Below are 141,870 nucleotides of genomic sequence, written 5' to 3'. Positions count from 1 at the left end.
GTGTGTGTGTGTGTGTGTGTGTGTGTGTGTGTGTGTGTGTGTGTGTGTGTGTGTGTGTGTGTATGAACACAAAGATTGAGAATATTCATTATGAGGGGAGATATTTGTTCAGCAGGGGAATTTACTGATGAGATTAGGCGCTGGAGATCTGGTTAGGGGGTTTGGGGGTGTGGAATGTAAACAAGAGCCCAGCAGAGAGAAAAACTTTAAGAGTAGATTCAACCACCCGTCCCTTCCTTCCCACCACCGCCACCACCATCATTATTCCTCTTTCCTCCGTGGCTCCAACGACAAGTCGTGTTCAGGGACTACCACCTGTAGCTTGTTTTAACTGTATTAAATGCATTTTCTGCAAGCATCTGTGTGTGAATTTATGAATATAGATATGCTAAAGGGCAACAAGTGAGTAGAAAATACTAAAACCCCAAAATAGCCAATACTACAATGCACAGTAATGATGATTTAGTAATGACACAGCCGGACCATGTGTTAGTTTTAAGTGCAGTCTAGCGTTACTCTGTCATAGCTAATTGAATTTTAGTGTTCTTCCAACACTTTGGAGAACAGTAACAGTGAATAATGATCTCCCTCTTTCACGTACATCTTTGATGTTGGTACTAATGGACACTAATGGATGCCAGTATGCTTTCTCCCTCTGTCTCTGAGAGCAGGCCAAGTTTTGGGATACAAAGAGAGGGTTCATGCAGCGTCAGCCAAATGAGGATGGCGAATTCCATAATTAAAGGATAATTCTGGTTTATAACCACTTGAGTTTGTATTTTTGGCAATCATTTCTATCACCTAATATAAGACTTTAGTCAGGCAAGTAGACCGCCCAACCGACAAACCAGCATTGTCATAACTAGAGCCACGCTGCTATAACATGGCTAAAAACAACACCAAAGATGTGATAAACTAGAATTATCCTTTAAAAAATGACATCAAATCACACACATTTTTTCTGTTCAGTCATTCCAAATGATAAATACGGGACACATAACCTCACTTATCACAAAGAGAACAATTTCTTTAGGGAAACTGCACACTCACTGTACACTAAATATTATACAGCATCTCCTATTAGCACACTGCTGCTCCATTTATCTCATGTATCCCTAATTGTATCCACACTATGGCGCTGAGGGCCTGTGGAACTTGTTGGGTCCCATTTAGAGAAGGAATATCTGGTGTCCAGAGAGCCTCATCCCAGTTCCCTGCTGTTTATTTTGGAGCCCACCTGATATGCAGCCTAACTGTGGAGAAGGAGGGAAAAATTCACCAAGGGGCTTGCATCACGATCCGGGCCCCAAGAGTGCGTGGGTGGGGCGGGATGTATGCAGGAGGGTGACGGGCCTCAGTGACAGTGAATATGACTGTGAGAGTTATGGGCATCACATGACTCTGTTACATGACAGGGAATCTGTTCTGTGGTCTCGAGATGGTGACTTCAATTTGGTGCGTGTATGAGAGAGAGAGAGAGAGAGAGGGAAGAGGTAAGGAGACACAGATGCTGAGATTTCGATTTACCCCCCAGTTCCACGTTCATTACAAATCCATCCAGAGCAAAGTGAATGTTAAGACGCTCCAAATTAACCCTGAGAGTGACAGAAGCAGCCTCAGCTGTCTGTGGTATCACTTTCCATCCCAATGGTATGGATGGGGGTCTGACAACTGTCACCCTGACCTTGCCTCTCTATACCACTCTCCCAAGACTCGCTAGAGTCTCTGGGGCGGGGTGGGACGAGATTACCAACATTCACAATCTCCTCTGTGTCTCCAAAAACACATCCATCTGCCAGTCACAGAGATGTTGTCACGATGGGGTAGTTGAAAGCATATGAAGACATTAGCGTGTTGGGATCTCAGAATATGTATCAAGTGGGTTTATATTTTAAAGAATTGTTTTTGTGCCTCTCTTTTCATGTCCCCTTGAACCACAGCTGATGGTGGCAACTAGTCAGCCAGAAATTGCTGACTGTTTTATTGGCTGATTAGTGAGTTAAATTCGATTATCAGAACTAAATGTCACAGAGATAAGTCAAATACTTTCCTCTTTCCACTCTATGTCTTCCCAAAGAAGTACATTACTTCGCTCGCTCCGCTCGTCTTCCCCGTACCACCATTCTCATCTTATCATCTGTCTGCATTTTGAGGTGACCTTCTCTTCTCTTGTTATCTGACGAATCGTATCCCCTCTCTTTCTTAATCCTGAACAAGAATGAGAGCCTACAGCCGTGCCAGCGTTTGGCTGTGCTTGGGCACAGTGGTCCTGGAAGCTAAATATTAACACATCTTAGCTTAGCATTTTTGCATGCTAGCATATGCTGATTAACCCAGGGCGCTACAGGAAAAGACAGCGTCATTAGGATTCATTCTCTGGGGACCACGAGTGTCTGTACAAAAATGTATTTTAATCCATCCAATAGTTATCGAGATATTTCAGTCTGAACCAAAGTTGTGGACCAACCGACCAACTGACACTGCCATTCCTAGAGTCTTACCGCTAGCATGGCTAAAAACATCCACCATTAACAATCCTATGCTGAACCTTCACGTTGAGTTTTACATTGAGCCCAAGTGGCTGTTACAGTTGTCGGACCAATCAGTGAGAGAGGTGACATGGAAAATGCAGTGACAGGAGCCCTTAATCCTGCCAATGACAGACATGATATTAGCTGTTGCACTTGAATGAATAAAGTCTGTACTTGTCAGATGTGTGCAGTCAACATAGCGAGTGGATGTCCCTTATTGACATTAAATTTACATTTTAAAACTCAAGCTACATTGTCTGCAGGAAGTGAGTCCAACTAGGAGCCATCAATTAAAGCCAGAACTGTGTCTTCAGATTAAGCTGATATCTGATACCCGATCAAGGCTTCAATCAAGGCCAAGTGGGCGAGAGGAAGGAGGGGAAGGTCCTCGGGGGGATGCTGGAGGGTGTGTGAAGCAGTGGCCTGCGTGCCGTCGGCCAGCCGCCTGAGGGGGAGGCACATGGTGCCAACAGCTGCCATGGTGAAACGTTAACCCCTCTAAATGCTCAGTCCAGTAAACAACGCTGGGCTGAACACATGCCAGTGGGGGAGCCTGGGTGAGGAGAGGGTGAATGGGGCAACCCAGCTGACGCTGTGGAGAAAGGAGAATTGACCCCTGTGAAATGACTTATTAAAGTGTGGTGGTCACCATTCCGGGGGGCCAACGCAGGACACGACAGTGAGGGAAACTCAAAACCCTCTTTGGCAAACTGAGCAACGTGCAGGCCACAAGCCGCAGACAGGAAGCCCCAGATTCAAGAAATACTTTTATTGGATGTATTTACACAGACAGAACACACGGCATGCATGAAATACTGATGACAGATGCTTTTATTTTCCCTGCCGAACCCAAAGGCTTACCATGCTGAGTTTATTTTATCTCACAACTGGATGATGGGTGGAGGAGGATTTGAACTCTTCTGAGCATCCGACTCCAACCCCCAAAATTCAGTAAATTCAGACCTATGTATAGCTTCACTTAACTTTTAAATTGATAAATGAGCTGCACTTTTTTTGAAGCCTGTTGCAACCATTGGAGCTGCTCAAGGTTCCCATGCTCCCAGGCCCCCTAGGGAGTGGCAGGAACAGATGTGACGTCTACACTCCTCCACTCTGCCTGTCCCTCCTACCCTCAGTCTCTCCCTCTGCTGCTTGTAAAACAATCCATCTTCCACTTGTAAAAACATTACTTTCCACTTCCATCGTCTCTTCCCATAACTCTCGCTTTAATCAACGCGAAAACGAAATTATCCCTAATTTAGTAATGCGATAATTGCATCTGATCCTAATTGATGGTTAAAGGTGATGCAGGACCGCTAGCGTAATCTAGTAAAGGCTCTTGAATCTGTCATTTCATTTTGCTCCTACTGCTGCTTTCCACTAACACACACACTCAATAATGCACACACTCAAAGACAAAAAACAAAAATAACAGGAACTGCTGGATCAACACATTAAAATAAACATAATGGTTTCCGATTTTGGAATTCTTTCTCTTAAAAATCTAAAATCACATAGCTCATCATGAAAGGCAAAAGTAATTCTGAATCTGCACGCTAAATAGGTGTCATGCTATTCCAGCACTTTTCACCTGCATCTCAGGGCAGGTCAGCTGAATGCACCATTGTCCTACGATTGATCGTGTGAGCAGCAACGCCCCCATCTGGTGGTGTTTTCAAGGGCTTGAAGGGGGCGTAGGCTGGCTGCTGGCTGATCGCTTCTCTTGGTTCACTAACATATAAGCATCCTTTATCTGTTATAGTCACTTTTCACAGCAAAAAGACACAGGTGAATTTAAATGCTTCAGTAACGACAGCATTCGATTTAGGAGCCGTGGTTTCGTGCATGATGGCTCACTGGCTTTCTTAAGTGGAGCCATTGTTAATGGTACGAGTGACACCTGACCCCTTGTCTCGCTACTTGCACGTAAAAATGTATACCGAGGAAAAGACCGTAAACACTACTTTTGATTTCAGCTGCAGATGTACCGATGCATCAGTGCTATTTTAATTTTTTAAGCAGACTAAAACTCAAAGGCGTTGAGTCATTGATATTTCTAGTTTTATTAATTTGGCAACATAGGAGAATCCAAAAAATAAAACTATCTACACTTTGGCCACATTAAAATGATGTTTACATGTTAATGCGTCAGCAATAATCCAGCCATATCATATAGAATAAATTAACACTGATGTGTTACATTCTGCTACTTAATTAGTACTTTTACTTTTGAAACCTGAATAACATTTAGCTGAAAATGCTCCTGTACTTTTACTTTCTGTAAGTAAGAGTTTGAAAGGGTGACTTTTACTCAAAATAGAGTACTTTTAGATTGTTGTATTCTTACTTTGACCTAATGACCTGAAGACGTCTTCCACAACTGACGAAAATGTGTGAGACATTTTAGGCCAACTGTAAGAGACTGCATCCATGCAAATAATACGAGATATAAAGCAGCATGATGGGGATGGGTTTCTCAAACAAGCAGCCAAATCTCAAACTCGAACACTGGTTTATTATGTAGGGATGTGAGAGATTCTCCGATAGGAGTTGTTCTACCATCATCCTAATCTTTGCATCCTGTGGTGTAAAACCAGGCCCACACCTGCCCATACAATCTTTTCTATCACTATTAACAACAAATGTGAGTTTGTGTGTGTGTGTGTGTGTGTGTGTGTGTGTGTGTGTGTGTGTGTGTGTGTGTGTGTGTGTGTGTGTGTGTGTGTGTGTGTGTGTGAGACAGAGAGGGCGAGAGAAAACGAGAGAGAGAGGGAGATTAAGAAAGGCAGACCAGGATGAGACTAAAGACCTAAATATTTATCGTTTCCTTCTCTGACCATTCGAAAAATTATCTCTCTATGCTGAGTTCCTATCTCGGTCATCACACACCTGCCAGATTTGACAGCTGCATACGTGCAAGCGGACGTGCCTCAGCAAGGATGAACTCACTCCAACGCTATTGTTCTGAGACAATGAGCCATTAAAAAAAAAACACAGGGCTCAGGCTGATATTCGGGGGCTTATCAGAAATTTAGATAGTGGTTAACCAAACATTAACAACTCTCCACGCTTTCCTGCAAACATGGCCTTAAAAACCGTGTAGACAGAGTCTGTGAAGACAAACACTGTCAGTGTCACAAACACTGCATACCCTCAGGAATTGATGCAGGCCATAGATACCACTGATGTGTGAAGGACAGTTGTACTGCAGTGATGAGTTTTGCAGAATGCCTTTTCTTTTTGAGATACCGCTTCCACTTTTCATTCAATTATCAAACCATAGAATTAATTTGGGACTCTTAAGAATTCTCATTTAATTTAAAATTTGGTAATTACACAAATTAAACTTGTTTATACGGGTTAGACTTGTTACTAGAAGTCCATACAAACATGTAACTTCTATTGTTTTTTATGTATTTTAACTAAAATAACTAAGTCTAAATTCCACATCTTCTAGTATTTCATTCTTTATCACTGCTCTTAAAATGGAATAAGGTTGTCTGTTGCAAATTGAGCAAGGGCAAGATGAAACATGAAATTAAAACTGTGAAGTGTGTGTTTGTGGTCTGCATCTGTAGCTGAGCATGAAGATTTTGTGTACCCTGTGGTGGGTGTGAGACAGAGTTTGTACACACTGTACCTGCATGTCAAAAGGGCAACTTCAGTCCAAGCACTACATGTTGAGTTGTGTGTGTTTAACCATCCCATTTAGCATTTATAAGCACTGTAAAAACATTTGATACATGCTTATAATACATTATAATGTAGGTATAAGTAAATATGAAGACATTTTTAAGTGTCGATTAATCTTGAATATTTGTCAACAATTATAACTTCTCATATGAAAACATATTATCATATTATATTATATTATTAAAACTGTCGTTTCATAATTTATTAAATATCTATATCCTGGTTATAAATGATAAATAGTGGGGGTGGGGGTTAAAATAAAGTGTTACCAGTTACGTTTGTGTCAATTCTGTGTGAAGCACTTGCTTTTATTGTGATGATGTCTTTAGAAGTACCATATAAATAAAGTTCGATTTATGTCAAGTTTGGCAGTGCAGAACAACATGTAGTAGAAAAGCAACTGATGATGTAACATGACATTAATTTGCCAAAATGTAAACAGTGACGCTCCAATTAGGTGAAAAAACCTGCCAATGTCAAATATTACTAAAGAGCATGGTTATAATATCACATTATTATGAATGAATGTCAATTAGTAAGAGATGTAACATGTTGTTAACCAATAATATGCTTAAAATAATGTCTTGTATCATTTCATTTGTGTAATTCCTATTTCTGAGTTCAAATTAAGTTACATCAAGTCCAAGGCAACAATTGCTGGGGAATTAAATACTGTGAATTTTGCAATTTAGGAATTTATTACATCAGTAGGATTTATTACATGTTTATCCTCTCTTTACAGAGATACCGTACTACATTGAGACAAGTTGTTACATTATCATTAGCTACAATAAAATCATGACCTTATCGCTATTATAAGGCATCACTGAGATAGAGCTCAGGATTACTCAACAGCCTCTTTCCACACCAAGAGGGCAAGCCAGGGGGTTTTCGGTGCAAACGTGAAGGTCTGTTCCAACCTGCCCCGCAGCCCGTAGTCTCTAGACACAGTCTGTTGGTGGGGGAAGGTTTCGGCTGACAAGTCTGAGCAAAAGTGGAGGAAAAGGAGGCGTGTCAACCGATATATATGTACGTGTATCGTGGGTGTTTGAATTCTCTACTGAGAGCATGTGCTTTCGCTCACTTCCGTCACTTAACCACAGCTCTCCGAGGTGGACAAGGTGGATTACCTGTTATGAATTTGTACAAGTAGATTATACTTTATTATTTTGTATGTCACACAGCTCAAGGCATCATGAGGAAGTAGTGGTTGCATGCAAAGTTAAACAATGTATTACAAAGGTGGAACATATTCTATTTATTATCACTAAATATTTAAAAAAGAAGCATAGTTCAAGAACGATTATTTTTGTGATGCACACAAACCAACATAATGAAATATTATATCATATCGTTATACTAAGATGTTTTATAAATAAATCCCAAAGTCGCAATTATACAGTTATAAAAAAAACTTATATCTGTATTTGTAAAATGCCTTCATTTTTAATATTTAGAGACACATTTAAGAAGAAATCCAAAAACGTTTTTTTCAATATATGCATACAGCCTAATAAGTATAAAAGTACTTATCTGACAAACTGACAAAAAATAAAACTTGAACAGAACAAATTCTGCATTTTTGCACCAGGTCAAATTAGTTAAAGAATTGTATATCGGATTCAGTCCATGGATAAAAAGTCTGTAATGTAAACTAGAAGTACATTTTAAATATACCTTATTTTTCTCCTTCTGCTTAAGGAGTATATCCAAAAAAAAAAAAAAAAAAAAGCACAGATACTATCAAAAAGATATCCCCAGTTCTAATCAAACCTAATAACAGTGGATATGATGTAAGTACGGACATCAGGGGATGCTGATTTGTTCAAACTATGATTACTATCTGGACCTGTATGAAATTCTGGGGATAGGAAGCAAATGGTAGTTAATGAACATTTCTTTGGACACATCAGGCAACTAAACAGTAAGTAAGCTCAGGCTAACACACACACACACACACACACACACACACACACACACACACACACACACACACACACACACACACACACACACACACACACACACACACACACTCACATCTGTTAAGCTGAATGTAAAATACCAAGAAGACACAGGCATTGTTTATGTACATGCCGTGTACCGTACTGTTTTCTCAGACAGTTATGATTCTCAGAGGATATGTATGGAAGCCCAATTCTGCCACTGTAATTTAAAAAAAAAGATCCTGTAAGTCATTATAATAAGAAACTTTCTCAAAATAATGAATAAGTAAATACTAAGTCATTGTCTTGAGAATGAACACTCAATGAAAAAATGTATTGAGTTTAGTTTCAACATTACATCTTCATTGGGGCCTGTATGTATACATTTTCAGAGAAATGGTCTTGAACTTGAGAATGGCCCTAAACTCTGATTTATGAGTCAGAATATTATTCTTTTACATCTACCCAGAATGCCCTCCCTCAAGCCCTGAAACAGCCAATAGCAGGCCTGTATCACATCGGTTATCACAGCTTCATGCACACTTAGTCACGTTTAAGACTACCTATCATTCATTGCATGCTTTTATATAACGTCACATGCAAGAGGAATCCTATACTGTATGAGATGTTTCCTCCTGTTAATGCTGACGATATCAGTATTATTGATAACGAACTTTGGATGTATTAACCATCTGCGGAGGGACTATAAAATGTTGTCCGAGACAGTATACAGTAAATATTGTTAATAATATTATAATTTTATCATTTAATGTGTACATGAGGAAGATTTACACTAATATGTACAGAAGTATTCACTTTGATTCAATGTTTTTTCATTCTTAGAAAGTGTGTGTCCTCTGACCCTGTGCTGTGATGCCATCTGCTGGTCACTGACTGTATTCTACTTTTCACTCAAATGATATCACACTCACTAGTGATATCAGACTTTTATGAAAAAAATGTTAAAAGTAGAAAAAGAAATAAAATGTTGAATCTTAGCATAAATGTCCTCAAAGAGCTGAATATTTTTGATATTTGAACGGTTTCTGTACCTGACAGTATGCAGAAGTAGTTAGAGTCAAAACAAAGTACAGAACAACTGGGAAAATAAGAATAATAAGGATTAGGATAACAATGGTGTGCTAAATCAGCATTCACACAATAATAAGAATAATAAGAATAATCAGAACAAAACCAATAGGGTTCCAGCAGCTTTGCTGCTTGGGCGCCTAATAATAATGAGAACAAAAACAATAGGGCTCCAGCAGTGAGCGACGCTGATAAAGCTAAAAATTCAAATACAAACAGGAAAGTCTCTCCCATAAAAGTGTGTTTTAAGAAAGGTTTCAAAAGACGGCGGTGACATGGCCACCCTGATTTCCTCAGGCAAGTCATTCCAGAGCCTTGAGGCCCTGACTGCAAACACTCTGTCCTCTGTAGTTTTCGGTCGGGTCTCTGGAACAGATAAAGGATCTCTGCCTGTGGATCTCAAACTACATTCTGGCTCATTAAGATGTCATGAATGAAACAGGGAGAAACGCCACAAAGGGCTTTAAAAGTAATCAGTAAGCTCTTAAAATCAATTCTAAGACATACTGGGAGCCAGTGTAAAGAAGCTAGAACAGGAGTAATAGCGGTAACGTGAGAGGATGGTGATAATGGACCTGCAGCTGATCATACATACAATATTAAACAATTCTGAGACACTCCGAGCAAGTTGCATCCACAGAATTTTGTCAACAACACTGTTGACAAAATTCTGTCAACAAAACAATTTTGTTACCAGCTGCTTTCCCTCATCCATAATGCCAATAACTTTATTATAGATTTCCAGGCTTTTTCAGGGCCCTCCCCATGTTGGGACCCTGGTTACTTTGTTCCACGATTGCCCTCACTATGACTTTCATTCACATTAACATACACCCACTGAGCACTTTATTAGGAACCCCTGTACACCTGCTTATTCATGCAAGTATCGAAACAGCCAATCATGTGGCAGCAGTGAAATGAATCAAATCCTGAATATACAGGTCAGTGGTTTCAGTTAATGTTCACATCAAACATCAGGATGTGGGAAAAAAATGTGATCTCTGTGACTGTGACCGTGGCATGATTGTTGGTGCCAGACGGATTGGTATGAGTTCTTCTGAAACTTCTGATCTCCTTGGATTTTCACGTACAACAGACTCTAGAGTTTTTTCCTGCGAAAACCGAAAACCATCCAACGCTTTGTTGATGGGGGAGGTCAGAGGAGAAGAGCGGGGTTGGTTGGAGCTGACCAAAAGGCCACAGTAACTCAGACGACCACTCTTTACAACTGCGGTGAGCAAAAAGGCATCTCAGAACGCACCACACCTTGAACCTGGAAGCAGATGGGCTACAACAGGGGAAGACCAAGTTGGGTTCCACTCCTGTCAGCCGAGAACAGAAATTGGAGGCACAGGCTCACCAAAACTGGACAGTTGGAGACTGGACAAACATAGCCTGGTCTGATGAATCTCGATTTTTCTGCAGAGTCATGCAGATAGCGAGGATATCATGAATCCATGGACCAGACCTGCCATCGGTCCACACTGTGATTTCTTGACATACTTTGGGCTCCTTAATACTAATCAATCATGGTTTGAATGCCATAGCCTATCTGATTATTGTTGCTGACCATGTGCATCCTTTCATAGCCACAATTTACACCTCTTCCAATGGCTACTTCCAGCATGATAACGCACCAATTCACAAGGCAATAGTCGTCTCAAACTTTTCTGGACATGACAATGAGTTCAGTGTACTTCGGCGGCCTCCCCGGTCACCTTTTGGGATGTGGCAGAACGGGAGATTCACGGCGCGAATGTGCATCTGCCCAATCTGCGGAAATGATGCGATGCAATCATGTCAACTTGGGGCAGAATCTCAAAGGACGGTTTCCAACATCTTGTGGAATTCACGCTACGGAGAACTGAGGCCGATTTGAGAGCAAAGGGAGGACCTACCCGGTGTTGGCATGGTGTTCCTAATTAAGTGCTCGGTGAGCTGTGAACGCATCACTTCTTGGACGCGCATAAACTGATCGGGATAAATACACAGAATAGACCCTTTAACAAGCCCCGCCCCCCGCGATGACGCAATCGTTGTTTGGCCCGTGACGCTGCTTGTACACGTAGCCTAGTAGGATGTGTTCATTGAAGATGGTGGCGGTGTGTCAAACTCGCTCTGCTGCACATTTGTAAGAATTTATTTATGTGTACACATTTCCGACATTGGATAAGGGTAAATATATACCATTATTAACAACTTTTTCCTCTGACTGTTTTAATGTGGTGTCTGTGACCGAACTGAAACTGTTATCCCCGTAGTTAGCACAGGCTAGTTAGCCAGCAGTGCTAACTAAGCAGCAGTGCTAACGCTAGCTGACCAGGCAGTGAACCTGTTAATTAATGCTCGACGAGTGGCCAGCGACCTGTAACCTCTCGGCGTGTGCTCCCGTCGGTGTTGAATGTGTATGGAAAATATAAGTCAGTCGTTGTCGGACAGTCTGTAGAAGTCCTGGCTTCGGGCGAAATCGGGCGACTTTGGGTATCAGTGTTTTGCTGGGTCTGGCGTTTAGGACATGCAGAACAGTGTAGCGTTACCGTTAGCTGTTGAGCCGAGCACTCTGGACCTTTCCTCGTAGTCAGCTTAATGTGTAATTTTAATTTAAAATCGCGCCAGACCAAACAGACTTAGTCACCGGTTAGATTTCAGCAAGTGTCGGATAACGACCGGGAGTCGATGGCGTATACTCCTGTAGGTTAAAGTTGTGTGTTTAGTTTTATGTTGACTGTCGGTCAGTTTGCACGTCGGCGATGCTAACGTTAGCTCACGGGCTTGCAACGGTTCTTGGTGAAATTATAACCGCTTGAAAAGATTCCGGGATCACGTTGGGAGAGCCCGTCTGGCCAAGACTACTTGCCTGCTAGCTCTGTCTTTAATTGATCTCCCTTTCTAAAATGTCAAATGCTCAGTGTCAGTCGGTGTTAGCACCCCTGAACTTCCCACTGACAGATCCAGGGTGTCTGTATCGGATATTTAAAATAAATAATCCCATCAGGGCACAGTCGGCTGTCTCACTATCGCTTGTTTTGTATTCGTGGCTTCTTTACTAAAGTCTCGCCGAGAAGTAAGGTTACCAACTAAAATAATAGAGCTGCACACGTTAGCAGCAGGACTTATTTAACATTTGCTCGTTAACAGTTACATCACCGAGTTCCTTATTAGAGAAGTTGAATCATAAAATCAGGCTTCCCTTTATCTTTAACAGATAAGGTGTTTTCATCCTTACAAAATCCAAGAAACAACGGTATTTGCAATGGCACCATGCAGTCTTGTCAATAGTTTCTAGGAGCCACCGCATACAAAATTATTTCCTTGGCAAAAGCTGCCTCTGATTCAAAAGCAGGTGCTTTTTTGATAAGTGGTTTAATAAGAATTTCAGGTTTTCCTCTTATTTTGAAATGACCTTGCTGCTAAGCAGCGGCACTCGTTTCAGTGATATCAACTTAAGAATCTGATTTTGCAGGTTTTACAAAATAAAATAAAAAAAATCTACTTTCATATAAAGGATATTTTTTTCATGTGACATAATTTTTTTACATTTTCCCTTTTATAGTTACAGAAATATTTACATGAGTTTATAATACTGTTTCTTCTAATTTCTTGAGTATGATAAGCAGTAAGCTTTGAAAGCTAAACCATTTGACTCAGTGTGTCATGTTATTAAAGTTGACATTCATTAAAATTGATCAGTTGTGTCCTGCTCAGTATACTTCATAATGTATTTAACTCCCATAAATTCCTAGAGCTCGTGTAGAAATTGCCACGTTGTACCATTCATTGTAATAGACCATTATACAAATAAAGGTGTGGTAAAATCTATCAAAGAGGCATGTGTAGCTTTTTGTTCACCGCTTCCTCTTTCCTTTTCCTTACCCAGCTTTGCCTGACTTCAGTCTCTTCAGTGACATCTATTAGAGTGACCTGGTCCTCGGACCTGCTAGCTCTGCAGCGATGCAGCCCCCTCCGCGGACTGGACCTCCAGGAGCCTCTGGCCCCCCTCCTACTGGGCCCAATATGTTCCGCAGGACCAGGCCTCACAAGCATACAGCAGCAGCTACTGCCGCAATGCCACCCACTACCCAACCCATGACAGACCCTTTTGCGTTTGTAAGAGCTCCTCCCCCTATGGCTGCAGGTGGTCTCCCTACAATACCGAGCAGCAACCCTCCACCCATGCAAGCCCTACCTAACACCGTGTACTCTCAGGCTGGCGGAGGGCTGCCTCCACACCCCCAGACACTGGAGGATGTTCCAGCTGCTCCTCCTGGTCCCCCACCATCCTCTGTGCCAGGAGTGACACTGTTCAACCCTCACAGTACAGCATCCCCTGGTGTTTTCCCAGTTCCAGGTCCTGCAGGATATGCATCCTCCCATACTGAACTGGGATATTTTAATTCAAGAGAACCAACACCATCCATGGCCACAGAGCCATCGCCTGTCTCCTCAGCCCCAGCACCTAGTCAGACACCTTTTAACCAGGAATTTCAAGGACCGCCACCTTCTCAGCCAGGACCCTTCCAGCCAGTTCCTCCCACCACCACCTCTTCCCAGTGGGCCCCTGATCATGGAAGTCGTCCTCCATCAGTTCAGAACTACTTCCAGCCTACTAGTGACCCTCCACCACAGCCTTACAGTATACCTCCACAGACCCAGATGTACCCCTCCCACACCCCATCACCCCGTCACAACACCCCCACCCCTCCAACACAGCCTGGACATCCCCAGATCCAGGCTCATCTTCCTCCCCAGAACCCTGTAAAGGGCCCAAGTTTTCCATGGCCTGACCCAAATGCACCCCAGCAGCAGCATAATTCCCACTTCCAAACACAGAGCTACTTTAGCCAGAGCTCTGCCCCCCAGGACTCTTGGTTCAGCCAACCTCCACAGGACTCAGGCTACCACCAAATGGGGACTGGCCTTGGCCATCCTCAATCTCAGCCTGATGCTGGTGGATCTCAACATGCATCCAGCTCTGTACCTGGTCCTAGTTCTGCCCCTGCCCCAGTCCCATACTCTCATGAGTCTGGTACACTCTCAATGTTCTTCAAAGACAATGATGTGGAAAATGAGGAAACACTGGCTGGAGAAAGAAATAAGGCAGTGAATGGTATTCCTGGATCCTTTCAGCATCACAACAACCCACAAACCCACAGTAGCCATGCAGATGCCTCTTTGGATTATAAAGGAGCTTCTCTTCAAGATCATTCACACATACCCTACATGAATGATGGCAATCATGCATTACAGGGACATACCCAGAAGCCCCCTGATCCCCAGTACGACCATGTGGAGAATTTGGAGTGCGTCCCGAACCAGGAAGTATTACCCAGTGAAACCCATGGCAGTCCTGCTGCTACTGTAGGCCATGGAGTAGACCAGTTTGAAACCGGGCCAAACCTGGAGACTCCAGATTCTGTTCCAAGACCAATGAGATCTGCCAGTGTGTCATCCAACTATAGCAATATGAGCCATGGAAGTGGAACTGGCACTCGTCGGCACCAGGGAGTAGTAGGTACCTTTATTCAGCAGGAAAGCCCTCGTCTTACTGATGATGCTAACCTGTCTGCTGTCGCTGGAGGTTACTTTGAGCAGATTGACACATCTCCAGCTGGAGATGTGGGTGCACGACAGAGCTCCCTGGAGCAGATGTGGTCTCCCACACCTAGCCCTCCCAAACCAACTGGTATCTTTCAGGCAAGTGCTAACAGCTCTTTTGAACCTGTTCGCTCACATGGGGTTGGTGTGCGTCCTGCTGAAGTTGATATGGCTAAAATTGTAGCAGAAGGGGGTGCAGATTCTACACCTGGCAACCTTGAGCAGCCACCAGATAATATGGAAAATATTTATGGCCCAGGACACCCCTTGTCTCCTGGGGCTGTTGGTGGTGTACCTCACCTGACACACCCAGTGGTTCTTTCTCACTCTCGACCTTCATCCCGTGCTTACGGGACCAGTCGGCCCTGTGAGAGCCCTGCCACTACTTTGTGGGCTCAGAATGACCCTACTAGCTTGGGCGCTAACATCCTCCTAGCCCCCGCTGCCCCAACAGTTCTTGCCCCTTTACGAGAGCCTAGTGCTGATGTTATCCAACCTCCAGATGGCCCACTGGACCTCCAGCCCTCCCAGAGAGTCCAGCCTACTTCCCACCAGCTCTCAGAGAACCTAGAGAACCCACCAAAGGTGAGTGAGGCAGAGCCAACTGACTCTCAAGGCAACATGGGATATGCATCTCTCCTGGTGTCTGATTCGCTCCATCAGCCTGTTTTGATTGCTCCGCCTGTGTCAAATTACAGTGTGATTCCCCCCAGTACCCCACCTCAAGCAGCCAGTCAAAGTAACCTTAAAGAGACTACCCCACCTGCGAGATCACTAGCACAGGGACAGGGTGCCAGTACCTCCCAATCACCTTCAGTATCCTCTAATCTAAATCAACTGTTTGCCCCTGGACCAATAAGTTTCAGTTCTTCACCCTCTAACCAGGGTCCGCTCAATCTGACCCGAGACAACACAGAGGCGGCAACATCAGAAATCACAGCATCGCCGCAGTCTCAGCCGGTCCGCCCTCCTCTTTCAAGGGGCCAACCAGTGGGTGGAGACAGCCACTCTGTTCTCCAAGTTAATCCACAGGCTTCTCTCGTGACTGCTACTGTCTCTAATCATAATCAGCCATCAAATTATGAACTACTTGATTTTTCTATGCACCAATCACAAATCCAAAACCAAGCATCTGGCCATCCTTCCTCTCTACATGAGTCTCCACAATCTAGTAATGGATTTTACCTACAGGTCACCAAAGATGCTCAGCAGGGGGTAAGAATGGAAGGCAATGCCCCTGTCCAGACCCCGGCCTCTTCATCTACCCCACAGGTACTGCCAGCAACCCCCCAAGCACCTGCAAACACCCAGCCGCCTCCAATGGAACCACCTAAGACATCAGATTCTCAGGCCCCACTGCAGGGATCAGGTGATGCTCCTCGTGTTCCAGTGAGTGGGGCACAACCTTCCCATGGCCAATTACCAGCTCCAGCACAGGGGCCTGGTGCAGGGAGTACTCCTCCCTCTGTTGCTGCACAACCCCCAGGGCCTCGAGGACCAGTACCTCCAGGGGCTTCCCAGCCAGCTCCTGCAGAGCCACCTCGACCACCCTCCTCCGTAGGCAGCCAGCAAGGCTATGGGCCCCCTCCTCCAGTGCCAGGACAGATGTATGGTGGCTATTATGGCAATTATGGGGAATACACGGATAGCAGAGCACCTTATCCTCCTGGCCAGTACCCGCCTCCATCCGGGGATCCTAGAGCACAGCAATATTATCAAGTATGTGGAAAGTCTTTTTTTCTATGCTAGTTTGTGAATGTAATCATCTGCAAACTTTTATGTTAAGATGTACTACATTGCGAAATGCATGAGTTTATGCATGAGCTGCCATGAAATATATATATATATAAAATTGAACAGATTTATTGATGCTTTTATCTCTCAGGATGGTTCATACAGGAACCGAACAGATCATTGGTATGGCAGATATGATGGGCAGACCCCAGGTTATCGTGATCCAAACTACCAGTACAGAGAGCCACAGCCGGAACGACCCAGCTCCAGGGCCAGTCAGTACTCTGACAGGCCTTCATCGAGGTCAGTGAAACTGTTTCTCATTCTTACACCATAATGTATATGGGATGTACTGTATATAAAGTCGCAGTGTTTTCATTTCAGTTTTAATTTGTTTATGCAGATTTTAAGTTTCTTACTTAAGAGAATGTTGAGAACTTGGTAACTCCCCGTGGTGTTTTTGGTTTTGTTTGGCAGAGGCAATTTTCTTAAGTATGTTTAGACTGTTCTAGTACTTGAACTATGAATCTCACCTTTTGTTTACTTTCTCCCATAGACAAGGCTATCCTGACGATTACCACAGAGCAAACCGAAGTGCCTATAGTGAATATTATGCAGATTACTCCAAGAACTATGATTACAGAGGTATTAACCACAGAGTTGAAAGCTGTGATTACTTACTAGCATGAATCGGAATCCATTTTCCCCTGCTCGTTCACTGAAGTTGTAAAATAATTTGTTTACAAAACACATCAATCATTGTGTGCATCAACATTTATTGATATGAATCTCTCTCTGTGTTCCTCTCCATATATTCTGTGGGAAGGATACAACTATGTACAGTATGATCCTCGATACAGAGGATACTATGATCAGTCCTACTGGTCTAATTACGATGACAGCTACAGAGGCCGAGACAACTACTACAATCAACAAATGTATCCTGCCAGGTATGCAGAGAAAACCACAACTCTAAGTGGTACATGTCAGTAGTGGTAATGTACCTTTGTCAGTAGTAAATGTTGTTGTAGCTATTTAATTGTGCTCTTATTCCTGTCATTTATTATTTACTGTCGATATATATGTCTGATTGAAAATACATTTACAACAGAATTTAATGCTTATCTAAGTACAATCTGTTAGCTATTAGATACTTTTAGTCGTGTAAAAAATGTTTTCCTCTGCTGTGTTTGTCAAATTTATGATTCTTTATGGACTACATGCTATGTTGCAACAATTAGTTTTGCCAGATTGCTTCATAAAAATGGGAGTGCTGTTTGATTTACAAACACTGTACACTCCACTCACAGGAAAGATGGCTATGATGACCAGTGGCGGTACTATCCTGGTTATGATCCCAGCTTCGATGATGATTACCATCGAAGAGGAGAAATGTATGGCGATGAGTTCGACCGACGCAGCGTCCACAGCGAGCAGTCCGCACACAGTGTGCACAGCTCTCAAAGCCACCACAGCAGACGAAGCAGCTTCAGCTCACGGTCACAACAGGTCCATTATTTTTCTTGTATGAATACTGTAGGTGTTATTACCTGTTAGTATTATCTGCCTCGACCACAGCACAGGGACTCCGAGGTTGATCCACTCGTGAACATGTTTTAGACTGCTGCACGTGGTGCAAGTGCTTTCAGGCAAAAGATGTTGCACCTCACCTGACATACACCTGCCTCCAACTTTCCTTGACACCAGCACTCCTGACTCACAGTATGTGAGCAAACTCATAAATGAAGCCATAACCGGTTATCAAAACCTTGACAGTCAGTCAGGACAAGTGATACTGTGTTATTCTGTCTCAACCCCTGATTCTGCTTTAACTGTGATCATGGAGTTATACCACAGTCCTACATGTTTGACCAACCTTTCCGACATTGATGCAGTCACTCTTTTGACAGCAACATCTCTTTCCCCATTTCCTGTTGACATCAAGGTGTTTTTTTAATTTACTTAGATTTGCTTTCATTATAACTTGATTTTTTATTGCTGTTAATCTTGCTTCCTATGTTGTACAGAGTGCTGGTCTTGTTGAAACTGTCACAGTTCCCTTATATGCCTTAATGGGTGGGCTGTGGATTTCTCAGAAAAAGATAAAGACATCATTATATACACTGCCATGAAGCTATTTTTAACACATGAAAATTGCTAAATTATTGTAATCTGAGGAGTATGGATTTGGTTTAGGCTTTATTCAGATTTTAGGTATTTAGGCATTATGCAATAAAATGCTCATCAAACATTTTTGTGTGGTTTTAACACTATGGGCAATGTGTTTACCAAATGGAGCATCAGTGAATTGTGGTTATGCTTCCTGCGCTGTAATTGCAGAAGCACCTAATTTTCCCTTATTTTATTTTAAGGTTGTTAGTTTCTGCTTGCCACAACAACAACTCAGACCCCTCTTTTCCCACAGATGTTTTCTTCTGGGATCTGTATTCTTCTCTTTCATACGTCACTTCAGTGCCAGTGTTTTCTCAAAGTGTTGCGTGTCTGTGAGACATGTTCAAATCCTGCTTTCAACAACGTAAAGGAATAGTTTGACATTTTGTGAAATATGCTTATTCACTTTCTTGCGATGAGTTGGAGAGGGAGAAGATCAAATCGTTAAATATGAAGCTACAGCCAGCAGCTGATTAGCTTAGTTTAGCATAAAGGCTGGAAACAGCTTTATATATTCATATTGATCGACATAAGATTCGTCTTGATCCTCTCATCTATCTTTCAGCAAAGAAGCGAATAAGTCTAATTTCCAAAATGTGAAACTATTGAGTTAGGGGATGTTCCTCTGTTATGTTTTACCATTGCTTTTTATGGGTGTGGCCAACATGCAACTAATCGTTGCTCTCCCACGACACCCTCTGTAGCATCTACTCTCTACTATTAGCTATGCTATTAAGCAGTCCCATGATCATTCTTGCTTCTCAGATGCTTCATTCATAAAAGTTCTTTGACAGCATCGCTCATGTTTAGGAAAGTAGGATAGCTGATAAAGGCTGCATCATGTTTTTATTGTGTTTTAGGCTCATGATACGTTGAGTGAAAGTATGTGCTGATGTTTCACACTAACCTACTGCACCTTTCACTCTCAATGCTTATTAGAATTTCACTGTTTACTCCACACTTACTCTGTTGTGACTGTCAAAAAGGTCTCAACATCATCCCAATAACTCTCAGCAGCACAGGCTTGTGATATAGATAATGACCTTGCAACTGATCCCTGAAACCAAATGGCTTTAGGTATTTTATTCAACAAATGGCTAATTCTGCTAACTTGTAATGAGTTTTTAAGTTTATTACCTGGTTGTTGTTGGTATTGAAAACGTGTGCGACTTACAGTATGTGGGAGTTTGCTTTTATGTTTTATGTGTCTTCCTGTTTGATAATCATCTGTTTGTTTTTGGGGTTTTTTTTCCCCCCCTCCTGCAGAGCCAGGTATACAGAAGTCAGCCTGACTTAGTGTCCGCAGTCTATGACACCACAGCATCCACGCTGGCTGTTGACTACTCTTATGGACAATACCCAAACCCAGCTGATGCTTCCCAGAACTACAGCCAGTACCTCTATCCCTCTGAGTACACTGCAGACAGCACCTGGATAACCCCTGAGCAACGTAAGTAGACAATTCTCAGTTTCAAGACAGTGTGCATTTTTAAGCATTACCGATATCTAAAGGCTATCGGGATCCTTATCAGAGATCGGCCAACTACTCATATCACTTTTTTTCCCTCTAGCCCCCCCTCGTCCTGCAACCCCAGAGAAGTTTACCATACCCCACCGTTGTGCCCGCTTTGGACCTGGTGGTCATCTGGTTCAAGTTCTGCCCAATCTCCCCTCAGCTGGACAGCCTGCTCTCGTTGATATCCACAACATGGAGGTAAGTTTTTTTTCTTTTTTTTCTTCTTTTTTTTTTTTTAAACAGATTACATTTAAGCATCTTCAGTATAGTTCTGAGAATTTTTTGTCCATTTACAGAAGGGATTTGGTGGGTTAAAAAGATTATTATTATTTTGTGTTGAATAAATCTTGTAAAACTAGCAGTGTGTTGACCTCCTGAAGTTGTAAATGGACTGATCTGCCTTTGAGAAGACTAGTTAATTTTTTAAACGATATGTTGGACAACACTGTTGGATTTATGACAGTAATTGATCTAAAACCATTCCATCAGACTTCAAAACTAGTGCTCTAATAAAGGGAACAAAAATACTGAACGCCCTGTTACCCGTATACATATGAGTGTAAGTAAAGTCTAACTGCTTCTTCAGACTCTTGAGAACATGTTAGACATAGTGCTGAAGAACCTGCCAGGACAAATATTATAGCTTTCCCTGTGTGTTTCATTTTATTTTCAGGGAACTTGCATGACTTTAACTCAAAGACAGTTCAGAAGTTACGCAATGTTAAAGCTGTATAAAGTAGTATTTCAAACCAAATTTTTTTTGCAGACCATGCTGCAGGATACCCCAGATCAGGCAGAACTACGAGCCTTCCCTGGACCCCTTGTTAAGTAAGTGTATTCAGCCCATTTTATCTATCACGAATACCTTAGGCCGGTTCAGACCTGGTCTCGGTGATCAGATCACAAGTCGACAGCTTTTAGCACGTCAGTTCACACCTGGCATTAAAATGCTTCTTGAGTGACCACTTGTGATTGGATCTCACTTCCTCACTCTATAAGCAAATAAACACGTACATCAATTTCGCTTGCAAAGACCAAATGTGTTGTTGTTTTTAACTGGCGGGAGGCAGCAATGCACTTCCTGTGTGGAGTCTGCCAGAAAGTAAAAGAATAATAAGAAGAAATCAAAACGATACAGACTGTGTTCCAGTCAAACCAAATCACCCAAGATGTTTGACACACTCATAATATAACTCTGTGGGTGTTTCGAAATGTTTCAGATGTAATGGACAAAGCCAGCTTACACAATTTGTACAACTTGTATTTTTTTGCGAATAAGTATGTATATCATCTTACGCAGAGGACGTCAGTTGAGTGAGTGATCCTTCAGTGTGGCTCCGGACACATTTGCATACCTAATACTAAAAGAATGTGGCTATATGCGGCCCAAACCAACTTCCAGTGTGGTCTGAATGATTGGATTTCAAATACATCCTCAATGCGTCTTGGGTGCATTCACACCAGTACTTAGCGCTGCCCACTTGTGATCAGATCACCCAAGACGCAGGTTAATGCCAGGACTGAACAGGGCCATAGAGAAACAAACCTTTAACCGATGAATCTGGCGGTATTCTATATTTTTGTTATCGTCAATATATGCAATGAAAAGACCAAAGCAAACAATGCATTAGTTAATTGCTAGGCAAGAATTTAGAGCTTCATTTTTAATTTCCTAAAACAGCTCGGCACTGTAATTTATAGCAGACAATACTCAAACAGGAGTGTTTAGTGTTAATATTGAATTTGTTGACCATTTCTTAGCTACAGATTTTGTATTATTTACTGCAGCAGGACGGTGTATGTGAGGATTGGCTCAAGGGAACTACAGTGCCTGTGTTCATTGTTATGAAGGAGCATGCTTTCAGTGGTTCTTGAACAATTGCAGTCTATGCCATAGAGGAATAAGCCATGTCAGGCTTTAGTTACACAGGCAATACTTGGTTAATTAGATCAATTCATTGTTAATTTTGGACTTTCATGGGATTTGTTGGCAATAAGAAAAATACAGAATATCACCAGAACTATCATTAAACTCTCTCCTAGTATTGGTTTGACTAGTCATTTCTAACCCATCTCACTTCTTGTGCTCTGTCCATCAGGGAGGAGACTCATAAGGTGGATGTGATAAAGTTCTCCCAGAACAAAGCACTGGAGTGTTCTCGTGACAACAACCTCTTGGACAGGGACTCTGCCCGTCTGCTCTGGGACTTCATTGTACTGCTCTGTAGACAGAATGGGGTAAGACTGTGATGACGTAACTGGGAATCTGTCAGAAAGAGAATTGAAAGCAGATATGTGACTTCGTATACTTGCATGAAACAAATTTCTTATCATTATCTTTCTCACTCGTTTCATAAGACTGTGGTAGGCACGGACATCGCTGACCTCTTGCTGAAGGAGCATCGCTCTGTTTGGCTACCGGGCAAGAGTCCCAATGAAGCGAACTTGATAGATTTTAACAATGAACCACTGGCACGAGCTGAGGAAGAGCCAGGAGCCGGACCACTCTCCCTCCTATCTGACACCTTCATGATTGTCCCAGAGAACGTTGGCAAGGAAACAGAGCGCTTCAGGGAGCTGCTGCTGTTTGGCCGAAAGAAGGTAAGAAATGCCTCTTTAACTGTATTATTGTCACTTCATTTAGCTTTTATTTTGTGAGATCTGAAATTTGGTGCTCTTTGTCTGTGGAATAGGATGCACTAGAAGCAGCCATGAAGGGAGGCCTCTGGGGCCATGCCCTGCTGTTGGCCAGTAAGATGGACAACAGGACACATGCACGTGTCATGACAAGGTAAAGTATCATCGATATAAAAGGTTATGACTCATAAAGTTGCACCTTTTTATTCTGATTAAACATATTTATAGATACATCATTAAATTATTGTTTGTTTTTTGTTGTTTAGGTTTGCCAACAGTTTGCCCATCAATGACCCTCTCCAGACCGTGTACCAGCTGATGTCTGGGAGGATGCCTGCATCGGCCACTGTAAGTACAGCTTTGGTGTTCTCTCTTTAACCCCTCATTATTTTTTTATGATTATTCTGAAGAAGCTGCATAGGCGGTATTTTTTTGGGTGTGTAGTTCTGCATGTCTTTTTTGCCACTGAAGTTATTTGTTGTATTTATCTAGTGCTGTGGAGAGGAGAAGTGGGGTGACTGGCGCCCTCACCTGGCTATGGTGCTGTCTAACCTCACACACACCCTGGACCTGGATACCCGCACAATCACCACCATGGGCGACACTCTCGGTAGGATTGATTCAAAGAGGCAGTACTTTCCTTCACTAAATTAAAACGCCACCTTCATTCTTCACAACACAATACCTCACATTCTGTATTTATTCATTTTGTGTTTTTGCAGCTTCCAAGGGGCTGATTGACGCTGCACACTTCTGCTACTTGATGGCCCAAGTTGGTCTGGGAGTTTTCACAAAGAAGAGCACCAAGATGGTTCTGATTGGCTCCAATCACAGGTTTGAGACAGATAAACCCATATACGTCGCTGAAAAGAACCTTTTTAAACCAACTAACAGTTTGCACAAAATATGCCACACATATAACCGTATCTTTGTCTCTTCACTTCAGTTTGCCCTTTTACCATTTTGCGACCAATGAAGCTATTCAGAGGACTGAGGCCTATGAGTATGCCCAGTCCCTGGGCTCCCAGCCCTGCTCACTGCCCAATTTCCAGGTAGGTTTTTCTGTCTTATTTACTGATTAATGAATTAACCATTAAAGGCACATTCTTGTCTCCTATAGAGGTGTCCTGAGAACCTAATTTATTGCACTGACTGTATTGAATTAGCCCGTGCAGACTTCTAAAGAAGTGTTTTTTGTTTCTATTTCTCTACCTCTGTGGTTGAGCACATGATAACGATTTTGTCCACCACGGTGATACTACTGAGGAGTAACACTGTTCTCTGCTCCCTATTGTCTCCTATTAGGTTTTCAAGTTGATCTATGCATGTCGCTTGGCTGAATCAGGTCTGAGTGCTCAGGCCTTCCACTACTGTGAAGTTATCTCTAAGACTGTCCTCATCCAGCCCTCCTACTACTCTCCTGTTTTTATTAGCCAAATCATACAGGTATGCACTCGCTCTCTTTCTCGTCTTTTCCTCATTTCAGTCATTGCTGACAGTTATGTATCAGTTTTTGCATTCTGACAAATGTCATTTTATGCTGTCTGTTGACAGATATCTGAAAAGCTGCGGTTCTTCGATCCTCAACTGAAGGAGAGGCCTGAGCAGGAGTTGTTCAATGAGCCTGAATGGCTGATTCATCTCAGACAGCTGGATGGACAGATTAGGGTGAGGAAGAGGAAATTTATTTGCCGTCATATATGCTGAAGTAAAAACAAAGGATATTCAAAATAATGGAATTCGTTTTAGTAGTACTATTTGGTGTGATATTTGTACTTAAATGTAACTATAACTGAAGACATTGGCCAATAATTAAGCATCTGGTCTCTTTAAATTTTTAAAAGGATTTCAGAAAAAACTTGGTGTAAGGTAAGGGCTGTAGTCAACCAAAGAAAATTTGGTCGACTGAAATCGTATCTACTCTTCAACCAATCGATTGGTCGCGGAGAAAAAAAAATATGCACGTTATCTCTTGATGAACTAAATCGGCCACAGTGCACTGAGTGTACTCTACCTGGTAGCTTTATTAGCCTCAATGAATTATAAATAAACATTGAAAGGTAGCATTTGCGGCAAATTAAGTCATTTTTAACCTATTATGATGATAACAGAACGCAGTATATCATGGGTTATTCCTGGAAGGCTATTGATGTAGCGCTTTTTTTTCCCTAATGAAAGTAAAACCGGCGATTGTCTGATTCATGAGGATTTGGTCAGACAAGAGCATTTTGACCAACCAATCGACCTGGGAGACTACAGCCCGTGTAAAGTTTTCTTTGATAATAACATAATGACAATGTTTGAAAATTTGGACATTTAATTTGATGTGGAAGTTGTGGAACATTTACATTCATAGTATTTTAAACCTTTTCGGTAATTTGTACCTTGTAACGTGTTTGATTTTTTTTTTTTTTTTTTTAAGACGGGGGTGATTACTTACAATGCAGACAGAACAACTCCTACACAGTTCAACTGCAGCAGCCCGAGCTCAGAGTTGGACCAGCCCATTCCACCTGAACCTTACACCATGCCGCTGGAGATGGATGGCCCCGCCCCTGACAACCCACTAATGAGCTCATTACTGCCCGGGCCACCACCACAGGGAGTACAGCTGATGCCTCCAGGTGTGTGTGTGTGTGTGTGTGTGTGTGTGTGTGTGTGTGTGTGTGTGTGTGTGGGTGGGTGTGTGTGTGTGTGTGTGTGTTTGTGTTTGTGTTTGTGTGTGTGTGTGTGTGTGTGTGTAAATGTATTTGTGTCTTTGACATAGTGCTCGTGTGGTGTTCTTTTTAACCTCTCGTGACTGTGAGCCAATTCAAAATGCATAAGATCTCTTTTACTTTCTTTCAGCTCCCACCTCCATCCTCCAAGAGGGGATGGCCCCACATCAGCTTTTACCCCCCAGTGATGTACCCCAGTTCTACCCAGTACCCCCCATGGGACCACCAGGCCAGATCCCTATCTCAGGCTACCCTCCACAGCCTGAGACAAGCTTTGCCCCTCCTCCCTTCCAGCATCAACCCGACCAGTCAGATATGTATCCAGGAGCCCGTCAGCAGCCATGTCCCCCACCTCCTCAAGCTGGCCAAATGTCACCGCACATGCTTCCTCAGGTGCCGCATTCACCTGTGCAGATGAGCCACCCGCCAGCCCAAATGCCTCAGCACATGCCCCCTTCTCCTGGGCATATACCACCTGTAAAGCAGCCACTAAAGGCCCCATCAGAGATGCAGACTGCTCAGCCACCATCATCCTCCCCACCCAGAAGCTCCTTCACACCTCAGATGGACTTCTATGACCACATGGCTCACATGGTTGGTATCCATCCAAAAAAACAAAAAAAACAAAACAAAGTTTGTCCATAAAGTTGTAATTGGTATTGTGTTGTTGCAGAAACCTTATAGAAAATGTTTACTACATTGTCTTTCTTGGTGCTGCAGGGTCCCGGGAGGAGATCAAGAACTACTTCACAATCTTCAATGCATATGGTGCGTTTGTGTGTCACACATAAACTGCTAAAATCTAAATCTAAATCTAAATGTCTGGGGTCTCTTCTCTTAGATAAGTTGTTTGTTTAAGCACTTGTTTTTTAGACCTGATATAGAGCAGGTTGTTTTGCTTATGCTTGCTTGCTTATGTGCCAAGAAAGAAAGCATTCAATATAGGGCTGCACAGCTAATCATATGCGGTATTTTAAATGCCCTTGAATCACTACAATTTTTTAAATGTTAAATAGGTTATTATAGTATTTGATATGCTATACTAAACATATGCTGTGTTACATGTGGGGAAAAAACATGGAGGCCTGTCCAACCAATCCAATGGATTATTTTGCAAGTTATTCTCCAATGGAGTAAAGGAAAATGTCTCCCAAGAATATGCCATCAGTGAGATGAATAATCCATCCGTACACTCTGTTATATACCAAGATAAGAGCCTGGACAAAGACAGCCCTATGTTTCAGATGAAAATATCTTCTGCCAGACCCACAACAGTATTAGAATGAAAGAATAGGTTTTTATTATCCTGTGAGAAATTTAAAATTTAGCTGTAGTTTTTATATTTTATTTGTATAAACTGACGCGTAAAATATAAATGCAAAAAGAAGCGGCATGATTATTTATCAGCATATGCCGTCAAATTGAGAAATTAACATCCGTATCAAGAATTCAGTTCAGTAATGACATATGGAATAAACAGTCCTTTGAAACACGATTGGAGAAAAGGGAATACAGGTAGTCTGCCCATGACAAGGCACCCCAAAAACAAGCTCTCTCTATAAGAGGTGCAAAAGACAGATGTGTATGTCTATTATTCTTACCAGTGTTTTCTGGTCTACAGGCTTCAGGACGGCGCTCACGCACCAACTCTGAGTCTTCCACTCACTCGGGTGGAAGAGAGCGCAGCAACTCAGCTGTCAAGCAGGCTTCTCCGCCTCCGCCTTCAATTCCTGAGCAGCCCCACAAGGAAGAGGCCAAGAAGGCCAAGAAAGACTCCCCGAAAAAGGTTCACATTCACACAACAGCATTCCGGCCTTTAATTAGTGCTCCTACAATGTCCAATTCAATTATATTTATATAGCGCCAAATCATAACATACATTATCTCGAGTCACTTTACAGAGCAAGGTCAAGACCTTACACTATTTTAGAAAGAAACCAAACAGTTTCCACCATGAGCAGGCACTTGACAAAAGAGAGAGAGACACCAGTCCACTGGTGTTCAGTGCAATTTTTCCTTTCTTTTATACACAGAGTGGTGGTGGTGTTGGCTGGCTGAAGTGGTTCTATGGGAAAGGGAAGAATGAGGCTCACTTGCCAGATGACAAAAACAAATCTGTAAGTTACAGCTATTACATGTGCACGTCTCATTTTAGCATTCCTCTATATTCAGTTTCACATTTTTCGCATTTTCTTTGTTCATCTATTTCTATATGTCACCAGTACTGATAAGAGCACATTGTTCTTAATTGTTAGATTGTGTGGGATGAAAAGAAGCAGAGATGGGTCGACTTGAACGAGCCTGAAGAGGAGGTCTGTAATGGTTTTAAAACTGGTCTACAAGAAGGCCATATTTTTTAACCAGACTGGCTTTGTCTACATTGAGCAACTGAAACTGAAAGCTTTACAGACCAACCAGTTCTGATGTGTCGCTTTCTTTACTCTCTTGTTAGAGTAAGCCTCCTCCGCCACCTCCCTCTGGCTTCCCCAAGATCGCTCCAATGCCTGGCCCTGGGGGGCCTGCTGCACCCCCGAGCAGTGGTCCTCCTGTCAACATGTTCTCCAGGAAGGCAGGTGAGATGAGGGTTATTCGCTGTTGGCTCATACCTTCACAAACATCCTGCGTGACCTTGCACCATACTTTTGAAAGTTGAATTACTTTAATCAAGGAGACGCCACTTAACGTAATTGTCTAACAAATTAGTCACTGGTCACATCTGCTGTTCGCTGTTTCTTACCACTCAGATGTTTTTTCTGTCTTCTCAGGCACTAAGAGCAGATATGTGGATGTTCTAAACCCCAGCAGAACTGCTAAACCGGGTGGATTAGCTCCTGCTCCAGCGGACATCTTTGCCCCTCTGGCACCAATGCCCATGCCCACTAACCTATTTGTGCCTAGTTCAGGTGCGTATCATGTATAAAAATGAGTTTTTCAAATAATCTGTCTTAGTTTATACTCTGTATGTACCAGTATAGTCACAAGCAAGGTACCCCTGATGCAAGCAGATGAAGTAATGAAATATTTTTCTCCATCTGGGATGTAGCTCCCGACGATCAACAACCTCTGGAGGGCAGTGAAGGAGGACATCAGGAGCAGAATTCACCAAACACCAGCTCTGCCCCACAGGTAACTCTTGTGATCTAATATTTAAAAAACCTTTTCATATTGTTCTTCTGACGCTGGATATACGTTGCGGATTTAGATATGTGTCAGCACTTTGATCTAATTTTCATCATCAATCTCAAAAAACTGTTATCGCTAAAGGTCATGGGACATTAGGACATTAGGGGTAACTTAGCAATTCAAAATGAAGTACAAAGCGGAAGCTCTACTCATCCAGATTCTCTTCTTTTATCACTTTAATCTGTTCAGATGTTCAACCCAACGTTGTTACCACCTGCCCCAGAGGGTCCTCCCGTGCCTGATGGCTCACATTCCGGGGAGGTAAGAGGGGGTGTTTCTGTCAAATGTTACTGTAGCTACCATAGTACCATCATGCCACCACTGTAACATGATGCTCGACACCTAACAGCCAGTTCGTGCAGTTTGCTTATATGTATGAATCTAAGTTAATGTAAAAAGGGTATGAAAGAACACGAGAATGCATGCATGTCAACTTAAAATCTTTCCTCATAATCATGCTAAATGTGCAGCCTTGATAAAATGTAAAATTTCTGTTCCATTTGCTGTTATAATCTAATTCTGTCCATTTCTGAACCATAATTTTCTAACGCTGATTTGTTTATTTTCATTCTGAACTGGTGGATAGTAGAAACAGATCTAATCCAATTCATGGGAGATTAATAATATGGGTTTGTGGTTTGTGGTTTTTTTTGTTTTTTTTTTTTTTTTTTTTGGTTTTGTCTATTTATTTCCCTCCTGCTGTCTTTAGCTCTCACGTTCTAGCTCAATGAGTTCTTTATCACGCGAAGTGAGTCAGCATTTAAACCAGGTACCTCTGGCTGGGCCTCAAACGGTCCACTCTCACCCCCGCCTGCTCACCCACTCAGCTCACTACATCACTAGTAGCACGTGTCACCATTTGCACCTGAAGCTTCGCTGTCAATCCAACCCAGGATGTCTGCCTGCTCACCTGCCCGCTGTCTCCAGCATTACTAATTTCACTCTCTGTTATGAACAACCAAAACCAGGCAAATGGTCAACAAATTTAACATAATCCGAGCTGCAGCCCGCTGACTTTGGTGATCCCTTGGCTTTTTCTCTAGCCCCACCAGCAGGTCAAAGTTTGTATCTCAACATCAATACCAAGGATTGACAAAAAATTTGATGTAGGCATTCATGGTCAGCAGTGGATGTTTCCCAGTGTCTTTGTTGAAACCCTTGACTTTTACTCTAACAGCACCATGAGGTTGACATTTGTGTGTTTTAAGGGAAATATCTCAGCAACTATTAGACGGATTGCCATGACATTTAGTACATACAGTTCATGTTCAGTACTTTGGTTTATGGCTCTCCCATCAGCCTCAGCTGTCCCTTTAGTGATAATTAGCAAAAGCTAGCATGCAAAACTAAGATTGTGAGCCTGGTAAACATTATACCTGCTTAACATCAGCATGTTGGCATTCTCATTGTGAGCATGTTAGCATGCTGAAGTTAGCATTTGACTCAAAGCACCACTGCGCCTAAGTAAAGCCTCAGAGCCCAGTCTGGCTATAAGTATTGTTAATACTGGTGAATCATCCACTTCACCTGAGAGTCGCCAGGAAACTATGAGTCATAGATCAGAGAGTGAAGCATGCTGGAGACTGATGCAGAACGATTCCCTTGCTTGTTGTCATGGGAGCACATCGCTTCATTAACCCATCATTAAGCTTGCATGGTTACTAAAATAAGCAAAACAGTGGTTTGTAATGCTGCCTCACTGTGGATCCACATCCTCTTTGCCATTAGTTTTCCACTTTTCCTTCGCTTCTGTTTTATAATGTTTCAAAACATTGTGTGGCATTGGGAGTGCATCTTCCTCTCTTTCTCTGCCCATAGAAGTAGTGGGAGTTTAACACTGCACACACTGTATTAACCCTGTTTGTGCCTGCAGAGTCTTCCTGCCCAGGGAACTGCACCCACAGGAGGCGTCACCTTTTATAACCCTGCACAGTTTGCACAGGTATGGATGTTAAAAAGAAAAAAAAAACATATGAACCAGTATCCTGTGTCGTTGTAAAAGCCCCGCTCATTTTTCTTCCATTTCACTTTATAATCATCTTTCCTTCCTGTTATTTTTTTACTCCTCTTTCCCAGACAAGTGCACCACCAGGAGGTGGACTCCGCTCTGGTCGTTTGAGCGGTCAGCGCCAGTACCCAGTGTTGAAGTAAACATCATCTTGCAGAGAGATTGTGAAAAACAGACTTGTTGGATAGAGTGATATCCTACCAGGAAGTAAATGAAGCACATGGACATACTGCTCTCTGTCTTAAGGACCCTTCTTTTTGCCTGCACCTAAGAAGAGCATAATCGCACTCTCCATCATGTTGGTCTTTGTCAAACAGCTTAACCACTCTGTCATCTTTTTCTTTAGTTGAGTAATTGTCACTGGTGTATTTTTAACAGGCGCGGCGTTTCCTTGAAGGGCTTATTCCCGCATCCAAACAGAAAACAGACATTTGTATAATGGGTTTTAACACAAGTAAAAGCGTATCCATGGATGCACTTATACACAAACTGTATGTCCATGTAGGCATAATTTAGTGTACAATAAATATGTTGCTCCTCTAAGCTGTCCAGCTTCCCCTCAAATTTAACACTGTTAACGGAATGATCACCCCAGGTCCTGTTTTAGGTTCCCCTTTGTGTCTAAAGTCCAAATGTCCATGTTTGTTTGATTGACTGTATGTGTGATGGATAGAGAGAAAGTGGCACCTTTTTAATTTCATATTGTTATATTAGACTTGAATGTGCATTTGCAGATCTTCAGTGTCCTTCTGTCAACTGGAGACAGCATTTTGTGTGAGAATGAATTGTGTCAATAGTGCATTGTCTGCTGTGTTGTTTGCTTTTCCTCAGTCGCCCTCCAGTCAAGGAAGGATGTTGGATGACACAGGAAAGAGACTCAAACTGGCTTCACAACCTGAGAGTTGGAGGAAGTATGCAGTGGTAGGATGCTGCTCATTTCAGATATTTATTTAAATGCCCTCCTGCCCATCAGCAACTCTTCACTTTTAAAGATGTGACAGGGTATTTCGTCCAAGTTAGGTTTCAGTTTCTCCTGAGAAATTTGACAATATCAACAAAACAAGGGGTGGTCTTCGGAGCAGCAGGAATCAGGATCAAAACTGCATTTTAAATGTCGCTAGAAATAAATCTATCCAAATATTTGTATATCAGATTGATTGTATTTATGAGCTGTAGGCAAAAAGGTGTGTGTCTGTGTGTGTGTGTGTGTGTGTGTGTGTGTGTGTGTGTGTGTGTGTGTGTGTGTGTGTGTGTGTGTGTGTGTGTGTGTGTGTGTGTGTGTGGAGAGCAACTAATTTTTTCTGAATAGCTTTGACAAAATGCATTTGATTGACCAGAGATGACATGGATTCATATTCTGATCATTTGTATTGGCCGCTTCTGCAGACAAATAAATCTTTATCTAAATTGTGAAATGAGAGCTAATTGCACTCTAAAGACTTTATTTTAATTTACTAACATCTTTTTTTTTTTCCAAATCATTTGTCATCCCAAATGTTTCTGATTCAGTGATTTTTGTAGACATCAGGTTATGATCTCAAAAGGTCCCCTTTGGTTTCAGAGAAGCAAATGTTTTAGATTTCCTCGTGTAACATTCTTGACATAAAACCATAAATAGAAACAGTAAAAACTAAATGGTGGTAAAGGTATTTTTTGCACTCTGTAGCACTATGACAGATTCCTATTGGTTTCGTAACATAATTTTGTGTTTTTAAAATAAAATGGCCATCATTGCATTAAATATTAGAAATTTGTTAACTCTCTTATGGAAAGTATCTGTACCTGAGGAAAGTCTAAATGTAAATGGGTAGGCAAAAAATTAAGTTAATTTAATTTTTGTTTTAGCAGATGTGATGCCAAATTATTAAAGCTGACAGAGATTTAACAAGAAATGAAATTATTGTTTTGTGTGGGAGAGGCAGAGCATGGCAAATCTAATATGGTCCCTGTGATAAAATCCAAGAAAAGTCTGTGTGTCACTTTTTCCAGTGTAATTCTAGTAGATGAAAAGTTGAGGCCTGGTAGTCGGTAGGATTTGGCCACTGATGTGATTGAGGGGGATTTACAGTAACATGGAGTGACATAGCATAGCATCTATTTCTCTAAAAGATTAATACTCAGCAATGTTTGAAAAACCCAGAATGTTGTTTTGAATGGAAAAAGAAGAAAAACATTTTTTAAAAGCCGTTTCCTAAGTTGCAACTCGTTCGGAAACCTGTTTTTAAAAAAAAAGAAAAAAATCTTTTTTGGCTAGACTTTGTAAAATGTTTTGAATATATATATATATTTTTTTTAAATAGCATTTTATTTTCTATTTATTTGTTCGCCCTCTAAATATTATTGCTACCATTTTGCTGTGTTAGCATGCTAACATTTGCTAATTAACAATGAACATAAAGAACAGCTGTGGAAGATGGGAATGTCATCAGTTTTGCATGTGTTTGGTCATAAATCAAATTAATGGACAATCAAAAAAGAAATTTTAACTAGATGAGGACACTAGATTAAAAAGTTAAGGGATCACCAAAGTTACTAGGATACATCGCCTGGGAACCATGAATGTCTAGACAACATTTTGTGCTGGTCCATCAAGTAGATGTTGAGATTTTTCACAGGATAAGTGAAAACTTTGCTACAGAAAAACTCAGGGGATCACCAAAGTCAGAGGCATTTATCCCCTGGGGAACATGAATGTCCATTCAACAGTTGTGCAGACAGTTCAGTCTGGACCAAAGTGGTGGGCTGACAGACAAATATTAATTCATAGAGCCATGTTTTTAGCATGGCTAAATATATGGGTCTTTGTTTTATATATAATCTGCTGCATTTATCTGCTGTTAGCAATGACATGTCACCAGTTTACAGTTACCTTATCATTATGAATACAGTTTCATTACAAAATCCAAATACATACATAGCCTTACAAGTAAATCCTCTCATACAGCCAACATATTTTCATCAAGCAACAATGATTCTAATGTCTTGTAGTGGAAGTTCAGCTTCCAAGTGGAGCAATACTATTAAATATTTTTCATCAGACACTGGCACTTGTGTTCAGTCCTTTTTTCTGAGAAAGACAATCGTGAATTAGCAAAGTGAGCACCCGTATCAGAAAGTGGAATTATAAACTTCATTTCAGCTGGAAAGAGGCTTAATAGACTCTTCAATGATCTTTGTAAAACAAAGATAGCTGGTTAGGTAATAGGTAACTTGAATTACCATGATCTCCTGGAGTGATGTGTCAGCTCTTCCCAGCATTATATTATCTGAGTTCATCCAGGTCATTCATTATTTAATGTGTTGTTCTATGTGTGAAAGATGGTTCTCCTCTTCCATAGAGTTCAGTTCTAAGTGTCCAGCGCTGCTTGTGCCTTCTGAACAGCAGCCTCCAGCATCGTGTGGTCACTGAGCAGCTGCTGGAGAGCAGCTGGGTCCATCTCCAGTAGCATACCTACACAGACAGGTAGATCGATGCAAGAAATTTAGGGTTTATCCACACCTTACAAGGCCCGTACAGTAAGAAAAATCATAAACTTCCAAGACAATAAACCTAGGGAGATCAGTTATATTTACAGGGAATGCCAACTGAGTATCAGCAGACCTGTAATGTCATTCGCATGAAGAGGATCCATCTCCTCCACCAGTGAGAAGAGCTTCTCTCCCAGTTTCTCTGTGTCGTCAGCATCCGACAAGTCACTGACATCTGTCTCTTCGTTCTGCCTGAAGGTAAGCAGCAGGAACATCATTACAAACAGGTGGTCCAACAATAATTCATTCATTAAAACTGGCTCGCTCTTTTTGTAGATCTGAATTGCAGAATTACGGCTTCACAGCCAAGCTGAAAATGTAAGATAATGTGTGATTATACCCTTGTAAGCATATACGAGTATGTTCTGTGAACAGGAGTGAGTCACATACTCTTTTAGTGTCTTCAGAGCGAGGTTCACCTGCTCCTCCATCAGTTTTGGATCTGAAAGAAGGTTTAAAACCGCCTCTTTGTGCTGCTCCAGGAGCATTCCTGACGAAGAACAAGGAATCATATTTTAATGCATACACACACTAGTTGCTCATAAATTAATCTGCATATGAATTATAGCAAGACTTAAGAGTGTACAGCCATTCTAACAGCTCTGTGAGGCTGTACTTAGGAGAAGTTATCCTTTGAGCTAAATACCAACGGTAGCATGGCAACATACTCACTATGACTAACATTTTCAAATCAGCACTAAACAAAAAGTACATGGTGGTGGCGTTAGATGAAAAGCTAATGTATCGCCAAAGTAATTGCAGTTGATCCAGAGAGGGCGCATGAAAGCGTGTACCAAATTTCATGGCACTCCATCCGATAGTTGTTGAGAAATTTCAGTCTGGAACAAAGTGGTGCCTGACCAACAGAGGCATCTCTAGATCCACAGCGCTTCCATGGCTAAAAATGTACATTGGTTCAAGTGCCTTTCTTGGGCAATAGCTAAATAGTGAACCATAAAAAAACATAACGCGGAAAAAAATGTTTCTTTTTACCAAATTAAATGAGAAAATAGACTTAGAGAGACAATTACCATGTGGGGATGCTTTGAAGTTAACTTCAAAGCTCATCTGCTTTAGCTGAATATTTGCTTCACTTGCTAGAGAAACGATCTTAAATTTAGCACAAAGCTGGTTGAGTTTAATTGAAAATGTTCTAAAAAAAAAGAAAAAGACAGGTTCGCTGTTTCCTTTCTAAGTGGTATTCCAACCGCAGAACATTAGGTGTTTGTTTCTTACCTGTGATTTTCTGTGAGTGGCCGGTGTTGTAGACATCCACCAGCTCAAACAGCTGCTCCCCAAGAGAGTCAGAGGACACGGACATATCATCCTCATCCTTACGTGTTACCCTGCTGCAAAGAGGCGAGACCATTTTAAAGGTTGTTGACAAAAAATTCCATGGTGTCATTATTAAGAATCTGATGTACACATACGCTATCCACGTGTATTAATTGTTCCTCATTCCAAAATGTAATATTTTGACCCATACTAAATTGGTAAAAGATCCATAAAGTGGGTCTCCAGTTCATGGAGGCACTTCCGCTGACACTTTAATGGTATAATAATCCGTGCTTTCTGCATCTAAAGACTGCCTCACTCCTCTGCTGGGAAGGCATCTGGCTCGGAAATGAGGCCCTCTGAGGACCCACATACTCTCTGAGACCAGCCTGTTCGGGGTGATATGGTGGGTGTGGCAACCTCCTGCCCACTCCCGTACCTGGGCTCCTGTGCCAGCTGCAGGGCTCGGAGGGCTTTCTCCACAGCTGCGGTCAACATGGCCTCGTCCTGCAGCATCTGACTCAGGACAGGAACTGGCAGCTCCAGCAACATACCTGGAACACGCAGGCGGACTTGGGGAGTTTGGTTTAATGTCGTACTTTCACCGTTATTACCGTACATATTGTTCGGGGTTATCTCGTCAGCTCACCTGTGAGTTTCCCAGCAGTCTCTTTGTGTTTGGGGTAAATCCGAGCGTACAGCTGCTCACCAAGCGTCTCCAGATCTTCTTCCTCATCCATCACATTGAGGCACTGCTTTCAACCTGTCGTGCGGCTTTGAAATGAGCTGTTTTGCAGGTGATTTTCACCTCTAACAACTTTGTGGCGTTCACATCTTCCAATCACTCCAGCATTCATCCACAAAATAGACGAAAACCGCGCACAAACTGCGGATTTTCTCTACAGTGATCGATTTATTTACGCTGTACTTGTCCTGGACATGCACTCGTGTTGTAACCTAAAATAACTCTCTTGTGTTTGGGATTAAAACATTAGTTGTTTGGTATCTGATGTATTTTTGACGGCTTTCTGTAAACACCAGGCGCACAGTAACGACGTCAAGCTTTCGCCGACAGCGGCGAGGACGTTTTCCTCCGCTGGGTTCAACGATAACTAGTCCGCCATAGAATGGCGCTCAAAAGTTTGTATAGCATCAAAGCACTTCGAAAACAATGCTAGAAAGAGAATGAGTATTCAATATACATGCCTTACATGTGTGAAAACGTGGGTTCTGGTACACATGTTTTATAAAAAGGTGGCGCTAGGTGCGCAAGGATCTCAAACAGAGGTTCCGTAAAGCGGTTTCCGGTCTCTCCGGTCCTTTTCCTCCGCTAAAAGGTAACGTGGTCGCATCGGCTGCTAACAGCTAGTCATTAAAGTCGGTTTGTTTTTATCTCCCCACTTCTGTTTAGGCTCATAAACTAATATATTATTGTTGTTTGACTGTTATACATCAAATGTGGCAGTAAATGCCCCTGTACAGTGTATAAATGGGAAGAAAACGTGAACACGTCGCACCGGTTAGGCCTCGTCGTGCTGAGCCTCGGAGCTAACGTTGGAAAGTTGTACTGTAATATAATAACAGCTCCGCGTTCTTTAGATTTAAATGCAGATATATTAAAAATGTCTATATTGATTATAACACTGGCCTTTAATACCCCCCACTCACCAGCGGTTAACTAAAATATAAAACGTGAAACAAGGCTAACACGCGTAACGCTAGCTTCCATGAAAATGGTCACAAACTCCGTCTGTGACCTGCCAGGCGCAATTTCACTAACATGTGGTCCTGTTTTGTCCAGGTTCATCATGTCGTCCCATTTGCAGTGGATGGTCATCAGGAACTGCTCCAGCTTCCTCATCAAGAGGAACGGACAGACCTACAGCACCGTGAGTAACGTACACCATCGGAGTGGGACACGTAACACCACACCTGTGTCCCAACAGTCTGCTACAACCTGAGGATAATTCAGGGTTTGACTCCGCGCTTGAATGGGGCTGCAGCTGATTATTTTCATTATCAATTAATCTGCTAGCTATTTTCACGATGAATCATTTGGTCTATAAATTGTCCAAAAAGACTGAAAGTTGTCCATTCTAGTCTCTGAGTCCACGGGGACGTCTTCAGATGTCTTATTTTGTTCAGCCAACAAATCAAAATCCGTAAAGTATTCAGTTTACAATCATTTAAAATGGAGAGAAGCTGAAAATCTCCATGTTTAGGAGTCTGGGAAAAAGGAAATATTTGGTAGTTTTTCTTATAAGATTACATTGGTAACAATTTGCATCTTATCAAAATTGTTGCTGAGTATTTTCGACTACTCAGTTGACTAATTGTTGCAGCTCTACTGTTGATTCCCACTATACTCTTGTCCAATAATGCAATGCTCAACGGTTATGGGAAGATATGCCCACAGCTGCAGCTTGATGAAGTTGTTGTAAATAATTATATATATTATATTATTATATAAAAAAATCTGTTGAACCATCATTCTGCTTTCTCTTTATGATGTTGTATTGGTAGTGGCTTTTTTATGTTAGCGCACACATTGCATAATTTCTTACACTGTACACCGATTTCTTGCATACTGACAGCAAAATACATATAACGTTTAGTAAGTTATACTGACAGTGTAATTTTAATATATACTTTGCAATTGGGGGACAGCATAGACTAGACATAGCGAGACCGGATATGACAGGACTGGTCTTGAAGATGAAATAAATACGTAATTGTCAGTGTTTGAAGATATCATCAACCGTGCAGTGGGTTATACAGAATTTAATCTGTTTGTGACAGGAACCCAACAACCTGAAGTCCAGGAACTCTTTCCGCTTCAATGGTTTGGTGCACAAGAAGACTGTAGGTGTGCAGCCAGCGGCCGATGGCAAGGGTGTCGTCGTCGTGCTGAAGAAGCGTGCAGGTAAATACTTGTCTTCGTCGTTGGGTGCTTTCTTTTTTTTTTTTGATGCAGTCCCTGTAAATTTTAGCGGTGGCGAAACAAGGCTTTCCTGAAGGTCAAGATTTCATTTCTCAAAGCCTCATTTAACATACAGTGTTCCTTAGTGACACCTACTTGTAAAAATAATTAAGAGCAGCCAAATCATGAGCGATCACGTGTGTTGCTGTAGCACAAATATTAACTGGTTGTGTAGAACTTTGTGTGTCTGCCGAAACCAAAAAGGATTCTCTGTCTACTTTTTCACACTTTGGATAGCATTATATAGATAGGGGAATACTGAAATACAGAGAGGTTTATATGGACAAGTTCTTACAGTATGTGACTGGGCATTGAGAGTACTTGTGTAACAGTAATGTGGGGAGAGAAGGAGCTTTTATGTATTTTTAATTATAAGCAGTTGTTTCTTCACTGGGTTTTTTTTGTTGTTGATATTCTACCCCCTCTGTATTAGAGCGTAATCTCTCACAAGGACAGCTGATAGTAAACAGTAAACATGTTTTTGCTCCAATATTCAAAGGGATATAAAAAAAAAGAACATTTGATTTGAAAGTTATTTTAATTCACAATGTACCATCTGAAAAAATCTTTACTTATATCTGAGTAACAATTGTCAGACTTAGTAAATGGGGACAAATATAAAGATTCATTTAAAAAGCAATAAACAGTCAAATGTTTGCACAGTCAGCCTTTAGCCACCTGCCCGCAGCAGTACGTGGCCCTTGACTGAAAGAAACCAAGATTTTGGAACTTTCGGCGCAAACGATCACGATTCTGCTGAAACCGAGGCTGCGTTTGTCATCTATCACATCATTCCCTGGAAAACGATACAAACGTCGATACTAAGCTTCTGCGGAAACTGTCGAACGTACTTGACACAAGCATCGAAGCCTTGGTATCATACACAACATCTATAGTGAATGTACGTTGTACAACCTGTAATTGTTGAAAGGATTTTCATACATCAGTGGCACTGTTCAGGGACAGCAGCCAATTTTAAATTATGGACAGATGCTTTCTTGAGTCACACTACTTCCATCCAAGCAATTCAAAATAGAGTTGGCTCATGTTCTAAATTGTAGAAAGTCAAGAAATCAGTTTCACTTTGAGGTTGCGGTCACAAACAGGAATTCAAATGATGCCTGTCCAGTAGATTCACCTCTGCACTCAATCATTCCTGGAAAACGCTAACATGAACGGAGCCGTAAGGACAAGAGCAACGGTGCGTGTGGTCTTGGTGCCGATGTGCACTGCTCTTACAGTAAAATGTAGCGCAGATTAAGTAACATCGGTGTTTGCGGCCCGAGGTTGCTTTCTGTTTTTGCATCATTACTGCTAGTATGGTTACATTTGAATGACTGTTCTCTTGTTGTACAGGCCAACAGAAACCTGCCGGCTCGTATGAGAAGATCACCATCAACAAGAACTCCCGCGCCACCCTCAACAGCCTAAGGCACATCATTCGCAAGAACAACTACAGGAAGGACCTGCGCATGGTGAGCTTTGATCTGCACAGTTTAATGGCGAAATATTAAATTTGGTAACTGCATGGGTTTGTGTGATGGGCAAAGGTCGTACTTATGTTTGTGTTTCAGATCTTCCAGTAACCTAATTTGAGTCTTAATTTGTTTTTCCCAGGCTGCCCTTCGTCGTGCCAGCGCAATTCTGAAGAGCCAGAAGCCTGTTGTGGTGAAGAAGAAGCGCACCAGGGCTGCCAAGACAGCATAAACTCATACACGTGATAAATAAATAAAAGCTTTTGCTCAGAAAAAACACCCCATTGACCTGAGTCTTAATTTGCCCCAGGATCTTGGTTGCATCTGTGGGTTCTCTGTTCTGCAGGGGATCCCATATATTTGAACCACAGTCATTTGGTATGGTAATGATCAAGTCATTCCCAAGCAGTTGCTGTAAAATTTTCATTCTGTGTAAATGAGCAATACTTCCCGGCAAGGTCAGCCACGGTCGGCTCAATGAAAGATTACGTTGGGGTTAAAAAATGGAGAAGATGAAGAATTTGTACAGTTTGTGGTCCAATTGGAAAAAATGATTTATAAAGGCCTTGAACAGACTGTAAATGCCTGGCAAGCAGCACAGATCTCTATGAAAATAGTAGTTTCTGTAGTGTGTTAAATACTACTAATCATTTTGTTGACTTTCCTTTGCGCTAAACACAATCAGATGTCAACGGTTTCGCTGTTGTGGCTAGAAATAGGTCAGTAAGTGGGTGCTTAGTTTTACTGACCTATTTCCCATGACAATTATTGTGCCTCTTGCTAAAAGGTGTCAGCACCAGATCAACCTCTACAAGCTGTTTTCAAGTTGAAATCTGCACAATTATTCGGGAACTAATTGCCTGAGTGTGTGTTATACTTGTTAAAATTTCTAGAGGTTTTCCAAATATTTATACGCAGATGACCTGAAAACACCAGGTTTCAGTCCGCTCTCTCGACCTCACTTCCCTGATGTCCCAGCGACGATGACGATGAGTTTACTGCATGTGACAGAAATGTGCAGCCACTAATTAAATATCACGAGGACGTCTGTCTATCTGCGTTGCTCATCTGTACCTTCGGTGTGGATAATGATTCCCCCTTTGTACATATTTTTTGAGTGTATTTTACATCAATTCCTAGAGAATTTAACACCTAGTTCTTAAGATTGTGCAGAGCTTAAGTTTAAACCATATAATTTCCATTTGAAGTAGATCGTATTGAAGTGTATTGAGGCCTCTTGCTGTAGTCACTGTGCCCACTGATGTGGAAGCATTGGATGGATTTTAAAGCAAGCCCACTGGCAGCTTTCCACTCATGGCTCTGGAGCGAAAGAACAAGCCGCTGTCACCTCCCCTTGAGTCTAAGCTGACGGCGTATCCAGCACCCATCATCTCTGCAGCCAACCACATCTCTTTCACACTGGACTCAGACAAGCCTAAGAGAGGGACGGCGTGGCGTCGGTGAAGATGTGATAGAGGTGCCGCAGCCGCTATGAGGGGACTAAGGCCAGTGCTTTTCTTCATGCCAATGACTCTGCTGGTCCTGCAGAGTCGGAGCTTTGAACTACAGGATACAATCCATTCACTGATAGAGGAGAACATCCACCTCCATGACCAGCTTGAGAACCTCACCCAGGCCCTCAGGGAACTCAAACGGATGCTCTGGCGTCACTCAAATGGTACTCTTTACCACTCACATATTAAATGTAAATACAGATATGCATTGATAGGAAACTCGTTATAGTGGAAAGTTATTTTGTGGTGCAACACAGAGCCCAATTAGAAACACAGCAATATTCAACAGTTTTCAAAGTAATCATTTCTCAAGGTTTTCTCAACTAAGAATAGGAGGTTCAGCAAAAATAATTCAAGAAGTAATCACTGGTTCTGTGTAAATCACACAGGTTCAAATTTGAGTTATATACCAAAATGTACAATTAAAAAAATCTTTCCCTTTGAATTTTCTTATACTTTATATTTCTTTTCTTTTCTTTTTGCTGGTTTTTAATGATCATTGTTCGTTACACACCAGTCTCAGCATGACTTTGGAACATGCTACCCTGCATTTCACTACACATTCTGCTCCTGCATGTCACAAATACAACCTTTGAACTGAACTGAAAGACACGAATTGCACAGATTGTAATATAAAGACACGGGCTGCCTGTCATGCCCTCTTGTGCACCTGCGTGAGCACTTGCGTGAGCACTTCTCACGTGCGTATGGGTTTAAAATGTTTAGGACCCCAGGGTCTGTTCGTTTCTTTCATTTCAGTCGTTTTCATTTCATTTTCTTTCATTTCCTGCCGGTCCCCCGTCCTTTCTTTTTTTCTCTTAATCCTTTCCCTGCTGCACTTCGTCCATTCACGTCCCCGCAAAAACACACGGCATTAACCCAGCTTCCCTCCGTTTGGTTGTTTGACCTCACCGCGAGGACCGAGTTGTCTACGCGCGATGTTTGAAAGTTGTTTTTTTTTTTTTCATGCAGACAAAACAATAACATAAGCTTCTCCGTGTGTTTGATTTAAAAAAAAAAAAAAAAAGACCCAGATCACCACGAACACCACGAGCATCAGGATGAGGACGCGCAGCACCTGTGGGACGAATGGTCGGAGCACGGTGCGTATCGTTGCCTCGCCTTGACACATGTCGGTGAAAGTCGGGGGAGGTCCCGACACCGGTCGTGAAAAGCCTCCTGCCGATTCACTGCACCGGGCGGGCGGGCGAGCTCTGACAGGGGGCCACACCATTAGCTGGCATTGATTTCAATGGCCATGTGGGCTACCGTTAGACTCAACGGGGTCACGCAAGCACCAGAGGGGGTAATGAAATGATCTGTTAATCAACCCCCCCCCCCCCCGAATGAGCCCTCCCAGCAGCGCCGCATTTGTTGCGCGTTGGACAACGATAGAGACAAAGCTGCTAAAGACACCCTGCGCGAGTTTTGACGTGACACCATTTCTCCTTTCCCGGCAGGCATCAGCGCAGAAACCCATCTCCTGTTGGAGCGCGCCTTCTGCGGACGTGACCTGCACGGCTCGGCCGCTCCCTCCCGCCACGGACGAACGGCCCTCCTGCTGTTGACGTTGCCCGGTCTCACCCTGCTGCTGATGGGCTGACCGTGGGCGGCGCGAGCCCGGCGCCCACCGGCGAGCCACGCGGAACCCGTGCCGTTCAGGAGCTCGTGGTGTAATTTTAGTGTAGCCGAGTAGAGCTGGCTCTTTCCGGTTCAGGGCGATTATTGAGCGGATGGGGATTGGATGAGTTGGTTCGTCCGCGATCTGTGTCAGGCAAATCACCGTCGGGCAATTTACTGAGCTGGAAGGTTGGGCATCATCGCAGGGGAGGCTGAAGTATGGCAGGTTAAAACCCCGTGTCTCATCTATTTAGGAGTTGTAGGAGTTGTTTCATGAACCACAGCTTAGTCATTATAATAGTGATCATGATTCATTACATGAGATACTCTTTTTTTTTTTTACCTCAACTTGTAACTTTGGCTACTATGTATTAGTCCAAAATTCAAGACATTAACAAATAAGACGGCTACTTCTACTCTTATTTTCCAATTAATTAAGGCTGCCTATTTCAATTGTCCAGGTATAAACACTATATATATGCTAAAATGCTGTCGACTTAACTGTGACCAACTCATTGGAAACTGGATATTAAAGCTGCATTCACTGATATTTTTGTCCACTTGGGGGCAGCAGACCGCGCCGTACAAACTTTGACATGTTACCTGCCTTATTAAATTGTTACGGGTAATGTGTAAGAAAACAGTTGCTTACCGTCGTTTACATTCACAGCAGACGAAGATGCTGCAAAGCGGCAGTTGTCTTGTTGTATGTTGACGTATTTTTGATAACCGGTCGCAGTCGGACGCTAACAGTGTTGAAGTGTTTCCTCTTTTTTGCCAGCTGAGCGCTTCTAATGTGAAGCACCAGCAGTAGGAAATGCTCTGTTTGCATTAGCAATAACTTCATACAGCTCTGACAAGGTGTCAAGAGAGTGAACATTGAACAGTGAGGTGAATAATCAGTTATGCTGGATTACTTGCATCATTTCCAGTGAATCTCTTATGCTTAGGTAGGCAATCTGAATCCAGTGCAGGAACGGCGGAGTCCGCCATTACCAGTAAAAACTACTACACAGGGAGGAAATTACTGAATATAAATACATTGAGTAGATACTGCAAATATTCCAAACAATTGATAGCATCAATAATCGGGTTTGATTTTATGAGAATCTTAAAGATTATAACCTTAAATCTGATATTTATGATCTTTTTTAGCTCTGTTTGGTTTCCACCAGCTGGAAATATCTGGATCTTTAGCTGCTAAATGCTCCGCCATGTTCACAAGCTAGTTGGTAACTTTCTCTGCAGGTGTGTTACGGCTTTTTTTTTTTTTTTTCCTGAAAACATAGCTGGAAAGAAGGTTGATAAGAACAGAACTAGTGGGCTGGAAAACCAAAACAATAGGCTGAAAGAGGCTAAAACACTCTGTAATGCTGAGGGTGGGAGAGCTGGGTGATAATTCTCTTTGGGTTTCTTTACTATGAGCAACGCTTTTCACATTACACATGGTCATTTGCTCCACTGTCAATATAAGAATACTGGTTAGTGCAGCTTTAACTTTCCTGAGCTCCATTTTGTTTTATTGTGCAACATCCCTGCCTACAACTATGATAAATAAAAATGCAACAGGCAGTGAGTCCAAACAATTTACAGTTTATTGTTCTTCCTATCTGAAATGGTACAGCACATATAAAAGTTATAAAATTAACTAGAAGTCAGTTAGGGCTGAAGGTTTCGTATTCTACAGTGACATATAATACAGTGAAGATGCACATGAAACAAAACAGGGAAATGTGTTTTAACACCATGAATAAATAGTTGACAGACACAGATAAAACAAAACATTTAACCTACATGTACAGCATTTTCACTGTGCATAACAACAGGTCCTTGATAATGTTAATGGCCAGTATTTACTCTCATTAAATATGACTCATGTCTACCGTGGAATGATGAACGCCCACTGGACCATGATGTCTGTGTTTTGTGTGCATTTACTTTTGGTTCTGCTTCAATGCTGGTTGTGTGTTGCTGTGTGAGTAAAATGGCAATCCTGGCTCAGTCACTACAGGGGGTCCACATATATATATATAAATGATCTATAGTCCATGCAGACTGTGTACATACGCGTGTTCTCCAAGCATATAAAGAATGTTAGATATCGTGGCTCTAATCTATGTCAAGGTCAGAGTCCTCATCACTCACAGTGTTCTGAATGATGGCTCCATTGCGAACAGTCTTCGGCACAAGGGGGGGCTTGTCAGGCAGGAGGCCGTACTCCTGCAGCAGGGCCTCCAGGTCCACAGCGAAGAAATCTTCCCCGAGCTGGTCTGTGACCCGCACAAAGTTGCCGATCAGGTCTCCTCCTTTGTAAACGAGCAGAGCAGGCAGAGCACTGTCTCTGAACAGTGCGCTGGTGCTGATGGCCGAGCTGCGTACGCTGCAGAACTTGACGAGCGGGTATTCCTGAGCGAGACACAGCAGGCTGCCACTCATGGCCTCACAGCCCGGGATGTCTGGCTCGTAGATGTGGATCATGACCAGTGTGCTTTTATCCTCCTTGTCTAAAGCCTCCAGAAAGTCCTCTCCGCTGTTAAGTTCATAGACCTGCTCAAAGCGTTTACCACGGCAGAGCTGGCGCCGCATCTCTTCAATGCGCTGCATACGGTAATGCTGGAGGAAGTCTTCATCATCCTCCTCTTCCTGGAGCATGTTGTACTCCTGCATGGTCATCTGTCGAGTAGACAAAGAAGAAAACGCAGACGGATAGTTAAAGGAATAGTTAAACATTTTGTGAAAATCATTATTTGCTTTTTTGCAAAGAGTTTCACAGAGATTACAAGTTTAATACCACTCTCATCTCTGTAAGGTAAATATGAATCTACAACCAGCTGCCGGTTCGCTTAACTCAGCACAATGACTACAAATGGCCGAAACAGCTTACCCAGCTTGGTCCAAAGGTAACAAATTAACACTTAGTAACGTGTTTGTTCCATTAAAACAAACAATTGTTATTTTTATATCTTTATAAAAAATTCAAGATATAAAAATGACGATTCACCATTTTTCCAGAGGACTATGTACCAAAGTACGTCAAGTATTTTCCATTGTATTTTAGTTCAGACTCCACAAAGTTACCGATCCCAGCCAAGAAATGGTCTGATACATACATAAGAGTTTTTCCCCACAGTATAATAGTTTTCCTTTAACAAAATGCAATCCCATGGGCTACTCCTTTCACATAAGCACCAATCCATCCTGCAATGTATCCATACTGGTCTCTACTTTGGCAAATGATAATGCCGTGAGAACAATAAGCATCAATAAAATTTTTCAGGACATAAGAAATGTGTCATACTTTGCAGGTGCTTTGATACAAAGTGAAATCAAATGTGCCACTAACTTTACTAATCCACGATTAGACAATGTCATACAACAGAGGATGAAGATGCAGGGACTCCACTATGTTAATCAGGTTGTCTCTAATTAATATCTTGCCCTGATTCAGCCTTCTCCCATTAGCAAGTGTGGCACAGTTTGAAGAGTGAGTCACCTATGCACTGCCAGGATGGTGTGAGGAACAAGAACAAGCGAAGGGACCTTTCCACAAGCAATTCTTTCCCATGTGTGTATTTTGTCCCCATCCTACTTACTTTGCCTTTAATTTTGTCCTGAATCTCTTTTTGTTTCTCCTTGTCTTTTTCCAGGTCTAGGTCAGAGCGGCAGGTCATCGACAGCTTCTTGATTAGTCTTTCCATCTCTTTCTTCTGTTCTTGTTTCTGCTCCACCTCCAGCTGTTTGTATTTCCTCCAGTCATTGATCACACCCTTTGGTCCTGAGAAGGAACAGCAGGTGTCACTGTCATCATAGTAACTACTATAAATATGTACTACGCTCTAAGTAAATATAACGTCCGCATAAATGATAACTGGACGATCAGATAAAGTGAGAAACCAGTAATGGATCAGTGATGGAAAATGTGTAACCTTTGCCAAATAAATAAAAAGATTTGCAGTTATTTTCAAACCCTACTTTATAAACGTACGTTTTAAATGCACTACTCAAATGTTTTGTACTAAACAAAACTTTAAACTCGTACCACTGTTTGACAAATGCTCAATAACTAGACTGCTTGACTGGGAATAAAATTATCACTATTATTGCGGTTTAGACATTTTTACATCTTTGATCCAGCTGTGTGTTAATAAAAACTTTAACAAGTCACCAAACACGGGTTTATTGTACTAGAGCTGCAACTATTAGTCAATTAGTAGTTGTTGTGGTTAGTGGATTTGGATTTGTTGAAAGAAAATTTGGATTTGTCAAAAGAAAATTAACTGGTAACTATTTTGTTGACTGATTAATCGGTTCAGTTTAAAGTCCCAACAGAATTTGCTGCGTTTTCTGAACATATGTGATGTATGATAAATTAAATATCTCTTGGTTTTTGACTGTTGGTCGGAAAAAACGCGTCATTTTAAGATGTCACTTCAAGCTCTGGAAACCTATGATGACCATTTTTTTCACAATTTTGTAATAATGAAAATATTTGTTAGTTGCAGCCCTAATTGTAACATAGTTGGTGATTTTGTTGACACTGTAGGAATGATGTGAAGCATAGTCTTTTTTCTGTTTTATATCATTGTAAACTGAATACTTTGTGTTTTCGACTGTTGGACAAAACAAAACATCTGAAGACATCATCTTGGGCTCTGGAAAACTCTGATTTTATATACTGAACGATTAATCAAGAAAATGACTGTCCAGTTAATCAATAATGAAAATAATCATTAGTTGAAGCTCTAGGGTCAGTATTTGTGTTGGCAACCTGTGTTGACAGCACTTCCATCGGCGCTGTAGTCTATCTCAGGCTCATTGACGTTAGCGTCCCGGATGGTCTTGTTCTCCCCATCCTCATCCTCATTGTCGCTGCCTTCATCCTCACTGCTGCTGTAGTAGTATTGCAGCTTCTCTCCCAGTATCTTGTCGTCCAGAGTCGTCATGACAACAGCTCACCTGGGTTAAGCAGTTACTAGAGTGTTAAACAGGACACTAATTCAACTCGCTAATAAAACTTTTTCCAGACAAAGCTTAGGTTAATGCTTTTGTATAACATGGTATCATCATGTCTCTATTTATTCCGATTATGGATATGACTGAGAGCTCATCCTCCATCTATGTACTGCATGCAAGAGAAAGTGTGTGTATTAAGCAACATCAATATGAACTAATCTAATGCATTTTCTTTACTTGAATTCACAGACTAAATTGATATGCACAGCAAGCTCCATTTTCTTGAGTAATCTGACTAGAGCTAGAACTATTATTCAATTAACAGATTAGTCCATCGAAAAAGAAAATTAATCTGCAACTATTTTGGTAGTTAATTAATCGTTTCAGTCATTTTTCCACCAAAAAATGAGGATTTGCTGCTTGGTTTTCTCATATGGTTTTGGGCTGCTGGGCAGATAGACAAGGAATTTAAAGACATCAATTTGGGCTCTGGGATGTTACAATGGGCATTTTTTACTTGTTTAATCGATAAGGCAAATGACCAATAGTTACAGCCCTACATCTGACTAATAAATTGCACGGGCATGGCAGCTGACAGTGAGACAAAACTGCCATTTACCGTATTAACAACGTCGCAGCCTCACAAATAAAAACCTCTACAGATTAGCGGCACTTTTATCACATAATAGTCAGAGCACATCAATCAGTGGAGCGTAATAATCCAGACTGACAGCCATCCAAGCTGCCATAGGTCGGACAGAAAGAGCTTATTTCAAAAAATGGGACATCTACACTATACATAGGTTTTACTAAAGTGTGTCAATTTATCAAACCTGATCTTATATGCCTTTAATGATGCATTGAGCCGTATGTAAACCAACCCATTTGCACAGATGGAGAGACAAGGAGGCAGAGAGCCTTTATAAATTCCGTCTCACTTTAAACGGTGGTCAAGCATCAAAATAGAGGATAATCTCATGCCACACTACTGCGTACAGCTCTTTTGTTTGATTTGTCTGCTATTTGGTGTCAATGAATAATAATATCTCTCCTCTTCCTTTTAATATAATGTCCCGAACACATGTAAACAGTAGAGGCGATGGCCTGCAGCCAACAACCACGAGAATCCCTGCTGATGTGACAGCTAAATCGGCTAGTTATCGTTAGCAAAGTGTTAACTGTTACTGTTATTTCCTCAAGTACCTAAACGCCACTAGAAAGGGGATAGAGACGATCCAGTTAGCTTGTTTATTAAGTAGGACACGGGCGAACCGGCAGAATCTGCTTGCGTTTGTGACAGTGAGCTAAGTCAGCGTTAGCCAACTGAGCTAGCTGTTCTTACACTGACTATTAAACATTAGCTGGTCGTGTTACCGAACCGACCGTTATATGTAACTGGACTCCTACATTATACACTATTATAAAAGCATACATAATGTCCATTGATCATGAATCGACATGTTGCTCTTACCTTGAATTTATGGCCAGCTAATATTAGTAAAATGTCACCGACTCAAACTGTTCACTCTGGGTAATCTCCTATCTTCAGCTTCCGCAAACCACTCTCCCGGACTATGCTGCCTTCAATGCTCACTGCGGGGTCGTAAATATGAAACACAGGCGCAGAAACAACCGACATGTAAACTCAAGAGTTGCGACTTAGTCTATGTTTATGATATGCAAGCCGCGTCAGTAATAGTTTGTATAGATTAACCCATGATGTTTACTACAACTTTGATAGCACAAATATGGCCCCAAAATGCCTAAATGTTCGCATTTTTTAGTTACCTCTCTGTGAATTTGGACTTTACTGAGAGCATTTAAAGGCAACATAACAACATTGGCCATCCCATGGGCGAAAGACGTGCATGTTACGTGTACAGAAATGGCTCCTGAAAATGTCCTGTATACAGGCCGTTTAGGGGCGATGTAAGCGAGCTGGAGGCCCAAACGTTGGGATGAAAGCTCCGAGGGTGCGTATAAAGGACGTGTACAAATGTTCAACACGATGGAAATCATCCCACCCCAGATAAATGGTTTCAGCAAAGTTTAGTGACTGGTTTACAACATGTGGCATTATGAAATGTCTCCATGTTAACCCCGACACATCTCCTCCAAAGACGGATTACCACCCAGGCAGGGCAGGCAACCACCCCGGGGCTCCCAGACTCACAGGGCCCCCAAAAGCCCCTAGATTTACTCCATATCGTTTGGGTCTGCATAATTTGAGTAATTAAAAAGTTTAAAGAAATTTTTGCACCACCGAAGTAGAAAATGAACTGATCCTCCATCCTTCTTGTGTCCAAGCCATTGTAGAGGGACTCTAGTGAGTCAAAATCTAGTTTTAAAAACTTAACTGTTTTCATTTATTTTGAGCTAATTTGTTGTAACATTGTATTCTATCAGATTGCTTCAGTTTTTTTCTGTGTCAAATCATTAACGCACAGAAAACATCGGGCAACGTCGTATTATTCCATCATAGAAGTACGGTTGAAACGAACAATTATTTTCATTATCAATACATTTATTAAATTGATTGATTGCTCAATGAATAAAATGTCAGAAAAATAGTGAAACAAAACATATGAACATATTCAAATGCCTTTTTCTTGTCTGACCAACAGTCAAAACCCCACAAATGTTAAGTTTTTTTTTATCATACACAACACGGAAAACTGGCAAATATTCGTATTTGAGAAGCTGATGCCGGTGAATTTTTGGAATTTTTGTTTAAAAAATGACACAAAAGATGAATAAAATATAAAAAAAAAAAATTGCTGCCACTTAATTTTCTTTCAAACATGTATTTGATTAATCAACTAACCATTTCATCTCCAGAGTACTTTTACCCTGTAGGAGGTCGATCCGGCCGCGCTCTCCACCAAGGAATGCAGGAAGCCCGTCCTCTCCCTTCCCCGCTTGACGTGGTCACGACACGAGACCGAAAACAACCGTTTCGAGACAGCGCTTCTCAGCGAGCAAAAATGAGAATCCCCAGTTTCCTCGCAGGATTTGAAATGCTCCTCGCTCAGTTAGAAGAACACAACGGGGCCCGTGGAGGGTTATTTAGAGTACGTGGGTGCGAGACGAGTTGGTGCGAGCTTCAGTAACGACCGTATCAACTCCTTACTGGGCTTCACGTTGTGCACCCCTGCCATTTAAGACGATACAAATTGCAATTTTGCTTTGTTTCAACTAAACGTTGGCCTGAACAGGAACAGTACAATTTCCTAAAATGCTGTTTATCCTTTTTGTTTCGTAACCCACTGTCCCTTTAATGATCTTCCTGGGAACAACTTTCATTTTAGTGTTTTTTCCTACTTGCTGCTGATCCAGTTGGAGATGCCCCACATGTGTGGCTCTGGCTCCGGTCTGCAGAAATACATTACAAAGTCTACTTGGAAGATGCTTGAAGTGTTCTTATGCAGTTCCAAACTTCATAACCAGAAGGCAATATGATTATGAAATATGACATACTTGTACTACTACTACTATGGGTTCATAGTCTTTTCAGTTAATACAAACCTCTACAGAATTCATCTGAAAAGACAGACAGCACATACAAGTGTCTGTGGATTTATGTGTTTTTTCTGGCTTGTCACTTACATAAATAAACCCATATGTAAACAGAGTTTACCTAAACTTAAATGTTCTAAGCTACAGGGAAACCACTGCTCCAGTTTTATGTGTCTTTAAACCCTGCCGTGTATCCTGTTTATTAAAAAAAAAAAAAACAACCTTGCCATTGGTTGGGAATGCAAGCTCATGAGAGGTACAGAATAGATAATAAAAACAAAGATTTTAATCACTACCAATTTAAATAAATTGACAATAACCCACCTTGTGTCTATAGTTTTATTTCAATGAATGGTTATATTGCATTGCAAAAATGTATTTTAAAATAAACCTACAGACAGCACATACTTTTATTATTGGACAGGTTAAACATGTATTTTGATTGTATTTCAGTCTTCAGGTACTAAGTGTTATATAAAAATCATATATTTATGTCCTCGCTGATGTTTTTGTTCAAATGTGAGGCAGAGATTGAGCATGTTAAAGAAGATTTCATAAGCCCTGTGTCCCGTGTGATTCTCCAGTGCTTTTCAAACAAGCATTAGTGTAGGTTCTCCATGCAAGCATCTTCAACACTTGTTTGTTTTTTAGCAGCAGTCTCTTTTGCCTCCATATATTCTCTCAGACCATAACCTTCTGGTGTCTGGAAAGGGTCATAGCTCATCAGTCCATACTTTACTATCACTTTTCCCTCCTTGCGACTGCTCCTCCGTTGGAACTCTGAACGCCACGTACGGACATGTCCTGGTGTTCAAACATACCAGCTTCTTCAGTGTGGCAGAGTTCACTATGTCAAAGCCGACCTTGCCTCCAAAAGTGCTGGGCTTCCAGTAATCTGGAGAACATATAGGGTTTCCCAGAAGGCCTTTCAGGGAGAAGGGGGCGCCCATCTCCACCATGCTCTCTCCAAATAGTGCCTCCGGACGTGTTTTCTCCAACATCAAGCCGGGATAAAATTCAAGGGCATCAATGTCACCGTAGAATTCTTCAAGCGCACTGACTATCTCTTCATTATCTGCAAAAGGTAATCACACGTATTGCTCAGTTAATGCAAATATCTAAATTACAGAGCATCAAGGATTCATTTATAGGTTTGTTAGCCACACAGCAGCATGGCCCTACGGATGGCAGCGGAGCGTTGGTCAGCCAGGTTGACATTTTTGTTTTTTACTGAAGTATGTTAACAACTATTGGACAGATTGACATTAAATTTGGTACAGTGACCAGAGGATTGTCGGTGTCACCATGAGATTAGCATTCGTGGCAAATACTGGATGGATTACCATGAAATTTGGTACAAACATTCATGGATGAATCACAGTAACTTTAGTGATACCAACTTTGCATGTAGTGCCATCGTTAGGTCAAACTTTCAATTTCTACAGTACTTTGTTTGAAGACTAAAACACCTGCAAAACTATTGACATTCCTGTCAGCCTCAGCTGTACTTTGTGTTTAGTGGGAATGATCAAATATCAGCACGCTAACATGCTAAACTGATGGTAAACATTAGACCTGCTAGTTACCATGTTAGCACTGTCATTGTGGACATGTTAGCATGCTACCGTTAGAATTTAGCTCAAAGTACTGCTGTGTCTAAACCTCACAGAGCCGCTAAGGTGGCTATGGAGTCTTGTCTGTTAATAACGTTCCTGTGCCGGAGCTACGTGATGCAAGCCAACGTGAAGGTAAAACACAGTACACACAGCGCAGTGCATGTCAGGCAATGCCGAATACATCATCAGCTGAGGAATTTAGCTAAAAATGTCTTCCCTTACTACCCTTCACAGGACAGCAGTGGAAAACTCTGCAATAGCAATGGACGGCAACCGACAATACAACCGCCGATAAATCAAGCAGATGCCATTAATTCCAGGAATGTATGTTCAGCTGCTCTCATGGACTTGTAAAAGTCATTAATCACATGCCTTGAGGGCTGCACCTCGTGTTGTGTGGTCTGCACACGGAATTGTTTTTCTTACCACTGAATTGTCTGAACGATGTGTACGGCTTGAGGTTAAAACGCTTCCTGTACTCGTTGAAGGGCTGCATGCGGAGTTGGCGGGACTCCTCTATGGTTCCCACAGCCACTTTGGTCACCACGGCATTGATGTTATGGCCCCCGCCAATCTGTAGGACAAAGGTTTGAGAACTGATTATTTAATATGAAAAATAACATCATTCAAAATTCAATATGAATGAAGGTTTTAACATCTGTGAGAAACGTTAACTTTATAAAAATGCCAGGTGAATGTATAATCAAAATATTTAATGTTAAATATGAAACATGCATACAAACATGTATTAAAATGTCAGGCTTCATCTTTCATACATGTACTTCTATGTATAAGTTTACTTGTTGGCAACTTCTTTTTCTGGATTCTTCACTGGTACAATCTCAGACGTGTATTAATCTTTGTATGTAGCATAATGCTCACCCTTCCCACACAAACTGAACCAGTATGAAGTTTTTATTTAATAAATTGTTACTTTGTTTAATCTAAATGACAGGGACAAACGATGGTCAGTAAAATTACATATTTCATGCAGCCCCACTGTATTATGTTTCTTGTTCTGTATATCACAGTGCTGGATAACTTGTAAGAATTTCTTATTTAATCATCATAAAAGATATTCACTGTTTTTTATTTCCATGCAGTGCAAAGCAGCTTAAGTGGATGTGCTTTGATTTGTCTAGAGACTACAGGGTGGTATGTATATGTTAAGCTGCGATTAAGTGTACGGGCTAATGCAGGCTGGTCAATGTAGTGATCTGTGAAGACAGTAATTAATAAACATTAATTGTTTCCAGTTTATACATACATGTCAGTATAAGGCAGAAAGGGAACCCAGAATACCAATATCATAATATTCTCTTTCTGTTCAGTGTATAAAACAGTTTGTAACTATTCTGTTCCCCCTTTTTAGAGGGTCTACTTTGGGTTCAGCCTAACATATGTTGTTATCATAAAAACAATGCAGCAATCCCCACCAACCTCAGCCAAACAATAGACAATACAATAACCTTAGTGACCATAGGTTATCAACTTGTATTCATGCTAAGTGTTTACAGGATTCAAATCCGACAAAAGAGGAAGACTAAGTTTGAATGCCAAGAAAAACACTTGACACAGCTATCCGAAGCAAGACTGCAGGTTCTATGAGTTAGAGACCTACCTAAATCTAGAAACAACTGTACCCTAAACCTACAACTTATCTCTCTTTGAACTATGTTACATCATTATGTTAGTTTTAATGTCCGTGGTTTGTTACCTGGCCAGCAACCTGCCGAGAGAAAGCGTCCACCAGCTTCTCAATGCCGTAGTGTGTGAGAACAGAAGTGTTGAAGAGGAACTGTGCGTATGACAGTTCATCTCCGTTAATAAAGAAGCTGTCGGGCATTAAGGGGTGCCAGTGGTAGAGCTGGCTGAACTCCAGAGCGATGCGGTTCCCATACTGGAAGTGGGAGTTGAACAGCAGCGTGGGGTCAAACTTCAGATTCAGCAGGTATCCACTGAGGTGCTGTACGTACTCCTCTATCACGATCTTTATGGTCTCACCTGAGAGAAACATGCAGAGACACAAAGAGGGAATTAAAATTAAATACACCGTCTTGATACTGTGTCACAACTGCACAGGTTCAAAGTCAAGTTGACTCCAACAAAGTTATCATCCATGGGCTTATGCAGAGGTGTGCTGACATACACTGTTATTTAAACATCATGAAGTACACCAGCACTAAGCAAGCAAAATAAAAAAGGGCAAAAAGTAAGAAAAATAATGAATGCATTAAAGGAATAGTTGGACGTTTTGGGAAATAAGCTTTTTTGCTTTCCTGCTGTGAGTTAGATAAGAAAATTGATTCATATCTCATGTCTGTTAGTTAAATAAAAAGCTCCAGTCAACAGCCGGTAAATCATAAAGGCGAAAAATGGGGAAAATTGCTAGTCTGGCTCTGTCCACAGTCAACAACTTCCACCCATCAGCATTTTAAAGGCTCACATGTGAACACGTAATATCTTATTTGTTTAATCTGTAAAACAGCCAAAGTATAAAAACGACAATTTGTGGTCTTATGGGGTTTTTATGTGCTAGATTCTTTCTGGGCTGAGTGTACTGACTTTTTGGAGTCCTGGTGTCACTATGACGTGGCTTAGTACCTAGCAGAGTCCCAAAAGTTGCTGTGTCACGACCACAAAATAGTCCAGCACATACTGTAACCCCCCTATAAAAGCTTAAACACTTAAATAGATAGATATAACGTGTTAATTAGTGAGTTTCAGAGGTGCTGGTAGGCAGGTATTTTTTTTTAACCTTTGGACAGAGCCAGATGGGATTGGGATCCATATTCTCATCTAACTCTCAGCAAGAAAACAAATAAACGGGTTTCCCAAAATGTGAAATTATTCCTTTAAAAGTGTGCCCAGCTCACCGATGATGATGAGGCGCGTGGTCTGGAAAAGCTGTTCGTCGTCCCAGGTGGGATGCTCTGCTTTCAGGATGTCACAGACTCGGTTATGCTCTCTCAGCCACAGCGTGGCGTACATCCCCAAACCGGGGAGCAGTCCAAACACTTCCTGACCGATAGCCAATTGACCCTCAGGGGGGACGCCAGGAGGGTAGCTCATCCTAATAGGCGCATCAGCTACAGTAGGAGGGTACATCTTGCCGTCAATTAACTAATGGGGAAAAAAAAAAAAAAAAAAATTATACAGAACAACTCACTGCCTTCCTAACCTTTTCCACTTTATCTGACACTATATTCCTGCTGCAAGATGTATCCTATCATATCACATCTATGATATTTGGCAGATACTGGTCAGAATGAATGATTGATTAGTGAGTGACAGTGTTCTGGTTTGATTAATGACAATTACAGATTCACTCTGCCATTGAAATGGAAACAAAAGCCAATGATATTGCAACTGAAGGAGTTTTTGTTCCAATCTTGATCAACATGTTGAGATAAGTCTCTTTCACCTGATACTTGAGTTTTCCGTCTCTGTGAAGCCTGAGCTGGAGCTGACGTTCCAGGCTGTCTCCATAAATGTGCCCTGCATCCACCTGTATGTGTCACAGGTGACAAAAAATTAAGTGAGAGGATGAAAGCTAATAAATACAACCACCCCCTAGTCTTTATTCACTAAAAATTTCACATTAAAAGTACAAATACAAAGTTGTTCAGCTACAATGACAAACATTAGCGGCATATTCTGTGAGGCTTTCTCTACTATCACTCCAACAAATCTTTCAGAAAAACCAGATTAATTTTTAACCGTTCAATAATCCCTTCCTCTCTGACCTTGACTACATAACCGCACTTGAAAATATAAAATTCCAAAAGAAACCATAACCCCAAAGTCTGTTTCATGGTCATTGATTCTGTTCTTAGTGGTCTTTCCAACACAAACCTTGGACCTAGTGGTGACTGCAGTAATCTGCTATCCATTTTACTGGTAAATTAGAGTATAATGTTCCATAGTTTACTTAGTTTTGGTGATAATCCTGCACCCCTTAATCAGTTTAAACTAATCAACATTTCAACTTTGAAATTTTGAAATATGTCACTCAAATGTAGTTTAAACACTGTGCCAACTAAGACTAACCACTTTTAGACACTTTATTTTATTGATTATTAACAGTTCTTTGGTTACCTTCCCAAGCTTCTTTTAATTGTTCCATTATTCAACCATTACTAAAGAAATCACTCAGCAACTATAGACCTATTTCAAATTATTATTTTTATCTAAGGTTCAAGAGAAAGTGGTCTAAATTCAGATAACTTCTTTCACTGTAAGAACAATTCAGACATTTGAAATACTTTTCAGGTTTTAAAGTCTGCAATTGTAATAAGACAACCCTTGTAGATGACCTTTAAATATTGAAAGCAGTGACTGATTGTGATGGACTATTTCTTGGTCAGGACTAGTAACTTCCTGGAGTCTCTGCTGATTGACTGCCAAGTGGTCCCAGTTTTTCAGATTAAACAAATGAGAGATGAAGTGTTAATTAGGGAGCTTTAGATGTGCTCAGAGGCAGATTTTGATATGTTTGGACAGAGCCAGGGTAGCTGTTTCCCCGTTCCCAGTTGTGAGTGAGACACACATGAGTGTGGTATCAATCAATCTCATTGAAATTTTGGCAAGAAAGCGAATAAGCGTATTTCCCAAAATGTCGCACTTGGGGGAACTTAAAGGTACTGCTTTAAACCTGTTATATTTTTATCTCTCAAGAAAAGCCTTCTCTATTGTATTAGGAGATTTGTGTTCCTCCCTAAATCAGTTTAGTTGTGGTGTCCCTCAAGGATCTATTCTCAGCCCACTGTTGTTTACAACTTACACGCTTCCCCTCAGTCAGGTGATACAAAAAACCATGATGTCCTAATAAATCCCACTGCAATCCTACAAGTTTAGAAGTCTAACAAATCTTGCCAGATTAATTGTCATTAAATGCTCAATGTACCAAAATGTTCCTAAAATTTAACGATGAAAAATCCGAGGTCATGCTGATCGAATCAGCAATATTTATCATCAAGTTCGACAGCAAGCTAGGCTGCCTGTCATAAAATGTGAGGGAACTTCCAGCAATCTTGGCATGAAATTTGATTTAGATCTTTGTTTTGATGAACAAATAAAGAATATAGTCCCTTCATGTTTTATTCAGCCCAAGGAAATCTCGGAAATTAGGTCATTTCTGTTTCCTGCTGATTTACATAAAGTTATACATGCTTCTATGTTTTCATGCCTGAACAAATGCAATGCACCTTTTTTATGATTTAATATGTCAAAAACTGTTTTAAATCACCGCTGTTGCTATTTTATGTGTTTTATCTACTTTTAACAGTATTTAATTGTCCTTATGTTTCATGATTTAATTTCTTGTTTTTACAATTTTTCTTTTTTGTTTTTCCTTGGAAAGCACTTTGTAACTCTGTTATGAAGAGTGCTATTCAATTGAAGTTTATCATTATTAAATGGAGAAAACCTCTAAATCTACTAACCCCATGTGCTAGAGCCTTAGTGTAGCCCAGGCCCATGCGATTGTAGGTCTTAAAGAACTGGTGGGTGAAGTGCTGTGCGAAGAAGGCGAACATGAGGTTGGAGCCCTTGGGGTCAGGTCTGAAGGCTCTTCTCTTCAGCAGTCTCTCAACTAGCAGCTCAGGGTCAGGCAGCCCAGCCTTGCCTGAACAGAATCACCACAACGTCGCACACAGCACAGGGCACAGATACACCACGCCTCTAGTCATAATACTGAAACGGTATATCTGTGAAAACATTACTGATACAGTTGACACATCCCACTGCACTTCTGAACCGTTCAAGGTCATTAATCTGAATGCATGTCACTATGGTGAGAGGTTTAGTTTCACTGACAAAACACTGGGCAAAGGATATGTTCTACATTTGATTTACTGATACTGTCACACACTCGCATCTCATAAACAACATCAAAATCATCCACTTGTGGAAAGTAACTTAGCACATTTTCTCAGGTACTGTAATTACCGTAAGTACAAATTTGTAGTATTTATATTCCATTTCATGCTACTTTATAGTTCTAAAGTATAGAAGGAAGCATTGTAATTTTACACTTCTACATTCATCTGACAGCTACAGCATATTTTTCTGGTTAAGATTTTCATACAAAATACAAGATAAACTTATAAAATACTACGAACTGGTGTAGATTAAACGACCCAGTAGTATACAAAGTAGTAAAAATACTCTTTACCTTGAGTAGGTAAAACATTAAACTTCTGATTACATGTTAATGCATGGGTAAAAATAAAACAGCAATGTAATACATAATAATAAAAAAACACACTGAAATGATCTTAATACTTATTCCACCACTGAAGCTTTCATGGTATTACTATGAATAAGTAGAGCTGGGTATCTTTCGATATATATGTTTTGATACGTGCTTTAACGATAACTTATTCTGAGATATATATATAAGTATGTTTTACTACAAAATCCTTTGTTATTTGAGAAAAAAAAACAGAGGCCTTGATATTAAATGTTGTTTAAAAACAAGCACCTGTACAAGAATCTGTGCTTAAATAAAATCTAATGTAATCTCTAATCGATAATGAGCAAAATTTGTATCTAAAACAGTAACTACGTGATCAAAGAAAAAGTCAACATGATTACATGATTACATCTGACATTCGATACCAACTTTCTATAGTTGATAGTGTTCAGTACTCAGTGCTATGGGCACATTTCAGTTGTTACCAAAACAGTACTGGGGTTCAACACTGATAAATAGGGAATATCACTTAACACACAGAGCTCGATATTTAAACATTTATTAGTTGATTTTTTGGCCACTTGGGGGCAGCGTAACAATTTATTTGGTTTCCTATTCACGCACCCAGCATATACGGAGCAACACCAGCATTCATTTGGCGCCGTGTTTTTTTATCCGCTGGATGGATCGAAGTCAAATATTCACTCTCCTTATTACTCTCTGCCAGCTACTGAGGGAAATATCAGCCTCTTCAGCTGCTATTCGCTCCACTACGTTCACCAGCTAGTCCCTAACTCTGTCTGCTGCTTGGTGCTGGGGAGGTAGCGTACAGTGGGTTTATAAGAGCTTTTAGGCTGCAAAACAGCTGACGAGAGCGGTGAGACAGAATAACAACAGCAAAGGGGTGGGCCGTAAAAACCAAAACGATGGGCTGAAAGACACTAAAATTATCCACAGATTTGAGGGGAATTGCAGAGTTGGGAGCTAATACTCTGTTGGTTTGTCTGTACGAGTGACACCTTTCACATTATATGTAGCCACTTGATACAATCGTGATACACAACAATGCAGTTTTAAACTTAATACAAAAGAGTGGCTAACCTTTAACTCCCAGAGGTGTAGGGCAATCGTCTGGCACCGGGGGCAGAATCCGAGTGTAGTAGCTCAGATTATAGTAGGATTCCCAGCTGAGGTAGCCATACTTTGAGTTAAAGGTTGGAGGGCTTGGAATTAAATTGGACCTGACTGCTCACACAAAAAAAAAAAAGGAAAAGAAAGGAAAAGAAAAAAAACGTTATCAGATATATTGAACACATGACAGCCCTGAATGAATTTCTTCAAGTTAAGGGGTGACTCCGGACCTGTGAGTACCAGCCGCATGAGAGCCTCCCGTAGGAAGGTGTGGTTGATGATGTCCCAGAGCCATTGGAAATGTGTGAGAATGTAATGCAACACATCTGGACTGGGCTTGAAGAACTGACGTACCCTGGTCCAAAACTCCGCTGTGGTGAAAGGACATTTGAAAAACAATCTTTCGTTACTGGAAATCACGGGCGTCTGGGAAATAAAAGTGGAAATTCACTCAGTATACAGCACATGGCCTGGTTTTATAACTTGGATTTAGACCTTTGAATCACAACCCACATTTCCTTGTTCTATGTCATTGAATGAAACGAACTGCAAAGTGCCCCAGGAACCCACTTACCACACAGCAAATCAAGAGAAAATTAATTGGCAACTATTTTGATGATCACATAGTCACATTTTAATCGTTTTTTTAAAGCAAAAAGCACAAATATTCCCTGGTTCCAGCTTCTCAAATGTGAGGATTTGATGCTGCTCATTGCCATGCATGATAGTAAACTAAACATCTTTGCGTTTTGGAGGGCTGGTAACACAAAACAAGACATCTGAAGATGTCACCTTGGACTAGGGGAAATTTTAATGGGCATTTTTCAACATTTTCTGCTAATCTGTAGATAAAATGATTAAAAAATGAATGAAGAAGATAATCGTAACATTCATCAACAGTGAAAATAATCATTAGTTTACTACCACGTGGTTTTATTTGCTGATTCGTGTCATTTTTGATCCAATAGATATTTGACTGCAGGAAAGCAAATAAGCCTGTTTGCAAAAATATCAAACGATTCCTTTTAACAGAATAAGTAAAATTTTGAAAACTCAGTTTCATGAAGTTTCATGAAGATGTTTTAGAGTTGATTCTGTTGGTGTAAAATAATGGAGCCACATGTATTTGGCTACTCTACTTTATGTAGGAAGCAGAAGTATGAGATTATGTAAATGTTATCACTGAATCCCATTTTCCCTTCTCCTGTTTCACTTTGCTGGTCATATCCTTCCCTCTCCTCCCACTCCTTATTTTTCCTTTGAACAATAAAAGCAATGGTTAATTGTTATGCTGCCTGGAGAGTGTCACGCAACTACATAACCGCCGGCCAAATACATCACATTGGATTAAGGACTACAATGTGTGTGGGTTTCTTGTGGAAGGGAAGCAGACCGGCAGAATTAGTAGGCGCTTCAGTGAAGCAATCAGCAGAAGCAGCTCTGATCGAGCCGGCCTCTTCCTGGCAGTGGATCCTGTTCCTCCAATTTTTCCAAATATTTGGGTCTAGACAAGAAGTCCTAACTCTGTGAGCCAGGCTATGTTACATCTCCTGATGTAAAAACAACAAAATGAAAGTCTTTCATTCGCCGGCCAGCTGACCCCCTTCCATCTTATGTCCTGAGGAATCACTGAATATATCAAAGTCCCCAGAAGTACAGTAATAAAAGAGAACATGAGAGCCGGTCTCATTAGGATAACTTCACTCACGGACAGTGCAGTTTTCTCCATGGTAGCCGGTGCGAGTGCAGTCACATTCATACTCGTCCTCACCGTACCTTACACACACACCCCAGTGCTGGCAGGGGAAATAACAGCACGGGTTCACTGTGGAAAGCAAGAAGGAGAGCTAGTGTCAAAAGACAGAGGGAAGTGCTCCCATAAACTCTGGCAAGCGCATCTCATATGAAGCTTTGACACTGTAAGTAAATGGAAAAGCGATCAAACATTAGCTTGACAATATTACAATATTACCGCTGCCCTGCTTCTCGCATAGTGATATGGTTTGTTTTCACGAAAACATCTGTCTTAAATAAGATTTCCGCTACAGCATTTCTTGGAGTGACCCTTAAGGAATCGACTTTATGAAGAAACAAAAAAAAAAAAAAAAATCTGCCAGTGAGGTAATTCCATTTTATTTCCTGTTCCTACAGCAGCTGTTGTTTTTCAGGAAATATTTTTGTAGAAAATAATGTCAGCGTCGTGAGAAAAGACAATTACTGCATGGCTGTAGCACAGATATGACAGCACTTAAAAGTATCTTGAGGGAAAGGGAAATTACAAGGCCGTGATATCCATGTATTCCCTAACAATTTTCTCAAAACTGTCCTGGAAAGAACTGTGGAATCTGGTGCTACCAGCACAGACTGCAGGAAATCCCCAGCCCCCAAAATGACAAGCTGCTGTTTTTACAATTCAGTTTTTGTACCGATTAAACAGATGACACAGATGTATCTTGTTACCTTTGGACGGAGCCACTCTAGCTGTTTCCCCCTTGTTTCCAGTCTTTGTGCTAAGCTAAACTTATAATTAAAGGAAATGCATGTGAGTTGCATCGATCTTCTCATCCAACTCTCTGCCAGAAAGAAAATAAGTCTATTTACCAAAACTATTCCTTTAGATAGATAAGATTTAACAAGGACAGAAATATGACTGCCTCTGTCATGGGTGTACGATTATGTTATGGTTATGTCTGTAGATGTGTCTTAAACTTCTCTATGATTCAAACAAATGCGTGTAGAGAGAGACACTCTCTTAAGTTTTTGGCAAATCAAGTCAGCCCCATGAAAAAACCCTCTAAACACAGAAACAGATGGAGGGACGAGATACACCGAGCAAAGTTTATATTAAACTGAGAAATGAAACCCTCCTAATGCACTGAGGGATGGCAGATCCGACTGTTTGCATCAGACATTCCTCCGCCCCTGAGATTTACGCACAAATAATTACAAGTTCATAATATTGTAGAATAGTTCTGGGTCTAGCGTTACGGTCACGCAATGTTATGTGAACCGTGTGATACGCTATAAAACATCCCGGTAAAAGGCGGCTGTGCTCTTACATACACTTCCCTACACACCCAGAGATACACCTTTCCCTGGCCCCCATTGCACCGCAGACTCAACTCTGTAAATGAATCACTGTCCTCCGCGTCAACGCGCCCCGTGACGAAATTTGTCTCAAAATCTGGGAACGTACCTCCCCCCTCCCGTGCGAGTTTTAACGTGAACAATGACACACCTTCCCCGTACAGAAATCACGTAAACGAAAGCTTCGAATAGATGCGAAGGAACGTTTTTTGTTCACGAGTGCGTGAGCGGAAGAAGTTGGCCCGAGGGCAGGATGGTTTATTGTGTACAGAAGTGGTTTTGGGATGGGGGGGCAAATAGGTAGTGCTGCTTATCTCCACAGGTCAGGCAGGAAAAGTCTGTTCGGGGGTTTCACTGCAAGAAATGCACGTATCCACTCTGACAAATTCCTGCAGCGCTGAGTCTTGAAATCCTTGTCTTTAAGAAAACCAAATGGATCAAATGCTCCATTTATTACATAAATAAAACGATCTTACCGTCTTTCACTGTAATTTCAGTAAGAAGACCTTAAGAGGATTCTGAAACAAGCTAAAAACTAGGTCCCCCAAGTGCTTGGTTTTGCTTTCCAAGGTGTCAAACATGACCTCGTTTAAATAGTCGTTTTTGCAGTGCCTCCTATAGCTGATGAAGTCCTGTTACTTAGTACGAGCTGGCCTGCCAGGGCCCGTCTCTGTTATCAGGGTTACAGGGTGTCTGGTAGCACGGTGCGAGCTTTGCCCGCTGTGTTCAGAGGGAGATCTGATAAGGAAATAGGGAGGATGGGAAGACAGGTATGCACCGCGCCTCCCCGAACACGTCTCCGGCCCGAGACCCCGGCAATTGCGCAGCAGGGGAAGTCTCAGGCCGGCAGGTCATCACATTACAGTGCAGGCATTACAGTCTGTTCCAAACCCACTGACCTCTCACCCACCTGTGTTGGAGGTAACCTCATCACCCAAGCATGCAGGTTGCCGCAACAGCAGGAGGAGAGCACAAAGCGATCCTAGAACAGAGGCTTCAGCAAAAGTCTGCAATCAGTTCGCGTGTCGGAGCAGCAGGGTAAAACAGAAAAGCGGCCACACAAGCAGCAGTCAGTCATTACTTACATCTCATTTCAGGAAAAGTTCTTTCCCACTCATCAAAAAAAAAAAAAAAAAAAAAAAGAAAGAAAGAAAGAAAAAAAGCGCAATAATCGGGTTTTTGCGGGAGATGCGTCGGGGCTGTAGGGAGGAGATCCAGTTGCGGACGGACAAAAAGGTCAGACTGGCAGGACCAGCAGACCCAAGCAGGCTAAATACCGTCTCTGAGCGTCGTGCTGAGCCTTTACCTGCCCTCAGACTGAAAAGGGAAAGTGGGACGGTGACTCCAGCCAAGTGTGTGTGAGTGTGTGAATGTGTGTGTGTGTGTGTGTGAGGGGGGGGGGGTCCAGCTCTTTACCGCCTCCTGCTGTTACCAACTCGTGTCCGAACGCTCGATACCTGCCCGATTCATACGCTGCAGCAGCAACAGCCTGCATTTACCCGGTGTAGTTAAATCATTGGGACCAGAGATGGTGGCTCGCATCCCTTTAGCTGCTTCAGTGTCGGGGTCCCGGTATGGTTCATGCCGCCTCGCTGTCTGTCATGGTTTACTGGGACACTTGAACACAACAGAGCATTTGCAATTTCTATATACACTTTAATGACAAAAAAGTTTTGTTTTTTTTCACAAGCAGGTCATAAATATTTCTGCTTTGAAACTAGTCTGTTTTTTTTTATTTTATTTTAGTTATTTGTACATTTTCATTGCTGTAAAATGGTTCTTCTACATTAAGTTAGTTGTGCTGGGCACAGACAAGATAGGAAACACTGCTGAACTGCAAGGAAACGTATGATTCCCTATTCATTACTTTCCCTCTAAAAAAAAAACATAGTCAATACTGGAGACAACATCCATAGAAACCTTTATCAACAGTACAGCTGGGCTGTAGTAAAACTTCAGGGTAAGTGAAAATGAAAGTGTAAGGATAGACTGTTAAGCCTTTCCCAGGGTTGGAGAGTATTTTAGGCAGGAGAAACGCAGGAGAACGGCTGCAGCAGTTCCAAGAGGTATGATGCAAAATGTTGCTGCAGCAGAAGAAAAAAAACAAAAAAAACCCCCGCAGGCTTATCTGTGATCGAAGCCATACTCCTCCACCGCAGTGTGTGGTTGCACATCATGTTAGACTTGCCAGATCCAACTAGTTCAAACTATCTCACTGGATGACAGTGTACAGACGGGCACTGGGGGCGAGAGAGATACACCTTTGAAAAACATTTTAAACGCAGAACATATTCTTTCAATTTTACCAAATTCTTATGACACTTTTTTGGTTTCCTGAGCCAGGACGCGTTTTCTATTAACTGGAATCTCAAAAAAAGTCACCCCTGCTCTTTGTTGATGTGTGGGGTCACTGCACTAAGGGCACATTACTTCTCCTCTCACCAATTTCAGCTTGAACCTTCCGCGTACCACTGCACAACGAAACCGCACATCTCTTTCGTCAGTGTGCGATTAATCAAATTCCCACACTCAAAAATTTCCACCCCCCTTCGCTGCAAGTGTCTCGTGTGACCTATTCCAGACGCATCCCTATCACTTAATCTTTTGACTCATCCGTAAACTGACTTCCCTCCAGTTGTTATCTAAGAAATTTCTTTATTGCTTGGCTCCTTCTAAATATTTACTTGCTTCGCTGTTGAGGATGTTTGGAAACTGCAGATGGAAATTCAACTCCCAGCTGAACTTTTACTAGGTGAGGTGGGCAGCGGCGTTGCCAGAAACTCTGGGCAGCTCGTGAACAAGTCACCTGAGGCCCTGTAAGAGCACTTGTACCGATGTTTGTGAGAAATACGCGGTTGGGAACCAGTGAGGTCTTAACTGTGCTTGAAATGTGACATATCGAAATGTTCTACATGCCATTCTCACCGATGGAAAAATATATATTTCACAGATAAGTGGGGGGAAAAAAGTTCTGGTAGACACGTATGTGTGATATTTACAATTACTGAGACAGTTGTAATTAGGTCCAAATAATTTAAGGTGAAATGACACTGATCTACCTGGAGGTAAGTTGTTCTCATACCACACCCCTTGTATAACTGCAATCATTTATGGAAAATGGAAAAGCACCAGCTTCTGTCTTTTGGCCACAATAAGGAGTTTGGTGTAGTTTGTAACAGAGGTAGCACTTCCAAGGTGGGTGATTTTAAGAAAACCTCCAACATTAATACAAAGGCTCATGTTTCTGAATTCACCTTTTATTTCAGGTTTGTGTTCTAAATTTTGACATAACATTTGAAACTTTTTAACTTGTGATTTACACAAATGAACCAAGTGGAAACAAAGTCTCAACACCCTGCGTGTACTGAATCTGCTGATAACATTAATCACGACCTCCGTCTGTAGCAATCTCTGGCTAGAAAAGAAGGCTAAAAAGATCAAGAGACAAGACTGAAACTCTTGTTTAACATCACATTTATTTAACCCAAAATGTGTCTTCTAGGATGAGCTGGAGGCGGCCACTGCAGCACGTCTGGGTTTTGGGGTGGTGCCTTCCCGGAAACCATTCCTGGAAAATGAGAAATAAAAAAATAAATAAATGAATACAAAAAATTTAATGATGCAGACACACAGTTATTTAAGTCAAATAAGTAACCCACATAAATACTCAATAGCTTACTTGGATTTAAATGTGCTAAAAGGCTTTACTTTATCCCACAGTCTACAGCTTGTAATTGCGGGATGGTGAAACTACGTAAGCTAAGGTTACTGCCGCTGTTGATTGCTGATGATTAATTCTGAATGTTTACTTCTCCTGACTTGTTTGGACAGGAGGTTTGGCACCAATTACACTATGACGATCGTGCTTCTATCTTTCGTAAGCAAACAGATGACATCTCAACTGAAATAGTAACATAAAAAAAAAAAAAAAGACACCTGGCATCCAACCACAATTTATTTTTTTTAAAAAGCAGATATTTTGACTCATCACAGCAGGGAAAGTAGTGACTCAGTGGATCAGTTAAAGACAGGGCCTGCATGCAAAATACCAGGATATTGGAACTCACACGAGTAAGTGACGTGCCGGCATAACTGACCCTTTGCTAAACCACAAACCCCTTTGTTGTCAATTGCTGGCATGGCGCCCACAGCATCCCTAACTGCACTCCCTGAAGAAATATTATCCAATTTTTTTGAAAAACTAAAAGCAATTTCAGAGAGAAGCAGACGGCAAGGTCTACAGAGTGTGTGATGGATATAGTCAGGATGTCAAACTGACTAAGCAGCAAAAACACATTAAAAAGTTAAAAGATATAAGCCAAAGCATACAGATCACAATGTAGAAGTGAACCACCACATCAACTGGCAATCGAGACAGAAGGCTATAAAATTAAGGAGCAACACTGTTCCTGTACAGCCGGGTAGGTCTTTATTCACTGTTGAAATCATTAAAAAGCAATAGCAGCATGTGTTTACATTCAGTATACCTTCAGCAGTTATTGTAGCATAGAAGTGCTAGTTAATGATTGATCTGCTGTACTCTGCTAATGTTAACCTGCACAGGTTTTTTGCGTCCATCTGATCGGACTTAATTTGATCGGTGACACTGTTACACATGCCCCAGGCACACTCAACCACGACTAGCTCGAAATTAAAAAAACAAAACAAAACAAAAAACCCAAAATGATTGCATGAGAATCTATGGACAGCTTTATAGTTGTCGGACCCTGGTTGGAGCTGACCAATGCTACACTATGATTGGCCAGTCTGCGTTTGAGGGGCGGGACTTAGCGAAGGGCCAATCATCAAGCACACCTGGGACAAACCATGTCAAAAATATCCGTTATGACAAACTTAATTTTTTTTTAACTTCTTAAATTTGTTGATTATCTATATTCATTGTGCACAATGGCATAACAGCTATGATAGTGAAATCTGCCAACAAGGGTGATTATATGAATTTGCTGGAAACGATTTGAAATCTCTCAAAGCTCCACTTCAACTACTTTCTGGGCCTGTGTTACCAGGTTGGACAAACAAAGTAGCCAAATCAGTGCCTTGAACCTGCCCAATCTTACCCAATCTTTAATTTTCAGATTACGAGTCACAAACTAAGTCTTTAAACGTTACACTAACACTAAAATGCTTAAAATCAGCTTTTACGGGCCTTTTATCACATCTTATAAAAAAGTAATAATTGGAATAGGAATAAAGTTTTAATTTAGTTGTAATAAAGTGAAATGACATTTCATTTTTAGTTATCGTCACGGCGTGTGGAGCTGAGCCCACTTATCTAAGTGCCATGTCCATTGTTCTCAATTAAGCATAGTGGCTGATTAACTGTAATGTAGCCAAACTTTTTGTTAATGGAAACCACCCAAATGGTACAAAAACTAATCCAAATTATCACCATGAGTTTGTACCGTAAGGAGCACAATTAAGAAAAGGTGAGTTGAAAACTGGCCGTTCTGACAACTCCAGTGTCTAATTTAATGTCACTGATCTTGTCTTACAATGAAGCTTACCTCAGAGAAAATACTGATATCATTTGAGTTCATTTGTTCAGACATTTTTTTTTTCACCATCATTGGTAAGCAGCAGTGACAAGTCCTTTAACAGGACTAGACAGGTTGGTAACAGAACATCAATATTGTATTGTGAAAAGCACAAACAGCATTTCTCTGCTAAACTGGTTATAATTTATGGTTAGCTGGGAAATAACTTGTTAAAAGCTGAACTGTTGATAATGACATTTTTTTTTAATTAATCTTTTGATTGTTTTGAGTGGAAGTGAGACCATTGGCACTATCTCCTAAGTGTCTGGTGAGCCACTGACCCTGTCCTTCCCAAAATGATCAAGCAAGAAGACGGGGGGAGAATAAAGTCTAGTCTAGTTGAGGCCCACATGGATGGATGTAGGCCATGTTTCTATAGATATTTAGTGGAAATACTCGTATTTATCGTCTCCCCGCAAAAACCTGTGGTGTTGGTACATCCAGTTCAACTAGCAAGTTCAGTAATTACTCTTGTAGCTTTTGTAAACATTTGTTTAAAATGGTTTATTCCTCTTTTTGGATACAAACCAATTTTCATTATGTAACTTCTACAGCAGTAATGATGAGGATCATATGGTAATATAATCTTGCCTCTCTCTCTTTTTTTAAAAATTCATAAACATTTCACATTCCCCCCATAACATTCAACATCTGAATAGGGGAAAAAAAATGCAGATATAAACTTCCTTTTGGCAGGTTAAAGTAAGAGGCAGGGATTTCATTTGTATTCCCTACTTGGAATATATAAATACAACTCAACAGCAGATCCAATGTTTGTAGTTCCAGTTAATAAATCAAAACAATTAACTACAAATCAGGTTTACTGAGACACTGTTTATCATGTTTTTACATTTTTAGGAACGATTTCAAGCAAACTAATTTTAGCTGGCTTTGAATGGAGTTAAACGAAATAAATTCATAGTACTGGCATCAAGATGACATTCCATCTGTATTACCAATGCCAAGGCAATTAAAACATCACCTTACTGGCAAAGACTCCAACAACACTGAGCCGAAGCACCAAGAGCAAACAGGTTTTTCATAGCAGAATTAACTCTTAACTGGCAACACATCTAAGTGAGCTGGTCCTATTCTATCAACAGATCATACCTGAATCTGCGGTAGACAACCTTCAGGTGTCTCAGACGGCCGGTCCCAGTGGTATTCCTCCTCTTGGCCTTAGCGCTCCAGTTGTCTACAAAACAAGCAACTGTATGCATTACGGCAGCCTAGCAAATCAAATCAATGTAGAACTGGATAATGTACCACCAAAGTGTTATTGTGTAATGACACCAAATATAATTTGGGACTTGTCATGTTGTTACACAGTTTACATACTGACTTTTCCCAGACTAAGACGGTATTACAGATAAGTGACACAACTTAATGTGTGTGCTTCCTGAGTACAATGACCAATGAATAACTGTGCCTGTCTGTATATCGTAACTGTGAGAATAATGATTTCTTCACAAAAACCTCATCACCTACCACCTAGCAGTTAATCAATCAATGAAAGCTCCATTAGCCAAACACTGTCCCATTATGTAGGAGTACCACATTATAAGTGTGTGCTGTTTATACTATGCTAAGGCAATCAAAACATGCTCACAGACAACCCAGGGGTTCTGCAGTTAACCTCAGAGTTCAAATCAAATTTGTATTTGATTTTTTTTTTTTTTTTTAAATCGGATTTTTATTCCTTAAGGCGCAATTTATTATCCTTTTCATGGTCATACTGGTATGACGGAAAACCAGTAGGGACGATATGGCCTTGAATTATTCACCATTATCACATTTTTTTTCATTACTTTTTCCAGCCGTATCTAATAATTCCTAATTTGGACCCAGATAACTGGCATTAAATGGATGGACAACTTATCAATCCATCCATCATTACTGCCAATGGCAGGTAAGAGGATGTGTGAGACTTTTATCAATTGACTGGTTTCAATGTTTGAGACGTGATGACCTGCAATTAGACTGCAACTTCCTTGTGTCTGTGTGTTATTCAAAAAAGCAAACAAAACTGAAGCTATACTAAATGAGTACCTAAGCAATTCTCCTGCATGTTTACTTGCCCATTTTTTGGATCAACAACACTCTCACATGCAATGTTTAGTAAAAAGGACAGTGTCTTTATCATCAAAACATTGTCAGTATGTGACTTACACTTTCTCTTGCGCTTCTCAGGGTAGCCACACTTGCCGCAGGTGGACTTCTGCAGGTGATAGGCCTTGGACCCACAACGACGGCACAGGGTGTGCGTCTTGTTCCGGCGTTTACCGAAAGATGATGTCCCCTTCGTCTGGAAAAAGCAAAAAAACAAAGACAAGACACCACAGCTTAGGAACAATTCTCAGAGACTTCAGTACAAGTTAAAGCTCTGGCAGTCTTGTCTCAGTTTAAAAGAATGAATCACAGAAAGTCATTTGTTCAGACATTTGTGTTTGAAGACATCACTGACAAGACTCGTGCAGAAGGCAATTTTCGTGTGGCAGCAATCACCTCTTGATGTTGGACGTGAGGGAAGCAACAATACTTAACATTGTATAGTATTTCATAGCCACTGCTGTCTAGTATCCCATCCAATTACTTGTCCTCGGCCACAAAAAACTATCCAGCAATATGCGCAAGTACTTTTGTAGGTAATTTAATGAAAGCACAAGTTGTACAAAATAGAGCAGGTTCTTTGCCTGGTTCTTAACGGTGGAATAAGAGCAAATGTTGCTGCCATGCATGAAAAGTCTCTCCTGGTGAGAGGTTAAAAGCAGACCATACATTCATAATGAGTTTTTAAATCAGAAATATGTCCAACACCCCTCCTATATTGTAACTCAACATTTAGGAGTAACACATAAATGTTTGAACAAGAAAAGTGGCATTAAGGTAGTTTATATTGCCCACAATCTAGGACAAGTTCAATGTAATGTTTTGACTTATATCCAGCAATGTATGAATGGAAGATCGAGCTTTTAGTAGTGTCTAGTGAAGAGAGGTTTCAGATTTATATTTTTAAAAAAAAAACAACTTCCTGTTATGTCTGTGTCAATGAATTAGCACTGAACACTACATTTGGACATATTTTGAAGAACTTTGTCAGTTTTTCCGTGATATTATGCTGGTATTTGTGAATTTGAATGTGTGTATCCCATGTTTTATCCGGTTTGTTAAGTAATGTGTACGAGTGTGTGGTATTGTTATAGTTAGTGGTGTTGATTTGTGCAGGTACTGACTTAATATGTATACGATGTGTGATACAATTGCAAAACAAAAAAAGCGATAAAAAAAATTAATTAAAAAAACCAGCACACTCACCTAAAGAAAACACTTTGAGAAACTAGCCAGTTGTGCTCACCGCTATGCTAGTTAGCCACTTTACAGGCTACTATTACCTTTACAAGACAAATAACACTAGTTCGCCTTTGTCACTTCAGGACCAAAACGGAGATTATTCAGGGAAGATTAACGTTATCCGGTTTTTATCCCGGGTGAATTAAACCTAATCTGTACACGGAACCTCATTGCTAACGGTAGCAAATAAATGCTGAAAGGAAGCGACGCGAACAACGTTATTATATATTTTATTAAACTGAAGCTTCATCTCAAAACTACTCAATCCAAACGATAACAATGCTTATCCGACAACGAAACACCCTCACTCCGTGCCAGATTAACGGGACATTAAACAGATGTTGGCAGATTTCTGTCTGACAGCGTTGCAACTTACCATTTTCGTCCGGTGGCTAAGGGAAAAGAGGCCGGAACAGGAGCTAGCGCTGCATCAAATTAGATCCGTGCGGCTTCCGGTGTAACACAGAAATGTGACCCCCATGTAGCATTTTTGCTTAAGCAAAAATAATTTGATTTCCCTGCCCATGCCTGCATTTAGGTCTATTCGACGTATTTAAAAGCCCCCCTTAATTTCATTTGTTGTGAAAAATACCTGGACATGCACCATAATTTATTATGGATTTAGTTGTTTGTGAGGAAGAAACCAGATGTTGTATTAATTGTAATGTTGAACATAATTAAAGACAGCTATGTAAAATCCAGTTTAGTTTTCCAGTAGGGACGTTTTCAGTTGAGAGAAAAACCTTTGGGATGAAGGAGCTCAATTTATTTGTGAGTGTAAAATGGTGTGTGAAATCAAAAATGTTGTTGTTGATTATCACCTCAAGACAGGTCCTACATTATTACCTGATTTTGGGGCCCTGTCTTTGTAGACGATCCATGTGTCAAACTCTAGACTTTTTCTGTTGATACTGTATATTATATATATATTATACACTTATATCGTGAATATATGTGAACATACTTCTTGGTTTTTGGGCCTTTTGCGCCAAACATAATCCTGTCATGTGTCGTCTGTGTGCACAGTGCGCTTGATGATACTTGACAGGATACATACACAGTGCGCAGAGAGGAGGAAGCCCAACAGCTCTTTTTTCACTTCAGTGCCTCGCAGGCTAATCCAGCCATGGATCGTTCTGCCAAGCCCATGATGAAGACCTCTGTGTAGTGACAGAAAGAATAACATTGCAGATACGAGGTGCAAATGAGCTTCCTTTGCAGTGTGTAACCCTCGGGAAGAGGGTGAGGAGCTCAGATTAGGAGCTCGGAGTAGAATTGCTGTTCCTTTCTATTGAGAGGAGTCGTCGAAGTCTGTTGCAAGCTTCCTTTTGGAGATATTCTGTGCGTTACCAACTGGGAGGAGACCCTGGAAAAACTCAGAACAGGCTGGACAAGCTACATTTCCCATCTGGCCTGGGAGTGACTCAGATCCTGAGGGCCATGTCTCGACAGAAGGTTGTCTGGGCTCAGCCTGCAATACAAGCTGGACCCAAATGGGCTAAATGGCAGAAAAATAGCTCACATACGGAATAGGTTTTTGTTTTTTGTTTTTTGTTTTTTTTGCAACAGGATTTCAAATATCAGTGTTTCCATCTGACTTCTACACGGGCACATTTGCTGCAGGTTACTTTAAAGTAGCCAAGATGTGTGTCCCTTGTACAATACGTGTCAGTAAAAGACTGGAAAAATCTTTACTGGTGAGCTCAACAGATTTGCAAAGGAGCTCGCCGATCGCTTGAGGTCGGGGCAGATGTTCGTGTCTCAAGATAGTCTGAAAAGATCACCTGTGGGTCAAGAAAGAGCAGAGATTCACGTTCCCCCTCATTTGATGCGGATCTGGTTGTAAAACACCAGTGACACTGTCTGTTGCAATAACTGACTTTAAGGAGTTTTCTCGCAGTCGCTGACCAATTAAGCAGTGAATATCAGCAAACACAGAGGACTAATCTAAGGACGTGAACGATTGAGCATCCTTGCCTTGGATCTGGAGGAAAGTCCATCTCCGAGCAGTCATGTGATGGGGCAAGTATTTCTTCTGTCACCCCCACCCACAACTCTGCTGCTTGTAAAGGCGTTAGTGCATAAGGCACCCCAGTCTGTACTAGATGGACTTTGATGGCACGTTCAAACGGCTGTCCGAGTGGACACTGGCAGGAATCAGTGGCACTGGGACAGTTATCAACCCCCCAGGACCCACCGGTGTCTGACAGTAGCTAAGCTCTGAGAAGGCGCCGCTGTCATGGTGTCAAGGGTTCAGCTCGACATAGTGTCGCCGCCGAGGTTTGAAAATTTCAGCAGAACACTGAAGCAGGTACATAAAACAATTAGACAGAAAACTGCTGAGCAGAAAAATAGTGAACTTTGACCTGAACTCTTGGACATAAAATCAGCAGCCTACTCCAAAAAAAAAAAAACTCGTGCATTAGACTTAGAAATGATTATAGTTTTACAATATGTTAATATTACAGTTTAGTGACAGGCTCTGGTCTCTGGGAGTCAGGTGAATTGCGCTGTTGTAGATATAGTGAGTGCGCAGGTGAAGGAGACCGCGACCTTGGGTTTTGGCTGAGTAACGAGCATGTGAATGAAATGCGTCGCGCCCCCGGGCCGCCGGGCTGAGAAAAGGCGCATCCTCCTCTTTTTACATTTCAGTCACGCAGCTTTGCTCAGATTTGAGATGAGGCATCTTTAAATCACTGTCCCAGCTCGCATCAGCGGCCCAAAGGGTAAAAATAACCTTGGAATCGATATCTTTTCTTTATCTAATTAAACACTGCGGGATTTATTCCGGAGGGACAGCCCTTTGAGCGTGTTATTTTGGATCATCTGGATTGCCTGCTTCTGACCGAGCGACTGCACCTCGTCGAGACGCACGATATCCGATAGAAATCAAGAGTTTCCTCCGGGACATTTCGTGTTTTTCCTACGCGTTTTTTTTTTTCTACAAATACGTAAATACATAGGAAATATTTGGGCAGTATCGGCTACAGCGCCATCAATGCTTTGCGACTGAGTTCACAACTGGCGATACATCGCGATGCTTATCATCCGACACCAATGATGCCATGGCGTGAGAGCAGTCAAATAGCCTGGTGAGGTTATGGACAATGTGCAGTCCAGCGGGTACAAGGCACCTGCGCTCCTGGTCCTGAATGCAGCGGAGAGAGACACCTAACCTGGTGTCACCGTCAGCCCTGGATGCTGCGCCGAAGAATGGGATACACCGACCCATCGTCGGGTAAAGATATTCTCGGCAACAGATCTCTTTGTTTCATATTTATTTGCGCATTTGGACTCGTCACACTTTTGCAACAGATTCTCTATGGGAAAAACTACATTAAGAGGTAAGTGTTGATTATTTTTTCGTTTAGTCGCCATTAACAATGGGCAATTAGAGGCCTCGCTGTTTGTCAGAGAGTTGGCCAGGCTGTAATGATAATATTCACTTAAAAGGCATGCCCTCGTAGCCGTTTTGTGTGAGGCTTTTTGCTCAGTTATGATCCCAATTGATGACGACTGAATGGTGAAAGATAAGCAATGAATGATAAATTGATAAACTGTTCCTTATAAATGGGAGTAGTCCGGGTGAACTACACGTCGGGACGGATGGGGGAAACAAGCTTTAATGGCTGAAAAGAACAATAGCAATTAACCATCCATCTTTTTTTCCCAGTGGCATAGAAACAATTTCCATTGGATTTTTTTTTTGTTTTTTGTTGATATTTTCTGAAAATGAAACATCACATTCATACCATACACAGTGCTCCAGCTGTGTATGGTAATGTTTTCCCTTTCTTTTTCCAAAGATCTTTATTTGATTTTTCTTGACTGGTCGTAGCCTACATCTTACAGAGGCATCAGATAATCAAAAGGCAACCGAAAGCTATTGGAGCTGATGATGATAACAGATGATGATTAAGATAATGTGTTGTTCTTGTTGGTCCCTGTTAAATAAATCTTTTTCTTTTTTTTTTTTTTTTCACCTGGCTGCACTCAGTGCACACACAGCCACTGCAGAGCCAAGTTTTATAATACCTCTGCACAGTAACAGTATTTAAATCAATGATATGGGTTCTTGAGCTGAATCCTGGTTTGTACTCTACTTTTTGCACTCATCTAAACCAATTTAAAGACTCTTTTGTTAACTAAATTGCAGGCAACTTTACATTCTGAATAAATTTCAGTGCGAGACGAGCAGATGCTGAGAAACCGCGATGTTTGATCTTTAGGTGGTTTATGAAGAACACCAAAACACCCACCCCAAACAAAAGAAACACTCAGAAAACTTTATCCCCCACCTCCAGATATCTTACAGACAGCACATATATGCTTACTTCAAAGCAAACATTTATGTGCTCAAATCTGAACGCTCCCCACAGCTAACCCCTCCCCTGCCACCCTGCTGGGTCGGTCTGGATACTCAGTGTGGATTCACGGCATCCTGACCTCTGCGGAGAGATGCGTGAATCCAAACCCAACGCGCTGCACATACACCTTTCTTCTCCTGTGCCCTTACTTTGCTCCTAGTGCTCAGCCTAAGAGAAAAGGGGGGAAAAGCCACACAACAGAAACCAGTGGGCTCAGCGGCAGCCATTTTGCTACAGTCTGTCTGCACAGACACCCTCAGTTTAAGTGGGGGAGAGAGAGGGAGGAGATGGAGAAAGTGAGAGACCTAGAGGGAGTGATGAAATGAATGGTTTTGTATGTGTGTGTGTGTGTATAAGTGTGTGAAACACAGATAGAAAGGGGAAGAGAGAGAAGACGTCATCTTACGACATCTCTCCAAGCATAAAAGAATCAGAAGTTGTTGTCCACAGGGGTTCGACCACACCCAGCCTCCTCCCCGGGCCTGGGAACATGTTGGCAGGGCGTTTACCATGCGCTCTTGTGTTTCAGGGCAACTCAGAAAGAAAAAAAAACATCTTGTCAAATTACCAGAGACATCTAGGCTAGAATCGCAGCGGAGGAGACATTTGGGTGCCTAGATTGAGAGAAAAATGTAGGGAGTAATAGTTTAAATACATTACATCATAAATCTTACACCAACTCACTTTGTGTATACGTCCATCCCAGAGGGCCAAAGGGCAAATGGCTCTCCTCTAAAAGTATGAGGGTGCCCAATGAGGTGCAACTTTGCCATGGACATTTTGATAAATCTGACCATGAATCTGGCCATTATGTTTCCATGGAGTCATATCATGGCATCACGTGATGATCCTTGCTTGCCTTCGCTGACATCAGGGTGAAGTTGCTGTAGAATGTAGGACTTTAAAATGGCAGTGCAGGAACACGGAGAGAAACTGTTAAAGGGTCAGAATGAGTGACACACTTCTGTGATGGCAGACATATTAACTTTCAACTCTGTTTGACTTCAAGAGGGTGGTATCTAAAAATACTCGCAGCTAGAGAGAGGGATACCAAGGGCCCCAGGTTGGAAGGGGTTTGGTTATTAATCATCCGGAAATTAGTGGCTTTGCAACTAAGTGCAATGTGGCTGCAACTAAAGATTTTCTTCCGTAGTGATTAATTATTATTTGAATGAATTATGAAAACCTATTAAACATCAGAAAATGATTTAAATTTCAAAAATTCCCAGAGGACATGGATCTTCAAACGTCCTCTTATTGTCTGACTCACAGTCTAAACTAAAGAATAAATTCAATTTGCATTGATGTAAAGCGAAAAAAAAAAAAAAAAAATCCTCACATCTGAGAAGCTGGAACCAGCAAGTATTTGCCATTATTGCTTGATATATGATGTAAACGATTATTTAATTAAATCTAAATTCTTGGCAAATCTGCCAATCATCTAATCTAATTTAAGCACTAATTTGTACACCAGACTCCATTTAAGAAACAAGCCTTTCTTGGTGCCTTATTTAAGTGGGCCGCTTCTCCCGATTCTGAGCAGCTTTCGCTGTTTTTACATGCTGTCGACAGTGCTGTATACAAACATATTGATTCTAGTACATAACAGCACATAGTTCATAATTTATTAGTCACAGCACTTCCACCATTTACAGAAGTGATTCCATGTTAAAAGTTAATGCACATTTAATCACATCTGTTAATTTCCTGTTTTGATAAGGACAATGAAGTACCTACAGAACTTAAGAAGCCCTTAATCGTTACAGGAAATACCTCTGGACATATAGTACTAAATGGTCATCTGGATCAATGTGCCTGGCCTACCCTAAAAACCCAAGTCCAATAATCCAATATAACAAGAGTCCTTACTGCTTTCAAGTCCCAATAACAATGCTCAAGGGCAGAATCAAAGCTCATTAGTGCTTCAGAGAAACTTTGGGTCTGTTGTTTGTCCAATCTAATTCTTAGATTACTGACCGATTGTCCTCATAATGGAGTCAATGGGAGATGAATGGGCTCTTAACATTTGAATTCCAGACATTAAATCGAGTCAGATGTAGTAACATGAGATCGAATATTGTTTTATTGCTTGCCACAATATTGAAAAATATCGGTACTGCATAATATCTATGTGCTACTGATCAATCCACCGCATTTTGGATAGAAATCAAGCTTCAATGAGCTTAGCATTTTGGCGACGATTAATATCTATGTTAGATAATGTTATTCCATAAGTGACTAGTTATAATCTTTTCTGTATAAAAGACAGCTGTCCTATTTCAGGCGCACACTCTACAGTGAGGCACAAACATCTCTCCCTGATTTTTAGTGTGTTCTGTTCTGCAGCCGGATGCAGTATGTCATTGAGATGTTGCAGTGGCACTCAGAGAAGCCAGATATCAGCTAATCAACTAATGCACCCAGAAAGGCTCCAAGACCTCAATCTCCCTGCTGAATTAACCCAACACCCACAGGGCACTCACAGAAATGAGTCACACATGAATACTCGCATAAAAATCAGTCGGATGAGAGGAGGCGTTGTACACCCACAGATATGTGGATGTATAGAATGTGACTAGTCTGGTCACAGATGGAGGTGTAACAAGTCCTATCCTGTAATAAGCTGATATTTAGATTTTTAAATTTTATTATTTTTACTGCAAATCTCAATCTAAAAATCTCAAGATCATAACCAATAAGCAATTGATACCCTGATATAGCTTATTCCTTTGTGCCTCTAACCTCCATTGTTGTACAGAAACTATTAAAATACATCAGTGAACCACGACATTCCACTGGCTGACATGTTCCTTCATAAGGATGAACATGGGCACTGTAGTTTATTTTGAGTCCAACCCCGCATATGCCGTCCTGCTGCCATAAATACTAGCTAATGCACCAAGTCTGCAGCTGAAAATAGTCCCCAACAACTAGACAATTGATCCCTGTTTGAGTAATGTTTGCTAAAAACTACAGTGCCCAGCCGCTTTAGGAAATGACTCAACCTTTTTATGATAAATTAAATTATATACTGTATTTGTGACCTGTCTTTAAAGATTAAAAGTATTGTGAGACAGAGTTACGCATTGTTGCTTTTGGTTTTTTCATGGGATTTGTTGACAGTAACAAAACTGTAGAAAATCACCAGCCATTCAACTCAAAATTGAGGATGTTTGAGGGCTTGATATTGTCTAAGTTTTTCCTTTTTTCTCCATTGAGGAGACTTAATCCCAAAAAGGGGGAGGCTTTGAACATACTAGTGCCCCTCATCTCTCTGGAATGAGTTGCTTAACTCGGAAGGATGTGAGGGTTATGAACCACCTGCACCAAATGGCGTCCTCTGACTGTGATGGTTATGGCGAAAATTGATGCAGAGGAGGCCAACACATGATGACTTTAAGTCTCCAATAGATCCTACATTTCCCATAACGCAACCCCATTGCATTTTTTTGTTCAGATATGGGCTTGACGTTTTACATTTTTAGTCCCCAAGTCCACGTCCTCCAACTTGAGATAACTCCAAACAACGTCAGCTGGGTTAATTTCTCAGACTTGACAAAGCTCCGCCAGTAATATTTGACTGAAACGATGGTCTGAATTGGCTACTTTATATTATCTACACTTGGCGAATCTGCTGGCATCTCTTCCTCAGAAGTGATTTGACATATGCATTGGCAGCGATTTTTATTCTTCCCTTAAATCACAGTGACTTTAATGTATTGAATTAGAAGTCTAACACTCCTGGAGGCCGATGTTGCGGAGTGTGAATGGTTGAATCACACTCAGGATAATGGCAACAGTCCAGCAGAGCATTAATTAACCATTCAAACCATAGTGCCATTAACTGAAAATCCATTCTTACCATGTCTGATGTCACATTTTAACTGTTTTTCTTGAGCCAAAAAGCTGGTCCCCTTTAATGTATATGTGTGTGTATGTGTGTGCATGAATGTGCAACTGTGACTAATGTGAGTGAATAACATGGGCTTGGTTGTATGTGTCTGACATTTGCACAAAAAGGACAATAAATCCCAAATAAACTGACTCATTTTCTTACTAGTGCGCAACAGTTTAGCCGACTCAAAGGGGACGAGACAGGAAATTGGACCGGTCCTGTTAATTTCTCGGATGATGGATCTCTGAAGCCTGCCAGAAATGGAAGGAAAAGGTACCTTTCCATTGTGACTGACTGCACAACACCTCTGAGAAAAGAGAGTGTGAGAGACAGACAGATAGAGTGAAAGTGAACACAAGTTTCAAATCCATCATATTGACGGCCCAGCCCTGCATGTGTGGACTGGGCCGCTGTCAATCCCACCAGTCTCCTCAGATGCTGTAGACACAAGCCGCAGCACATTTACACTCATTTTCTCTACTTGTTTTGAAATCTGCAGGTTTAGGAAGTTAGCAGGGGTGGTGATGTCGCAGGACTACATCATACATTTAACTCTAACTTAACCTGTCTGCATGTTGACAGATGTTTCCGTCAGAATTTTCAGCCAGATTCACAGATCTCCGTAATAGTCACACCCTGCCTAGCCGATATTAAGAAGAAAAAAAAACGCCCTCAAAGGTAGGCCGGTTTGAAGGCATTTTTTAGTATTTTCACAGAAACCCAAGAATGCCTCTTTCTTTTTCATTAGTCTGAAAGGTATAAACTCTCATATTTTTTCAGTGGTGGTTGCACTTCAGATCTGCTCTTGCATGTTGTCTGATCCTGTCCACCTCGACCCCAGATCCCTAAACCCCACCTCACCCCACCCCCCCCTCCAGAAGCTGGTTGAACCACGGTCTCCTGTTGATGTACTGGCTTCTCCTTGTGACTCTGTGTCCCATCCAGCACCCATTTCCAAATGCCTTGTCCTCTGTCTCATGTGTTCTGCACAGCTCTGTGTGTATGCCATGTACATAGTGTGGACACTTCTCTGTGCTCCCCCTATCTCCCCTTCTCACATCTGCATTGTCTCTCTCTGCGAACTGGATTTACCTCCTTTTCCACTTTACTTTCCTTGTTACAAGTAGACAGGAAAGTGCCAGATTTTTTTCCCGAAGCTCCAAATCCTCATTGCATCGAGCAGTAGATGTCAGTATCTATGGTAAAATGCTGGTTAGTCTTTCTCATCCTGGATTGGTTTTTGAACCAGCATTATATGGTTAACCTAGGATGCCGTAAGAGATGAAATTCATCTCATGAAGTGAATTTCTGTCTTCCTTTAGAACCGAACACAGAACACTTGCAAAGGTTTCATCATCTTAGCTAAAACAAGCATCAGTAGTCCTAGTGTCAAACTGTCAACTATGTTATAAAAGACAGATGCTCCCCTCAGTAAACTTAGAAATATACTTCATCATCAGGTGGATGTAGACAACCAGTTTCATTGTTCCTTATTTGTACGGTTTCATCCCAGCATCTTGCATCCCTCAATTGCATTACTCGATGTGTTCTTTTATTATCATCATTTTTTTTTTTTTTTTTTTTAACTCACCTCATTCACCTCCAAAGCCACAGGTAATATGTTGCACTTTTATCCATCTTTCAAAACACCACATTCCATTTAACCCGTCTGACAAATACCAATGTTCATTCAAACAAATACACCCTGCAATTGCTGCCATTTTGGCATTAAATCCCCTCGCCTTCCCTCAAGCAATATACATGTAAATTTAAAAAAATATATTTAGAGCTTTCCAAGATTCTGGTGTAGCTCAGAAGGGGTATATTTTGAAATAATGATTACTGTAGATATTGCTGATTTTAATAAAAGTAAAATTCCTGAATAGCAGCAAAGGTCCCGCAGATGGGGCCTTGTCTGCCAAATGTTCCCGTATGGATCAATATCTTTATCAATATAAAACAAGTTTATTTAAATGCAGCCAGAGAGAGATGACTGTCAGTTCTGTGGCCCTCTGCCCAAACCTAAAAGGAAAATTATAGATCAGGGCTAAAGAGAGCAACCCTCTGGGGACGAGACTCTCTACGATTAGACAAAATCATTGGTGTAATGTAAAAATACGATTCACATTTCTCACAACTGAGTGCATATTTATTGCCTCATCCTTGTGTAACAAGGTTGAATTTGCGGGTAGGTCACAAAACTTTCAAAGGTTTTTTCTAGTTATTTACTGAAGCAGTTATTTTGATCATTAATCAAACGTAATTACAAAACCAATCAATTGTACTAACATACACTACTGGTCAAAAGTTTTGGATGACCTCCATTTTTCCAGCTGTTATTTAAATTAACATAATTCAATGTCTCAGTGTTTCTGAAATTAAAGCATAGAACAAATAAATAAGTGGAGATTTTAATGGAATCGTCTCGCTGAACTTAATTTAATGTAGATTTTTACCTCATCCAGCATCCAAACACACTCATGACGTTCTGTCTACAATGGAAATCAAATATTGTTCAGAAAGTTTGTCCCAACACTGTTGCAGAAGTTCCCACAAATGTGTTGCACTTGCAGGTTGCTTTGCTTTCACTTTCTGTCCAGTTCATCCCAAAACAGCTCCATGGGGTTTAGGTCTGGAGACTGTGCTGGTCTTCCATCAAGCGAATCCACCGGCTAGTTCTTCTCTTCTAATGTTTTGGATCATTATCTTGGTGTAGGATGAACCCCTGACCAACCAGTCTGTCTTCCCTTGTTACCTGCCATTTTCTCACCATTCTGATAGCAATATACAGTACAGTTTGTTGCAACACTGCCTCTGTACAGACAGAGGGTTTGTAAGTAATCAACAAAAGTTGGGGCACCAGTAGGAATTGTTTGCATTAACTGTCAAAGCTTTATTTACTTCCATTGCTGCAGAAAAACTGTAAATTAACCAATTTCTTAATCCCTGAAAAAGGGCCATTTTCTATGAACTTTACATGATTTTTTAATATTTGTGAAGTAAAATTTTTTTAAAACATTTATTTATTTTTACCTCGGGCAGCTTACCACTTACCTTTGGACTGAAACTGCTTAAATTTCAATAAAAACTCGAATATTAGAGGTGTTCTAAAACTGACTGGTAGTGTATTTAAATGTAATAATGTGAAGAGTTATGCAGAGAAAACTAGGATTCTTCCATGCCATGTGTTTGAGTTCCCTGCCTCAGATCTTACATATTTCTCAAATGTTTATTTTCTATTTTGTCTTTTGATAATTTTTTTGCTTTAACTTGACATATTGGCAATTTCACATTTAGACACTTTTGAGATTACTATTAGAGTTTCTTTCTTAGAATTTAGAAATCAAGAAACCTTTTAGTGTGTAGCATCCATTAAGCAAAATATACTGAATTTAAACTGGATCAGCACACGACTAAACCTAGACTATATAACTTTTGCTGAACAGCAACCACTTTGGCCACAAGTGGTAATAACACGATGGTGGTGCATTGAATTTACCTTCATTTCCAAAAATTCTGTTTAGGCAACCGCTTTAAAGACATTATCATGTTTATCTGTGGCATGCTAAAATGAAAAGTGATGGGAGTACAAATAGAAAAAGTCATTAAGTCAGCAAACACACATGTTAAGGTCATTTAGACAGCAATTATCTAAAGTTCGCTAACATTAGCTAACATGAGTTACTGGTCATACCAAACCAAGAAAGACGTGTAATAGAAACAAGTTTGATTGTAATAAAAAGAGCAAGGTTGTGTTTTATTGCTTATGAAGTCCACTTTTTATTTGTAAAAGGAGCAATGTGTTATTTCTTCTTTCAAAAGTCATGTAGTCTTGCTTTAATATTCAATACTCTGGAAAGCAGAAGGCAACTCCAAATTTCAGAATTTACATCTCCATCATCCAACCTAGTGAATATACAGAATCAGTCCATGAGCAAGTCAAGTAACTTATAGTTCACATTCATGCCCATCTACTCCAGAAATGTTTCTGCAAAGTGCAAATGGAAAAATTTGATTAGCTGTTTTTTGTTAATTTTTAACAACCTAATTAAAAAGTCCCTTTCCACTGCCTAACATGAAAGCACCTTCGACACATCGAAGCAAATATCGTTACACTGGTGGTTTCCTTCCTCTCCCCTTTAAACTTCCATCCTTTCCACGCCACCCCATCCCGAAACACAAACACACACACACACACACACATTTTATCCAGACGACACTCTGATTACATGTAAATACAATTTTGTGCCGCAAGAAATGAGGCATCAGTGCACAAATAAATAGCAACTTATTGACACCTTGACAAAACTTTTACAAGTATGAATCCTTTCAGCTTTCTCTGCAGAACCATCTTGTCAAATTCACCAAAACACAGTCACACCCCCATACTGAAGACATTACTTTTGTGTGCTTTGGGTTAATGTTGCCATTTCAATGTTACGATTGTTTTATATGTGTCTAAAATTATTCTTTAAGTTCTTTAAGTTTTTTAAGTTGAAAAGTTTAACTCCCAAAAGTCTTGCCTCTATGTTATGATCACCTGTTTGCATGACCGTCTGTGTATATGTTTGTGTATCAAAATATCAAGAAATCAGCCACTGAGTCAAAATTTCATGTTACTGTAGCCACCACAATTAACATACAGTATTACTTTTATGCAGATAGCTATATAAATGAATAAATCTATTGTACTGCCTCACACAAGAGCACAGATCCTCTCATTCTCATATCCACCAGATGCTACACTGCTATAGTCATTAATCCACAATTGTACCAAGCTATGTGTTTCTTTCTCTTCTAAATTAATATACAGCACTTATACACATTTTAATCATAGAATACCAGTGTTGTATCATGTAATTTCTAATCATAACCAATTAAATAAGTGAAAATGTGAGAGGTATTATTTTTAGTCACTTAGTGTTTCACATTGGTTTAGACTAAGATGTAATAGAATCTGATGCAAGTGTCCAGTAAACAGTGTCTTACTATCCTGTTTGTGACGCTTAAAATCAGTTGCATCACGTCTGTCATTTGTCATCCCACAGTGTTACTTTGATATTCTAGTATTTGATGAAGTCAAACCATAGAAATGTTGTAAATATAAAATATTTTTGCTTTATTGTGCCCTTTCAACACACTGTTTTATATATTGCATTTTATTTCCACATTTTGTTGTTGATTCTGTTGATTCTCTTGTCTCTGAGGAGAGGTTTGGGCAGACGATGACTGTGTCTATCCCACCAGGTATCTGGAAAACTATGATGGCTCCTTTGAGTTCAACTCCACTGCGTGCAGGGAGCTCAGACAGGAGATTATGGATGTCAAAGTCCTGACAATGTGAGTGTTTATTACACCCTTTGGTAGACGAACCATTTGAAATGTGTTTTTTTCCTATAAGGCGATCCTCAAGAACCTGTCAAGTAGGCAGAGAGAAAAAATTCACCACCTGATTTATGATATATGACTATACCTCAGTTCCCAAATTAAGTAAATATCTTGGAGGTTTGAGGAAACAAATATGAAAAATCAAATTTATTCAAAACAGAAGCCAAAAATATTGTCTATTGTCTATGGGACCTTTAAAACAATTATGACAGCCTTTTAAATGTTGTCTGTGTTCAGTGACAACTGTGAAATACTCTTTTACATTTTAACTTGTTGAAAACCAATTTTTTAGTTCATCATGAGGTTGGAGACTTTTCTCCAAATGTCCAAAAAGGACCAAGAGAGAGAATTATAACAAGACTAAGAGTCCTCATCCACACTAGTAGCTCTGTGAGGCTGTACTTAGGCACAGCGGTAGTTTGAGTGTTGTTGCACCATGTTCACCGTGTTAGTTTACTGTGTTAGCATGCTAATATTGGCTACTTAGCATGAAACTGCACGAAAATCCGTCCAATGGTTGTTGAGCTATTTTACTCAAAACCACAAATGTGAACCTCATGATGGTGCAAGAGGAAAAGTCAGGAGCTCACCAAAGTCATTACGATTCATCCTCTGGGGACATTGATTCTCTGTACAAAATTTCATGGCAGTCATTTGTCGAGTTATTTCAGTCTGGACCCAAGTGGTGTTTTTCACAATGAGAGAGAACAGATGTTTATATAGTGTCAGTATATAATTAGAACTATATATAATTTTGTATTGTTTTTCTATTTAGTAACATTTCATTAACAAAGAGCAAAGATAAAGAGCAATCGAGTTACATTGGGCAGAGATTCATCTTAATTGATATTGTGACCATTAAAAGAGAAGTCTGATTTGACACCTTTTGAGGATATGAATAAATTATTCCACTTAAAAAAAAAAAAACATTAGCCGATCAAGTAGCAGAGACTCTATAATTATCTAATAAACAGCAAACAACAATTTACAGTTCCTCACGCTGTGAAAACTGAGGCAAGACTCAAGCTGAGAACAAGACTTAAATCTTGCAGAGGCCATGAGATCCATTTCATCACCAACATTTTACAGCTGAAAGACATCTTTTATTGTCAGAGTAAAGTGCAGCACACTAGAAAATAACACATTCTTACATCATGCAGTAGATTATTGGCCAGATTCATTACACTCCTCAAATAGGCTGTTGTGCTAACGGCAATTTGAGCAGCATCTTTCTTCTTGTATGAATGTAAACGCTGTCCAGTGACCTTTTATGCGTGTCCCTCAGGCTGTCAAAGAATTTATTGTCAAATGCATTCTGGGCGCTTGATGAACGGCTGTGAGCCAGTCTGGCTGTGGCAGAGAACAGCTGCTGTCACTCTGCCAGAGAGTCAATGTAATGGTGCCAGTCGGCCTCCCAGAACAAATCACATCTCCCAATCATCTCAAAAGGAATGTCAGTTCAAGGACAGCTATTTATAGACATACTTGATGAAGCCACTGTCTTTATATTAATGTTTCTAGATCCAGTGGCATCACTGGTGCCACTGGATCTACACTGTTTATTGCAGAGCAATCACTCCAATTTTCTGCCCCTTGTTTGTCTTTTTGAGTCGTTTTCATGATGTTTCTTCAATTTACTACCCTTGTAGAAACATGGTTAATCGGAAAAAACATGGCCATCCATCCTCATTCCACAAGTCTCTCTGCCTGTCTGCCAGGGTGAAAACCTCAGACCTGTTTGAGAGGTGGCGAAACCTGCAGGTGTGTAGGTGGGAGCAGAACAAGGAGGAGACCAGCAACTTCAAGTAAGCATTACTCAGTCTAAGCAGAAGAGGTGTATCTGTATCTGAATGTCTTGATTCATTAAATCTCATGCAGGACTTGATTACACCTCACTTTGCACACTTGTCTTTGTTTCTGAAGTTAATGTGGTACTTTTAACAATATTGTTCTGTTTGGGTTCCTACACAGCTGAAAAAACATAAGTTAAACGTGAGTTAACTTAATGTTATTAAAAACAAATTGTTTATGAATACGATTTTGAACTGATTTCAGAGGTCCACCACACAAAGTGATTCTTACTTCTGTTTGGGTGTTTCAGAGACTCAACCTGTAAAACTCTGTTAAATACAACTGATTTTCATATTCTCTATATGTGGGATTTGTGTTGCTAGCACTTTTTTTTACGCAGCATTACCCTTCCCAAATCCCAAATAAGTCTATAACAGTTCTTCTGGGGCTCAAACATAATACATTTCTCTATGTAGGATAAAATACTTTCCATTTCTTTGCCCATAAATGACTTTTCAGCAAACAAAACAAAAATATATAGTTGTTCATGCATAGCCCTTATAACATAGAAAGCATGAAATACTTCCTCATTTGGTTTAATAATAATTCTTTAGGTTCATTTCTGTATTTTTTCACATTCATCAAATTTGCAATCACAGTTTATGGCAAAGAGAAGCGTTACCATTTCAATAATTTAATGAGTTTAAAAAATATATGTAAATCGATAAAATTGGTTGATTTTTGCAATTATTATTATTTTTACACATACAGATGTGGGGTCTGTGTGCCCAGTGAGGAGATAAAGCCAATGTCAGCACAAGGTTTAAGCCTGTTTTGGTCTCGATGCTGACATGCAGTCTCCGACGATTAAACTAACACTTACCTTTCTTTGGTATCTTCCTGAAGGATGTCCCTGTCTCGCTGCTGTAATGCTCCTTCCTTTTTGTTCACCACCAAGAGGAACACTCCTACAGGGACGAAGCTGAGGTACGAGGTGGACACCAGTGGTATCATTCCCATCACCACCGAGGTCTTCAAGATGTTCCCAGATGTGAGTACATTTCCTGCTTGAAACATATTCGCATATAAGCTTTTTTTATGTTTATCAGTGTTTGTTATGTTCCTGAAAGTTTGCTTTTTTTTTTATTGTACCTTGTAACCTGGTGATGCAATCTGTCTGATACCAAGTGCCCTCCTATCTGACATTAATAAGACCTTTCTGCTTCATCCAGGATATGCCGTATTCCAAATCACAGTACAAGAAGTGTGCTGTTGTTGGAAATGGCGGCATCATCAAGAACAGCAAATGTGGAAAGGAAATTGATTCAGCAGATTTTGTGTTTAGGTATACAGAATATAATTTCTCTGTGTTCGTTATGTGAGGGCTGCACAATGATAATCACAATTAATTTTGCTCATTATCAACGATGTGATTATGTTTAATGATTGTACATGAATTTTGGGGAAAATAAAATGTTTCTCTTATACTTCAGAGAAAATTTACCTCAGTTTTCACATTGCAATCATACCTTTCTATAATTCTGATTAAAAAATTAATAAAACTTGGAATTAGTAATAATGCCAACAAAGCATACAATCACATAAAAGGCCTTATAGCTACAAATAAAAAAATCCTGTAACATTACACTTGAACTTTTGTCAGTATAGTTAAAATGCTCTTCTGTGATTAGGCGGCATTTTACCAGTGAAAAGGGACAGCTTGATTCGATACACCAGAGGAGACACCGAATGCAATGTATTGCACCTAACTGACAGTTGCTAAGCCCCTCATGCTGTTTACAGTGATAACGGTGGCAGAATTACTGCTCAAAGTTCTTAGTAATTTTGAAACAATGGGTCCTTGTTTTCTGAGAGGTAGACACTGAGTAAGCATTTTACCCATTTTTAGCTAACAACAGTCAATTTATTAGCTGAAAAGATCATTTTCGCCGGCAAATTTGATCAGCTGTAGCTAGCTAGCCAGTTAAGCTAACGATAGCTCCATGGGTTTGTTGAGAGTGCCGTCCTCTGCTGACTCTTTATTGTACAAGCTGACTCATTTTTAACTGGTAACCCTGTAACAGGGTCTTAAATGTGCACTTGACGTGCATGATGACGTGTTAAAAGTCTGACGCTAAGGGTGCATATTCCAGTTCAAAGCATGCTCACCAATTGATGATGAAGACCGACATAACTAAACAGCGTTTTTCTTGTATTGCAGTGTGGAGCTACTAAGTGCTAGCATCATAAGTATGATAACAAAATGTAAGATCAAACTGTTTTGTTGTAACATAACCATGTTTAGCTGCTACCTTACATACTTGGACAAGAGGTTACATTTATGCTTTATTGTTCGTATATTCAAACACTATGGTTCCCTTTTAATGTTACAAGAGAAAAGGCTCTTAGGACGAGGACTAACTGGTGTGTTTGGTGAACATAACACTATCATGGATAATGGGTTTGGCTAGGTTTGGAGGGTAAATTTCCCTAAATCCAACAAAGGGCAGGACAGTGCTGCTAACGATACCCTACGCTCTGGTATAGTAGCATCCAGAAGCAACTTCCACACGGTAGGAAAATACTACACAATGTTGTTTTCAAAACGTTTGCATGTTACGTTAGATCATACGTGTGTTAGAAAAAAACACTGTTTAATCAATTCCTCATACTTCAGCTCTTGCAATTTTGGTATTGGAAAGGCTAATTAAGACAACAACCTCACAACTCCTTATATACGGAGCAACACTCTGCTACAGCCCCATTCACACCGCCAGTTAAGTTTATAGTATTGTGGAATCCCAACTCTTGATCAGATCTATTTTATGGTTCATTGTGCAGCTCTACATTATGTCTCACCAAAAAATGTGTCAAGTGAAAATCAAATACATTTGATCTCCTTTTTTCAGTGGACTTGTATTTTCTTCTTTCACAGGTGCAACATACCACCCATTAATGAGAAGTACTCAGCTGATGTTGGCACTAAAACCGATCTAGTGACAATAAATCCGAGCATTATTACTGAGAGGTACTGTAAATATGGATCAGAGTGAGAAATCGTATCTCTCTCGCTCTCTCAATCCATGTCTGTCTCTAATCTTCTTGTCTTTGGGTTTTTGTGAGCTCATGTTTCACTTCCTCTGCAGATTTCAGAAGTTGGAGAAATGGCGGCGACCGTTTTACGAAGTCCTCCAGAATTACGAGAACTCCTCAGTGGTGCTTCCAGCCTTCTACAACACCCGCAACACCGATGTATCTTTCAGAGTCAAGTACATGCTGGATGATTTCGACTCCCAGAGAGGCGTGTTCTTCTTCCACCCACAGTATCTGCTGAACCTGCAGCGATTCTGGGCGGTGCAGGGCGTCCGGGCCAAGCGGCTCAGCAGCGGCCTGATGCTTGTGACAGCTGCCTTAGAGATGTGTGAGGAGGTCCACCTCTACGGTTTCTGGGCGTTCCCCATGAACCCCTCTGGCATCTTCATCACTCACCATTACTACGACAACGTCAAGCCACGGCCGGGCTTCCACGCAATGCCCCATGAAATTTTCAACTTCATTCACATGCATACTCGTGGGATCATCAATGTACACACGGGGCAGTGCACATGATCCCTCACTCCTCTGCATTAATGTTGAAGCTCAACATTTTACCTTTATATATTTATTTTAAAGCAGGTTTACCTGTCGTGTTTTATTTAAGTGAATGAGTCGGTTCACTCTTTCCCCCATATTTAAAAAGAGTGCTGGTCTTCGGAGTGTACACTTCTTTGCTCTCAGTAATTCAACTACACATTGAGGGTTGCTTGCTTTAACTGCCAACATACTTTTCTCTTCAAGGCGTACCTTAAGTTGTTTATTTAGCCAGTCAAATCACTATGGTTATCTTTTACTCTGACCATACGAAGCTTGTTTTTAATGTGAAAAGTGGTCTTCATAGTGATGTTGTTTCTGTGAAGTTTTCTAGTGGCTCTGCTGTACAGAGGTGTTGTTTTTTACTCAGTGTTGCACAGATATTTATGCTGAAACGAGGCCAGAGTGGGTGTCTTTGTGCCCCCTCACCTCCCCCCTATCTTCTCTCTTTATCTTGGACACTGTGGGTGTGGCAGCTTTTAATGTTTATGTAAAACAAAGCCTGGACCTTGATTTTAAGCTAATATTTTAAAAAAAAAGATGAAAAAAGATAAAATTGTAACATTCAGTTGTCTACTTTTGTAATCGATTTCCTATTCACCATATTCACTGGGTGAATATTTTAAAACACTATTAAAATGGCCTTTTTTCACTGGGCTTCTCCCATTTAAAATTTCTTCTGATATTTCTGGTAAAGGAGACGAGGATGTTTTTTTTCATTTTCTTTATGGGCTTGTCAAGGTTTTGGACCAAAGCCAGATAAAGATTTTGCAGTGACACCACTTAAGCAAAACTTTGACTTTCAAACTTTGCCATCCAATTTGTAAAGCAACAGAGCACTGTTGAACGACGCAACCTCTCACCGTCATTCATGTCTTAAGCCATACTGCCTTATGAGATATCAAACCCCTCTATATGATATGCAATGCACCCATGTGTTTTGCTTATCTTCAAATACATTAACATCAAACTAGAGCGTAGTTGGTTTCTTGAAACAAAGGATGTATAAGACTCTTTAAGGTATAGGCATTTATGTGCAGTTCTCAGCTTATTTTCTATTGGAATTAGTGAAGTCTTCTTCCTTGTAAACACCACTCATAATCATGTAATGCTCTGCATGACTTTGCTCTGTACTCAGCTTTGTGTGTACCTGCTTCAATGCTCACTAAAGTATGTTTACACGTAAGCCTCTGCTGAATCTCACAGTGCTTTTGGCGATATATACACAAAACATTTAACAGAAAGATAAATTGATTTGCCGAAGTGAATTGTATAATAGTGGATGCAGTTGCCATTGGTTAAGGATGCAAGAATTAAGATGATTTTATGAATACTGTATTATTTCACCTTCCCCTTTGAACTGTGAATATTCAGTTTGTACTCAAGAAAGCATCGTGCATTTAAGCACTGGAAAGCTGTGTGGGTTTATTTTGTTGTACACTGCAAAAGGTTTTAAGAGACTGAATTGTTTTTTTTTGTCACTCATCTGTTCATGCTTGGCTGTGTAACTTGTAATTTTTTGTATTTGAAGAACATTGCTATTAAGATTTAAACATGCTATCTCTTTCATCATTTCCAGTATATAGACTCTTTGTGTGTTTTTACACAAGAGATATGAGTTCAGCAAATATGAACACCAAAAGATTTTGGCTTGACCACTAAATTGTTGTACAGACGCACCTGAATCAAGAATGGAAAAGGAAGGGAACTGGTCTGTGTGCTGGATGGAGATAACATATAACACAGTGCTTCTTAACTAACTCTGGATCATTCTTTATACTGGTATTGTGTTTGCAAATAAACATATTTGGATTTTCTCACTTGTATGTTCATCGATTCATTATTATTGTGTGTGAGTCGGGATAGCGTAAGAGCATAAGAACAGGCAATAAAGCTATCTGATTTACAAAGTTTACTGGGTTATTTGGTGTGCTTGTTTAGGAGCCACGGAGGCCACAATATGCTAATTTAACTGTCTTATTTCAGACTGTTTAACCTCTGGTGTGTCTGCTCCAGTTAGCTCCTTAAGCAAAGCGGCTGTCAACACCTCAATTATTAAGCAGTGGCTGGTGTCTGTGTCCTCTCCCTGACGAAAGTCACTGGCTGGGCTGGGACTATGGCAAATCATATCTGAGCTGAGCTCTAACTGTTCAGGTCTTCAAATTCTACCCTGTTTGTACGCACCAGGCAGGCGAATGGATTCAGCTGGAAATTAATATTATCTACTGAAAGGGAAGCATTTGAAGTGTTATGATGAAAGCTGGCTTAAGAGTTAATATGGATTTTAGATGAATTTTAGAAAGCTATTCTCAACTTGCCAGAGGGCTTGTGCAAAGACTGTAGTGTAAGCTAGCTCAAATAACTTTTAAACCAGATTTTGATTTGATTAAAAATGATTAAAAAAAAATATATATATCCACGTTGAGTTGAACCGGATGTTGCAAATGAGAGTTTGTGAAGAAGGCAAGTCAGCAGAGAGGCTGACACAGTTAGTGATGGCTAAATGGTTGAAACGGATAACTCTGGCTACACGTAATGGATGAATTGTTAAAATAACTAAAAGCACCTTATGGGTAATAGTTAGATAAAAGTCATGGATAAGTTGCATTAGATAGCTAGCTAGCTTATGGATAAACAGTTTAACTAAATAGTAAACTTCAAAAGTAACAATGTTTTAAATTGTTAAGGGTTAGCTAACGTTAAAAGTAGTGGATAAATGGTTGAAATAATTATGAAAAAATAATGAATAAACAGTCAAAATAGCTAGCTAACGTTAAATGTAAAAGTGTTTGAAATAGTTAGCGGTTAGCTAATGTTAACAATAATGGATAAACAGTTGAAATAGTGATGTAATGTTAAAGTAACAATGTTGGAAATAGTTAATGGTTAGCTAATGTTAAAAGTAATGGATAAACAGCTGAAATAATTAGGAAAAAGTAAATGGATAAAAAGCTGCAACAGATATCTAAAAGTAATGGATAACCGATTAATTAGATAGTTAACGTTAAAAGTAATGGATAAATGGTTGAAATAGTTAGCTAACATTAAGACAACATTACAAGTTGAAATAGTTAAAAGTAATGTAGGAAAGATAGCTAAGTAATGGATAAACAACTGAAACAAAATAGCTAAAATTAATTTTGGTTTAAGTAGTTAAATGTAATTGATAAAAGGTTTAAACATATAAAAGTAATGGATAAAAAGTTTATATAGATAACTCTTAGTATTAGACAAAAAAATTGAACAGCTAATAGAAAATGAATAAACAATTTAGTATTAAATCACATCCTGTTTAAAATCAGTTCAAAAGAAGACATTTGGGGCATGAAGATTGTGGTGTGATGAATGGGTATTCGGGCTCAACTGATAGGGGAGAAGAACAGACTTCTATGATGGTCAGTGGGTGTCTGAATCACAACACTACCGCCATTAAAGTAAGTCCTTCATTTTATTTTGATTAAGGCTATTACTTAGCTTAACTTGTAGTATATATATATTTACGATATAATACAATTTCGGTGAGCAGTTTTTAGCAATTTGATATGAGTTTTTAAAAAATCCCCCTACCAGCACATCAAAAACTCACTAATTAACATGTTATGTTTATTTAATCTGTAAAAAGTGTAAAAACAACATGTCGTGGTTTTGCTGGTTTTATGGATTATACAAAAAAAGGAGTTTTTGAGGAGAAAGAACATTCTTTGACTTTGGACAGAGCCAGGCAAGTTGTTTCCCCCTGTTTCCAGTCTGTATATTTAGTGTACAGACATAAGAGTGGTATCATTCCTCTCCTCTTACTCTAGGCAAGAAATCTGATAATAAGTGTATTTCCCAAAATGTGAAACTATTCCTTTCATTGAAGTTGGCTGAAAGCTGCCGTGAAGAGAAAAAAATCTTGATTGGCAGTGGATATTTACTCATCCATCGTCAATCTTGAGACACAGTCAGTTTGTCGCCAGTCATGATTTTCTCTTCCTAAGGACTTGCAATTGTGATTTATACACATCGTTACACGTTGTTATATCAGAGGAGGAGTAGTTTGCGTGTGTGTTTATGTGTGTGTGTCTGTCTGTCTGCATACGTGTGACTGCAGGTAAAAGCGAGACGCCCCCGGCCCGTAAAGCGATCCTGACACCATGAATAATGGAGAGTGCCGTGGCAGAGAGGATAAGTTCTCTGTGCAAGGCTCCTTTTTCACAGGGCTTTCTCCCATGGGTCACGTGAGTGCTGAGGTGGCAGTAATTTTTCATGAGTAGTGTGTGTTGGTTGTATGGCCATATACTGCCCAGGTAGGAGACGCTCCCTCTGCACGCCCAGAGTTGGTATACCTAAAGCCGCACACACCCAGGATGCTCTGAACCCAGTGATCCCAGAACCTCCCTGCAGCCAAGGGTCAGATGAATTGTCTTACACCCTTAGGAACTCAAGGCAGCACTTACGAAACTATAGGCCAGCCAAACGGATGAATAAAAGATGCCGTCGAAACAGAAAAAATCCACAGCTTCAGAAGAAACCGAAGAGGTTGATGACGAAGTGGAGGAAACAGAGCCAAAATTAAAGGAGAGAAGCGACTGCGTGACCCACGGGGACACCACAAAAGGAGAGAAGAGTCCTACGAAGCACAAGAGCCCAGAAACTTCTGAGAATCAGGAGGGCCCAGGGAAAGAGAAGAGGAAAAAAGAGGGTGGAAAAGTAAAAGGGAAAAAGGAGAAAAAGAAACCAGATGATGATTCTGAAGCTGGTGCTGTGATTGAAAACGAAGCTGAAGAGAATGAGCAGAACAATAATGACCCTACGACCAATTCCAAAAAGGAGAAATCAGAGAAGCTTAAAGAGGAAGTGACAGAGGGAGTGAAGGAGGAAAAGAAGAAAAAGAAGAAGAAATCCCCTGCAGAAAATCCAGAGGGAGAGGAGGAGATGGGCTCCAAGGATAAAAAGTCTAAAGATGGCAAGAAGAAGAAGAAATCCCACAACGATGATGATGAGGAGCCCTTGATTGAGGAGCAGGAAGAGGAGGAGGACTCAAAGAAAAAGAAAAAGAAGAAGGCAAAGAAGGGATCTGCGGACAGTGATGAAGATAAAAAGAAAAAGGGGAAGAAATCCAAAAATAAACAGGTGGACTATGCTGCAATCTACCAGAAGGAGCTGCTGAACTACCACACAGACTCATCTGATGGATATGAGGATGAGTACTACAGAAAGAAAGGTAAGGATTGGTTATTGTAGCGCCGAGAGAGAAATCTCACATGCTGCTCTGTAGGTAAGTCTCAGCCATCTGACGTATAGTATGTATGGACCTGCTGCTGAGTGTACCAACTGGTCAAACTCTTGACTACAGATTTCCTGCAGTTCCCCTCGGCTCTGAGCAGGGGCACCCAAGGGGAATCCCTCTGTGATTGTTCTTAGGTGAATGCTCAGTTATGTTCCACATGAATGGAGCCAAACAGAGACTCGGGGGCAGACAGGTGCTGGGTGCCATCCCAGTCGCAGAGGCTGGGAGCAACGCCGGGGCCGGAGGCACGGCTGGGAGCCAGGGGAGTTTTCTTAAAGCGGCTCAGAGGTTCTCAGATTGGGGGGAACCAGACCCTGCATGGTGGCCACAAGATTGTTTTGTATTTTTGTTGAGTGGGAGGAAAAGGATCACAAGATGATTTTTGAGAAAGAGAATCTGATTAATTTTGGGTCTGTGTGATAAAGAGTAGAACACAAAAGACCTGCAAGTAAATTTTAAATTCTACGTCTAAAATCACTTTAAGGCTACTTTAGTCTTTCTTTTTTATTGGCATTTCCACTTTATTTGATAGTGATAGTTGACAGAGACAGGAAAGGCAGGAAAGAGAGAGGGGATGACATGCATCAAAAGGACCTGGGTTGGATTTGAACCAAGGCCGCCGCAGTAAGGACTCAGCCTTGATACATAGTACTCGCTAAAACAGGCGAGCTACCGGGGCGGCCATTGCAACCTGAGGTCTGTGCAACGCTGAGTTAGACTGACATTCAATGAAACTCATGAAAATCTCACACCAGCGGTCTACTTACTACCTTTCCTTGACCATCTTTCAAATGCGGTTGAAAGCCCCAGAAAAAGCCAGTAAGCGGAACTTTGAGTTAAGATTATTCTGTTACACTTCTCTTCCCCGGGTAAAGAATGACTGTCCACGCCAAAAGTCTTTTAAAATGTTCAAATGTGATCAGTAAAGGAAAAGCAGGAGAGGTTTTTGTGGCTGAATGCACAAAAGCTGCACTGTGTGAAGCCAGATCAATATTTATACATATACATACAACTATTTAATACATATTAGTTACAGCTGATAGCCCTAAACAACCCTGTCTCTTAGATATTACGTGTATACTGTTTACTACTAATGAACGTATCTGCAAAGTTGCAAAATGTTCAAATTGAACATATCTGCAAAATGTTTATGGGAAAATTTCATTTGTTTTCCCATATCTTCCCTTGGAAAACAATATCCACTTGGAGAAACAAAATGATGTTGCTTTATATATTTATGTTTAGGGAAACTTCATGGTCCTGGTCAAAGTCAACAGTGACTTGATGTTTAATGTAACATTAAACCGAAAAAACCCACAATCATTCTCTTACCTTAACCAGAGTGCTTTTGTTGCCTAAACCCAACCAAACACAGGACTGAGGATGCAAACTCTCGTCTCCAGTATCAACATTATTTGTTGCGAAACGTGTTTGGCAAATCAAATCAGTAATATAAAAAAGGATTTTTTAAAAGTAGCATTTGGAAAGTGCAGCAATCAGCTGGTGTTTTGAATGAGGAAATTGCACATAAACAGATAAAAACCCTCTGGACTTAAAAGCTTTTTATGTAATTTTACCCATCCAGTTAACAGAGAGGGGGCTGACGTGTCAGTCTACTTTCTAGCATTTTCTCTGCTGAATAATTTCTACCATAAAGTAGGCTATTGAAGCTGATGTAGATCTAGCTTTTGATCATTGTACAGATTATGTAAGAACCCGTAAGTATCGTTGTTTAGCATCACTAGCAGTGATACATGCCTGCGTAGACGTCTTTGTCATTCATTCAGGTCCCCGACACTCCAAGGATCTTAGCAGGCCACTGTCTATCTGATTTTATCAGGTGTCTCTCTTTATCTAATCTGGTTTTGATAGCCCTGCTCACTGTTAAGTAGGTATCCATGCCCCTTATCGACTTTGGTCAAATTGCTCTTTATCAGGCCTCTGCCTCTCCTTACCTCCTCTTCTGGATGTCATTTTTTTGCTTCTATCTCTGTGACTAGCCTTCTTGGACATTTGTCTTTCACTGACTTTATCCTCTAGTCCCTGTTTTTTTCTACAATTATTTTAACCATTATTCTCTTCAGGCCAACATGACTTTTTTTTTTTAAACATTCATCCAGAACAATGGATACCCTACAGTAGATCAAGTCTACCAGAAAAACAGTCTACTGCTATACAGACTGGACCACGTCAGTTTGTCAGTAGAGTTTTGACAGCAAGTCCCATACCATACCAGTCAACATAACATACACTGTTACATAATCACAAGGGAGAAGAGTTTACGTTTACGTACAGCAATGCAGCAGGATGATTACCAATGTGTAGGACAAGGTATTGAGTCACAGGCAACATTCATACGCTCACTAATCTCCTGATGAAGATTTAATGTTGTTCCTGTAACTCGAACAAAGGCAGCTGCAGAGGTGTTCATCATCGTGACTAAGAGTTTACAGCCAAGCTTGCGGGTCTGTGAAGCTGTACATAGTGGAACATGATTATCTGTACCAAATTTCATGGCAATCCATCCAACAGTTGTTGAGATATTTCACCAAGAACCACAGGTGTCAAACTCATGGTGCCGCAAAGTAAAAGTCAGGGGATCACTAAACACCGTCAATGTGTGAACCAAATTTCATGGCAATCCATTCAATAGTGGTTGAGATATTTCAGTCTGGACCAAACTTGTGGCCCAACTGATTGGCCTTAAATGACACACACTTAGGCGGATTTTTACCATCTCATTTCCCTTCCCATCAACTAGGTGGCTTGGTCAGACGGAGAGACACGTTTGTGAGGTGTAAGAGAGGCTTAGCTGTTTTATCACATCAGACATGGATTCGCTGCAGATTCGCCGCATTGTATACTCTGGCAACCGCTCATGGGAGGAAACATAATGCTCCCTCATGTTTATAGATTAGTGGGCACTTTGTGAGGATGTAACCTTGGGTTTGTCCTTTTGTTCAAATTTCCACTCTTCAAATTAGTCTTTCTTAGACATGTACTCTCATTAATTTAGACTTGTTATGTTTTTTACAAAAAAGGACACCATTGCACAAATTTTAATCTTCCCTTGTCTTTCTCATCTCCATCTTCCTCTCTCTTTCAGTGTATGAGGTGGTCACTGTCACTGGTGATGTAAAGGGAGCTGGGACAGATGCTAATGTGTTTGTTACCCTTTTCGGAGACTTTGGAGTCACGCCCAAGGTTCACCTGGCAAGCAAGTGAGTTTAAAGGGGTTTATGTTAATTTTACTGAATAGTATATTAGTATACTCTGGCATATGTTGTCTTTAAGACTCTAAATCAGGTCTCAGTGACTCAATCTGATGGTTGCACTTATTATATCAGGTTTTATGTGTAACAATATAACCTTAAGTTTGTTGGAGTTCATTGGAGTTCAGTTTCCAATTCTGTAATATATTTTGTTTAGCTACTTTGACACTTTTTCAATGTCAGCTGTTAATTTTGAATCTGTTCTATTCTTCTCTGATTCTTCAGCACAGAAAAGAGGTATTTCCTAATCAGTTTGCAAAGGATGGTTATGATTCTGTCCTTGTGTTGGGATGTATTGTGCATATAGCACTGTATGAGAGAGCATTCCTGTTCAGCGTTAACCTGATGCCTGTAGAGCCCATGAATCGAGACAAAATCAATTTGCACACCAGGAATCTCTTTGACCTCTCTGTCAAAACCATATCAACCTGAAACGTCAAAAACTTTTGATGTCAGGGAAGCAGAGCATCTTTATGACATAACGTTTGGTCGTTGTGCGGGAATCTCTCTACTATACAGTCATATAAAATGTCGGACACAGAATATCTGGAGTAAGGAGGAACTATGTGACATGGCCGGTCTTCTTTTCCATTCAGAGGCAAATGAAAGAAGACCACGATGTCATTTCTGTGGATGATCAAATGACTCTCAGGGGATCTTATCAGCAGCAGGCTCCCGTTATCTCTGCACACATTGATTGACAGATTTTACCTGTGCAGCGTATAGGATATACCAACTTATTGTAAGCCACACTGCACCATGTCACCCACACCTTGTGGTGGTCTCATTCATCCACTTCAGACAGCACCAACATGCCGTGTATACAGTATCTCCATGCTGTGTAACCGTGTTGCTCAGCCGATGAAATACCATGCATGGATGTTGATGAGGTCACTTTTGTCAATAATAAACATATTGCATAGGAAGGAGTTTCACCCTACTCCGATATATATTAGGTCCTGCCTGTATTGTGTAATGATCCATTAAACCTTTACAAACATGATACAGGTAAGGGAGGGTTGCTATGTCTCCAAGCATATTTGCCCGATTGAACAATCGAGGCTTTCTTTGGAAATTCAGTGTGATTGTAAGTCATTCAAATTGCATGAATTCCAAAGTTTGTATTGGGTTTGCTTTTTTTTTTATAACCAGTGTCTCCCCATAATTCTCCTACAGGTGATTTTAAATGGAAACAGAGAACGAGGGCATGTATTCATGTGTGCCGGACAGTATTTCATTCTTGGCAGTTTTTTTTTTACAGTATATGACACCTTCATGCACCTTAATTATGCGAGTCTTGGCATTGTGCATGGGTTGAATATTGCAGGGAGAGGAGAACAGATGGAGATGTGGGTCAGAGACAAAGGCAGGTATTCTCTGTTAATGGAAAAGAGGGTGTCTGATTCGCTGTGGTTGGCAGAGGGGGTCTTCTGTGTGCATAGGCCCAGTTCGTCTCTGTGAGGGGCAGAAGTACAAGAGGAGGGGGGAGCGTTGAAGTGGCCGAGCCTGAGGAGGTTTCAGATTATACCACTGCCAAGGGATCACCAGGGTCCTTTAAGATGGATCAGTCACGAGATGTAATTTACTGTTCCAGAGTTCAGTTCAGTTTTCTGTCTGGACTGTATCTCATTACCCCCACTAATTTCTCCCAATAAATAGAATCTCTCTCTCTTACACACACACACACACACACAAACACACACACACACACACACACACACACACACACACACACACACACACACACACACACACACACACACACACACACACACACACACACACAAAACCACATTCTCTCAGTTAACCTTTCTCCCAAATTCTGACATTTTCCATGTTTCCTCAATTTGCAGAAGCAGAACTGCATTTGAGAAGAATAAGACTGATGTTTTCCGTATCAAAACACACAATGTGGGGCCTCTGAAGAAGCTGAGGTAAATTCCACCGTGCTGATTGTGATCCGTAATAACTTACAAATAAATATGTATGATATAATTCCAGTTTCGTGTTTGCATGGCTGCAGAAGATACAAAGAATGCACAGCTACAACATCACAGTTTACGCTTCATAGTTAACTATACCTCACACAGGATAACAGCAGCTTACAGAGAGTATCACACAGGAATATTATTCACTTATTTTCCAGCTGTGCCGCTGACCATCAAAGGATTTCATGACAGAGGGTTAAGCCCCATCTGTTGTTGGGAGTCAATCTTTTACTCCAGAGGGGGCTGAGTTACATCACAGCCACCAGTCATAAACAGTGAAATGAGGTAGCAGGACATTGAAAAGTGAAAGACTGCAACAAGTGGAGACGCTACACTATGGCTCAGATAATTAATAACTATGGAAGTGTTGGTTTTTCCCCAGCATGTTGTACAATTTTTGACAAAACAATCCAAACCCAAGGTCCACTTCGCAGCATTTTTCTCTTGGAGTCGTATCTGTTTTCATGCAAGCTTAACAGCTGTTGTTGACCATTCTTGACCTTACAAATAGTAGTTTGAAAAAACAAAAACAGGAGCAACAACGAAGCAATCCTGAGTCAAGGCTTTCAGCTACTGTTTTCAAGGACAAATGTGTTTAAAGCTCTGGAAATAGTTAGTAATTGGACACAATGACTGATGACAAATAGGCTGCAGGTATACAAACACGCTAAAAAAAGGCACTGGTGCATCTGATGTGACAAGCTCATTTATGATTACCTGCCGGGTGAATTCATGCCACACTATGACTTTTGATTTCCCTAGGATCGAGCACGACAACACAGGGATGAACGCTAGCTGGTTCTTGGACAGGGTGGTGGTGACCGACATGAACCGGCCCCATCTGCGCTTCTATTTCGCCTGCAACAACTGGCTGAGTCGGGAGGAGGGCGACAACCTGTTTGTCAGGGACCTGCTGGGCAGCCTGAACCCCATGGATGTCCCAAAATGTAGGTCCATCTGGGACAAGCAAATAAAACAAAGACACAAAGGTTCAGAAAGGTTAAAACAAAATAACAGTTGATTAAAATTCCAAGTACCTCAACAGGAACCACAGGGTTTGAAAAGATCACGAGAGAAACTATGGTTTTAAGGTCTCTAAAATGCAATATAAATAAGCCTTGACAGCTCTAACTAATCAGACAGTCCAAGAGCTCTTGTACATACACTAATGTCACTAATGTAGCATTCTTTTGGAAACTTAAACTGCCTACTGTCTGCCTACTGTCTGCCCGATAGCCTACTGATCTTCCTACCGTTTCAGGTTGTAATTGAATTCCATCAGAGTGTAATCCTCAGGTAAACCAGCCCATGAGTCCTCTGTTGCAATGTGATCTAACATCTCAGTACCTGCAGTCGAACAAGCAGAGCGTTGCGAAGTCGAGGCTCAGATAAACAAAGGGACACTGTGCCGTTAGGGAGTGATCAGAGCAAAAGCACACACACACACACACACACACACATACAATGTTATAAATATTTAACATGGAAACCATCTAAGTGTGGATTAGCAAGGAACCTGCCTAATGACAATTGAAAAGTCCAACTAATTATATTTATATAGTGCTACTAATTGCATGACTTTAGATAGGAAATAGTTTCTGAAAGAAACTGATAATTAATATTTACTACACTGTTTCTGCCTTTATGACATGTTTATATAAATCACTGTATTCTTGATTTCCTGTTTTATATCCCATGTTTTGCAGTGAATAAATACATAGTGAGTGTTTTCACTGCTGATATGAAGGGAAGTGGAACTGATGCTGATGTCTTCCTGAATATCTTTGGAGAGAATGGGGACACAGGTAGGCAACAGATTATTTTTTCATTGTTTATTATTTTGTTGGTCATTTTTCAATCAATTAATTACCATGTAATGGAAAAATGCTTATCACAATTTCCCAGACCCCAAGGTGACATGTTCAATTACCTTATGTTGTGAGATTAACAGAAAACAACAATGGATATTAATTCTTAAATGATATAAACAGCGATAAATCCTTGCACTTGAGAGTCTGCAACCAGCAAATGGTTCCAACTTCACATTGTTTGCCATTTTTGCTTGATAAATGCCTTGAACAATCAAGTGAATGTCACAGTAGCATGAAATTAAGTTACTGCTGATCAAATCATCCACAGGTGACTCTTATTTACCACTCTTTATAGCTGTTACATTAAGCCATTACTCAGCCATGACAAATACTGTTGTCTATTCATTGTTAATGACTGTAGCTACGTCCTCACTGTGATCTTAAATGTTTGATTCTCATTCTTAAATTCTGTGTTTATCATGAAAGGAGAGAGACGACTCGACAGTGACAAAGACAACTTTGAACGGGGCTCAGAGGACAAGTTTACGATAGAGGCTCCTAACCTGGGAAGGCTGAGGAAAATCACCATCGGCCACAACAACAGAGGTTCATCAGCTGGATGGTTTCTAGATAAGGTTTGTACAGCCTGCACAAGCATACGCAATTTTTAAAGATTTGCACACATACATAAAAACACTTGTGATAATGCATAATGTTTCTCTACAGGTGGTAATCGATGACATGGGGAATAAAGAAGTGTATGAGTTCCCAGTTAACCGCTGGTTCGCCATGGATGAAGATGATGGCAAAATACAGAGAGATGTGTTGGTTGGATCAGTGCAACCAATGGGTGAGTACAACACGAGTCACTTTTTCAGTATATTTAACATACGCAATAATCATATCTCATTTGTTGAACTCAGAGATAAATTTGCAGTTTTTTTGTGTATTTTTCTGAATTCGCTTAGGAATCGTATACAATGTACAAGTGATGACTGGAAACGTTAGGGGTGCAGGCACCAACTCTAAGATCCACATGGTTATGCATGGCACCAAGGGCTTAAAAAACAGTGGCAAAGTCTTCCTGGAGGGTGGTGCTTTCGAGCGTGGTCTCATCGACATTTTCAGCGTGGAGATTTGTGAACTGATCAGCCCGCTCAGCAGGGTCACCATTGGGCACGACAATGGGGCCGTTGGTGCCGGGTGGTACTGTGAAAAGGTACTTCACATGTCTTAAGGGTTACAGATCGATTCTCAAAGTGCCGTTCACCCATCAAGCGCCCATTTCCCTTACAGGTTGTACTATACTGTCCGTTCACGGGCATTGAGCAGACATTTCCATGCGGGATGTGGCTGGACGAGGATGAGGGGGACGGACTAATTGAGAGGGAGCTGTATGAGATGGTCTCTCTTAGGCAGAAAAAACAGAAAAGTGGGTGTCTTCATTCTACTCACTATTCTGAGACAGAAAAGCAATTTGAACATTTTTTATGTACAGAACAATATTCAATTCACCTTTTAAAGATTTATATCTGATTTTGAAAAAGCCTGATTAAGAGCATTTTGAATTCTTAAAAAATAGACTGGCCTATTCTAATTTCAAGTCTAATCTTTTCCAGAGTACCCATGGTCCTTGTGGATTTGGACCTCAGATGTGAAAGGGGCAGGGACAGATGCCCAGGTGTTTCTGCAAATCTATGGAGAGAAGGGCAAGTCTGATGAGATCAAGCTGGAAAACAACTCAGACAGTTTTGAGCAGGGCCAGCTTGATAAATTTGTGGTAAGCCCTGGCACATCTGCTGATCACATTACAATGTTTTCCACTGTGAAGCTTTCCAAGATATGTTTTATTTTTCAATGTGTCTGTTGTTATTATACATTTTTTGAAATGACTATAGATTGAAATGCCAGACATAGGAAGACTGCTGAAACTGCGCATCTGGCACGAGAAAAGACATCCATTTGCTGGCTGGCATTTAGCAAAGGTGCGACCCATTGCTCTGTCTGTCTGTTTCTGTCAGTGTAAGCTTTGTACAATGTCACTTCTGAGCACTGATTTAGACACTGAGTTAGAGTTTATTTTGCACTTGAAAAGAGAGGAGCGTTATGTGCGAATCAGGCTGTAATGGAAATCGTTTCAAAGACAAATGTTCAGTCAGTTCGCATATGTCAATACACTCAGAAAGGTAAAAGAAGAGGAGACGAAGATGAAGACGTGTATAATGATACTTGAGGCTGCAACTTTCTGCAGGTCACTTTGCTCAAGACCCTGACGATGGAGAAATATTCTTTTGAATGTGGCCGCTGGCTGGATATCAATGAAGATGACAATGAGATCGTCAGAGAGCTTCCAGCTAAAGGAGCGCCCATTGATGAGCCTCTGCCCTGTAAGAGACACACTGAGCACATAAATGTACAAATTTTCTTGGTTGGTCCCACACATCAAGTTCCATGTTAATAGTCTGTAGTGTCAAGTATATGCGATCTTTGTGAGTGTTCTTCTCTTCTTTTTCTACAGTGATAAAGTATCGTGTCACCATCTGCACTGGCAACGTCAGTGGCAGTGGCACTGATGCCAGTGTCTTTCTCAATATTATTGGTGACCTGGGTGACACAGGGGAGCGGCTCATGATTATGAGCAAAAACAATGTCAACAAATTCGAAAAGGGCAATGTGAATGCATTATTTCTTAAAGATGTACAAAGAAAATACATAAATATTATTTGGGAAATAAACTGCAAGCATCTTTAATCTGTTTTCTCCCGGTCTTCCCTCAGCATGATGAGTTCCTCATTGAGTCTGTATCCTTGGGCCAGGTGCGAAGGGTGCGTGTAGGTCACGATGGCCGCGGAGGAGGCTGTGGTTGGTTCCTTGATAAGGTGATGGTCAGGGAGGAGGGCCAGCCAGAGTCTTTGGCCATTGAGTTCCCCTGTTTCAGGCAAGGCAATAATACTTTGCACATGAGTTAAAGATGTGGTTAGACATTTTGGGAAAATATACTTGTTGTGTGAGAAGATCGATTCTGGTCTCGTGTCTGCATGGTAAATATGAAGCTGCAGTTAATTAGCTTAGATTAGTGTGAAGGCTAGAAGCAGAGGGAAAGGTTCGAAAGATAAAAATGTGCCTACTAGCACCTCTAAAGCTCTCTAATCAACATGTTATATCTTGTTATATTTCCAAAACAGTCTAAGTATAAAAATGACAAGTCGTGGTTTTGCAGGGTGTCACACTGGACCATTTACTGGCATAGTCTCTGGTGGTTGTCTACAACTTCACGGTCACTGCTTGCTGTAGCTGAATAGTTAATGGATATTGATACCACCCTCACATCTCTGCGTTAAGTGTGGAGCTAGAGCCAGGAGTAAAACTAACTATGAGTGAAAAGAGTGAAAATGGAGGAAAACGGCGAGGCTGGCTCTAAAATAGTCAGTTTTACTCTTCAGCTTCAATGCAAATTGAACAAATGAGATGTCATTAAACAAATGAGGTGTTAGAGGTTGCTGGTAGGTGTAATTTCGAACTCTGGACAGAGCCAGGCTAGCTGTTTCCCCCTGCTTCCAGTCTATATGCTAAGCTAAGCTAACTGCCCACTGGCTGCAGCTTCATTATTAGTGTACAGACATGTTGATGATCTAATGTAACTCTCAGCAAGAAAGGGAATGAGCTTATTTTCCAAAAATGTTTTTTAGCCTGAAACCCACCAAAGCACCAATCAGATGGACAAAATGATCCAAACAGCTCTAGAAGCCTCATAAGTGCTGTAAGTTGGCCACGCTTTCGTTCCCTGGTTCTCCAGCGGTGTGTGTTTAAGCAGTTAGGCAGCTGATGGATGAGTTTGCCTTTACAAATAGGCACTAAATGGATGCGGCCAGACAGCTCTCTCCTTTAGTAACTGGAGCCAGACTGCATTGCTGAGGTGCAGTGTTACTTCTGTTCGTGTCTGTCCTGCTAAAAGGGAAAGGTTAGGGAAGATTCCAATGCAAAAAAAAGATACAAGTACTTTATTGTTAAATGGTTTTTGTTGTTTGCACTGGTGATGTTCTGTTGTATCCTTTTTCACATTAATTACATTCATGTTGAGATTAACGGTGATCTGATTTCCTCACAAGTATCAGTAATTTTAGGCTCCTTAATTTTATCTTGATTTTAAATGGAAGCTCATGCATTAAGTAAAAGCTTGAACCTGGCAAATGTAGTTGCATAGCTCCAGCCAGTGTATTTTAATGTTTGGGTGTCACCTTTTCTTCTTTATTCTTTGTTGTCTTTTAGTGTAAATCCTTTGCTTATTTTTTTGGCCTTCTTTTCTACCAGAATGGTTTCTTGAATTTGAGGATTCTGCCAATTTAATCTCAGTTTCAATCTGAAACCATTTTGGTGGAACAAAAGTTATAAATAATAAATAACACGATGTCTTACTTATATAAATAAATTTATAGGGAAGTGTAAGAGATGGAAGGGCTGCTCTCATCCTGCGTATACTGCTATAGGATTAAATTTGTCTATTTCCTTCTTTTTTTTCTTCAGGTGGTTGGACCGTAATGAGGATGATGGACAGATTGTCCGAGAGTTAGTTCCAGATGGAGATGGCCTATGTCTCTTTAGTGAGTACATAAAGATCAAAAACATGAATACATAGGTTAAGCGATTTAAAAAGCACAGCATATCTTATTAATGCTTACATAAATGACATCCCTTTCCCTAATTTCACTCATCGTCAGATGTCAGCTACCACATAGCAATCAAAACAGGCAGTGTGAATGGGGCCAGCTCTGATTCCAGGGTGTTTGTCAAACTGTACGGGGAGAAGGGTGACACTAGCAAGATGATACTGGCAGTCTCAGACAATGACCTCAGGAACTACTTTGAGACAGGACGCACTGACATTTTCACCATTGAAACCTCTGACATTGGACAGGCAAGTTCCTCAGACGTCCATATGCTTAACAGAGAACTGAGTTTATGGTTCAGACACTTATTTGTGTTTCCAAATTCTATTCTATTTTATTTGTTCATGTCCTGTGTACTTACAGATCAGCCGTCTCCTCATCGGCCACACCAACGAGGGCCTGCGCGCTGGATGGTTTCTGGACAGTGTGCAGATCTCTGTGCCAGTACATGGGATGCAGTACATGTTCCCAAGCCACCGCTGGCTCTGCAAAGATGAGGCTGATGGGAAAGTGGAGGTTGAGATCTATCCCAGCGAGATCCTGGACATTGAACAATGTAAATAACAATAACTTTAAAAGCACTGTACAGTCAGAATTCGTCATTTGAAACACAGAAACAGTGATTATGAGTTGACGTATATCGCTCCTCTCAACATAGTCTTGCTTCTTGTCATAATGCTGCGATGCCCTTTTATTAACAGTGATCAACTATGAAGTAACAGTGGTCACAGGGGACGTGCGTGCAAGTGGCACCAATGCCAATGTCTTCTGTCAGATCTATGGAGATGAAGGAAAAACTGAAGTCCTTGCTCTCAAGAGTCGCTCCAATAATTTTGAGCGAGGGACTACTGAAATCTTTAAGGTCTCTATTGCACATGTATTGTGTTATGTCAATGTCTGTTGGCGATTTAAGTTCCCGGTTTGACCACTGTTTCATACCTAACACCCAGATTGAGGCTCAGGATGTCGGCAAGATCTACAAGATACGCATCTACCACGACGGGAAGGGTATCGGAGATGGCTGGTTCTTGGAGACAGTGGACATCAAGCGGCTGACGATGGCTATGGTGCAGGTTGAGGTGAAGAAGGAGGACACCAAGAAAGACAAGAAGAAAGACAAGAAAAAGAAGAAGAAAGAAGAGGAGGAGGAGGTGGAGATAGTTGAGGAGCTGCAGGAAGTGGTGGAGACATTTACTTTCCCTTGTAACCGCTGGCTGGCCAGGGATGAGGAGGACGGGGAGATTGTAGTTGAGTTGCTGACTGAGGACAATGAAGACCTGGAGGGTAAGTAGAGCATGAATGTAATGTGTTGACCCACTGCTATCATTTTCCATTGGGTACATATTATTGTTTTAATTGTCCCGTTGCAATGCTAAAATGTCACTGTTGATTTACATGCCTACGCTGTTTGCCTCTCAGTGAACTCATATGAGGTTCATGTGTTTACTGGGACCATGTGGGGGGCGGGGACTGATGCCAATGTTTACATCAACATCTACGGAGAGATTGGAGACACGGGGGAGCGACGGCTGAGGAGGTCCAACAACCTGAACAAATTTGAGAAAGATCAGGTGAGCTTTGTTTCTGTCGGTGCTGGATGTCCTTGGATATAAAGCCACAGCGCGGAGACAGTTATCTTAGCTCAGCATAGCATAAAGAAATCTGCCTACCAGCCCCTTTAAAACTCACTAATTAACATGTTATATCTTTTCTGTTTAATTTGTACAAAAGCCAAAGTGTATAAATGAGACCTTGTGGTTTTATGGGGAATCTCTGCTAGATAAAGATGACAGGACTCCAGGAAGTCCTCCAGACTCCAGGACTGCACCCAAGAAATATTTCAAGCACATAATCCCCTGTAAAACCACCGGTTTGTTGCATGTGTGACACAGGAGGACATTTTCACCATCACAGCGGTTGACCTAGGGATCCTGAAGAAGCTGAGGATCCGGCATGACAACAGCCAGGCCAGTGCCGGCTGGTTTTTGGACAGGGTGGAGATTGTAGACAACAAAGATGACACCACGTAAGTCATGATCATTTTAGAAAGAGAGCAGTGATCCATTAGCACCTTCATTTAGATATGACACTGTATTGTTGCAAACATCTTGAATTAACCAATTAATTAATTTAAAAAACATTTAATCTTTTATTTCATTGACAAGAAATTACACTTTCCTGAGTGTTACGAGACACAAAATGGAGTAACACAGATTTCAAAAAACAGCATCATCCCCACATAGCAGACCAAACCTTTGCACATAAAATGTCTGAGAGCTCCACTGAATGGTGTAAAATGGTACTCTGGGATATTCTGGTTAAGGCACAGCCTGTTCAAGGAGACATGGGATCAATTTAAAGAGGGATGGTCCTTTTCTCAAAGTATTTGGACACAGGAACATTTAACAGTCCTAAGTAGAGGCTCTGGTTATGGTATTGTCACTATGTATACTGTACTATATACTATATACTGTGCTATAGGTACTTTTTTCCTTGTAAACGCTGGCTGGCTATTGACGAGGACGATGGACAGCTTGCCAGGGAGCTGGTTCCTGTGGACGAGGCCTTTATGAAGAAGGGGGATGATGATGAGGAAGACTCTGAAGCCACACTCGGTCTGGAACAGAAAGGTGAGAGCAACATTTTGGCTGCACAGAGAATCAGACCTCTGACCTCAAAATCTTTTTTAAATTAAATGAATAAGGATAATAATAATACAGTAGATTGCTCAATGATTCATTCATTCTGATTTCTCTTTATGGCAGCGATGTCAACAACATACACAATGCGGATAAAAACTGGTGACAAGAAATACGCAGGAACAGATGCTAATGTCTTTACAATCCTGTATGGCACCAAGGATGACACAGGTAACACTTCATACCCTGCATTATATCTGTGTACATGCGTATTTAAATAATTAAAATGCTCTGAGATGTGCTCATCCACAGGTTTAATTAACCTGAAGGCATCAAAGACCCATAAGAATAAGTTTGAACGGGGTATGATTGATGAGTTCACTGTCGAGGCTGTGGACATCGGACCGCTGAAGAAGCTGCGTATTGGACACGACAACTGTGGTACAGTAGGACAGAATTAACACAGAATGATGCACAATACTTCGACAAAAAGGAACATACTAACTTGTGTCACTGTTTAAGGGGGAGGATCGGCAGGTTGGTTCCTTGACTGGACGGAGATTGACGCCCCGTCTCTGGGACAGAAACTGCGCTTCCCCTGCGGTCGCTGGTTGGATAAAGGGGAGGATGACGGCGCCATCATCAGGGACCTTTTTCCCAACCCTCTTCAGACAGAGCTTTACACACCTTGTAAATCAACGTGTTCTATATCACACTTTCAAATATTAAAGATATTTGTCATTGGATGCACATATTTGGTTGTGAAATATGTCATTTTTATTTTGTAGTTGTTCCTTATGAGATTAAAACCTTCACGAGTGACGTTTTTGGAGCCGGAACAGATGCAGATGTCTTCATTGTCCTGTACGGGCGAGATGCCGTGTGCACTCAGCAGAAGTCTCTGTGTGTCAACAAGAGGGAGAGGAGGATGTTCTTTGAGAGAGGAGCTGAGGACATGTTTATTGTTGAGGTATATAAGGTATATTATCATAAATAATGAGAATAGGTGCATTGATCAGGTTTTAGAGACCAGTGTAATTTTGTTTGTAATTACGCTAGTAAATTCGACACTGAATACTTTGTTAATTCAGAAATGTTTTCTGCTTTCTGCACAGCTAGAAGACGTAGGGGATGTAATTGAGAAGATCCGTATCGGCCATGACAACCGCGGGGTTAACCCAGGCTGGCATCTGGACAGGGTGGAGATCAGACGTCTGCTCAGGAAAGGAAAGGTACTGTCTGCGGAGGACAGAGGGAGTGGCAGAGGGAGTATTCAGCTCTTTTACTTAACTGAAAGTGGCAATACTGCAAAATAAAAATACTCCAAGTATGTGGGTTAAAATATGTAAACATTCAGAAATATCGCCCCCAGTGTTATACTACTTATATCATTAATGTGTAAGTAGCATTTAATATTTTGTAGTAGGTCAAGGTGGAGCTCATTTTAACTACTATTTATACTGCTTGGTACTTAATCTTTAATAATGAATTACATTTTATAAGATGATCATATAATATGTATGTAAAATCTTTATCTTTAAAATAACTAAAGCTGTGAAATAAATATAGTGGAGAAGAAAGTACCATATGTACCTGGAGTAGTAGTATAAAGTACACATTTTACCAGCAAAATATAAACATCAGGTCATCTCAAAAGCTTCAGGGCCTGATGTCTGATATTAATCTCAATACTTGAGCCTTAATGCTTACTAAACTTGATCAAAAATCTGATGTTGAGGACGCATATTTTTCTTTGTCAGCATCTTACTACCCGCATCTACTAGTAACAGACCAAAACTATGTTTGGTCAGTAGGTGGAGATGTTCTCCTCACTGATAGATGAGGGTAATCCGGCTCTTTGATTTCATTTTTGGATCTCACATACTAACCCGAGGCTCAGACAAAGACAAGACACGGTGTTCACTGATCTTCCTCTAAGCCACAAACACACAAATGAATTTGTAGTTGTGTTTTAGCCCCATCCCGCTCTCTCTCCCTAACTCTAGGGTTCAGAGACTGTCATCTTCCCGTGTGAGCGCTGGCTCGCCAAGTCAGAGGATGATGGAGAAACAGTGAGAGAGCTGGTGCCTTCTGACATCATTACAGAGAAACTGTCACGAGATGGAAACCTAAAGGTCACTGAGGTCGAGGTGGAAGATGCCCTGGAGGGTATGTTAACATATGCAGACAAACAATCGTTCAACTGAATTTATTACACACAAATATTTGCAGGATTTGTCTCACTGCTATGTGCTGTCTTTTCTCTGTCTTTCTGAGCATTAGGAAAACTACAGACAATTTTCCCCTCAGGTTCTTTCTATCCCTGAATGAGTTTCTGTGATGAAGGTGGCATCAAACAGCAATGGAAAATAGCTTTCTTTTCAGTCTATTTTCTGCCACTTACCTCGAACCGACCCCCCTGTGTTCTTGTCTGTGATCATCGTCCCCACTACAGCTCACACATACAAAGTGTCAGTGACGACAGGTGATGTGTATGGAGCCGGCACCGACGCCAATGTCTTCCTCACAATTTACGGGGACCTGGGCGACACCGGGGAGAGGAAACTCAGCAAGTCAGAGACGAACAGCAACAAGTTTGAACGGGGATCTGTAAGAAAGCACAGATTTCATGGCTAGTTTCCACCATGTATCTTTACTCTGTTCTCCCGGATTATTTGTAATGTCCAATGAAGTGAAGATAGACACAGTCGTGACACAATGAATAATATCATCAAAGTCCTCAGAAGCACAGCGAACATGTCATACAACAAAGTGCAAACTACATAATGATGCGTATGTTATTCCACCAACTTTTTATGTTTTACCTCTGCAGGTGGATAAGTTTACAATAGAGGCAGTCGACCTCGGACAGGTTTTCAAGATAAAAATACGCCATGATAACAGTATGGTGAGCGCCGACTGGTACTTGGACCAGGTGGAGGTGGTTGACGTGGACACCGAGGAGGTCTTCCTCTTCTTATGTGAACGTTGGCTCTCCAAGAAGAGGGAGGACAGGCGCATTGAGAGGGTCTTCTATGTCAAGGTAACATGAAGGACTGTGAGAAGGAGGTGCCTTACAATAATATGAACAAATTGGAAAGGAGATATTAAAACCTAAGAGTGGAATGCAGAAAAAGAGGAGGAGTCATGTAAAAATAAAAGGCATATAACACTTTTTAAAAAATGTTTTTCCACTGAACCCCCCACCCCCCCATAGAATCTACCTGAAAAACTGTAGATTTTTTGTGCAGAGGTTTTGAGATGTCAATTTCTTAGATTTCTCCTTCATGTCCAATATAATGAAGGAGAATGGAATTCTGTCTGTATTATAAACCTCCCCTCATTGCTGTAAATGTGGTAGACGGGTGTACAAGATGTTCCGTACAATACAATTTAATGGCACCACAAACTACGTCCTCCAAAATTATCATTAAGTTGAATAAACACCTCTTTAAAAAAGTTTCTACAAAAGCATTTTTACCCTTATGAATGTAGGATGTATTGCAGGATCGCTGTATTAGTTTAAGCTAGGTGTACCTAATAAACTGGCAACTAAGTGTATATATTAGCATGTATATATCTTTGTGTTTGTGCGTTTGTTTCTATCACTGTGTTTGTCATGTTCTTTTAAGGGTTATGAAGGAGTGAGAGAGCGCCTAAACAGTAAGAAGAAGAACTCAGCTCTGACAGTGAAGAGTGTCGACAGTAACATGAACAAAAAGAGCAAGAAGAAGAAGGAGGAGGAGGAAACAGAGCTCCCGAGTAAGAAAAATCAAGACACTTCAGCACTGCGTGCCAGATTCATCTTCTGCTCTGTGAATGTTTGCTATTAATATTTGAACACAGACATTTTTACATAATCTCATGCTCTTGTGAATGAGTAATTGCTGAGCTCTTCCTGTGCAGTCATACCATACCACATCACCATCTGTACTGGCCTGGAGCGGGATGCGAGCACCACCAGCAGGGCTTATGTGATCATTATCGGGGCCAATCACACCCAGACAGAGAGGTTGTGGCTGGACCTGCCAGATGGGAGGAGGGGCTTTGAGGCTGGCTCTCTGGAGAGCTTCGAGTCCCACGGTTCAGACGTGGGGGAGATCAAAAAGGTCAAGGTGAAGGAAGGGGGGATGTTTTTAGAGTTTCACTTAAGATTGTGCACTCTCATACATCGATACACACGCACGCACACACACAGACACACACACACACAAGAACACGCAGAAAAATACACCCATGTTGCTTGAAGTAATTGTTTCTCTCTCTCCCTGCAGCTCGGCCATGATGGGGCGACTCCCGAGAGCTGCTGGCTGGTTGATGAGCTGTCTGTTGCTGTGCCAACCAAAGGGGTCAAATATATCTTTGCTTGCAAGTGCTGGCTGGCCAAAGATCGAGGAGATGGGTTGACTGCTAGAGTATTCAACGTGCTGGATGCAGAGGCCATTTCCATCTCCCAGAAGGTATGTATTTATGAACAAATTGAGGTAAGCACAGCCATATGTCAGAGAACATAGATCACAGATACATCAAATTACTGCAACCGACCAGTGATAATGACTCGATTTGTATCACTGATGAAACCACTGGAACAACTTACTGAGGAAAATGGCCTACCTATATAAAAATTCCATCCAAAAACGGAAATGCTTCAATTGGAGATCCCACCATTATTATGACACTAGGAACTGTCTAAATGTATTGCCACTAGAATTAAAATTATAATTCGCAATATTAATAATATAGAAGAAGACTGATGTATTGAAGGTAGATTTATTGGTGAAGGTATTAGACATCTGTAGGATATAAGTGATATTAATGAAAATTAACATTTCCTAGGGAATATCTTTGTGGTTGATTTTGAGGAAGTTTTTGACACCTTTAGATATGATTATGTCTCTATAATATAATATTTCAAATATAATTATAGATGAGTATCTATCTCAAGATATCTTATCACAAGGGGTGTCAGACAGAGCTGTACCGTGTCTCCATATCTATTTTTCTGTTAGTATTAGACATATAAGATTAGAAACATAAGACCATCACTACATCACAGTCTCCTTGGTTTATGTTGAATTAATGATTGATTACTGAATGGGTCTCTGTTTGGAGTCGGCTGTTAACATTTCTTGTTGGTAAGTCAATCAAACTACAAAGAGATGCAAAATCCCTATAAAGTGATGTAAATGACCACAAAGTGTCACAAAACAACCTCAAAGAGACACAAGGCGACTAAAAGCAACATGTTGTGTATGTCTCTTTCAATCTGGGGGTCTTGCTCTTATGTAGTAGGGCTAGGGGGCCTTTTATTTATCTGTGACCAGGGATAAATATAAATGGATTTACTGTGTACATAATAGCTCATCAGCTGCAAGATAAATCCCTTTTCCCCTTGGTAAAATGTCTAATATTTTCATGTCAGATTATTTATGAGGTGACAGTGGTAACAGGAGACGTGCAAGATGCAGGAACAGACACCCAGATCTTCATGTCTGTGTTTGGGGCCAACGGCAGCACAGAGGAGATGCTGCTGCAGAAGAATGAGGGCAGGTAACCAAAAATGGACATCATCAAACAATATGAAATAAAGAGAGCAATTCTTTACACTGTGGATGATAAACTCTGTGTTGTTCATATGCGTGATAACAGGTTTGAGCGTGGTCAGGAGGACACTTTCACCATGGAGATTGATGACATTGCCCCGCTAAGGAAGATGAGGCTTCGTATTGATGGCTCCGGCAGTCGACCCGACTGGTTTCTGGATAAGGTCAGCTCACCTCTACCAACCTACTACAGAGACAGACAGACATACGTGTTCAGGAGATGTTTACATGCTAAAAATGGTCGAGAGTGGCAGCAAAAAGAAGGCTTTAAGCAGGTTTAACTCACCAGAATCGGCTGATGATGCACTATGCACAAGTTTCCTTTATTTTTGTCAAGGGCTAATTGGTTATGAAGAAGAAACGGCTGATCTCATCCATAAAACATAGAACCAGGAGCATGAAAAGCAGAACAGTAATTGCTGGCTTCTTCCAAAATCAATAGTACAAAGCAGTCATGGGTTTTGTGTTTTTATCCTGGCGCTGTATGCTTTAGGTCACAGGATCATTCAATCTATTATATCACACAGACAAATACACACACACATCTATCCATGCCTGCAGGAGAATGGTCAATGATTCACCCACCCACAAAGACAGACATACACACAGACACACACACAGCAGGGCCAAGAGCTCCTGGAGTGAGCATATTGACCCATTTTATTTACCATGCTGTTGCTCCTGGAATGACAGACACACACACACACATACATACAATAAACACAAGCCTGCACACAACCAGGCTTAGTAATGAAGATTGTGTACCTGCTTTCAGTAGAGAGCGAGAAAATTTCATTTTATATTTGCTTTTACTGTGTATTGGTGTGTGTTGGTGCAGATATCGCCAATTTTTAATGCTTAGTCCTGCAGTATAATCGACTGCATTAATATACATAGTTTCCCAAAATTGTTCAGTACTTTTTCTCTTCAGCTAACCCTGTGAGGATAGCATCACTGCTCACCTCCAAATTCAGTCTGATGTCTCAGGCCAACCGCTTTGATGAAACAGAACACATTTCCTATGCAAATGTCTTCTCTGGTAAAGGCACCATGCCTGCAGAGCAGCAGAGCAGTCAGGAACAATACCAAGCCCTGTCCGTCCGTGCCTGGGACTCAGCAACTGCGAACATCTCCTTGACTTGACCCTGCACAGAGCCTTGTGTGTTCTGCATCACAAGCACATGTGCTGTCTTTATGGATTTCTGGGTCTGTGTATTGAAATGGACACAACAGGGCACCGGGCGAACTGCCAGCACACACTAATCTGCCCAAATAAATATGCAGAGCGGAAAGCTAATAGAAGTGTATCTGCCTGAACCCAGTCTTTGTTAATAATATTAATTAATGAAATGCTTCAAGGGGCAGGTGATCAGCCATCTTGGGAGAAGCAAGAGTTTGTGTACATATCAGTAACACATTAGTGTCCAAAATGTGACAACGTATGACACAACATTTTTAATATAGTCAGAGGAGATCTGGTTTTTAGCCACGTCAGTGATCTGGCTCCGGGGATGGCCGTGTTTGTTGGTCAGCTGGTTCAACACTTTGGTCCAGACTGAAATATCTCAACAGCTATTGGATGGATTGCCATGAAATTTTGTACAGACATTCAAGTTCCCCAGAGGATGAAACCTAATGACTCTGGTTATCCCCTGACTTTTCTTCTAGCTCCACACCATCATTAGTGGTTGTAAGTGAATTGTCTCTACAGTTATTGCATGGACTGTTATAAACTTCTGTACAGACATTCATGGTCTTCACAGGATGAATTGCAATAAAAAATAATGACTGAAAACTAATGGCATCAGTCTCAGCTGTACGTTGTGCTTAGAGCTAATTAGCAAATGTTAGCGTGCTAACATGCTAAAACAATATGGTCAACATGGTAACATTAAACCTGCTAAACATACGCATGTGAGCATGTTAGCATGCTGATGCTTGCATTTAGCAAAAGTACAGCCTCACAGGGCTGCTAGTGTGCCTGTAGACACTTAATCTTGTTATATTCTCTCATCTCATGTGGTCCTTTGTGTATGTTTGAAGAATATCCCCCAGCCTCAAGATGAACTCAAAAATGTGGTATCATCAAGCTAAAGTAGTATTGCAAGGTGTTAACAGAAGTAAAGTATAAATCCCGCTACTCTTGTTATACCAGAATTAATGGTTAAATTTCCCCTTTAAAGTTGTCTTTTTGCACTGTTATTTATGATTGGAATGGATCAATTTTTATTCCATAAAAGCTGACATGACTTATTTAATCTTTGCAATACTTCATAAGAACAGTAACTAATATTGTTAAGTCTATGTTTGACAAAGTGTGCATTTATATACCTCTGGCGCCACACTTTTTAATGCACTTTAGTTGAATTTTTGTGCTTTGGTTGTGAAAGTTGAACATCAAAATCAATGACAGGATTCTGAATGACATTTACAATAATTGTAATATTGTTTTTAAAGAGCTGACTCTGTTCATTCAGGTGATCATGCGTAACCTGGCTACAGAGGAGGTGTCTGTGTTCACCTATGAGGAGTGGCTGTCAAGGACACGTGGACCGAAGAGGACCGATATCTGCGAGATGGCTGCTGTGGTGGACGAGGAGATGATGGTGGAGATCACCACCTACATCATCCAGGTCAAGACCAGTGATATTGCAGGTAGTTCCTCAAAATGTGAAGGCTGCTGTCAACTGGCTCATAAACTGGGAAGTCCCATTGAAAACATATTTTCACACCCATTCTTCAACATACAAATAAAAGTGAGGTGAGGATGTGAGGATTTGAATGCCCTTTAGGGGTCCAAAGACTTGCTCAGAATTTAACAAGGGAAAACCAAGATTAGAAAAAACATCAGAAAAAATAAACATAATATTTGTGCAGCAAAAAATGTCTCTTTTCCTATATTGTTAATCATTTTATGATTTATCAACTGACTCCTTGGAGAATCCTTATCCCCAAGTTGGAAACCACTGATCAGGTTGTCAGTGATATTAGATCAAACAATTTGTAGCATTTACTCCAGAAAAAGAAGGGGGCCAAGGATTGTTCCTTGGGGAACACCTTTTATGTTAATATTTGGATCTAGGTCAGCGTCAGGTCAATTCCAGGGACACTCAGAGTGAGCAGAGCAGCTCAGACATTCTCTTTCATCAGTAACATCCTTCAGCTCTTCCTGGGTGTTCCTGAAGGACTCAATGGTCAGCTGAGACATATAATTTGTTAAGTGTGTCCTGGGTCCACCTTTCCATCATCTCTTAGCTGTTTGCTTTTTTGGACTACTTTCAAAGGGGTGCACCCGTGGGTTTCCTGCAGGTGCTCAAATAGCTAACTTCAAAGTGGATGGTGACTTGATACGTGGGACCTCTTCGATCAGTGAACTCCTCACCGATGTAACGCCAAATGAGTTCTACTTTGTAGAGGCTGTTGATGTCTGTAATCTCTTTCTTTCATTATCCAAGTTGATTAATTATTTTTTTCTAGATCCTCAGTCTCATTTGACCTGTCCTTGTGCAGAGGTTTGTGTTTTTCATGAGGACCGAAAGTAGAATCATTTGTGTTTGATGCCTACATGGTAATGGAAAAAATTCTCTTCAGAAACTCTCCATGCCGCTTTGCTCCCTTTTTTCTTCATACGGTATTTTCTATAGCAAAGTAGTGGTGCTGATCGATATGATAGTGTGGCGAGAAGTCTGAGCCAACTTCAAAGGACTGCTCTCTGCCCTTGGCAGTTACTGGAAGCTAAGATGTAGCCCTGCACCACCACTCAGGCTCTGCGAGGAATAATGAGCCAGGCTGATAGATACATACACACATGCAGGCAGGGGCATGCAAACAACATTGCAGAGGTGATGCTGTGCTGTGCATATGGTAATGAATGCCTTTGGGATTTTTGGGGGTGATCTGTATGTGTAGAACGAAGGGGCACTGAAAATCAAGTATGTATGTGAATATGTATAGACCTAAATTAAAAGAAAATAATTTAAAGGTAACAGCAACTTAAAAGGCTATTTTTAAAGTATCAGTAATGTTTCTAACACTTTTGTTGCTCATTAAAACTACAGGGCTGTTAATTAAAAAATTGTCTTTCCATCTTAGTGTACAGACATTAGGATGCTGAAAATGTGCTGCAGACGAGAGTGGTATCTAACACTCTGTTATGAAATTATCAAGCACAGAGGGATTATAGATGTGTTCTCTGAATCAGAGAACACGGCTCTCTCTGCTCCTCATTTTTTCTTTTTGCATCGTGTAGCTGGTTGTTAGCCGATCAGTTTCCTTGGGGCTTTGCAATATCAGTGTTTATTAACAATTCAACAAATTCCTGCAATAGTTGGCAGAAGTTGCAGTTTAAAAAGATCTACAAAGTGCAAGCACTTTCAAATGTATAATCTCCACGCTAAAACTGTTCACAGAAGAGAGGTCAAGTGTACTTTATATAATTTACATTTTCATGAATTTAATGCATAATTTTCTAAATGAGCGACTGTCTCCTGTCTCCTCAGGAGCAGGCACTGATGCCAACGTGTGGGTCATCGTTTTTGGAGAGAGCGGAGATACGGGCACACTGGCACTGAAAGAATGCAACAAGTCCAACAAGTTTGAGCGCAAGCAGGTGGACACATTTCGCTTCTCAGATATCCTCAGCCTGGGAGAGCTCTCCAAAGTACGAGTCTGGCACAACAACACAGGTCAGCCGCTCAGATCAACAGTCACTCTGCATGTTGGGCTAATTAAAAATGCACTTTGTAACTGCCAATATGAAAAGCGCTATATATATAAAAAGCTTACTGGATAAAATTACATTTTACAATTAAAGTCACAATCACGTAACGTATGATAAATCTGGACCCCAATCTGGAAATGTCTGAGGCACCACTTGTCTTGATTTTGATGAAACCTGGACAGTTGATGGCTTAATGGAGCTGGTGTCCATCACTAACAGCTGCTGCATCACTGGTCTAGCTTGGAGGAAGCCTGAAGGATTAACACAGCCTTTTTCTGATTGGCCGGAAAGGTTCCTGCATCACTCTTGGTGTATCACTCCGGACGACATCTTTGCTTACTGTCGTTTTGTTTCCCTGATCCCATTACGTCCAGGTCTTGCTCCAGGATGGCATTTGGAGTACATTGATGTAAAGGACGAGATCATGGACAAAACATTTCGTTTCCCCTGTGACCGCTGGCTTGCCAAGAGTGATGATGATGGACAGATAATGAGAGAACTGGCCTGTGCTAACAACGATTACTTAGACCTCAATGAGAAGACCAGTAAGGCCAGCACATACAACACATTTTAAAATTTTAATCCTTAAGATTTCAGTCCTGGATGATTTCACAACCCCTGTGGTTAACATGGTAACAGCAAGTGTGGTTTAATACTAGAGGCCCCATAATTATGGAGGCAGCAAACACTCATAAAGCAAATACTTTGTTAGAAATAAAACAGAAAGAAAATGTTTTATCCGTTTACAGTGCATCCAAACAATCTTACATTGTTTTGATAATGCAGTAGCAGTAACTTAATACAGCTCTGATATGGTGTAACGAGACTGAGCAGTAAACAAAGAGGTGGACATCAATGAGACAAAATTATGCTGGATTACCTGCTGCCTTGTTTCTAGTGCAGTGCACTAACAGTGAAAACTACTATATAGAGAGGTACCTAGTGTAAAAACATTAAAGGCTATTGCAGAAAAAAGCAGACCATAGATAGCAGCAAACATGGGGGTTGATCCCATGAATATCTCCAGGATTGTAATTATCCTGTATATTTTTTTGTGGAAAAGATGCCATTTCTGTTTTAGGACAACTGGGACATTTTACTGTCAATGTGTCCATGTTTTCTCTCTGAAAGAATATGAAATTTGTGTCACAACTGGAGACACTGCCAAAGCTGAAACTAAAGAAAATGCCTGGATTGTACTTGAGGGGAAGAAGGGCCGATCAAAAGAATTTGTAATGGAGAACTCCTCAAAGAAGAAAAGGTTTTTGCGGTAGGTACTTGCTGCAAGATTAACTCAATGAGCTACAACTTCTTTGCATGGAAAAGCTCAAAGAAATTTCCTTTCTCTCCCCCTAATTCTCCCTTTACACTTGTTATGAAAATCCCACTAGCATGGAGTACTACAAACCAAAGCTGCCATCCACTATCATGAAATTACACCGTCCTGCTGAAAGTTCATTCTGACACAGAACAAGTTGGCAGTGACATGTATTTAAAGCACGTTGGCCTGTTTAAGAGAATAGTTACTCATTTACTCAACATGCTTATGTCCCTCATCTTTTAGGGGAAATGTTGACAGGTTTGACTTTTCGTCCAAGAACCTGGGCGATATTGCTGGTATCTGCCTGGGCCACACACCCAAGGATGGAAAGAAAGTGAAGGGAGAGGTTTACTGGCACGTGGAGGAGGTGGTCATCACTGAAAGGGAACTGGGAAACAAGTAAGACATCTATGCGTCCACATCTACATCTATGCAGAAGTCATTCACCCATTTTTTTTTTCATTATACTTATACTTTCTTTATACTTGGTATCAGACAATATTCTTCCTTTTTCTTTCTTGTCTGTTTCCTCACCTCCAGGTACATCTTCAGTTGCAGTGCCCTCATCCCTCTCTCTCCAAAGAGGGATGATTTCTTGACCTTTGAGTGCACAAAGACAATCGAGAGCTTTGCCAGTAAAGCTCGAAGCCTGGTGCCCGTCAAGTACGAGATCATCGTCATCACAGGTGATGAGAAGGGAGCAGGTACAGATGCCAATGTTTTCATCACTGTCTATGGCTCAAATGGAGATTCAGGCCGACGGCAGCTGCGGCAGAAGTTTCGCAACCTTTTCGAACGTGAGCAGACGGACCGTTTCCTGCTGGAAATGTTGGACATGGGAGAGCTGCAGAAAGTTCGGGTGGAGCACGACAACTCTGGTCTGAACCCCGGCTGGCTGCTGGATCGTGTGGAAGTCACGAACACAGCCAACGGTGTCACCACCATCTTCCTCTGTGGGAAGTGGCTGGACACTAAGAAGGCTGACGGGCAGATCACCAGGGTCCTCTACCCGAAATACTAAAAGAAAATATTATTTCTAAAAACTCCCATAGCAGAGACATCTACCCTCATGTTTAAAATGAATGACCAGAGAGATTTTGCTCTGGAAAGTCTTATATCTCAGGAACTGCGGCAGATTTTTTACATCCGTAGTTTTTAAAAAAAATGATATTATGGATAGATGTTTAATGCTACCTGGGATATAGCCTGCAATGAAATATTGTATCTACAATATCTTCTTTGGTCAGGAAACTGAATGTGCCAGTCTTTTTAAATTTCATATGTCAGGGATGGTTTGCTCAGCTGCTTTGTTATAATGGAGGTTTTATAAAAGATTAAACTCTTTTGTAATACTCAGAATCCCAGTTTTCAACCTGCTTGACTCACTGATGGGTCTATACAAATATCAAAACCTACATACAGTAACTTTATTATAAAGCTGCACTGAATAATATATTTATTTTAAGGAACAATGGATCAAATGTCTATGCATGATGTGAAATAGTCACTTGTGTTGGTCAACCTGCAGAGATTCAGCAGTTCCCTTCAGCTCTACAGAGCGTTTTACTGTCTTTCAGCTCGATGTTTTGGTTTAGGGGCCTGCAACGTTACTGTTTTGGTTCAATCTCACTGCTCTTATCAAACCATTTCCAGACACAGCAGGCAGCTGTTTTCAATAAAAAAACAATAAACCTACTGTACACTATCAGCCCAGCACTGAGGAGCGGACAGACAGAGATAGCAACTAATTGGAGACTAAAAATGATCTAGAAGCAGAGTGAATAATGGACATAGATTTATCAGGGGGCCAGAAACACAAGGTAATAATATGTCAGCATTGTGTTTACAACTCCATCCACTTCATCCTCATTGTTAAAAAAACAAACAATCCTTGCTGTTTTAATCCCGCAATCATGGACTTCAGGCCACTTGGGAGCAGTGGAAAACAAGCTGTTAACACAACACTGACCTATCATCACCTTTTAAGTTTATATAACAAACTTATTAGCAAACATTTGCTTATTTACACATCTAGCAGATAAGAACCAACTTTATCATTCCTGTGGAGTTTTTTTTTATTTTTCCCCCTTTCTTTTTGTTCTGTGTTTAGTCTCAACTCCTGAGGGAAATATCCGCCTCTTTAGCGGCTAAAGCTAGAGCAGAGAGAGTGACCCACTGGGCAGAAAACCAAAATCATTAACTGAAAGTTGCTATAAAGGTTCCTAGAACTCAAACTGAGGGGAATATGAATTTTAGAAAAATGTGTATAGATTTATACCCATGACATCTAGCATGTCTCTACTTGATGTAAAAGTTAAGTCTTAAAAAGGTGGCATTTTACTTTTTATTCCACTAAACTAGCAGCAACCTCTTAAATGTCAAAGGGTCAAATTATATTCACATCACGGGGGAAGAGTTGAGATTGTTAAAGACCAAAACATAAGGGTCAAAAACAAGTCAGTTTTATCCAATTTATTACAAAAAGAGCACATACAAAAGGATAATATACAAGCCATGAAATAAAATTAAAATTAAAAAACAAAACAGAACAGTTTGGGTTTAGCAATGCAACTTTTGAAATCATCATCGTTATTATTAGTAGTAATAATAAATAAAGTACAAAATTCCACCAAATGTGAATCTAACATTTACCCATAATATGCTCATCCATTTCTTCATCAACACACTCATAACCATTAATGCGCTATTGCTTTAATATTAATGATAAATAGTTCTATTTTCAGATAAAATATCCTATATTGAAAAACATTGCGCAGTCACAGCTAAACAGCAGATTTTCATACAAGGATGGCGGCAGCCCTTTCACTGGCACTTTTTGGGATTTTCTCTTCAGTTTTGTTTTTCAGATTCAAGCAGCAACAAAATTAATATTTTTTTTTTTCTGTTATATTCTTTGTATATATTTTCACCATATACTATTAAACCATCGAGACTATATTGAAACCTGAGAAAACATGCATTTTTAGAAAAGGTTGTGCTTTAAAATCCTTGCCTTCCTTTTAGACTGTGAAACGAAACAGAGGGTAGATTCTGAGAGGAGGGATGGACGGTAAAATAAAAAAATAAAAAAGAGGTGGAGATAGAAGATAAACAGAATAGAGAAATGATGTAAAGAAAGATGACTGTAATATTTGTAAAGCCCACAGTGAAACATGCCTCTTTGTAGCCAGAACTATTTCCACAGTATGTGATGCTTCAGACAGCTACTTTGGACAGTTTGACTTGAATTTTTGAGGAAAATGGCTTTTTGTAGATACCTGTCAAATATTGTCTTAGCTCTTTCATGACCCATTCTTTGAATTAATTATGCAACCAATAAGGCATGGTGGCTTCGTGGATTGATTGTTACGTATTGATGGTTTCAGTAACATGGAAGTATCTCCTAACAATTAAAGCGAGGCACTTGTTATGCTTAAGTCTACAAACTATTCTGGAAAAAGAACTGAAGAGAAACGCCAGAGAGGTTAAACTTAAAGACAGACACAAAGAGTTAAAGCGAAGGAGCATGCTTCACAGATGATCATCATTAAGACCCATAGTGCATTGTGAGAAGCAGAGCATAAAAAACAAAAGCCAGAGTTCTTGATGATAATATTAAATTATCTAAACTACCGTTTTTGCCAGTGAGAGGGTTCCCATATTTGAACGAGTGAGTGCAAAACAAAACGAAACAAAACAAAAAAGGGAATCACAAACTAAAACCAATTCACTTCATTGCAGTTTGTCCACTACATCACAGCATTGGGGGATCAGAGAAATTGCATTGAATGGAATGTAACCAAGATCCACAGCACCACATGAGAGAGAGGGAGAGAGAGAGAGACAGGGAGAAAAAAGAGAGTGACTGAGAGAGAGAGTAAGAGAGAAAAAGAGAGATAGAGACGGAGAGCGGGCTCAGTAGCTCAGCCTTGGACAGTAAACATCGCACAGCCAGCTTGTGGAGATCAAACAGCAGGGCTAATTTTTTTTTTCTTTAACTTTTAGTGTTCCAAAAAGTACAACTGCATGCAAAGCATTCCCATTTAAAACAATGCAAAAATGAGGTAATTGTTTTTTTTCATAGCATTTTTGTGTTATTTCTAAATAAATAAATTATAATTCAGTCGCCCCCAAAAAACTATACAAAATTAAATACATACCCACAATATCTACAGTTAGTAATAAATTATGATTGTTAAATACTTAAGGCATCTCAACTGACAACACCCTGTGTAAACTATGAAAACTTCATCACAGATGACTCCACTACAGGAGGAGGCAGTGTCAACACTGGCAGTGCACAAGACAGGGAGAAGTAATCCTCGTTAAGCGACCCTAGAGGCCCACGAGGCTGAGAGAGACTCTGGGCCAAGTCTTATCCTCTACTATCACAGTGCATAGGACAGTGAGGGTCCTAAAGGCAGCCTTTAACACGCGGCCCTGGCGGAAGTGAAATGACAAGGCGACACGAAGCGTCTAAAGAAAAAGAAAAAAGAAGTGAGAACTGGTGAGACCGAGACCGAGACCGAGACCAAGACTCGTTTTAACAGCCTGGACGTTTTCCTGCCGTCTCGTGTCTGTGTGCACTGTGAGAGGGAGGCTGCCTCCGTCGCACCACATTCTACACGCTCTAGCGATACAGCATAGCAACCGGCGTAGCAACCGCGAGGGGAGGCCTGTCACACGAACACACGAGATCAATATGCGAGCTCCTCTCTTTGCCGAGACACTGCATGAATCTCTAACCTAAATATAAACCAACGCAAATGCAACACCGAGGGAAAAAAAACAAAAAAACCAACAAAAAAAAAAACACTTTTGTTGCCGTAACTATTGTCACGTGTGCTTGTTCTTTAGGCAATAAGGTTAACATCAAAAAGAGGATCCCCATCGTCGCCACCAAAGGGGGCAGGATGAACACACGCTACAAGTCCGGGGAGCAGCCATTGACGCCGTGCTCGTATTTTTTTTTGTTTGTTAGTTAGTGTTGAGAAGATAGTCACAGCTCAGATTAGCTAATCCATGCGCGGCCGTCACCGTACCCCTTTTTGAATTGCAGTGACGATACCGAAGCTAACAGCCCAAGTCGATGATGAAACATGCATTTTTATTTTTTTATTTTTTTTTATTTTTTTTAAGCACACACTGTTCCGTCACGGGCCCTGCGCCAGATGAAGATGCAGGTACAAGGGCGGCTAACTCTTCCTCCCACCTCGCTCTACAATGCGTGATACTTTCCTTTTTTCTTTTTTTTTTTTGGGGGCTTTGTGTTGTATAAGCACTCCACTGGCCATGCTATTAACCTGCGGTGAGTCTAGGTGTTGCCTGAAACCCTTTAAACACACTCACATTTGTACAATTTAAACGTCCACGCCTTCGCTAGACACGTCCCTTGACGTCTCACGCAGCGGGGCGGAGCGCGCGCGCGCGTGCGAACCTGCGCGTGAGGTTCAAGCGACACTGTGACAAAATGCGTTTTGGCAAAAACACTTTCTACCTATTTTAAGATTTGAAACACACGATGACTCGATCGCTGGGCTCGGTTTCTGCGGCAGCGAAGGAGAGAGACCTACTCACACGACACCATCGCACATGACACCAACCCGAGGCAAATGTACAACTGTATTGCAAAATGTCAAAGCTGCATGATGGAATTAAAACACTCAGCTAGCTGGCGCTCGCCCCCAAGAAGGCGACCGTGCACCAGATATCACTTGTTGGTTACTGCTACTCTACTACGACCACAAATGATCTTTAGGTAAACATGGCATCAGAGCATTTAGTTTCTGTTAAGCTTTCTTGTGTGGCAGAAAATTCATTTTGATTGAAGTGTGTTTGAAAAGAGAGAAATATGTAGAAAGAGAGAGAGAGAGAAAAGAGAGAAAGTAGCCAGCTCAGTGCGGGGTTACGTGTTATCCACTCTCAGGACATTAAGTCATGGCTTTAAGGACATGCTACACAGCCCGAGGCTACCTACAGTACGACACCACAACAGCAACAACACCCCATTTACGACCAGCAAGCTACAAGTAAACCCTGTGTACATGAGTGTGAGTGTGTGTGTGTGTGTGTGTGTGTGTGTTTGCGTGTCTTATGCTTCCAGAGGGATGTGCTTCTATATAAAGAGAGAGTCCTCGGTGGCCTCTCGTGCAGTTAGTTTTCCTGGCTTGGCTCAGTAAAGCGTGAGTCAGAAGGGTGGTGATGTCACATGAAGTCTGGAGACATTTGGCAAAGCACCCAACCGGGGGGGGGCACCGGCAAGCCGGGGTGGAAGAAAGCAGGAACCACACAAGGGTGATTGACAAGGAGAGGGGGTGGGGGTTTGAATCTCATCAGCTGTCAGGGTTCAGCTGTGTCTCGATGTCAACTCGGCAGATTGGACACTTCCTGCTGGTGGCCAGCCATTGGTCCACGCAGCCCTGGTGGAAGAGGTGCATGCAGGGCAGTCTCCTGGAGGACAGAGAGACAGAGAGACACACGGGGTCACAGTGTGGCTTCACACTGGCAAGCATGACTCTCCCAGTGCATACAGTTATGTGCTTGCAAAGAACTTCGTAAAACCTGCAGGGACTTAATTTTGTTCATTCAGGCATGTAGAGAGGACTTCTGTTGACTCATCAGCCCAACACGCCTCTCAGACAGCTGAGACTCCATATGCTGTAAACGGACTCTTTCTTCATCCCAGGGCACTGCCCTTTATCCCCCGGAATTCACCCCCCAACTTGGGTTTAAATGCATGTGTAAGTCCATGTGCTTATGTCACTGCTTCAGGGAATAGTCCTACATTTTGGGAAATTTGCCTTTTCACGTTCTGGGGGGGGAGCGAGATGAGAAGATTTGATACCATCTCATATATGTGTGTAAAATACAACCAGTAGCTGGTTAGCTTAGCTTAGCACAGAGACTGGAAACAGGTGGAAACAACTAGCCTGGCTCTGTCTAATGCCTACTAGCACCGTTAGAGCTCATTGATTAACTTGCTTGTTTCTTTTATCCACAGAAAAACTGAAGTGTCACTGTAACCAAAGTCTAGATGTATCAGGAGTTTGTGTTGGACTATTTCTTGGCTGCGACAAGCACTGGTTGCCTGACAGCTCCTCAGAACAAAGAAACAGTCCTCACATATACTCTCCTGAAAACTGTGATTTTTACACTTTGGTTTTTAGACAGTACATGGATTTTGTTACTCCCATCTAACTCTGCACCAGAAACCGAATCAGATTCAGAAGAGTCGGATTCTGGGGCTATGGACTATTTCTGACCTGACATCCTCTCCGTCCTCCAGCATGGACAAACAGATGGTACATTTCTCATCCACATCTGTTTCCTCCTCCTCCCCAATCTTCAGCTGCAGGGGCTTTCTCTGACAAAAGGTAGAGACAAAAAGTAGGCCATTAAACCCACATGAATGTCTTCAATAGTTTATGTCTCTATGTGTTATTAACATCCTGTGATTACTGTTATCTGCCCTACCTTCTTGTATTTGTGTGGAAAGGTGAATCTCTCTATGGTTGTCTGAACAGCTCCTCTGCTGACACTCCCCAGCCGATCCTCCAGCTGCAACAGCTCCTGACGAAAAAGCAGAGTAGAATAAAATAGAATTCTATGTATCGGCTACTAAATGGACATCGTTCTATCAACTGCTGCTTGAAAGGTCAGGAATGAACTTTTAACCTCAAATGTTAATCCAACAAGGATGAGAAGCCCCTTAAGTGCTAAAGAGACTGGAAATTTTAACGTCGACATTTCCGTGACAACTGCGCAAACTCCATCTGCTGATGAAGATCATGTGACATGACTGACAGCTCCAGAACAGCCACCAAATGGAACATAAAGTGAGACTGCTGGTCAGCTAGCCTAGAGCAGTATGGACAAAGTTAAGGCTCTCTGAAACACGCAATAAAAATGCAGATGTGATGGCACAGTGACACAAAGTGTGAAAGTTTGTTTAAAGAAAAAAAAAAAACAAGACAGCTTTGATGGATGGATGGGTGGAAAGTAGGTGAAATGTATTTAGAGATATATTTACCTCATAACTTTCTCGCACAGCGGTGGCATGCCTTGAAGGATTCAGACTCTGCAGTGCCAACAGGTGCAGCTGGGGGTACGGGTAGTTTCTGATTTCATGCACAACCTAGCAAAAGAGAACTCTTCATCATATTACAGCGCCGTTAATCCTGCAGCTAAATACCTTTTTTTTTTTTTTCTCTCTGTTGTTTTGAGGAAAATGATTATGGAAGTCATAATAAATCTGAATTTAGCGCTGTGTTAAATGTTTGCAGAACATGCTGTTTATGTGATGCTTGTGTGAAAAGTAAAGAGATCTGTGTGAAAAGAGCAAATTATTATGAGTTAAAGGGGAACGACACTAATTTTACACATAACAGTCTGCTTACAGGTCTTAGGGGAGTATATGCACATATGTGAAAAAAAGTTGTATAAGGCTGTTTGTGCCTCCGGATAGATTTGTGTAAAGTTTGATGAACTGTTTTTTCATAGCATATTTACTTCAAGTTGCGTCGTGGGTAATGTAGGCGCCAGGTTCTGACAAGGAGGCGGAAAGCATGGAATAAAAAAGACAATCTCCATGGTTCTGCTGCATCAATTTTTGCCCTTTTTTTTTTTTTTAAGTGAATCAGCTCAATGGAGAAAACTTTCACTTACAGATCAAGATATCTATTGAAAAAATAACAAATGAAAAAAAAAAAAATTATGGAAGTAAAATTCAATATAAAGAATAGCAGGGTAGGAAAGTTTGTGTTGACCATACCACTTGTGCGGAGGATGTGTTCCTGGGGAAGTGGTGCATTCGAGGGGAGGCTAGGTAATGCTGATAGTGCTGTGGAAGCTGCTGGAGCTGGTACTGGTGGTGAGGGAGGCCGGCATCTACGCTGAGATCCCTGCGGGCAGACAGGCAGGCGACTAAATCAGCATCATCACCCACGCTAGGCAATGTGACAGACAGACAGATGGGTGCAGAGATCCGAGGAGGGGGATAATTTCTCGACTCTACAGGGCTCTCGTTAATTTCCAGCAGCGACTCACCAGTCGGTGCCTTCGGCCAGGTACCGCGGCTGCTGTGTCATTGGCTGGGGAACGTGGAGGGGAGGGGAGTACTCATAGCCTGAGCGCAGTCGGTGAGGGTTCAGCGGAATACGCTCCTGGGTTCTTCTGCAATAAGATAAAAGTGTCTGACTTGGTTTTATGTGTACATGAATCTGTATTCGCATGTAGTCGTGGTTTTACCTGGAGTGCGGGAGGATCCTGCGGTGCTGCGCTTCAAGAAGTTGCTGCTGGATGAGGTATTGCTGGTGTAAGGCCTGAGGTAGGAATGGAGGCCCCGGCACATCCTGGAACTGAGGGGGTGCGGGCAGGGCAGTGAGGGGCGGATGGTGTGCCGGGGGCAGGTGGGTGGCCAGGCCTGTCTGAGGGGGCTGGCTGGCGTGTCCTAGAGGGAACTCGGCTGAGATGGGCGCCTGGGGAGCGCCCAGGTGGAAGTGTCGGCAGGAGGTAGCATGGCTGTTGTGATGCCTGGTGAAGTGTGCTCCTATGGGAAATAAATGCAAGTGGTCAGAATTGAGCCAGATAAGCCCGTGATTACTTCCAGCCAAACAGACACCACAGAGACCCAGACAAACCAGTGGAGAGCACATATCGACACACATAACTGCAAAACATAAGCACTTGATAAGACAAATTCGGCCTTTGTGGCTCTCTCTCTCATGCACAAATACATTTCAAAAACAGTTAACAACTGATCACACAGAGGGAAAAAAACTATCGGAGAGCCCTGACACAGGAAGAGACAAGACAAAACAGACAATACGGCAGATGGACGACACAAACACTTAGACCCCTGTGGAGCACCATCTAAACCCACAGACAGATTGCACCCAATGGCCTGCCTGTCCACTTGCCATACTATAGCCAGCAGGGAGGACGGATCTTCACTCACAGCCTGGAGTGCTTCCGAGGAGATCTACAGCACCGAGGGTTGTCTGCTAGTCAGTTTCATAGATTTAGGTTATATATTCTGTTTATTGTGTGAAGGAACCCAAATTCAACTATAGATTTGTCATTAAAACCCATAAAATCCATGAGTCTGATAATAGTCTGGCACCACAGCAGCTGAGGTGGGCTCAAAAGATTGTCCCCCTCCATTTCTACCCTCCCCCACTCTTCCTATCAGCGGTGAGGGAGACATGAGATCGTGGGGTAGTCAAACTGAATCACCCAGGTATCGACTTGCACAAAACAATCAATTCAAATTATTCTGAGCTCAGAGAAAGGAGGGCTGGGCGGAGGGTGAGGTGGGGACAAACAGCTACTACTTCAACTTGCCATCACAACTTTATCGGATTCCGGACCAGGAGACGGACAGCAGGGTTTAGACGGTGGACTGTGCACTGTGTGTACTGAAATACCTGAGCACCGTGCCTACGTGTGGCTTAGAAATACATCCAGTCCTTTCGAGTTATGTATTGTGGAAGAAACAATTGTCTAAACTAAAGTTGTGTCAACTGTTTCCAGCTGAATCAGGCAGATTAAATCTGGATTTGCTGAGCAGTAATTAGTAGTGACATTGTATTTCTAATATGAGCAGGAGGGAGGATTTGGCTATTAGTTAATGGTTTTGATATATTTAGCATTTGCTGACAAATGTAATTAACAGGGGATGGTCCACTGATTTGAGATGTAATTTATAAAATTATCGTCCGGAACATTTTCCAACAGAGCTTTTCATTAGATGAGAAGATTGATACCACTCTCATGTTTGTCCGTCTTGAGGCTACAGCCAGCAAGCTGGTTCACTGAGCCTAGCAAAAAAGACGGGAAACAGGGGGAAAACAGCTAGCCTGGCTTTCTGCCGTTACAAGAGCTGCCTGCCGGCACCTCTAAAGTGGAACGTATCTTGTTTATTTAATCCAAACAAAAACCAAAGTGAAAACATGACAATTTGTTGTTTTATGGGGTGCACTGTTTCTCAGCCGAGAAATAGTCCGACGCTCTGGCTTTTGTACAAATTAAACAAACAAGATATTACATGTTATTTAGGGAGCCTTAGAGGTGTTGGTAGGTGGACTCTGTTGATGTTAGACGGAGTCAGGCTAGCTGTTTCCTCCTGTTTCCAGCATTTGTGCAAAGCCACGCTAACCAACTGCTGACTGTAGCTTCATATTTAACAGACGGGACATGAGAGTTGTATAAATCTTCTCGTCTTTCTCACCACCAGAAAGCAAATAAGACAATATCCCAAAATGTCAAAGCATTCCTTTAATTATTACTAATATGACATATTTTCAGGATTGCTGTATTGCTTCGCTGCATGTAGCCCCGGGACATGGGAAGCCAGTGAACCTTGAGAGCCATGAGCAGACTGAAAACAGCATTTGGCTGAGGAAGTAGAGCAGAAATGGCAGACTGGTGGTCCTGTTTGGTAAAAGGCTTGTACATCACTTTTGTGTGAAGCCCGTGACCTGGTAAGAGTTGACTCTGTGTGAGGCTCAGAGTAAATGTCAAATTATTTCTCTCTGGGCTCTTAACAGTGCATCGACTGCTGACATCAATATTTCACATATTGCAGGGCTGTCAGGAGCCCTGACGTTGTTACTGTTACATCTCTGCTTAGACTTTGACTTGCAGACATAAAATTCGTAACTGTTGCAGAGCAGATCCCCACCCGTCCACACAAATACACACATGCACGTACACTCCCATCCACCTCTCCTCAACCCTGAGCTGCTGCACAGGCAGCCCTTCCCCCACTTTGTGGCTGCAGCATGGTGTCCCTTGTGTGAGTGACAGCCCGTAAGTACCGCCCACTGGCGACTGCAGCAGTCTGACATTAAACCCATCTCCCCCCCCCCCCTCCTGCTGCCATCACTGCAGATTTAGAATCACACCTCCTTTCTAACGTAATCCTGTCTTCTGCCTAGTCCGACGGTCTTCCATCGTGAAACACTCGGGGCCGTGTGCAGGCAGTTTTTGCACTGAAAAGCCCATCACCACACCAGCCGATATCACGGATTGGCATACTCACAATTACAGCGCGGGACTAAGGGGAGAAATCAGCCTCCGTATTGTACGGCTGGACTGAAAATCTGCACACAAATTGCTCTAGATGGCCCCTGCTTGCACATCGTGCACTGACCTTGATTCTGTACATGGGTCAAATAAGGACAGGGTGAGTGCTGGGTGGAAGACAAAACATCTGATGGCAATGTGGTCTGTTCCAGTGCAGCTACTGTGGATTAACATATGCACAGCTGATCCAGTTATTTAAAGTCTGTTGCTGTAGTCGGTGGCGAAAGTTACAGGGCACATAGAGCTATTTCTCAGACACACCTTATGTCTGCACATAAATAACTCTTGACTATTTCAGACATTGTCAACAGATGTAAGGCTCAAGAGGCTGGAATGGGAGAGCAAGGAGTCCAAGACTGTAAAACTCCTTACATTTCTGAGTCCATATTTAAAGTGTGCATCTAAATACTCAAAATGAAGGACAACGGAGCCTGTACTATATGTTGTTACCCATCTGCCCTACTTTCAAACTTTTCAAACAAACAAAGGTGTTTTGATGCATTGTTTATAATGAGAGCAACCCTTCAAGCCAAACGGCATCATAATAAACTTAACATTTAGGAAAAAATAGAACTCATAATAGTTCTGTTCAAATAGTTTTGTAGGTGAGTATAAACATTCAGCACTTGTGTAATTAAAGACCCTTTGTAGACAACCTATATTACCATTATTTACTAACAAAAATTACGTCAACACTTTCATTTCATGTTGGGCTCCCTCCAACAAATAATCAAAAGCTTTATCTGCACTCGTCATGTAATATGCCCCCCGCATTAGGTTTGGTTATGCTGTTGTCACAAGCTACAAACAGGCCACTGGGTGACTATAGGAATTTAATCTGCTTTCTGTGATTGAAGAGTTTATCTGTGTGAATGTGTCGAGGGTCTGTTGTGCTACTTAGCAAGAAAAGAAGTGGATGAAACAGCCCAGTAGTTTAAAGATTACATAGGGACACTGAAGACTCTTAAAGGAATAGTTGGACATTTCGGCGAAATCTGTTTATTCGCTTTTAGGTGTAGAGTTAGATGAGAAGATACCACTTCGATGTCTGTCTGTTAAATACAAGGCTACAGCCAGCGGCCGGTTCGCTTAACCTGAATACTGGACACAGGGAGGAAGAGCTAGCCTGGCTCTTTCAAACGGTAACAAAATCCACCGACCCGCATCTCCAGAGGTCATTAATAAACATGTTATCTCTCTTTTGTTTAAGCCGTACAAATACTGAAGGGCAAAAATGACGTTTGGTTGTTTCAAGCTAATCTAACTGGCTGCTGGCTGCAGCTTCATGTTTAGTGTGCAGATATGAGAGTGGTATCAATCTGCTCGTCTTACTCTCCGCCACAGAGAGCACAAGCAGACTTAACAAAATGTCGAACTATTCCTTTAATAACACAGAGGAAAGAACTGCACAACCTACAGAAGAAAGCAGCCCAGGGTTTAATGTATATGTGAGGAAAGGAGATTTCAAGAGTGTTTTGGGTTTAGATACTAGTTGGTCAAAACCTACAATTAGGACGAAATGATGATGTATACCACGAGACGATTAATTTGCCATTTAAATTGTGGCATATAACCCTTTAATTTATCTGGTTTTATTAGGCCATTTTAGGCAATGCTATAAATCAAATGATTTTCTCATCAACATGTTTGATTTAAACTTTTTTTTTTTTTTTGGATTTGCTGGATTAGCAAAAAAAAAAAAACAAAAAAACAACCCCCCCCCCCAATAAACAAAAAAAAACAACAACAAACACCCCCAGATACTCCTCTCCGGCTGTTTCATCCAACAGTTTCTCAATTAATTTCACAGAAATCTGACTACAGTATATCACAAGATATATCGATATCCCAAAACAAGATTACATGTACCATGATAGAGGAGGTTATCCATATCGCCCAAAGTGGCTCCAATGTTAACTCAACACCAATGAACACCAATGACTGGATGTGAGGGAGGCTGTCTTTCCTTTTATAAACAATAGTGTATGGATTAGGTGGGAATGACAGCGTGTAAAGATAAATGTCAATGCTGGTGTGTTTCAGTATAAACATGCTTTTTTTTCTTAATTTTTTTTTTTTTTTTTTGAATGGATAAAAAAATTGGTTGTCCCTACTCCAAACTAAGCCGAGCAGCAACTTGAAGAAAACTCTGTCAAAGACAGCTGAGAAATGAGAGCACATATAGAGTGAGGGGACTGTCTCAGTGACAGCACAGTGTGGAGGGAGGAGGGGAGGAACACATGGAAATCAGCAAAAAGCACACTGAAGGTTAGGAAGAAAACTACAGTCTTTATTGGAAAATATTAGTATGTGTTGCACTGTGTGATAATAGTAATAATAAGAGTAATATGTCCTACATAACCATAATAATACCATGCAGATAAAGACCAAAGGCAAGGCCCAACCATGCTCTCTGTAGGGGTAACATAACAGAAGCAGCATCCAATGAGTAGATGTGTATGCTTACAGCAAATTTCAGTACAGCAGGGACATCTCTACACAAACATTACATTGGAATCTGCTGTTCAATGTGGAAAAACAAAAGTATAAAATGACCATGCATTAGGATCTAATACAAGAACATAAGGTAGAAAACCACAACCAAAGAATAAAAAGACATTTTGAATCTAGAGAGGAGTTCTACAGCAGTGCAGGATATACACATCCCTGTAAAATGGATAGCATTCTGGAGGTGTCTGAAGAAAGACTTGCGAGGGGGACTGTGAATGATAGGGGGCATTTTCAAAATGGCAAGATGAGTTAGACCTGAGTCTCGCCACTTTATTGTGACCGACAAAATCAGTTCGGCTAACAGGAACAAAGGCTTTCACACACGGATAGGATTATGAACAGCCGTTTGGACGCCACCGTAGCAGGTGCAGTGGACCATCAAAGGTGAAAATAACATCACAAAAATTACTGTGATTTTAGTAATGCGGGTATTGGCCAATTTGCGGATGTTAGGATAACGGGATTATTGGTCAAAAGTGATTTAGAAAAGGCGATCATACAAGCGCTTTATTGATGACAAAAGCTGGTACAATGCACCTTTGCAAACAGGGGATGGAGACAATATTCAAAGAGTTCGATCAAGCCTGGCTGTAATCGAATCGGGGAGGATCAAAATGTATCCACTTTACAGAAATTTACAGCAGAATGTAGTCTATCCACACTGAATGGGAGAATCACAATGACAGTCTGTAGTAAAGTCTAATGCTACAATGGGTTATTCACTAAAGAGCAACATGACAGTTTAAATAAAGACAAACTGTTTTCTACAGAAGGTGTTATTCTTTAGTCTGTTACACAGAAGGATACGGTATGAGTGGGAACTCGGTTTTAATGCCAATGTCGTCTTCAGATGGAAAGAGGAAATGAGGAAGAAGGGGTTCACAATACAGCTAGATGCAGAGAACAGGCAGAGGCTACGGCAGACAGCAGCAGATGATCGTTAGCTACACAATGGAGGGGGACAAAGGTCTGAGAAATGCGGAATGTAGAGCCAGCCTCGATACTATGGAACAGGAAAAAAGAACACAAATAAAAGCACAATGAAATCATTGGTGCTACTGCATGTAGTTTTAACAATGCACGTCAAATTATTATTAATACTACTATTATTATTACATAATCAACACAGATAGCCTACTGCAATGGAGGATGATGTTATTGTTAATATGCCCAATTGAACGAGTGTGATTATTCGCCTTTATGCTGTTAGGATTTTCCCTGCTGGAGCGCCCGCAGCGTTTATTTGCAGGTTTCACTTGTCGCTTTCCGTCGTTTTCCCAAAATTTTCATTTTTTTTTTTTATTTCTTATGCTTTGGGGGCAAAATGCCACCATCTTACAGTCCGTTTACAATAGCCCCTAATCTGAGGTTCAGCCATTACACTACCAATCTTTAAAAAGGAAGATGCGTTAACTGAACACAGGTCATAAAAATCTGGGTAAATGAGCGCAGGAAAATCAACACACTCGATGCCAGTTGCACACAAAGGGGCAAACAACCGCTGTCATGTAGTCAGTTGCTTGCATTGGCCAAATTAAAAAAAAAAAAAAAAAGACAAATCCAGACAGAGTTTTGGATATTATTGGCAAAAAAAAAAAAGCCGAGCTAGAAAATGTAGCCGTATCGAGCTGCGGGTATTGTCCAGTAGTGATAAGCGGTCGACTGCACAACACAGCTGCAAACGCACGTAAACACGGCGCAGTGGAAGATGAACCAGACAGGACCGCGCTAGCCGCTAAAGCATAAAAGGGAAAAAAAGAAAAAAGAAAAAGCGGAGCTGCCATTTGACAGCTGCGGTCATTTGGTGCTGCGAGCAGGCCCCGAAGCGTCCTAACACAAATATACTCACGGCTCCTTTACAAAAGGCACAGCAACTGCGTTTTAACTGGCTAAATGTACGCGACTCTACAGTTAGCAAGACAGCTAGTGTTATCTGTCGCTACCGTGCTCGCTTGGCTAGCAGGTGTCAGCTCTGTTTACATCATTTCGGGACATTTAAAAGAAGAAAACGCGGAGAAATTGGTTGGGGTTAGGATACACAAAGAAAAACATACAGCTAGTCATACCTCTATTTCTAACTGAGCCGAAGACGGGGAGAACCAGATATCCAACATGTACTAACACCATCCTGGGTCCTTCTTTGTTGTGTGGGCAGCCAGCGAGACAGATGGTCCATGGAAATGATCCCCTCCGGTCCCCAGCACATTCAAACGTACGGGCTGCGCTGCCTGCACACGCACGCCGGGACAACCAATCACTGGACCCCTTCAAACAGGACCCTCCGTCTTTGGCACCGGGCTCCGCCAATGGGATCGGCGCCGGGGCGGGGATGTCTGTGTTTTTTGGACAACCCCGTCCCCCCATGACTGAATCCCACAGCCCAGATAAGGTACTTGGTGGCCCTGGTTTCTCTTCCAAGAAAAAAATGACACCCCCAACATTAGATTTCGTCAATACTGTTTATTTATCATTGGCATGTATGTGTCAGAAACAGCTGAGCTGCTTTTCTAAGGAATTAAAATGAAAATTAAATCCTTAACAGATTTTTTTTTTCAGCTGGGGTCGGGCAATACCACAAAATTTGCTTTGAACCTGATACCAAGTAATACCAGGGCCAGGATCTCAGATGTCAATCCCAATATCAGTACTTTTTATTGCTTAAAGAAGCTAACCTACCATCATGTAAAGGACAGAAATATGTCATGATTTATAAGGTGAGCGGATTATTTATAGGCTCCTTCTGAATATATTTCAATCAGCACCAAAACTCATGGGGCATTTATTTTTACTATTTCCTATTTAAACCCAGAATTAAAGACAGTTTTTAAATGGGTAAATTAAACAAATGTTCATTATGTGAATTCTCTGAACTAAAGAGATCATCACTGCAAATACTGCAGTTCTAAGAAGAGTATTCATGCGCCCAGGATGTGCTCCAACATGTGATGGATCCAATTTTTTTGGCATCGAAACTCAAAACAAGACTTCATATGGGCAGTACTGAGAACTTTGGGGATTGATCTGCCCAACCCCCCGTTATTCAGAAACACTTTCCAATGACTGTGTTGGTCCTCGCCGGGACAGATGATCCACTGGGTCCCAAAAGGAGGAACATTAAGCTAAAACTATTATTTAATATGCTGTGATGTAACGAAACTCAGCACATTTACTCAAGTGCTGCAATTAAGTATAATTTTGAGGTACTTGTTCTCCAATTTATGCTACTTCATACATCCACTCCACTGCATTTCAGAGGGGAAATATTGGACTTGTTATTTGAATACATGAATTAGCAAGCCATAGTCACAGGCACCTTGATCTTACACAACAAAAAAACAACATATAATATGATGCATTATTTAAGCTTAAAGGCCCTTGCATACTCATTGCAGGTGTTTTTCAGTTATTGTGGCTGATTAGGCGTGCTCAGGCTGGAGTCGTGCCAGGCTCTGCCGGATATTACACGAGGTAACCAAATGTACCAACAGGCCTTTTTCTGAGCAGACATTTTGGCATGTCATAGCAAAGCAAAAAAAAGCACAGGTGTAATTGATATTAAAAAAAATAAAATGAAAAAAAAAATCGTTCATTTAAAGCATTTAAATCCATTCCGTTTAAGCGGGCCACTTCTAGGGGCCTGATTGGTGTGCGCGCTGGCTCACTAGCGAGGCTTATCGGGACACCCAATGGACCTGAGTCATCGTTAGCACCTGCTATGAAAAGTCAAAAATGTCTGCTTTGAAAAAGGCCTATAAGATAAGATAAGAAGAGTTTTTAACTTGTCCTGCAACAAAGCTAAAAGGAAAGTCAGGAGAAAATAAGTTGAAAAAAGCTGCGGGGGGTGGGCCACTGGTGTGCAGGGTCTCAGAACCAACTAACAGGTAAAGAAATAGTTCAAATTAGCTTCACTCACCTAGCTACACTGAAATGACCTCTGTCCCAATTAGACAACTTTCGACAGTCAGAAACTGGCTGCTCGATTAGCAAGAAGACATCGATTCATCAGAACCCGAGGTAAGTACAGGGAAAAATACTAACTAGTTTAGCTGTAACACACTACTGTTTGTGATAAGAATCTTTGGGGTGTTTTTTTTTTTTCAAGGACAAGAAAACACATTCGATTAAATTAAACAGTAGTTTAAGCTTGGCCTTCTTCACTTTGGGACCCAGCGGATTACTTTGTCCCAGCCAGGAAGCCTCTGGGAGAAGGAACCAACAGACACAGTCATCAGTGAAATGTAGCTGAATAATCTGTTACAGATGATTAAGTAATATTTAATTCTCACCATAATT

At 41.1% G+C, this 141,870-nt stretch overlaps 8 protein-coding genes, 1 long non-coding RNA gene and 2 other non-coding genes across 27 annotated transcripts; 5 read left to right on the top strand and 6 right to left on the bottom strand.

Moving 5' to 3' along the window:
* The first annotated feature begins 11,324 nt into the window (after positions 1 to 11,324).
* sec16a (SEC16 homolog A, endoplasmic reticulum export factor) lies at positions 11,325 to 33,051 on the top strand. Of its 5 annotated transcripts, XM_040157973.1 has the most exons (32): positions 11,325 to 11,434; positions 13,137 to 15,439; positions 16,046 to 16,573; positions 16,740 to 16,891; positions 17,145 to 17,233; positions 17,415 to 17,538; positions 17,899 to 18,097; positions 20,027 to 20,210; positions 20,332 to 20,474; positions 21,043 to 21,104; positions 22,376 to 22,514; positions 22,635 to 22,877; positions 22,970 to 23,067; positions 23,180 to 23,261; positions 23,406 to 23,523; positions 23,636 to 23,747; positions 23,860 to 23,965; positions 24,219 to 24,359; positions 24,468 to 24,581; positions 25,336 to 25,537; positions 25,761 to 26,224; positions 26,351 to 26,398; positions 27,252 to 27,416; positions 27,664 to 27,747; positions 27,886 to 27,942; positions 28,083 to 28,203; positions 28,396 to 28,533; positions 28,674 to 28,756; positions 29,003 to 29,074; positions 29,523 to 29,582; positions 30,687 to 30,755; positions 30,890 to 33,051. In XM_040157973.1, the coding sequence occupies exons 2-32, from the start codon at positions 13,211 to 13,213 to the stop codon at positions 30,962 to 30,964; spliced, it is 6,501 nt and encodes a 2,166-aa protein (XP_040013907.1). In that variant the 5' UTR covers positions 11,325 to 11,434; positions 13,137 to 13,210; the 3' UTR covers positions 30,965 to 33,051. The 5 variants fall into 5 exon arrangements, with proteins under 5 accessions (XP_040013907.1, XP_040013905.1, XP_040013903.1 ...); XM_040157971.1 differs by having other exon boundaries at positions 13,137 to 16,573; positions 29,523 to 29,561; XM_040157969.1 differs by having other exon boundaries at positions 13,137 to 16,573.
* A 79-nt stretch (positions 33,052 to 33,130) lies between these two features.
* LOC120806628 lies at positions 33,131 to 37,581 on the bottom strand. 3 transcript variants are annotated; one of them, XM_040157974.1, is made up of 7 exons: positions 36,836 to 37,581; positions 36,274 to 36,387; positions 36,064 to 36,178; positions 35,586 to 35,698; positions 34,740 to 34,839; positions 34,423 to 34,541; positions 33,132 to 34,272 (listed from the first exon to the last, which is right to left on the bottom strand). In XM_040157974.1, exons 2-7 carry the CDS (start codon positions 36,362 to 36,364, stop codon positions 34,169 to 34,171), a joined length of 642 nt encoding a protein of 213 aa, XP_040013908.1. In that variant the 5' UTR covers positions 36,365 to 36,387; positions 36,836 to 37,581; the 3' UTR covers positions 33,132 to 34,168. The 3 variants fall into 3 exon arrangements, with proteins under 3 accessions (XP_040013910.1, XP_040013908.1, XP_040013909.1); XM_040157975.1 differs by having other exon boundaries at positions 37,405 to 37,576; XM_040157976.1 differs by lacking the exon at positions 36,836 to 37,581 and having other exon boundaries at positions 33,131 to 34,272; positions 35,586 to 35,695; positions 36,274 to 36,391.
* Positions 36,310 to 40,358, top strand: rpl28 (ribosomal protein L28). Of its 3 annotated transcripts, none has more exons than XM_040157979.1 (5): positions 36,310 to 36,421; positions 37,426 to 37,513; positions 38,424 to 38,547; positions 39,961 to 40,079; positions 40,222 to 40,358. In XM_040157979.1, the coding sequence occupies exons 2-5, from the start codon at positions 37,433 to 37,435 to the stop codon at positions 40,309 to 40,311; spliced, it is 414 nt and encodes a 137-aa protein (XP_040013913.1). In that variant the 5' UTR covers positions 36,310 to 36,421; positions 37,426 to 37,432; the 3' UTR covers positions 40,312 to 40,358. The 3 variants fall into 3 exon arrangements, with proteins under 3 accessions (XP_040013913.1, XP_040013911.1, XP_040013912.1); XM_040157977.1 differs by lacking the exon at positions 36,310 to 36,421 and adding an exon at positions 36,851 to 36,961; XM_040157978.1 differs by lacking the exon at positions 36,310 to 36,421 and adding an exon at positions 36,980 to 37,001.
* Positions 40,359 to 44,790: 4,432 nt separating this feature from the next.
* On the bottom strand, positions 44,791 to 65,013 carry pdcl (phosducin-like). Its single transcript, XM_040158085.1, has 14 exons — positions 64,798 to 65,013; positions 64,623 to 64,706; positions 62,334 to 62,450; positions 60,856 to 60,996; positions 60,596 to 60,739; positions 58,743 to 58,924; positions 56,723 to 56,806; positions 56,175 to 56,421; positions 55,016 to 55,302; positions 53,725 to 53,872; positions 52,399 to 52,757; positions 47,982 to 48,165; positions 46,807 to 46,988; positions 44,791 to 45,886 (listed from the first exon to the last, which is right to left on the bottom strand). The coding sequence occupies exons 1-14, from the start codon at positions 64,802 to 64,804 to the stop codon at positions 45,323 to 45,325; spliced, it is 2,730 nt and encodes a 909-aa protein (XP_040014019.1). The 5' UTR covers positions 64,805 to 65,013; the 3' UTR covers positions 44,791 to 45,322.
* A 2,156-nt stretch (positions 65,014 to 67,169) lies between these two features.
* Positions 67,170 to 73,126, bottom strand: rpl37 (ribosomal protein L37). The gene is made up of 4 exons (XM_040157990.1): positions 72,995 to 73,126; positions 71,437 to 71,572; positions 70,378 to 70,462; positions 67,170 to 67,280 (listed from the first exon to the last, which is right to left on the bottom strand). The coding sequence occupies exons 1-4, from the start codon at positions 72,995 to 72,997 to the stop codon at positions 67,211 to 67,213; spliced, it is 294 nt and encodes a 97-aa protein (XP_040013924.1). The 5' UTR covers positions 72,998 to 73,126; the 3' UTR covers positions 67,170 to 67,210.
* On the bottom strand, positions 69,231 to 69,309 carry LOC120806901. The gene has a single exon (XR_005709756.1). It is a non-coding gene; the product is annotated as a small nucleolar RNA SNORD72 (small nucleolar RNA).
* Positions 71,657 to 71,736, bottom strand: LOC120806902. Its single transcript, XR_005709757.1, has one exon. It is a non-coding gene; the product is annotated as a small nucleolar RNA SNORD72 (small nucleolar RNA).
* A 2,690-nt stretch (positions 73,127 to 75,816) lies between the features above and the next one.
* st8sia5 (ST8 alpha-N-acetyl-neuraminide alpha-2,8-sialyltransferase 5) lies at positions 75,817 to 91,668 on the top strand. Of its 4 annotated transcripts, XM_040157746.1 has the most exons (9): positions 75,817 to 75,962; positions 81,046 to 81,153; positions 81,463 to 81,558; positions 86,128 to 86,220; positions 87,987 to 88,073; positions 88,966 to 89,110; positions 89,292 to 89,404; positions 90,995 to 91,087; positions 91,206 to 91,668. In XM_040157746.1, exons 1-9 carry the CDS (start codon positions 75,817 to 75,819, stop codon positions 91,666 to 91,668), a joined length of 1,344 nt encoding a protein of 447 aa, XP_040013680.1. The 4 variants fall into 4 exon arrangements, with proteins under 4 accessions (XP_040013680.1, XP_040013682.1, XP_040013681.1 ...); XM_040157747.1 differs by lacking the exon at positions 81,463 to 81,558 and having other exon boundaries at positions 75,832 to 75,962; XM_040157748.1 differs by lacking the exons at positions 81,046 to 81,153; positions 81,463 to 81,558.
* A 4,494-nt stretch (positions 91,669 to 96,162) lies between these two features.
* Positions 96,163 to 124,323, top strand: loxhd1a (lipoxygenase homology PLAT domains 1a). Its single transcript, XM_040157820.1, has 41 exons — positions 96,163 to 96,895; positions 100,068 to 100,182; positions 102,087 to 102,167; positions 102,984 to 103,168; positions 103,928 to 104,026; positions 104,519 to 104,667; positions 104,759 to 104,882; positions 105,001 to 105,251; positions 105,329 to 105,464; positions 105,652 to 105,812; positions 105,931 to 106,017; positions 106,284 to 106,419; positions 106,551 to 106,705; positions 106,810 to 106,970; positions 108,557 to 108,633; positions 108,751 to 108,947; positions 109,063 to 109,255; positions 109,401 to 109,561; positions 109,650 to 109,983; positions 110,119 to 110,270; positions 110,592 to 110,725; positions 111,181 to 111,329; positions 111,465 to 111,569; positions 111,651 to 111,779; positions 111,861 to 112,028; positions 112,127 to 112,308; positions 112,454 to 112,570; positions 113,345 to 113,507; positions 113,794 to 113,948; positions 114,172 to 114,381; positions 114,971 to 115,100; positions 115,245 to 115,453; positions 115,613 to 115,798; positions 116,761 to 116,888; positions 116,988 to 117,105; positions 119,419 to 119,596; positions 121,441 to 121,626; positions 122,036 to 122,206; positions 122,793 to 122,931; positions 123,226 to 123,381; positions 123,523 to 124,323. Exons 1-41 carry the CDS (start codon positions 96,163 to 96,165, stop codon positions 124,001 to 124,003), a joined length of 7,281 nt encoding a protein of 2,426 aa, XP_040013754.1. The 3' UTR covers positions 124,004 to 124,323.
* A 3,475-nt stretch (positions 124,324 to 127,798) lies between these two features.
* On the top strand, positions 127,799 to 131,542 carry LOC120806820. 5 transcript variants are annotated; one of them, XR_005709744.1, is made up of 3 exons: positions 127,799 to 128,165; positions 130,149 to 130,355; positions 130,478 to 131,542. It is a non-coding gene; the product is annotated as an uncharacterized LOC120806820 (long non-coding RNA). The 5 variants fall into 5 exon arrangements; XR_005709743.1 differs by lacking the exon at positions 127,799 to 128,165 and adding an exon at positions 128,359 to 128,740; XR_005709741.1 differs by lacking the exon at positions 127,799 to 128,165 and adding an exon at positions 128,359 to 128,740 and having other exon boundaries at positions 129,983 to 130,355.
* On the bottom strand, positions 129,296 to 139,805 carry rnf165a (ring finger protein 165a). 2 transcript variants are annotated; one of them, XM_040158282.1, is made up of 8 exons: positions 139,644 to 139,805; positions 132,229 to 132,529; positions 132,028 to 132,153; positions 131,753 to 131,882; positions 131,012 to 131,116; positions 130,456 to 130,551; positions 130,245 to 130,345; positions 129,296 to 129,432 (listed from the first exon to the last, which is right to left on the bottom strand). In XM_040158282.1, the coding sequence occupies exons 1-8, from the start codon at positions 139,702 to 139,704 to the stop codon at positions 129,315 to 129,317; spliced, it is 1,038 nt and encodes a 345-aa protein (XP_040014216.1). In that variant the 5' UTR covers positions 139,705 to 139,805; the 3' UTR covers positions 129,296 to 129,314. The 2 variants fall into 2 exon arrangements, 1 of the variants encoding a protein (XP_040014216.1); XR_005709739.1 differs by lacking the exons at positions 129,296 to 129,432; positions 130,245 to 130,345; positions 130,456 to 130,551; ... (2 more) ...; positions 132,028 to 132,153; positions 132,229 to 132,529 and adding an exon at positions 137,354 to 138,580 and having other exon boundaries at positions 139,644 to 139,752.
* Between the last annotated feature and the right edge of the window lie 2,065 nt (positions 139,806 to 141,870).

The sequence above is a fragment of the Xiphias gladius genome, chromosome 20 (assembly GCF_016859285.1).
Source record: "Xiphias gladius isolate SHS-SW01 ecotype Sanya breed wild chromosome 20, ASM1685928v1, whole genome shotgun sequence".
NCBI lineage: Eukaryota > Metazoa > Chordata > Actinopteri > Istiophoriformes > Xiphiidae > Xiphias > Xiphias gladius.
Note: the sequence above shows the minus strand (reverse complement) of the source record. Positions and strands in the feature narration are given on the sequence as shown.

Bases quoted from the DNA above. Each gene is read 5' to 3' on its own strand.
- sec16a (XM_040157969.1), top strand. From the start codon at position 13,211: ATGCAGCCCCCTCCGCGGACTGGACCTCCAGGAGCCTCTGGCCCCCCT. The intron at 23,068-23,179 runs GTAAAGTATCAT...TTTGTTGTTTAG, and splicing joins CATGCACGTGTCATGACAAG to GTTTGCCAACAGTTTGCCCA. The intron at 23,524-23,635 runs GTAGGATTGATT...GTGTTTTTGCAG, and splicing joins CACCATGGGCGACACTCTCG to CTTCCAAGGGGCTGATTGAC.
- LOC120806628 (XM_040157974.1), bottom strand. From the start codon at position 36,364: ATGGATGAGGAAGAAGATCTGGAGACGCTTGGTGAGCAGCTGTACGCT. The intron at 35,699-36,063 runs GTACGGGAGTGG...GCCTCTTTGCAG, and splicing joins CAGCTGGCACAGGAGCCCAG to CAGGGTAACACGTAAGGATG. The intron at 34,273-34,422 runs GTCTGCTGATAC...CTGTCTGTGTAG, and splicing joins TCATGCGAATGACATTACAG to GTATGCTACTGGAGATGGAC.
- rpl28 (XM_040157979.1), top strand. From the start codon at position 37,433: ATGTCGTCCCATTTGCAGTGGATGGTCATCAGGAACTGCTCCAGCTTC. The intron at 37,514-38,423 runs GTGAGTAACGTA...TGTTTGTGACAG, and splicing joins ACGGACAGACCTACAGCACC to GAACCCAACAACCTGAAGTC. The intron at 40,080-40,221 runs GTGAGCTTTGAT...TGTTTTTCCCAG, and splicing joins ACAGGAAGGACCTGCGCATG to GCTGCCCTTCGTCGTGCCAG.
- pdcl (XM_040158085.1), bottom strand. The intron at 62,451-64,622 runs GTGGGTGAGAGG...TGCTTTCCACAG, and splicing joins TGAGGTTACCTCCAACACAG to TGAACCCGTGCTGTTATTTC. The intron at 55,303-56,174 runs GTGAGCTGGGCA...TGTTTCTCTCAG, and splicing joins CACGCGCCTCATCATCATCG to GTGAGACCATAAAGATCGTG.
- rpl37 (XM_040157990.1), bottom strand. The intron at 70,463-71,436 runs GTAAGTCACATA...CTTGTTTTGTAG, and splicing joins TGAGAAGCGCAAGAGAAAGT to ACAACTGGAGCGCTAAGGCC. The intron at 67,281-70,377 runs GTATGATCTGTT...CTCATTTTCCAG, and splicing joins GTTGTCTACCGCAGATTCAG to GAATGGTTTCCGGGAAGGCA.
- st8sia5 (XM_040157746.1), top strand. From the start codon at position 75,817: ATGCTGCGCCGAAGAATGGGATACACCGACCCATCGTCGGGTAAAGAT. The intron at 75,963-81,045 runs GTAAGTGTTGAT...TTTTCTTACTAG, and splicing joins GGGAAAAACTACATTAAGAG to TGCGCAACAGTTTAGCCGAC. The intron at 89,111-89,291 runs GTGAGTACATTT...TGCTTCATCCAG, and splicing joins TCTTCAAGATGTTCCCAGAT to GATATGCCGTATTCCAAATC.
- loxhd1a (XM_040157820.1), top strand. From the start codon at position 96,163: ATGCCGTCGAAACAGAAAAAATCCACAGCTTCAGAAGAAACCGAAGAG. The intron at 100,183-102,086 runs GTGAGTTTAAAG...CTCAATTTGCAG, and splicing joins AAGGTTCACCTGGCAAGCAA to AAGCAGAACTGCATTTGAGA. The intron at 112,029-112,126 runs GTAAATCAACGT...TTTATTTTGTAG, and splicing joins GACAGAGCTTTACACACCTT to TTGTTCCTTATGAGATTAAA.
- rnf165a (XM_040158282.1), bottom strand. From the start codon at position 139,704: ATGGTGTTAGTACATGTTGGATATCTGGTTCTCCCCGTCTTCGGCTCA. The intron at 132,154-132,228 runs GTAAAACCACGA...ATCTTATTGCAG, and splicing joins AGGATCCTCCCGCACTCCAG to AAGAACCCAGGAGCGTATTC. The intron at 131,883-132,027 runs GTGAGTCGCTGC...GTCTGCCCGCAG, and splicing joins CTGGCCGAAGGCACCGACTG to GGATCTCAGCGTAGATGCCG.